We start from the raw sequence: 126,666 nt of genomic DNA on the forward strand, positions 1-126,666 counted from the left end.
GTTTGGGCTTGGTGAGACCCGGGATGACAGATGCAGAGGCTGGTAGACAGGGGAGCTGCGAGGATACACCCTAACGTGTTTTATAATAATGTCTTCCTCAGGGGGCGTGGCTATGCAGCACAGATCGTCCCTTAAATACGTCCGGCAAGCTTCAGATTAACTCATACTCCGCTGGAGCGTCAAACAGTCAGTGTGGATACCTTCGCGCCAAGCTGAAATGAGCATCAGTCTGTAGAGTTACTGAACACACAGGCTGAATATGCCAAAAGTGCCTGCCATCGCATAGAACACTCGCGCAAACACCATTTAGCACTGAATCCCACAGATAGAAGCCAAGTGCATACCGCGGTGCCAGCCCGAGCGCATACACTCCCCAGGCCTTTCAAAAACATTGTCTGACGGCCAGAATGACATGCACTCCCATACCATCTGGATCAATATGCATTCCCAGGCATATCCCAAAAACATCAGGATAACATAAGATATCGAGGCACTGGAGAAAGTGCAAAGAAGGGCAACCAAACTCATAAGAGGCATGGAGGAGCTCAGCTAGGAGGAAAAATTAGAGGAACTGAATTTATTCACTCTTGAGAAGAGGAGAATAAGGGGGATATGATCAACATGTTCAAATATATAAGGGGTCCAAATAGTGAACTTGGTGTTGAGTTATTCACTTAAGGGCCGGTTCACACAGCGAGGCGCGGCGAGGCGTCTCCGACTTACCTCGCCGCGACCTGCGGGGAGCTCAGCGGCGACTTGCAGAGGACTTCTGTATAGAAGTCAATGCAAGTCGCCCCCGAAGTCGCCCCGAAGTAGTACAGGAACCTTTTTTCTGAGTCGGAGCGACTCGAGTCGCTCCTCTCAGAACGGTTCCATAGTACTGAATGGGGGCGACTTGCGGGAGCGAGGCGAGGCGAGCCGTGTCGCCTCGCCTCGCCTCGCTGTGTGAACCGGCCCTTACGGTCAACACAGAGGACACGGGGGCACTCTTTAGGTATAGAGGAAAAGAGATTTAATCTCCAAATATGGAAACGTTTCACAGTAAGAGCTGAAAATGTGGAATAGACTCCCTCCAGAGGTGGTTCTGGTAAGCTCATTAGATTGCTTTAAGAAAGGCCTGGATTCTTTCCTAAATGTACATAATATAACTGGGTACTAACATTTATAGGTAATGTTGAGCCAGGGAAAATCCAATTGCCTCTTGGGGGATCAGGAAGGAATTTTTTCCCCTGCTGTAGCAAATTGGAGCATGCTCTGCTGAGGTTTTTTGCCTTCCTCTGGATCAACTGTGGGTATAGATTTGGGTATATTGGATTGTACAATATTTATTTATTTTTTTATGGTTGAAATGGACGGGCTTTTTCAACCTAACTATGTAACTATGTAACATCAGCAACCCTAACAGTTGAAGATAGTAGGGACATGCATATGCAAATATATGTGTAATAAAAACATACATCACTAAGCATTCTATTATAAAATCACATTTAATCCAAAATGTACATATAAAAACATTAATAATAAAATGTCACAAGAACTCCATTAAGCACTTTATCCATCTTCAGAATATCCCAATGTTTTCTGAAAATTGACTCCATATCTTTATATTGTTCATGGAAAGTGCTAATAAAATCCCATTCATGTTTCGTGTCCTGAGCTTTTATCCTTGTTTCAAGACAAGAGTACAGAGTGACATCACCAACCTCACTAATCACCTGATCGAACCGTTCTGAGTTGTATCCTTTCTCCACAAATCTGCTCTTAATCTGATGAGATTCTGCAGCGTAATCAGAATCCCAAGAGAAATTCCAGCGGATATGCATGAATTGGCCCTTAGGGATGTTACGCAACCAAAGGGGATGATGCCCACTATTAATTGGGATATAACTATTCCGATCTGTCAGTTTGAAGTATGCTTTAGTCAGAAGTGAACCATGATTTCTCATGACTGTCACATCTAAGTAATGAATAGATTCCTCACTCTAACTGAACTTCAATTTAATATTATTAGTATTAGTGTTCAGCCACTCTGAAAACTCTATCAAAGAGTCCTCAGGCCCCTGCCAAATAAAAAACAGATCATCAATATAACGTTGGTAAAAAATACCTCAGAAGGAAACGAATATAGGTCTTAAACGCACTTCCCAGAAGCCGATAAACAAATTTAATGTATATATTGACATTCATAAATATGTTAGGAAAATAAACATGAAAAAATATTTTTTAACTAGCAACTATAATGTAAGGAATAGGAAAGGAGCAGATACGGTGGGGATTGATAGTGGTCCAAAGAATAGATCCCTCTTCAGTCCTCCACAACCAGCAAATCATCAGGTAGAGGTGTTCAAGCAATTGGTCCTGAATGATTTGGGGTGTTTATCTTTGAGGAAGAGCATTTACCCTAAATACATCCAGGAAGGTATCAAATCGCTAGGATAGAAAAAATGTCATCATCCACCCCGCAGATAAGGGAGGAGGGGTGGTGATTATGGGTAAAAGCTTTTACCATTCCCAGTTAACCACTTTGCTCTCAGATGAGCATACATATCCGCAGTTAGATAAGGATCTATATAGAGTGGACCTTTTCAACCTGGTGGACTATGGATTTTATATGAGGGTTTTTACTAAAAAGGAAAAGTTATTCTTGCCCCTGAGCTTCAATCAGATTCCCACCATATACACCTTGCCAAAAATCCACAAAAATCCAGTGGACCCCCCAGCTAAGCCGATTGTAAATGGGATCGACTCTGTTACATCGAGAGTCGGACAATATCTCAATCACTTTTTGCAAATCAGTGTAACTCGTACAAAGGTCTACCTGAGTGACACTACCAATTTCTTGCAGTTATTAAAAGGTGTAGTTTTTTCTGATGATTCAGAGGTCTTTCTGGTAACAGCTGATGTATCGTCGCTGTATAAAATTATTCAACACGATGATGCATTACTAGCCCTTAATTGAGCTTTTTGCCAAAGGGAAAATATCCCTTATATCCAGAAAAAGTTTCTCAGGATGGTTTTAGAATTCGCACAATTATTTTTGGTAGAATGGCAAATTCTATACCCAAAGGCGTGGCGTAGCAATGGGTGCAAAATTTGCTCCCAGCCTCGCCAATTTATTCATGAGCGAGTGGGAGGATAAATGGATTTTTGGTAATAAAAAGGAAGAACTTATTTTTTACCAACGTTATATTGATGATCTGTTTTTTATTTGGCAGGGGCCTGAGGACTCGTTTATAGAGTGGCTGAACACTACTAATAATATTAAATTGGAGTTCAGTTGGAGTCAGGAATCTATTCATTACTTAGATGTGACAGTCATGAGAAATCATGGCTCATTTCTGACTAAAGCATACTTCAAATCAACAGATCAGAATAGTTATATCCCAATTAATAGTGGGCATCATTCCCTGTGGTTGCGTAACGGTCATAAACTAGCAGTGACCAGAACTGTGTGACTGCGACAGAGTGAACCAGACATAAATAGGTGAAAGTAAGTTTATTAAAGTAAATGCATATAAATTTGAACACACCACCAATATAAACTGAGTGAACAAACCAAACAACCAGTGATAATAAACTAACCAGCATATGTAGAAAAGGGGAGTTCAAATACAGAAATCCAAATGTGAGAGAACCATCGCTCAAGGTAAGTCCCCAAATCCAAGAAAACAGCCCCTCCAGGAATGGAGAAACCCAGGTGCAGGCACGGCATATACTTGTTGCAATTAATTGAAGAACTCTGGATGGCCGCACTCCAAGATAAATTCAAATGCCTTTTATTCGTGAAGCAGAATCACACAAAAGTGGGTCACAGCAAAGCACAATAGTTAACGCGTTTCACACTACCAAGATTGCGTATTCATAGCTATGAGTAAGCACTCTTGGTAGTGTGAAACTCGTTAGCTTCACAAATAAAAGGCATTTGAATTTATCCTGGAGTGTGGCCGTCCAGAGTTCTTCAATTATTTGCAACTAGAAAAGGGGAGTACCAGAATCATAGTCAAGCTAGGCCAGGGTCATAAACAGGAGATCAGTAGATGGGGGCCAGGAGTAAACAGACAGGGAACAAGATGGAGGGAACAGGCTGCAGGGCCAGGATCCAGGGATCCAGGAACAGAAACAAACATGTCCAGGATACAGGAATCACGGTTCGAGTTCAGGTTCAGGATCAGGATCAAGATCAGGCTAATAGATAAACAGGCTGCGGGTCAGGGCACAAGGAAAAACCAGGGCAAGGTGTGTGTGCACTTGCCGGTATTTATACTATAGCTGCTATCAAAGTCTGGTGATGCCTAATTGCAGAAGGTAATACCTGCTCCACACTGCCAGGATCCCTCTGCTGTTGGACACCAGTACTGCAACCCAAAGATGACATAATACCAGCAGGGAAAAGCTCTTCTGACAGCTCCAAACTGCCAGGAGACACCTGCTGGTGGACCTCAGTACTGCACACCAAATGATCGATATTGCCAGTGGAGAGAACCTTTCCTGACAGTACCCCCCCTTGCAGGAGCGACCTCCGGATGCTCCAAATAGCCTATGCTGGGGAAAGTCCATGGCGTCAAGCTAAACAGAGGGCAAAGTCACATCAGGTTGGGCAATAAGTACATCAAGCTGGATAGCAGGCACAGGAACCTCAAGCTGAGTAGCAGGCACATCGAGCTGGGCGGCAGGCACATCGAACTGGGCAACAGGCACATCGAGCTGGGCAGCTGGCCATGGGCACATCAAGCGGGGCAACAGGCACAGGCACATCATGCGGGGCAGCAGGCACAGGCACATCAAGCGGGGCAGCAGGCACAGGCACTTCAAGCTGGGCAGCAGGCACGGGCAATTCAAGCTGGGCAGCAGGCACGGGCACATCAGGATGGGCAGCAGACAGGGGCTCATTAGCCTAGGCAGCAGACAGGAACACATCAGCCTGGACAGCGGACAGGAACACATCAGGCTGGACAGCGAAAAGGAACACATCAGGCTGGACAGTGAACAGAGGCTCATCAGACTGGGCAGCAGAGGCTCGTCAGACTGGGCAGCAAACAGAGGCTCGTCAGACTGGGCAGCAGACAGAGGCTCATCAGACTGGGAAGCAAACAGAGGCTCGTCAGGCTGGGCAGTAGACAGAGGCTCATCAGGCTGGGCAGCAGACAGAGGCTCGTCTGGCTGGGCAGCAGACAGAGACTCGTCGGGCTAGGCAGCAGACAGGAACACATCAGGCTGGGCAGCAGACAGGAACACATCAGGCTTAGCAGCAGGCTCCACAGGCTGTGAAATGGCCAAAGCACCCTCAGACTGGGAAACAGACACCAGGATTTCAGGCTGGAATGCTGGCTCTGCTTCTTCAGGCTGGAATGCTGGCCCTGGCTCTGGCTTTTTAAACTGGAATGCTAGCTCTGGCTCTTCAGGCTTGAACTCTGGCTCTTCAAGCTGGAACTCTGGCTCTTCGGGCTGGAATGCTGGCTCTGGCTCTTCGGGCTGGAACGATGGCCCCTCCAGCTGGAACACTGGCACCTCAGGCTGGAACACTGGCACCTTGGGCTGGAACACTGGCACCTCGGGCTGGAACACTGGCACCTCGGGCTGGAACACTGGCACCTCGGGCTGGAATACTGGCACCAGAACTTCAAATTGGTACAGATTGGTGGGTGTGGAGGCAGGTTGGGTTAATGGCAGGATAGTTTTGGCTGGGAAAAAACTTTTGTTTTTTCTTTGGCTTAGCCACTGAAGCTCTGTAGGTGACTGCAGGACTGTAGGTAAGGGGTGCAGCAGACTGGAAAGGAGGATTGGAATATGTCAGAGAAGAGGTAACAGTAGCTGGGAGAAGATCTTGTGGGTTTGTAGGCAGCGGAGAAGAGGCAGGTGGGTTGAATGCAGGATAGGTACAGGGAGCACAGACTGGATATGAGTATTTGGTTGGGAGCAGCGTATACTGGGCTGCAACTGAGGTTGACATGGCTGATGTCATGGCTGATACATTTGGGTAGGCTGGTGTCTGATGGCAGAGATGGGTTGTTTGACTGGGGCTGATTGGACCATGTCAGACCATACTGAAAGTATAGGCTGTACAAACTGTCGTTTTAAATCTCGCTGTCTAACAAAAGACTGAGAAGACATAATGCACTCAGCAATCACCTGTGGGGAACAGGCTGAGTAGTGCTCACAAAAATCAGTGGGATCATCTTCAAAAAGGCACACTAGGGATACAACCTGATTCACATTAAAAGGAGGAGAGAAATCATCATGGCCCTCTGGAATACAGGGTAGGGTCAGCTCAGTACAGATCTTGATCAAAGGCTGCACCACCCCAAACAATATATAACCCTGATCGACCAGGGAGTAAGCCGAACGGATAGTTGCAAACAACTGGTCACTAGACCATTCTTTCAAAGCCTGGCGGCAATAATCACCACTTTCAGATGCCAGCAGAGAAAAATAAATAACCTCATCAGCATTCATGTTTGCAACCAAACTAAATAAAAAATAGTTCCCCTGTGCATCCACTTCTGGTCAGGGATGGCCCTGGTATTCTGTTATCAACTAGATGTGACCAGAACTGTGTGACTGCGACAGAGTGAACCAGACATAAATAGGGGAAAGTAAGTTTATTAAAGTAAATGCATAAAAAATGTGAACACACCAACAATACAAACTGAGTGAACAAACCTAACAACCAAACAGTGATAATAAAACAACCAGCATATGTAGCAAAAGGGAGTACCAGAATCATAGTCAAGCCAGGCCATGGTCATAAACAGGAGATCAATAGATGGGGGCCAGGAGTAAACAGACAGGGAACAAGATGGAGGGAAAAGGCTGCAGGGCAAGGATCAAGGCATACAGGAACAGATACAAACGAGTTCAGGATACAGGAATCACAGTTCAGGTTCAGGATCAGGATCACAGATAAACAGGCTTCAGGTCAGGGCACCAGGACAATACCAGGGCAAGGTGTGTGTGCACTTGCTGGGTATCTATACTAGGGATGAGCTTCGTGTTCGAGTCGAACGTACGTTCGACTCGAACATTGGCTGTTCGGGCGTTCGGCGAATTCCGAACGTTTGGGCCGTTCGCGTCAAAATTCGAGTGACGCGCGCGCGGACCACAATGCACTGCGGTGGCGCAGTGCATTGCTGCCCCATGATTGGCCAAGCATGCACTGTGACCCCGCATGCTTGGCCAATCGCAGCGCCGGCAGCGAGGAGAGCCATGATTGGCCACAGGCATCCTGCCTGTGGCCAATCATAGCTCAGGCTGTGTAGTGCACGCCCCACACTATATAAGGCCGCCTTTGAGGCGGCTTCGTGTAGTGTGTTACTTAGCATCTGAAGCAGTGGGTGTTCTGTGTACCTTCAACACAGTACACACCAATCGTTTTTGGCTGATTTCCTATCTTGCTGCTGTGTAGTGGTTGTTGTCTGTGCCCTGACTGCAGTATACACCACTATATTCACCTCACCTATATAGCTAGTGATCTAGCTTTAACCACTTAACAATTGCCCATTGCCGATTAACGGCTTCAGGGGGGTTGTTTAACTCTGAGAGGCCGTTAATTAACGGCCTCCCAGAATTCTGCTCTCGCGTGCCCCGAGGTGTGCGCACTCGAGAGCATCCGTGACCGCCGGGTCGCATCACGGATCACGGTAAACGGCCGCTCATAGCGACCGTTTACCACGTGATTGCTCCGTCAAATGACGGAGTGATCACTTGGAAACAAACCGGCGTCATGTTATGACGCCTGTTCCTCCCTCCCCTCTCTGTACCGATCGGTACAGCGGAGGGGAAAGAGATCGGTGTCAGCAGCGATGTGGGCTGCATCTGCAGTGCCCACATCGCTGCTCACCGAATTTAACCCCTCAATTCCCTGCCAATACTCTGCAATACCAGTGCATACTCTGCAGTACCCTGCCATTACTCTGCAGTACCCCGCCATTACTCTGCAGTGCAGTACCCTGCCATTACTCTGCAGTGCAGTACCCTGCCATTACTCTGCAGTACCCCCCATTACTCTGCAGTAACCCCCATTACTCTGCAGTACCCCCCAATACTCTGCAGTACCCGCCATTACTCTGCAGTACCCCCAATACTCTGCAGTACCCCCCAATACTCTGCAGTACCCGCCATTACTCTGCAGTACCCGCCATTACTCTGCAGTAACCCCCATTAACCTGCAGTACCCCCCAATACTCTGCAGTACCCGCCATTACTCTGCAGTACCCGCCATTACTCTGCAGTACCCCCAATACTCTGCAGTACCCTTCCATTACTCTGCAGTACCCCCCATTACTCTGCAGTAACCCCCATTACTCTGCAGTAACCCCCAATACTCTGCAGTACCCGCCATTACTCTGCAGTACCCGCCATTACTCTGCAGTACCCCCAATACTCTGCAGTACCCTGCCATTACTCTGTAGTACCCCCCAATACTCTGCAGTACCCTGCTATTACTCTGTAGTACCCCGCCAATACCCCGCCAATACTCTGTAATACCCTGCCATAAATTGCCATACCCAGCCATACTCAGAGATACCCAGCCATACTCGGTGATACCCTGAAATACCCAGCCATAGACGCCCCCCACCCCTCACCGCCCTCCGGTGCTTCTACCAACTCGCCAGTACGATCAAAGCCAGAATCTTTTTTTTATTTTTTATTTCAGGCTTCCCAGCCTAGAGGTGAGATGTGGGGTCATATTGACCCCCCAGATTTCACTGTAAAGAGGACCTGTCACCCCATATTCCTATTACAAGGGATGTTTACATTTCTTGTAATAGGAATAAAAGTGATCAAAAATATATTTTTGGGGAAAAAAATGTCAAACTAACATAAATAAAGTAAAATGAACAATAAAAAAATAAAATAAAAATTAAAGCGCCCATGTCCCCATGTGCTCGCATGTGCCACACATGTGAGGTATCGCCGAGAATGTTAGAGCGAGAGCAATAATTCTAGTCCTAGACCTCCTCTGCAACTCAAAACATGTAACCAGTAAAAAAAAAATTAAAGCGTCGCCTATGGGGATTTTTTAAGTAGCGACGTTTGGCGCCATTCCACGGGCATGTGCAATTTTGAAGAGTGACATGTTTGATATCTATTTACTCAGCATAACTTCATCTTTCACTTTATGCAAACATTGGGCTAACAAGTGGTTAATAATAGAGCTTGCAGTCAGTAGTGTCAGGAGATAGTGCGTGCTGTCTGCGTGCTCTGTACCCAGTACATACCACTATAATATAGGGCAGGCCCCTACTTTCAAACATCCAACTTACAAACATCTCCTACTTGCAAACGCAAGGAGACAGCAGCAAGTGAGATGAAAAAAGATGGACGACAAAACAAATTATACAGGGGTGATAACCCTTCCCTATGTTTTCCAAAAAGCTTAAAGATAGTTTTTTTGACTGGAGCTACACTTTAAAAATGTACCGGTTGAAAATGACAAACAGATTCAACTTAACACAACAAACCTACACAGTCCCTGTCTTGTTTGCACCGCCTGTATACTGCTGTTCTGAGTATATAGGGCCTGGGGGCCACACGCATTTCCTTTTTTTAATATGGGTACGGGGTTCCCCTTAATATGCGTACAAGACCCAAATAGGCTGGTAATGGGCAGGGAGGGCTACCCATGCCATGTTTCTCAATGATTTTCAACCATATTGCAGGAACCAGATATAACATTAAAACCGCAAGCAGTTTTAAATGGTGTTATTTCCGTTTAATGTCATTTTGTGCAGGGACTGTTCTAAACACGGGAAACACGTGGCACTTCACAGGCATACTACAGACACCCCCCAGGCACCATATTTAAAGGAATATTTCACTTTTTTTTTTCACTTTAATCATCATTAAAATCAGTGCTCCCGCCAAAACGGCAGTTTTTAAAACTTTTTTTTGCAGTGACCCATGTCCCCTGAGGCAGGAGGCAGGTCCCCAAACCCTTTATAGGACACTATCTTGCATATTAGCCGTTAAAATTAGCACTTTCCAATTCGAACGTTCGAGTCCCATAGACTTCAATGGGGTTCTAACGTTCGTACCGAACGCGGGGGTCGTTCGCAAGTTCTGGTGCGAACCGAACCGGGGGGTGTTCGGCTCATCCCTAATCTATACTATAGCTGCTTTCAAAGTCAGGTGATGCCTAATTGCAGAAGGTAATACCTGCTCCACACTGCCAGGATCGCTCTGCTGGTGGACACCAGTACTGCGGACAAAGATGACATAATACCAGCAGGGAAAAGCTCTTCTGACAGCTCCAAACTACTAGGAGACACCTGCTGGTGGACCTCTGTACTGCACGCCAAATGATCGATATTGCCAGGGGAGGGAACCTTTCCTGACAGTAACATCCCTAAGGGCCAATTCATGCGTATTCGCCTAAATTGCTCTTGGGATTCTGATTACGCTGCACAGACTCAGCAGATTAAGAGCATATTTGTGGAGAAAGGATACAACTTAGAACGGTTGGATCAGGTGATTGGTGAGGTTGGTGATGTCACTCAGAACTCTTGTCTTGAAACAAAGGTAAAAGCTCAGGACACGAAACATGAATGGAGTTTCATTAGCACTTTCCACGAACAATATAAAGATGTGGAGTCAATTTTCAGAAAACATTGAGATATTCTGAAGATGGAAGTGCCTAATGGAGTTCTTCCAGATACCCCTCCATTCATATATAGAAGGACATCCTCGTTTGGTGATAATGTGGTTAAAAAGGCTTTAGACCTCCCCGGCCAGACCCCAAATGTTCTGGGACAGAACCGGTTTTTATGCCTGCAGAAAATGCAAATCTTGCCAACAAGTGAATACTCACCTTAGCCCCTGTACACACGGTCGGAGATTTCCACAACCAAATCCGTCGGATTTTGTCCGTCAGATTTAGTCTGACGGATTGTGTCCGAAACTGTTGCATACACACGGTCGGACTAAGTTGTTGAAAAATCCGATCTTTCAGAACGTGATGACGTAATTTCGTTACGATGGGACTAGATTCAGGCTAGTAGCCAGTAGCTTTGATGTAGGAATTTGATCTGAGCATGCGTGGCACTTGGTCCGATCAAAATTCTCTACACATGATCGTATTACGTCCGACCGGCCCAGTTGGTCGGGAAATATTTCCAACATGTTGGAAAATTGGGTCCGACAGAGATTCGGACGGAATCAGTCCGCTGCATACCACACACAGTCGGATTATCTGACAACACGGTCCGATAAGACGCATTCCGACGGATTCTCCGACCGTGTGTACGCGGCATTAGAGGTTTGACTAGGTTCAGATCCACGGCCAACTCTAGGGAGTTTGAGATTAAGGAATTTATTTCCTGCCTCTCTACCCATGTTGTGCATGCGCTGGAGTGCCCTTGCGGCCTAATGTACATTGAAAGGACCAAGATGACGTTGGCTAAAAGGGTCTCTGAGCAAATCTACAACATTGTGATTGGATATAAAGACCACAGTGTTTCTTTACACTTTAGACAGAAACATGGTAGAGATCCAACTGGTCTGAAGTTGGACAGGGTTTACCCAGCTTGGAGGGGTGGTAACATCGTTCATGAACTGTCTAAACGTGAGACCCAATGGATCTTTATGACTAATACGCTCAGCCCAAATGGAATGAATATTGATTTGAATCTGAATTGTTTCATTAGTGATTACTAGTGCTGCATATGTTCCCTTTCAATATTCATTCCATGTCATCTCATGACATTTTTTTGGTATTTTTTGGTATTTACTATAATTGGCCCAACCTACCTTAGTGCAGATTTGAATAATCCTCATTGGAGGTTTTAATGCTTCTGGTCTATGGCTTTTGTAGTATAATTTAAATGGCTTAGTGCCCCCTAAAGTAAGTTCTTGCGTAGTTTTATATATTATATCTTATTATTGAGAATTGGCTCAAAGGCTATTTTAAAAATCTCCCTGAGTGTAATTATTGCATTAACTCTGCTGGTCTCAACTCACTAGGCAATCACTGCCAAACCAGGCCTCCAGGAAACTATCTTTCCTGGTTAGATATTATTAATAAGTAAACCGCCATTATTTATTGCTATCAAGCTACATCAAAGTTTCCTTCTAGCAGCAAGAAGAAATAGAAATAGTTAACAATTTAATGACGTGCATGGTAAGCAGTTTGTAAGATATTTCACAATCTTTTCCTCATCCTCTTTTGTATCTGAAACAGAACATTAGTATTTGCATACATTCAACGCAATGCAGAATCTTCATTGATATACTTGCTGAGTTTTTTTTTTTTAGTTAAGAGGAACATGATTTATAAACTATTTCTTGACCTTCATGGTTTAGTAACACTATTGCTACGAAGCCTAACACCAGCTCATTTTGTTTCATAGTTTTGGATTGAGAGGGAACCACTCTGTGTAACCCCACTTGTGAGATTTTTTTTCTTACCATATTTACCGCCGTAAATGGCGACCCGGTATATAAGATGACCCCCTACTTTTCTAATTAAAACTTTGGTTTTATGCTGTACTCACTGTATAAGACGATCCCCTTGTGCGGTAATACCGTATGTTCAGAAACAAAGTTGGCGCCGCTGTTTCACAGTATACATACAGTATACCGCCCTGAGCCAATCACTGCGAGCTATGCATTCTATTATTGAATACAATGCCTGCTCAGATTGGCAGAGGCTGTAACATCATCAGCCCGCGCCTCTGACTCTCACAGCCAATCCGAGCTGGCTACTGTATGTAGCCTGCTCGGATTGGCAGAGGTTGTTACTCCAATCCGAGCATGCGCTGTATTCATTAATAGAATACATCACTCGCCGGGATTGGCTTAGCGGTGTATACTGTATGTATACAGTATTATCGCACACTCCGGAGGGCTTAACATCCAGCGGGAGGCTGGCATATGATAACCCCAGATTTATACCTGGCGTATAAGACGACCCCCGCTTTTTGCCCATTTTTTTTTACTGTAAAAGGTCGTCTTATACGCTGGAAAATATGGTACTTCTTGTTGGTGGGGACAAAAAAATTAAAGGTCAGTTGGTGAGCATGACAGGATGGCATGGACAGCAGTAAAAACATTATCAGTAGTTTTAACCCTTTTTTCACTCTACTAAAAACATAAAAATGTATCAAATACTTACATTTTCTTAATTTTTACTTAATTTTACTTAATTTTACTTTCCTGATGCTAATCCATGGCAGCACAGCATACATGTAATATAGCTCCGCCCCATCCCCACCCACAGGACCTGTTTAAATCTATAAAAAGTAAGCTAATGTAACCTCCCCCATTCTCCAAAAAGATAACAAGATTAAAAATGGGAGGGTGTCAGGAAAGGAAAATTACAGTATTTGATACAGTTTTCCGTTTCCTGATGCCAATGCATGTGATAAACATGAACTAAGCAGGGGGGGAGGGGGGGGGGTTAAAACGTATAATCAAACTTTATTACAATAGACATGAAAGCCTGTACAATCATTCCTTCAAAGTCCACTGAGGTACGAGCCCCTTCCCTTCCCTGTAGCACCTGACGCAGATGTCCTGCAGCAACCAACCTGCTGTTTTGCAGATATCTCCAGAGACATTTTGCATGATGCGCTGCTCCACACAAGGTTTGATAATAAAACTGCCAGTGCCTCCACCCAGGACATGGCCTCTGGGAACAGAGGGGATTACCTTCCTAGGAAATTAACCAGTAATCTAATCAAGGTAATTGAGAACAGAAGAACTACTGCAACCAGCATATAACATTAACCACAAGTACATAAGTATATAGTGGCATACCAGCATGTAAATAATACAATCTTCAAATAGGAAAAGATTATTAAGAGTACATGCAATGTACAAACAGGTATTTTCAGCAAAGGGCCCGTTAGGAGTCCTGGAGGAATTGTGGAATTGTGCACCTGTACTTGGGTCTACATACAGTAGTTATTAATGTTTCAGCAAAGTCCAGTTACAGGTGCTCATTTTGCACAATGCAGATTTTGTTTTTGTGTTGGAGACCTCAAGACAAGTTCAGTTGGAGAGCCTCCAACTGTTCTCCAACCAGCCTGGAAAGCAACTTCTCACAGCTTTAGTTTTGAATAGAGTACGGAAAGGTTAAAACCCCTGCTTATATTGTGTTGTCTGTGTCCTATTGGGAAGATTTTCCTTGAATTATTGTCCCAGAGATGCAATAGGAAGGGAAATCTGTGCAAAGTAGGGGAAATGTTCTCTTAGTTGCCACTATAACAGGTGTCCCCATTAGAGGATTTACCCTCAACTCTTGTTCTAATGATAACTCTAACTTTAGGTTTTGTACATTGGTCAGCAGGCCAAAAAGAAAAAAACGGATCTGCCATTGGAGGCATAGACAGGATTCTAAACCTTTTCTACCAAATCCAAAAATCAAATCAAAAGTTTTGGCTATTCATACAATTCTAGGGATGCTGAGAGGGCTGATTTAAGAGTGACATGCCAGAGTATTTAGAGAAAATGCATTTCAGCCTTGGACGATTTATGGCCTTCTTCAGGGGGGATTTCTGCAGGCATATCAAGATGACATTTTTTTAACATTGAGCTATATCACTGTTATATATTCATGTACATTAACCAATAGTATTTACCCTTTACCAGAGGAGTTCTTTCCACATAAACCAGAGTCTTTAAACCAGATTTCTGATTTGAACTGTGGTCTTGTAGAGGATCCAAAGTGTCCAGGTTGAGATAAATTGATCGTGAAAACGCACTGTTAGTTCCTCCATGAGCTGAAGATAAATGAGTTCAGTCACCCACGCCTTAATGGGGGGGCAGGGGGGGGGGCAGTATTCCAGTGTTTAGGTATTACAGTTCTGGCCACAGCAAGAAAAAAAACTAAGAAGTCCTTTTTTAGTACTTGAGATTGATACCAGGAGTATGGAGAGACAAGCAAACTTCTGGTGAGCAAGGAGCAGGAGGACCAGTCACTTGTTCGCATATCCTAAATATCTTTGCCCAAAAGCAGGAGACCAAGGAGCAGGACCACCATATGTGTATCATGGTTCCTCTATCTGTTAGCCCCTGTGCACACGGGCGGAGATTCTGCCAACCAAATCCGTCTGATTTTGTCCGTCGGATTTAGTCCGATGGATTGTGTCCGAAACTGTTGCATACACACGGACTAAGTTGACGAAAAATCCGATCTTTCAGAACGTGATGACGTAATTTCATTATGAAGGGACTACATTCAGGCTAGTAGCCAATAGCTTTGATGTAGGAATTTGATCTGAGCATGCGTGGCACTTGGTCCGATCAAAATTCGCTACACATGATCGGAGTATGTCCGATCAAACCAGTTGGTCGGGAAATATTTCCAACATGTTGGAAAATTGGGTCCGACGGATATTCAGACGGAATCAGTCCGATGCATACCACACACAGTCGGATTATCCGACGACACGGTCTGATAGGACACATTCCGACGGATTCTCCGACCGTGTGTACAAGGGCTTAGGCAGAGCAAGCAGAGTTCTGATACTGATGGAAACATTTTGTATAAAAGAACTGGGCGATACAAGCGAGCTAAGACTTTATAATTCTTTCATTAGATTCTGGGTGCTAGTGTTATTGATTTTATTCATTAATATTCTATCTACAGCAACACTTTAAACAATAACAGCATTTTTTTGTTATTTTAAAACAAAAGTACAAACCCTATGAAATAAAATGAAGCGTTGTAAGTAGGGATGCACCGATATTTAAAAAAATTTTTTTTATTGACAAGTACGAGTATCGATACTTTCGGTCAAGCTCTCACCCATACCGAGTATACGGTGCTATTTGCGTCCATACAGAACAGCAGTACACGGAAATTTCCAGTGAATGGCTGAGCAGCAGGGGGGCTTGTCAGGACAAGTCTGATCATTGGCGGAGAGCAGGCTGAGTTCTCAGCACATCTGGAAAACTGACCACACTGATTTGATGTGATTTAAAGATTTCAGCCCCGGGAGGAATCTGCCCCCTTCGTGATCAAGCTCTTTTTTGCAATACAGCACTGCATTGCTTTAACTGACAATTGCACGGTTGTGCGATGTTGTACCCTAACAAAATCGATGTGCTTTTTCCCCACAAATAGAGCTTTCTTTTGGTGGTATTTGATCACCTCTGCATTTTTTATTTTTTGCGCTATAAAAAAAAGAGCGAACATTTTGAAAAAAAGCAATATTTTTTACTTTTCGCTATAATAAATATCCCCAAAAAATATATAAAAACAAATTTCTTCCTCAATTTAGGCCGATATGTATTCTTATACATATTTTTGGTAAAAAAAATAAAATAATATCGCATCTACAAATAGGGGATAGATTTATGGCATTTTTATAATTCTTTTTTTTTATTAGTAATGACTTTTATTGGGACTGCGACATTGCGGCGGACAGATCTGAAACTTTTGACACTATTTTGGGACCATTGGCATTCATATAGCGATCAGTGCTAGAAAAATGCATTGATTAATGTGTAAATGTCACTGGCAGGGGAGGGGTTAAACACTAGCGAGCGATCAAGGGGTTAAATGTTCTCCCTGGGCGTTTTCTAACTGTAGAGGGGATGGGCTCACTAGAACATGACAGATCACTGCTCCCGATCACTGGGAGCAGTAGATCTCTGTCATGTTGCTAGGCAGAACAGGGAAATGCCTTGTTTACACAGATGACTCCCTAAAAACGTTATTAACACCCCTTGGTCAACCCAGCCATACACCTTGATCCCATAATGCAGGTTTGATATGCCAAGGTCTGCTCGGTCCCCCTCAATCCCTGTCTTTTCTCTCCCTTCCTCTTCCTCCCTCTATTACTATTTTCTCCCCTCTCTCCCCCTATAGGTATTCTCTTTTTATTTTATTTCACAGTCAGATGATGTACTATACAATAAATAGTATTGGTACTCACTGTTCCTTATATAGAACATCATCGTCTGCTATTAGAAGGCAGCGATGTGTTAATGTCTACACTGGTCGCCGATGATGCAGCAACGTACGGGTACGTTGTTTTGCGCACCTGTGCCACTTTGCCGACATGTATCGGCAAGTGGTAAAATTTTTAAAAAATCTGATGTTTTTGATTTTTTTTTTAATTATTGATTTTTATCCACCTTGTAATGCTATAATTAAAGATATTATTTTATACAGTTGCTAAAATACAGTACATTACTTTTTTTGCTGTAGTGGTGCTTTAAAGAGGAAGTAAACCCTGATGGGTTTACTTCCTCTTTGTCTCCCTGTAAAGGTAAAGCATAATGGGCTTCTATGCATCGCATAGTAGCCCGTTATGTGTCACTTACCTCACACAGGAGCCAGCGATGTCACCGCTGTCCCCTGTAGCTCGGAGCGTCCATCTTCTTCCGGGTATCGCTGCTCCGGCCACTCACAGCACTGGAGCAGCGATGATGTCACTCCTGCGCATGTGCACGGGAGCCGCCACTAACGGCATATTGCCGTTAGCAGCGACACACTCAGTGCGCCTGCGCGCCGCTGTCTACGGTGCATGCGCCGTAGACAGCGGTGACTGTATTTTTGTATTTCTTGGACCTTAATCTAAGCTTACCTGTAGGTCAAAGGGGTTTGTAAGGGTTTACAACCACTTTAACAGTAATCCATTTTTTCCTGCATGAACTTGAATCTTGTGTTTTTGCAGACGCGTTATTGCTTATGACTTTGAGGCTTTTATACAGTAAATAGGGGTCCCAACTTATTATCTGTCAAGCCCAGGCATGTACTGGCCATTGGGACTACAGGGAGTTTCCCGGTGGGCCGATGGCTCAGTGGGCCACTCTGATGCAAGGGGGCTGCTAATGAGACACTCTTATGTAAGGGGACTGCTAATGAGACACTCTGATGTAAGGGGGTGCTGATGGGCCACTCTGATGTAAGGGGGCTGCTAATGAGACACTCTGATGTAAGGGGGCTGCTAATGAGACACTCTGATGTAAGGGGGCTGCTAATGAGACACTCTGATGTAAGGGGACTGCTAATGAGACACTCTGATGTAAGGGGGTGCTGATGGGACACTCTGATGTAAGGGGGCGCTGATGGGACACTCTGATGTAAGGGGGCACTGATGGGACACTCTGATGTAAGGGGGCTGGTGATGGGACACTCTGATGTAAGGGAGCTGCTGATGGGACACTCTGCTGTAAGTGGTGCTGATGGGACACTCTGATGTAAGGGGGCTGCTCAGGGGACACTCTGATGTAAGGGGGTGCTGATGGGACACTCTGATGTAAGGGGGTGCTGATGGGACACTCTGATGTAAGGGGGCTGCTCAGGGGACACTCTGATGTAAGGGGGTGCCGATGAGACACTCTGATGTAAGGGGGCGCTGATGAGACACTCTGATGTAAGGGGGCGCTGATGAGACACTCTGATGTAAGGGGGCGCTGATGAGACACTCTGATGTAAGGGGGTGCTGTTGAGACACTCTGATGTAAGGGGGCGCTGATGAGACACTCTGATGTAAGGGGGTGCTGTTGAGACACTCTGATGTAAGGGGCTGCTGATGGGACACTCAAAATGTAAGTGGGCCGGTCTGGATGAAGTCCAGGGCCAAATTTCTTTCCCAGTCCAGCCCTGGTCAAGCCCCAGTATATTCCTAATCCAGCTCTGTTGTTAGGTCATGTATGGCCATGCTTACTTGTTAGTGAAGGTTGGCCTTTAAAATGTTTCAAGATGATTATCATCATACCTTTTTTATTACGTCCATTCATCACACCCACATAACTGAAGAACTGGTGAATCAGCCTTTGGGTGTGTGGATCTGTGTGTAATGTTGATACTGTGCACAGGACACACGTAATGTTTGCTCAAAATAAATGAAGCAGATGAGATTAAACTATAATCACATAAGCTCCACTAAAATTTGATAATTACCTGCTGGCAGAAGAAGGATCAAAAAACATACTATTTAACTGCCATCATAATCAATTAGTTTTGATGACTGGATCAAGTAGGAGGGGAGAGGGAAACTTGGTAATTGCCAAAAGATAATTCTATCTTTAGCTGGAGTGTTCCTTGTGCCGCGTACACACGGGCGGACTGTATGGCGTACTTAGTCCGTCGAAACACATTTCAGCGGACAGTCCGCTCGTGTGTGGGCTTCAGCGGACTTTTTCAGCGTGCAGTCTGGCGTACTAAGTATTTCGGATTTTTCGAAATTCTGTCCGTCATACTTTGGTTTCAGCGGACAATCCGCTCGTCAGTAGGCTAGTTCGACGGACTAAGAATGGCGCATGTTCAGAAAGGATTTACACGGCGGAAGGGTGCTTTGCTGTGTATTGGACTTCCTATTTCTAGTCCCCTCGTACGTGCTGTACACGTCATCGCGCAAGCTTTCGACGGACTGTTTGTGCATCCGTGTGTGGTCAAGTCCGTTCAGTCGAAAGTATGACGGACTGTCCGTCGGATTGTATGACGGACTAAGTACGCCATACAGTCCGCCCGTGTGTACGCGGCATTGGTCTGGCTGTTGCATAGGAAGAAATAGGAATACCCACTGGGGGTTATTTACGAAAGGAAAATCCACTTTGCACTGAAAGGGCACTTGGAAATGCAGTCGCTGTAAATCTAAGGGGTAGATCTGAAATGAGTGGAAGCTCTGCTGATTTTATCATCCAATCATGTGCAAGCTCATGTGCAAGCTTCCTTGAAAAGTCCCCCTCGGATCTACAGCGACTTTACTTCCAAGTGCACTTTCAGTGCAAAGTGGATTTTCCTTTAGTAAATAACCCCCATTGAATGTTAGAGGATTTACCAGTGGAGAAGCGCTCTTTGCAATCAGATGCTATTGCTTTCCAACTATTGATCAGTTTAGTCCAATTTAGCACTTTTGCAGAGATAATAAACCCTGGTGATTGTGTAAAATAAACGCTCGTCCTTCCCATTCCAGTGGTGGGCTCATCCCATTTCTATATACACAGTAATATACTAAGGAAAAAAAGAGTAGCAAGTAGATTAATGACATTTCCACCAATATCTAAGGAAAAAAACTGCAGCTAAAAAAAATTACATTATAATGCCCAGTACACACGGTCGGATTTTCCGACAGAAAATGTTCGATGGGAGCTTTTTGTCAGAAATTCGAACCATGTGTAGGCTCCATCGGACATTTTCCATCGGAATTTCCATCACACAAAATTTGAGATCTGGATCTCAAATCTTCCGACAACAAAATCCGTTGTCGGAAATTTCGATCGTGTGTACACAATTCCATCGCACAAAGTTCCACGCATGCTCGGAATCAAGCACTGGCTATTGAACTTCATTTTTCTCGGCTTGTCATACGTGTTGCACGTCACCGCGTTCTTGACGTTCGCAATTTTCAACCAACTTTGTGTGACCATGTGTATGTAAGACAAGTTTGAGCCAACATCCGTCCAAAAAAATCCATGGATTTTGTTGTCAGAATGTCCGATCAAGGTCTGATCGTGTGTACGGGGCAATAGATGTCCTGCACCATCTCGGTAGCAATGTCACCTTCAAGTGCTGCCCAAAGCACCATTATAAGCATGTCCAGTCCAGAGTGTTCAGAGTGAGGAAAATAGATGTGATCTATCAGCGGGTCAGGGCATTGCCACTTTGTAGAAGTGGGGTCATCCCGTGGTCATGCAAATAGCGACTTTGAGGAGGTTGTACTTTAGGCTAGGTTCACACTAGTTTGAATTGGATTTGGATTTCCCTGCATCCAATTTGCTATACAGGAGACTGTGACCTGCTCTCTATGGAGTCAGTTCACACATCTCCATGACAGCTCTGGAGCAGCTTGCACAGGAGTCCTGTGCGTCTTCTGGTCTGTTTCAGGGCTGAATTCAGTCAAATATTTGGCTCCGATTCGTCCTTGAAATGGATAATAGGGATGCACCGGACACCTGCTATAAGCCAAATCTGGTATCAGTGTGAACCCAGCCTTATGCCTTGTACACACAGCCGGATTTTTTGACTGCAAAGGTCCGACGGAATGAATCCATCTGACAATTTGACAGTTTTTGGGCTACATCAGACCTTTGCTGTCAAAAAATCAGACAGACTTTAGATTTAGAACATGTTTCAAATTTTTCCGATGGACTCGAGTCCGGACAAAAAATCTGTTCATCTGTATACTAGTCTGACGGACAAAAAACGATGCTAGGGCAGTTATTGCCTACTGGTTATGAACTTGCTTATTCTAGTCCAGTTGTACGCCATCATGGTCAAATCTGTCAGACTTTGGTTTGATTGTGTGTGGCCAAGTTTGGAAAGTCCGTCGGAAGTCCGCCGAAAGTCCGTCGGACCTAGTTTGGCGGAAAGTCCAGTCGTGTGTACACGCCATTACACAGCTATTTTAGGAGGCCATAGACAGCGTTGTAAAAAGACTACATGGTAAAAAATGTCTGAGGTTGAAGGAAAGCAAATTGCATAATGTATGTCCTGCCTTAGACAGTACAATCCCTAGGTGAGCACTCCCTGTTTCTCTATGTTTGTAGTTGGTTTCATTTTACCACTGTAGAGACAGGGCTCAGCAAAGTCATCGTTTTCCTACACTTTCAAGCACTGGAATAACATACTATTTAATAAACGGATCCTAAAGGAGTTGTAAAGGCAGAAGGTTTTTTATCTTAATGCATTCTATGCATTAAGATAAAAAAAAACTTCTGTGTATAGCAGCTTCCCCAGCACCCCCCCCCCCTCAATTACTTACCTGAGCCCCATCTCTCTCCAGTGATGTCCACGAGTGTCTTAGCTATCCGGGACTCTCCTCCTGATTGGCTGAGACACAGCAGCGGTGCAATTGGCTCCTGTGGCTGTCAAAGTCAGTTAGCCAGTCAGGAAGAGAGGGGTGGAGCCGGGTCAGGGCTCCATGTCTGAATGGACACACGGAGATGTGACTTGGCTCGGGTGCCCCCATAGCAAGCTACTTGCTTTGGGGGCACTCGACAGGAGGGAGGGGCCAGGAGCAGTGAAGAGGGACCCGAGAAGAGGAGGATCTAGGCTGCTCTGTGCAAAACCACTGTACAGAGGAGATAAGTATAACATGTTTGTTGTTATTTTTTTTTATTAAACGTGACTTTACAATCACTTTAAATAAAACTATATTGGATTGAACTTCTGTGTCTTTTCGAAGAATTAAAGTGGAATAAATCCTCCGCCAACTATTTTTTTAATTGAGTCCCAGGAGCGTTTAACAATACTGTTTGTATATACATCATATTAGTACAATATGTCAGACTTGATCGCTGAGTGAACCTTTCCAGTGCTGGTCATAGATGCTGCCATCTTCACCTGGTCTTCCTTCGAGGTTCTGACTCTTTAGCCGATTGGGTTAGCTGATCAACGATGACATCACTCCCACGCATGCACACAGAAGTCCCATTACCACGGCAAAGAGCAGTGGTGTAAATGTACACTGAGCTACAAATGCATATCAGTGTTTGTTGTTTTTTCTTTTAACATTAACCACTTGCCAACCCACCACAGTATGTATACTGAGATGGGGTGACACGTGCAGGCACAATCACGTGCATGTACGTGATTGTGCCTGCTTGGGCTAAGAGCAGTGTGCTCCCCCCCAGTGGGACCCAGTACTCGGGGCCCAGTGATCATGTGATTCATGTAATTCATTCATAACAGCTGTGTTTTCCTATGGGATTGGCCCACAGCTATCACATGGTACCTGGGCCAATCACAGCACCCTTTACCATGGGATTAGCTATAGCCAATCACAGATCACTAGTGGTCACAGCTTTCATGAATGCTTAACCCATTCATGACATTTGTAAACTTTGCTGTTACAATTATCTTGTTCATTGTAACAGAAAAGTGTAAAAAAGAAAAAAAGAAATGACTCGATCCACCATGTAGTAGAGTTTTACTACGATGACACTGAACTACTCTGATGAAATTATTTTAAAAAAAATGAAAAAATTGAAAAAAAAAGTTAAAATATAATAAAAATGTTTAAAAAATTACATCCCTCTTATGCTTTGGAAGCTGAAGAATAATAAGGGCTCAATAAACGTGTCCACACAAGAAAACGGTTACAAAATTCTCAATCGCTGGTATAGAGTCCCAACCCTCATCAACAAATATGCGCCGGCCACCTCAAACCTATGTTGGTGATGCAAATCCGATCCGGGCTCCCACGTCCACATATGGTGGTCGTGCCCCACACTCCAAAAATTCTGGCAGGAGGTTCACAAATTAACGTCAAAAATAACTTCATACTCTCTGGAATTCTCCCCAGCACAACTATTACTCCATCATACCGCCTTATCTAGACGCACTTATTTTAGGTCTTTAACAATGCACCTGCTAAATGCAGCAACATTGTGCATCCCTGTCCATTGGGGCACATCTAAGATTCCATCACTCAAGGAATGGTTTATGAGGATTAATAGAACTGCTGAAATGGAAGAACTCATAGCCATATCCCAGGAGACCATCACTAAACATAATGCACGTTGGGCCTGCTGGTCCCACTTTAAGACAACCCCAGAATACCAACGCACTATGCAATTACATACCAACTGAACAGGCGCTTCCCTTCTCCCCTCTGGATTTTGCACCTATTTGTAACGTGGGGGGGGGGGGGGGGGTGGGGGAGACTGGTCGAAGTCCGGGGCTAGATTGGCGGCTTGTGCCCCCTCCGGACGGGCCCGGTCTCTTCCTCCCCCTCCCTTCTCCCATTTGCTTCCTCACCCTAATTTTTGGGAAACTCCTTTACAAGTTCAAGTCTTTAATGCGATAGACTCCCCCCATACACCACCTTCCCTTCCCTCCCCCCCCTCCCCAACTCCCACTCCCATTTACTCATCCAGTAGGTACAACTAAAGAAACCAGCTGGTCTGGTTACCCAATAGCCTCGATTAAACATAAGACTCAAGAGACGCACTTGACGCTAGAATGATCCCCGGACAGACGTCTACACACCCTAATTCTCGAAACACACACTGCTGATTTTCGTGATGCACGTTTCTGAATAAGAATCTGTATCGAGATCCTGGTGACATACACTTACGAACCCATGAGTATGGAATACGAAAATCCCTATTGCACTGTTTTTACAACCAATATCTAAGGTCATTTAAGACAAGCCTCTCATGTAAATCTCGCCTTATATCATATGCAGCTTACAGTTGATACTGCTAAGATTTTCTTTTGTTTTTCTTGTAGTGACTTTATTTCTGGAATCTGTATGACATGTTTGTACATCCGACACTGTGCCCTTTTGTTTGTATGGTTGTACCTCAACGATCTGTATTATCACTTATGTTCAATAAAAATATTTAATGGAAAAAAAAAAAAAAAAAATCTAATATTCTGTATCTCAGAGGCGTTTCTGAATCAATAGCATTGATAGTCAAACTGACTTAAAAGAAAGTGTGAGTTTATTTGTCACACAGTTGGCATCATAAATACAATGTAAAAAGTATAATAGTTCAGTTCAGTGTAGGTAAAAATATATAAAATAGAATAGTTATAAAGCTATAATAAGCTTATGAAAGCATGTGTGCTTCAATTGCTGCTGTCTTGCTGCCTTGTGTGTCCTTCAAGAAGCAACAGGAAATGACGTTCTTAGACTTCTGGCAGAATTCAGCTGTCCCAAGTCATCAGTCTCTGTATGAATATGTCAGTATCATGTTTGGGTGTCTGAGTGTGAGTGAGTGCCCGTGTGAGTGTCTGCGAGTCCTCCTTCAATCTGGAAGCATAGGCTTAAATATTACATGTGAACGTCATAACCTCACAAACTTAGTACCTTGTATGGCACACATTCATGTCTGCTAACTTCCGCAATGTGCGATCCAAAAGTAGATACTAACTCACAGAGTCATATGGAGCTTGATTGACAAGCTCACATGTAACACTCCATACTTGACATAATGTGCTTTTCATATAATGTCATAACCTTACATTTACATAATATGAGCACATATTAGCAACTTTACATTAAATAACTATATACTAATATGTATTAACATGACTGAGACTTCTCTAAACCTATTTTAACAAGATATAATCCACAATGTATCATTGCTTTAGCTACGTAGACACATGTCTATTTTTGTCTTCTCATGACATTCTGTACCAAGATACCATATATGTCATACTCAAATTGGCTACATCAGAAACGTATTACTAAGTCTTCCTCCTTTTACATTTGCACTTATGTGAATAGTGTCATTTTATCTATATCTATATTTATATTATTTATTTTGCACTATATTTAGCATATTTATTGTTTGCACTGCTTAGATATATTGCACAGAATACTTTTCTGTGAGGTTATTATATTTTTTGCACTTTTTTCTGCACTTTTTTGCAGTATTTGCACAATTGTATATGTTTTTCCTATTTATTTATTTTGATTGCTTGTATTAGTAGAGCAGGGTTGGTAGCGCCACATATTTTCTTATTTTAATTCATTCAATTGTGCTTCCATGCAAATGTGAACATCATGTTCTGATCTTTATTGGGGAATTTTATTTTGTATATAGAGTGTTTATGTGGTGAGTTTACACTTTTCATTGAACAGAGTTTGGATAACACAGGGTTAAACAGAAAGGTCTTAAATTAACTGCACATTATCTGGACAGAATGCTAAGGGAGATAGTGATGTGTTCCTGCTTAGGAGATATATGTTAGCTTGGGAGGCTGCAAACTCTGCAGGGCTCCAACACACACTCACTGCTATTCCAACCCTTCACATATTTCCACATAAACTTCCCCCCTGGCATTAAACATTGCCAGGTATTGTGCTCAGCTTACCACCCCAAACTGTTGTTCCTCCCTCAGCTCACATCTCTCCCTGCATGTCCTGTGAGCAGAATAGCTGATCTACCCGTCAACTAGCTGTGATTGACAGGAAGATTGAAGCGGAAGCTGTCATGGGGCCCCCTACTGGCAATGCCTGAATGCTCACTTACTATTGCGAGCTGTGTCGGCAGCTGCTGGTGTAGCACCTGCCACACAGCTTGCATACTTCAAAGTCTTGCAGGACATGGCTGCTAATGGGAACTGAGTTCCTGTTGTGGAAAAAGTACAAGGACTCCGTTCCTGTGTGTTCCCGCAGGACTTGAGCCCTGTACTGCGCACCGAAGAGAAGGGGTGGGGAATATTCTAGAAAGAACGTCAAGGGGAGGGCGACGCGGGCGGAGTTTCACACATGCGCAGTGTATATAAAGTTAACACACGTGTGACGTATGTATGTTCTGTATACGGAGGAAGGAGGACGAACGTAACATTTTAACTTAGGACATCAGTGGTCTATACTGATTCAAGATTGATGCTTATATTGGGATACGATTATGAGAGTTTGGGCTGACATTAGTTTTTTGCTCTTGTGTATTGTCTTACAGCAAATATGAATCACTTTAAGGACCCAGAATTTATGACCAGTTTCATTGGCCAAAAATGTTTGGGACAAAAATGAAAAATGCTGGGGTCAGAATGATAGCCTTTTCTATTTATTAACATTCAATTTGCAAGTCATGAGCTGAAAATTGTGTGAGATTGATGAAGCAAAAACTAAAACTATGTCCCTTTTTTACACACAGGATGAGCTCAGCCAGGAGGAGGGTCTGGAAAGTGTCAGCCAGGAGGAGGCCTTGCCCGGTGTCAGCCAGGAGGAGGCCGTGCCCAGTGTCAACCAGGGGGAGGCCGTGCCCAGTGTCAGGCAGGAGGAGAGCGGGCTCAGTGTCAGCCAGGAAGAGGGCGGCCCCAGTTGAAGTCTCATCCAATCCCACTGCTGAAGAGGCCTATGGCTGCTATCTAGCCACAAGATTGCTGAAATTGGAGGATGGCCAACGCCTCCTCTGTGAGGGAATTCTTGGTGAGGCCCTTCAGAAGGGATTGAGGGGCCAGCTGACGGAGAACAGCCACATATATGAACTCGCCCATTCTCCTCCTCCTCCTCCTGCCACAAGTCCACCACCAGAGGCACAGCCTCCAAGGAAGGCTGCAGGGAAGGGTGCAAGGAAGGCTGCAAGGAAATGTGGAGGGAAGTCTGCAGCGAAGAGAAGAAAGTGATGACCTAGGTTCAGTCTGGTCTGACAGAAGACGCAGGCTGGTGTAGTACCACAGCCTGGGAAAATATATGTCATCTGCTGCTGGTCCTAATCTCTGGGATTCCTGGACCAGATTGTGCTCCAAATTATATGGACTCCTCAAGCTACCAATTTTATTTTCCACAGACTTGATGTGTGCCCTGGGGGCCAAAAGGATTCACAAATTCCAAAAGTTTCTCCAGAGTTGCCTTCCTCTTTATTTTGTTATCAGAAAGAATAAATGGAGATTTTATTTTCTGAAAATACTTGCCTATGTGTCCTACAAAAAGGACAGTTTGTTTGTGAGTAGGCAGGTACATTTCTAAAAGACAATGTCGAATTAACAAGGGATACCAACCTCCTTGAGGCTAATAAAACATACAAGATAATAATGTTATTTTGGTAACTTGACACACAAAAAATAAAATTATATATGGAGATCACTAGAAAATAATTTTTCAATAATCCCAAAAAAAGGAGATCTTGATGAAAAAATAAAAAAAAGACTATAAAAATGTAGCGCCCTGCTCCTAATGAGCACACACTATTGTTTTTCAAATTTAAGTTGTCTGAAGCTGTAGTTGGGCTCAGAATAATTATTCCAAAAAGTTCTGGCTTCTGTATCAGTTCACCTGGGTTTCATTAATTTCCACTTGACCGCGAGTGTCGCTGTCACCGCCGGTAGGTGTAGAAATGCAACAAGCTGGATGTATTGAATACCACCCCTTGTCGGAAATGGCTCAGTGGGAGTGGTTTCTCTGCTGTGCATTCTGGGAGAGGGTATTTAAGATACCAACACCATTTTGTGGGGTCTCTTTTCCAGGGTTCACTATCCCGATCTCATGGCCCTCCTGGCCTGGGGTGTGTGTCACATGGTCCTACGCCTCAGGGCCAGCTGGCCCAAGGCTTTGCAACTGAGAGAGTAGGCCCAGGAGTCGTGGGGCCTACTGATCCAGGGGTGGTCCTGTGCTGTCTCACCTGCGGGGAGAGGCCAAGAAAACTGAAGGTCCCAGGGGAGGACTTTTCTAGGAGGAGGAGCCTGGAAACCCAGTTGGAGGACGCAACCCAGATCAACACCCATACAGTATCGCCAGGTCGGCTGAAAGGAAACTGGTACTGTATGGCAGTTCTTTAAATTTGTTCAGAATCTCTCAAGAATATTTTAGTTCAATATAGAAGTCTGTGGCAGAGACTTTGTTTGAGCATCCCACCGGCTGCTAGGTCAAGTGAGAGGGGTCTATCTGGTGGTTGCTGGATCCAGTCTGTGGAGCTGTTTGTCCTCTGGATTTGACCAATACCTCTAACCCGCATTTATCAGGTCCCTGAACTCCCCTTAACCCTTTGACCTTCTATTGAAGGACTTTTTGCTTATCCCAAATAAATCTGTGAAAAAGGACTAAGTGTCAGATTTAACATTCTTTGGGCTATTTTCCAACGGGACCCCTGAGATGGAGAAGCGAGCAAGTGAGGTAACGGTAAGCCCAAATAAAACCAGCAACTCCTTGGGGGGTCAGTGCTACAAAAAAATTCTAAAAATTATTATGGAGATTGACCTTTTAAAACTTAAAAGATTATTCATGAGATCAGGAGAAATAATCAAGAAATACATTTGTGAGCACTCTGTGTGAATATGAGCAGCAAAACAACTTCATTCTTCTAGCATTAAAATAAGAAAAGAATGCGCTGCATTAAAAGATCACAGAATTTTCAACATAATGAGCTCCATTATGAACACTAGTTTTACCACACCGAGTGCTTCCGTCTCGTACTTGCTTCAGAGCATGCGTCGTTTTTTTACCAATAAAAGTTTTTTTATTATTTTTGCATCTATACAGCTTAACAGAGTATATCATCCAAAATAACAATGGAGTCCTACAATGGAACTTATAAAAATTAGAATGAAATGAACACGGCTTACAGCAAGATAGTATTAAATCCAAGAGGCTCCCATATGGTATATTGTAACAAAACACAATCTCATGGAATCAAGAAAATGGTTCTCTATGCTGGGGATCGCCCAGGACCCCGCTCCCCACCAGACACCCCTAAAGGGCACACACTGTGTCCGGCGAGGAGTCTGGACCCAGCCCCCCGCAGCCTAGCCCCTTCCAAGGGGGTCTTCCCTTTACAAGGAAAATAATCCACGGGTCCTGTGGAATCATATCCTATAGATACTTCAGAAAACATGAGCTTATAGCCGGAGTGCCATTAGTTTGGGAAGTACCCCCTGGATTTGTACAGAAAATAACCATTTCAGAGCCCCATTATGTGGACTCATCCATAAAACGATTAAACAAGCTAAAATAAAACAAAAAAAACATAGAATAAAGGGATAGGAAAGAGTAGAAAGGAGAAGAGGAAAAGAGAGAAAAGAATTTAGAGGAGAGTAAGGGTAGGTAGGGTGCCTTTCTGCCCGATGTGAGTCCCCAAGATCGGAGTCACTTCTTGTTGTCAATGCCCGTTACCAGGGAGATTCCGAGATACTGAGCCCAGGGTTCCCATACCGCTGTAAATTGCTCAGTCGTGTCTAATAAGGAACTCACCAGTTTTTCTTGTGTCATTATCCATGAAATCTTCCTTTTCATGGATGATAGCGAGACTGTGGGTAGTTTCCATGCCTTGGCAATGGTTAATTTAGCCCCTGTTAAAATAAACAGTATTAATCTGTGAATGAGTTTAGGGATGCTCAGTGCTAGCCCATTAGGCAATGCTATTGCAGGTGTCTGGACGATAGTGTAGCCAGTAACCTTATGGATAAGGTGAAAGACACTGTTCCAGAATCTCCTGATTTTGGGGCATTCCCGCCATATGTGGAGCATGGTTCCTAATCCCTGCATCCTCTGAAACATAGAGGAGATGAGGAAGGATACATATTGCCAAATCAGGTCGGGACTAGGTACCATCTCGTCAAAAGTTTGATGTTGGCCTCTATCAGAGAAACATTGTAAATGCCTTTGAGAGATCTAGAGTAGGAATTGTGCCAGTCCTCCACTTCCCAGGTGGTCTGGAGTTTCTTTTCCCAGTAAGTCATATATGGTAATTTGTTTGGATTAGTAGCAAGTGACTCGTAGATTACAGAGATCCCTCCCCTCTGCTCCATGGCTTGACCGCACCAGCATTCATATTTCGTGAACCCAGGGGGGATTAGGTTTGTTTGACCATAGGGAGTGAATGAAACGAGAGATTTGGTGAAACCTAAACTTCTCAGTATTGGGGAGTTCAAGCTCCTTCACAAAATGTTTAATAGGTAGGGGGCCTGTACTAGAAAAGAAATGTCTGATGCAGTAGACCCCCTTATCCAGCCACCATTTGAATGCTCTGATGTCGATAAGGGGTTGGAATAAAGGATTATGAAATAAGTGAGCTAGCGTTTGATACCCAGAGACCAGGGAGGGACGCTTCCTCAGCATATCCCACAGAGAGAGTGAGTGTGATAGGGTCGGCGCTAGAATGGGAGGTCTGCTTTTGGGGGGGCACCATAGTAGAAAAGCTAGGGTGAACTTGTTCACAGCCTGTCGTTCAATGGTTATCCAGTCAGGTTTTTCAACCTTAAAGTGGTTTTGTACAGAAAATTGCAAGTTCGTCTTATTCAAATGGCTTTGGAACATAGATGCAGTTATGACCATTGAAATAAAATAATATGCAGTATTTACCTTTTATTTTTAATGTTTATGCCAACTTCTGGGCTCTCCTCCCGTGGGAGTAGGCGTGTTTATCGGCTTCGCAATGGTCCCTGGGAACTTTTTTAGCTATTTCCCAGGAATCCATGGGGGACACAGTCAAGCCGAAATTGCCATTTTGAAAGTGGGCAGGCAGCTCTATCAGCCATTACCACTATAGCACAGGAGACAAAAGGAAGGAAAACAAAGAGGACACTCAATGAGCATGTGCGAGATGGAGCAGTGGATGCTGGGAGCTCAGTGTCATCGCATCCAGGAAGTAAATGCCTGTGGGCTTCAAACGCCCACAGTGAAAATGGAAACCGCCGGACTGCTTTTTTAAAAGTTTTCCTTAGCAATGAAATCGTCACGCCGGGGGTTAAAAAGACACCGATCGTGGCTGCAAAGACCCGGTAGGAATCGCCCAACAGTGACACAGGTAAAAAAAAAAAAACGGCAGTGGAATCCCGCTTTAAGGTAAATGGTAGACAATTGTGCTAATCGTGCAGCTTGGTAGTTCCATAGAAAATTTGGGAGCCCCAACCCTCCTTGAGAGGAAAGATTAAAGAGAATGTGGTGGGAAAGACGAGGTCCTTTCTTGTTCCAGATACATTTCGTGACTTTGCCCTGAAACACCCCTTCAGATGGTCCCTCCTAATCCCTCCTAATCTGGATAGAGAGGGAGCGAAAAATCTATAACAACCTGGGTAAAAGAGTCATCTTTACTGAATTAATTCTACCTGTCCAAGATATGTCATGAGATTCCCAGCTCTTGAGATCTGCTTCCAGTTTCTGATAATTGGGTAATTTGCTTGAGAAAGACTTTATATTTTTCATGTGATATTAATCCCCAAGTATTTAATAGAGGAGTCACTCCATTCGAATTGGTATGTGTTCTTAAGGAGGGAAACCAGCAAGCTAGGAAGAGATACATTCAGAGTTTGAGACTTAGACTTATTGATTAGACATGTGCACACTGAAATATTTTGTTTTGGAATTTCATTTTCGTCCGAAAAATACTTTTATTTAGTTACTCCCGAAATCCGTTTTTATTTATTTAGTTTTTCGTTAACAATTGTATTCGTCCGAAAATCCAAATGAATTAAGATCGAATCTGTCATTGAAGGCTTATAGTGTCTGTCGAATGTTCAAAGAAGATTCGACGGAGGAGCTAAACTGTATGACTCTGTATAGTTTAGCTGCTCTGTCAAATCTTCTTAGAACTTTCGACAGACACCATAAGCCAAATATTCAACGTTTGTATGTTTTTTGCTGTATTGTCGAATCTTTGTCGTTCATGTTGAATGTATATAGTTCAAACAGAAAATGGACTGGTGATAGTGATCACTGATCAGACAGGTAACAAGATAGGGTATATAGAATCTATATAGAATCTCAATCTATAATAATAAATCCCCCGCCCCCACAACACGGGCAGCCTCTGAGGCTATCGCAACACTAGCAACACTAGTACCACTATCAAGTTCACATCACTAAAACAATAGCAGCAGATTATTATGAAAAAGTTAAGTTAAACTGTAGCTTTCTTCACTATTGTTCTGCTGCTGTGCTTATGCTTAATTGCTAAATAATTTAGGTTTTCTGACAAACGGACCAACTAAGATTGACTGTCTTGTGAAATGATTCAGTGTGTGTGTGTGTCTCTCTGCTAGCAATCGTAAGTGAAAGTAAGTTGGCTGTACATGTGTACTTAGTTCTAGCTATTTTACTGCTCCTCCTCTTTAGTTACAATCAGCCAATAACATTCATCATCATCATTATTTTTATTTTACTTCCCCCACCCAGTTCCAGCAGCGATCTAGTCTCTCTATGTCGAATCTTTTCTCCATGTGGATTCTTTTCTCTCTGTGTAGAATAATCCTGGACTAATAGAGTTAAGGTTAGGCACATTCGACCACAGGTTCGATGGACACAGATTGTTATTGTCAGCGCCATGTCAAGTCTCCTATCTATATCGAACTGTTCTCACAACGAAAACGAAAATAAAGCATTTATGCATGTTGGATCTTTCGTTTTTCGGATTCTGCATTTTTATCGTTTGTTAAAACGATAACGAAAATACCTGAAATTCGGACGAAAATGCATTCGGACGAAAACGAATGCACATGTCTAATATTGATGTGTAACCCTGATACAGCTGCAAACTCTTTCAGTAACGTACAGATCACAGAGAGGGATGAGGCTGGGGAGGTGACAAAAAGCAAGAGATCATCTGCAAATAGGGCACATTTATGCATTGCTTGGCCACACTGGACCCCCTTGATATCCGGGTGTCCACAAATTGCTATTGGCAGCGATTCAATCATCATGGCGAAAATCAGGGGGATAACAGACAACCCTGGCGTGTACCCCTGGATATCCCAATCGATTCAGAATAGAGTCCTGGAGTCTAACTTTGGCCTCAGGCTTTGAGTAAAGAGCCTCCAGAGATCCTATAAAGTTTGGGCCAAAGTCCCATTGTCTTAGTACCTCAAAGAGATATGGCCAAGAAACAGAATCTAAGGCCTTCTGAAGGTCCAATGATAGGAGCATGCCCTCTTGTTTGTGTCCACCCTCCCAATTTGATTGTAGAACCGAAATAAGGTCTACCGCCCTTCAAACTTGGTCGGGACCTTGTTTGCCAGGGATAAATCCGACCTGGTCTTTGTGGACATATAGGCCTATAAACTACGCTAGATGATTCGTCATAACTTTAGTAAAACATTTAAGGTCATTGTTAATCAAGGAAATAGGCCTATAGTTCCCTATTTGGCTCGCGTCTTTACCTGGCTTGGGAATTACCAAGATATAAGCCATGTTTAGTTGATTTCTGATGGGGGGACCTTTAATCATTGAGTTAAAGAATCTGGTAAGATATGGGGTCAAGGTGTCGGTGAATTTTTTGTAATTGGGCGCAGAGAACCCATCAGGCCCCGGTGCCGTTCTCCCCTTTAATGTTTTAATTACCTCTGCTACCTCTGTGACTGAGATGGGAGCCTCCATCTCTGCTCTGTGATCTTCAGAACATTTTGGTAGATTCAGATCTTTTAGAAACTAATCTACTCTATCAAAGTTTGTGTGTTTATCTGATTTATAGAGCTCTTTATAAAAGTCCTGAAAGGCCTTCATGATGAGCTGTGGGTTAAGGGTGAGAGTGCCGCCCGTCTGTCTTATTTTGGGAAGTGAAAGAAAAATCTAGGCGATAATTTGGAGGCAAACAAGGATCCTATTTTGTTCCGTCTCTGGTAAAATTTAGCCCCAGTCCATCTGATGGATTTCTCAGCCTTCGCAGTGAGGGCCAGGTTCAGGGCCACTCGGGCTGTGTCTAAAATGTGTCCAGGGACTTTACCAGGATCTTTTTATGCTTGTTCAGGTCACAGAACTCCCTCTCAAGTTTTACAATGTCACCCATCCTGTCTCTTTTCTGTTGTGCCGCAATTTGTATCAGCTTGCCCTTGATCGTTACCTTATGCGCTGCCCAAAGAGTCTCAGCAGAAGCATCCCCAATGTCGTTGAGGCGGAAGTATTCCTGCAGAGCCCCCTGTATCTCAATAACCCTGATGGGATCATTCAGGATGACTGGTTAATGGTCCAATGGGAGGATTGATGTCTAGGAGCATCTCTGCGCACCGTAAGGAGGACCATAGAATGATCCGACCAAGTAACGTCTAAAATTTTGGACATGAGGGCTAAGGGGATATGACGAGTGGATAGTAAGATGTGATCAATGCGCGAGTACGATTGGTGTGGATTTGAGAAGTGTGTGAAGTCCTGGGTAGATGGGTTAATTTCCTAAGATGGGTTCCTAAATGTCAGCTAGATGATCTAGTTATATATTTTCATGGTGGGTATATAATTGGTAGTTATTAAGTAATCTTCCGCAGCAACAAAATTCTTCCAGAGAGATGCACTTTATTGACTTCCAACACAGAACAAAGTCTTGTAGCAGATGACAAAATCCAACAGAGTACTATGACAATGAATACTAGCCTTCAGAGTCCCATGTTTTCTAGACCTTTGCCTCCATCATGACACACCCAGACAAGACTGACCGCAAAGTTATATTCCCAATACACTGAATCCCTGAGCAATTTGATTGGCCCTTTCCATTAAATGCTTTGATCTCCTGGTGTCTTTCAGAGTGATAGAAGATGACTCCTAGCCGTGAACAGCTATAGTCATAAACTGCCCTAATTTGCATTCTTGCATATTAACATCAACAAGTTTCCTTTAATATGCACAATTAGATTAACAGATACCACCTTAACACCCTTTTGAGGTCTAGAAAAGACTTGTATGGAATGCCTATATCCCTAATCTATATTCTTGCATATTAACATCAACAAGTCTCCTTTAATATGTGTAATTGAGTTGGCTTGGACAGGTCACTCATAGTCAACTGAAATCTGGCCTAGTCAATTTTGTACTATATGTGTACATAATATAAAATCCCACATAAATCTACAACATATAAGACTGAAAAATCAGTTGTGCTATTTGTACACTAACCTTACAAGGTCTAATCTATTGAGAGTGGTTAGGTTTGGACTTGTCAATCCCGGAGTCAAAAGCCATATTGGAGTCTCCCCCCCATAATTGTGATACCTTCTAGCATTGGGCCTAGGGTGTGGAACATTTGTTGAAAGAACCTCATCTGACCTCTATTGGAGGCATAATAGGAAATAAATGAATATAGGTGGTCATCAATAGTACCTTTTACTAGGAGGAATCTTCCCTCCGGGTCCCTGTGTTCCAACTGTACAGAGAATTTGCAGTGTTTGGAAAACAAGATTGCTACCCCTCTCATCTTATCTTCAGCATTGGCTAAGAAAAACAATGGGAATTGTGCATGGAGAAAAGAGGGGGTATACCGCACCGGAAACGGAGTCTCCTGCAGTAGGAGCACGTCTATGTGACGAGATTGGTAGACCTGAAAGGCCTTCCGTCTCTTGATTGCAGAATTAAGTCCCTGAGTATTGTGTGAGATTATACGTAAAGGATGCAGAGTAGTATTGTCCTTAGCCATGGAGCTTAAGGGAAAGAATGTCACCTGATCCACTGTCACTTACCATATCTTGTGCGGGGAATAGAGGAAGGAGTGTCATTCATGTAGCTTGTAGTGTCACTGAAGGCACCTTGCAGGGTAAATACATCAGTAGGTAGGCTGAAAAAGATAAGAGATTAGGCAGAGAAAAGAAGAGAAAAAAGAAATCTATCATCACATTTTAAAAGTGTAAAGCCTATGACAGGCCCGGATTAAGGGGAAGAGTAGGTCTTCCTCTCCCCAATCAGAACAAACAACTTTTGTGTAGCCCGAATGTAGGGCTAAATTCCCACCACCCAGAGATTGAAAATTCCTGTCTGGGTAGTAGAATGTGGCGCAAGGCATCAGCCCTGGCCCTATACAGCGTATAAACAAAACTGTAAAACATGTTCTAATGCAGAAACAGCTAACAGACCGCCCATGTGATGATGTACACTGGAATGTCAAACTTGCATATCCAGGAGAAAGTGAGAGGTACTAGTTGGAGTTACATTTTCACTGTCAGTGTGGGTGAGGGGCGCCAGGCCCCAAAACTGCATATCAGCAGAGGTAAGAGGGTTAGGGGGCAAGTCCTATCCAGTTCTGGATAAAGTTCTCAGGTGAAACTTCCATCCTAAAAATAAAGGCGGTTAAAGAAAACAAAACCCCAACATGAAGATTGTATGAGACTATATCATGGAGGCAGGTTATCCTTGACTCTCCTGGGTTTGGCCTTACCCCACAATGGTGACGTGGGACTCTGAGGAGTAGGTCGTTTGGCAGATCCCTGGTGAAAATTTGACGTGTCAATCTCCGTGTTCAGTGAAATGAGCTTGAGTTCTAAGAGTAATTGGTTAGAGTGGCGAGAAGGGGTTTCAAGGATCTCTGTTTTTGGATGGTAAATGGGGAGATGTAAGCGAAAATCTGTACTTCCTGATCTTGAAACTGTATGCAGTCCTGTTGGCGGGAAAGTTTCATTACCTCCTCCTTGATGGAGTAATAGTGTGGTTTCACTACAATGTCTCTTGGGGTTCCATCTTTCCTTGGAGGGCCTAGGGATCTGTGGGCCCTATCCAATTCCAGCTTGTGAGCTGGGACAGGGGATCAGGTATTTAATAACTTCCTGCACAGCCGACGGGACATCAGTAACTGTTTCAGGGATCCCTCTAATCCTAAAATTGTCCCTCCTCGAGCGATTCTCAAGATCATCAATCCGTGCCTGGGCTGCTTCAAGCTGCTCCTCTACAAAGTCCAGATGATCTGTGTTTTGGTTTGCTCTGGAGTTTGTAATGTCCAATTTATGCTCAATATGTTCAATTCTGGAGCCTAGATTCGGGAAATCTGCTTTAATTTCTCCTGTGATCCTGTCTGCATTTTGAGACAAGCCTCTGTCAAGCATCTCTGAGATTTTAGTTAAAAGTTCTGATACATTGAAAGCTACATCAAGAGCCTGCACAGGCTGAGTTGTAGTGGAGTCAGACTGAATAGGAAAGGCTGCAAGTGAGGACATCCCATAGGACCCTATGGAGCACTCACAACGGACACTGTGGAAGCTGGGGAGGGGGTTTCCCCTGCTGGAGCTGGGCCTGACATCAGTGGGGTGTATGGGAGGGTGGCTGGTTTCAGCACTTGCCTGGCTGTAGTGGAGGAGTCCTATGCAGCCTGGTTGCGTGGCTGTGCTGCGGCCGCCATTTTGGAAATGTCCCGGCCGTCCGCAGACTCAACCTGGGGTACCAACGCTCATCTGGCCTGTCCACCCGGCATATACAGGGCCGCTGGTGCCTCCCCTGTCATCTCTCGTTGTCTGTGGGGAGCCTGGAAGCTGAGATCCACGGCAATCGGTGCTGTGTGGCCGGCGCTGTGCTTACGCTACCATCTTAGGCGACTCCGCGCATATGAATTGGTTTCATCGGAAATATTTAGAACATGTTCTATTTCTAGGTCTGTCAAAATTTTCGACATAAATAGTCCAATGGGGCATACACACGATCGGGATATACAATGAAAAGCTCCCGTCTGACTTTTTCTGTCGGACATTCGGCTCGTGTGTACACGGCATAAGTGTCTTTCACAAGGTTGTAGTGTTTTGCTTAAACAGGAAAGCTACTATGTTAGGTGCAATTGTTACATACCCAGTGTTATAAGTGGTGTTTGAAATGAGTGCAGGGTGATGAAAGATGACCACTGTCAGAGGCGGCTCTCTATTAGGCAAATTAGGCAGTAGCCTAAGGCCCTGCAATCACAGGGGCCTCACGACCGCCTATTTTTCCTAAGAGTTACCTCTGCTGACAAGGCTGCTGCGGTGGCACTGCGCTTCGGCCACTCGGCCAGCAGAGCTGCCTATGAGCTCCGTGGAGAGAGGAGACAGATCCGTGGCTGTGTCTTGGGGAAAAGGCGGGGCCAGCACTGTGTTCTCTGGGGGAAAAGAGAAGGGGAGGCGACTCATTACAGCAGCCGGAGAAAAATTACAATACAAATATTCCCACTGCTCCGGAGCTGAAGATTGACCCCCCCCCCCCTCAGGCCCCACTGAAGTGCCCCACTGAGTGATCCTGGTGTTTCTCAGCCTCACCAGGGCTGTATTGGAGCTGATGGAAGGGGGGAGGAGAGTAGAGCTTAAGAGGTGTCCTGGCCGCCCCTCTCTGGGGCTGTCAATCAGTGTGGGGGGGCTGTGGGATTTGGGGCTCCAGCTGCAGGGAGAGGCACATCTACCATGCCACAACCCCTTCTGTAACCAGCCACCACTATCACCAGAGAGAGCCAACCCCTCATCCCTGCTCCTCCAGCATCCCTCAGCCACAGCCACCTGCCTTTATTTTCACCTCCTGTCCCATCCCCTCCACTCCCTTCCTCCTGATAATCAGTGCCCCAGTCAAAGGCAGCTCAGTCCTTTGCTAGTGTGCCAACCTATGATTAACAGCCCCTGACCCCTCTCTCCACCCTGCCCTTACCCCCACCTATGCAGGGCTCCACTGCAGGGTCAGGAGGTCCCAGTCCAGTCCAGTGCCATTCCTCAGCCATGTTGGGCCGGGTGCTCTGCATGCTGCACTAGCACTGCCTGCTGATTGGCTTCTCTGCTGCTACCTCCCTCACTGACACCAGCACTGAGATAGAGAACACTGACACCATCACTGACACCAGCACTGACATCAGCACCGAAATAGAGAACACTGACACTAGCACTGAGATAGAGAACACTGACACCAGCACCAAGAGAGAACACTGACACCAGCCCCGAGATAGAGAGCACTGACACCAGAACCCCGAGATAGAGAACACTAACACCAGCACCGAGATAGAGAGCACTGACAGCAGCAGCGAGATAGAGCACTAATACCAGCACCGAGAGAGAACATTGACACAAGCACCGAGAGAGAACATTGACACAAGCACCGAGAGAGAACACTGACACCAGCCCCGAGATAGAGAGCACTGACACCAACACCCTGAGATAGAGAACACTGACACCAGCACAGAAATAGAGAACACTGACACCAGCACCGCTAGAGAAAACTGACATCAGCACCGAGATAGAGAGCACTGACACTAGTACAGAGGTAGAGAGCACTGACACCAGTACCGAGATAGAGAGCACTGACACCAGCACTGAGATAGAGAGAACTGACACCAGCACAGAGATAGAGAACACTGACACCAGCACCAAGCTAGAGAGCACTGACAACAGCACAGAGATAGAGAGCACTGACACCAGCACAGAGATAGAGAGCACTGACACCAGCACAGAGAAAGAGAGCACTGACACCAGCACTGAGATGGAGAGCACTGACACCAGCACCGAGATAGAGAGCACTGACACCAGCACCGAGATAGAGAGCACTGACACCAGCACAGAGATAGAGAGCACTGACACCAGCACCAAGATAGAGAACACTGACACCAGCACCGAGATAGAGAACACTGACACCAGCACCGAGATAGAGAACACTGACACCAGCACCGAGATAGAGAGCACTGACACCAGCACCGAGATAGAGAGCACTGACACCAGCACCAAGATAGAGAACACTGACACCAGCACCGAGATAGAGCACTGACACCAGCGCCGAGATAGAGCACTGACACCAGCACCGAGATAGAGAGCACTGATGCCAGCACTGAGATAGAGAGCACTGACGCCAGCACCAAGATAGAGAACACTGACACTAGCACCGAGATAGAGCACTGACACCAGCACCGAGATAGAGAGCACTGACGCCAGCACCGAGATAGAGAGCACTGATGCCAGCACTGAGATAGAGAGCACTGATGCCAGCACCAAGATAGAGAACACTGACACTAGCACCGAGATAGAGCACTGACACCAGCACCGAGATAGAGAGCACTGACGCCAGCACCGAGATAGAGAGCACTGACGCCAGCACCGAGATAGAGAGCACTGACACCAGCCCCGAGATAGAGCACTGACACCAGCACCGAGATAGAGCACTGACACCAGCACTGAGATAGAGCACTGACACCAGCACAGAAACAGAGAGAACTGACACCAGCACCAGGATACAGAGCACTGACACCAGCACTTTAAAGCTCTTAATATATGCAATTTATACCGTTAATTTTTTTTTTTGCTTGAATTATTTTTCCCATTATGGGTGTGTTTTGGTCTCATGTCTAGGCTTTGCCTAAAGCCTCACAAAGCCTAGAGCTGCCCCTGACAACTGTACATTGGTGCTTTCTATACTATGTTATGAATATAGTCAAATTGCCCTTTTAAACTAGCTGGAATTTCATTTTCGATTTCAAATGCCTGTGTCAAGATCTTTCAGTATTTTCAGACAGGAAGCAAAGTTATCACGTTTCTTTTTTTTCTGCTTCCTGTGCATAGTATGTTACTCCCTGAAGATTCCATTCTCCAGGAATTAAAAGGAGAAAAGAGATTGTACTATTTCCCTCAAGGTCAGTATAGATTTCTGGTCTTTATCATAGCTTTTATAATACTGCTTGTTATTGCATTTGTAGTTAACGTCATGGCTGTTCAGTCGTATTTCCCTTTTTGTTTGTCGATGCAAGTTTTGTTTTGCACACTTGAAATGCATATATCAGACCTTTTTATCTGCAAAAAGATTTATTTTTCTCTACATCCTGATATCTACACAGTCCAGTCACATTGCACAGGTGGACTGCTGCCCTTATTTTCCCGAAACAAGTTTTCCCACACGACCGAACTTTCAGTCAGAAAAGGTCAGACGGAATAATTCAGTCGGCTAGTATGATCATGTGTGGTCTTCATCTGACTTTTTTCTTCAAAAATGCAGACGGACCTAGGAATAGAACATGTTTCAAATCTGGCCAACGGAATCAATTTCGGGAAAACCATTCGTCTGTATGCTGATCTGACGGACCAAATACGACGCAAGAGCAGCTATTGGCTACTGGCTATTGAACTTCCTTTTCTAGTCCCGTCGTACGTCATCACGTTCAAAATTAACAGATTTTGGTCCATTCGTGTGGGGGCAAGTCAGTTCGTTCAGAAGTCCGTCGTAACTCCGTCAAAAGTCCGATGGAACACCATCGGGAAGACCGTTGGACCTTTTCTGCCGGAAAGTACGGTCGTATGTACGCGGCATCAGTCCAATTTAGGCACTGACAATAATTACATTTAAAAACGTATTTCTTTATTTTTAACCGGTACCTAAACGTTTAATTGTCTTTTGTTTTTTTTGTTTTTTTATTTACATGAAGTTCAGCTTTAAAATGGTTCTAAAGCCAGGACATTTTTGCCTTAATGCATTCCCTGCATTAAGATAAAAAATGGCTCAGTAGTTGTATCATCTCTGAACCAGCAGGCAGCGGCGGGAGCCATTGCCTCCTGATGCTTTTAATCAAATCCCATGAGGAGGGAGCTGGTAGCAGGGCCAAGCTGCACTGTGTATGTCTATAGATGCACACAGCCCAGTTTGGAGTGCGCATGCAGATGTGCTCCCATATCAAGCAGCTTGCTATGGATGCAGACACAAAAGAAGAGGAACCAACAGCACCAGTGAAGAAACCCTCAGAAGTGGAGGTCTGGGGCCCCAGCCCATAAAACCTAATTTCAGGGAGGTTTCAAACTCATTTCAGGCAGGTGACGTTTTGCACCCCCCCCCCCCCCCCCAATAAAATGCAGCTTTACCAGTGGCAATTAAATTCAGCCTTACCAGTGCCCAAGGCAACACAGTGGTGTAGTGGTTAGCACTTTCACCTAGCAGCAATAGGGTCGCTGGTTCAAATCCCGACCATGACACTATCTGCCTGGAGTTTGCATGTTCTCCCTGTGCCTGCGTGGGTTTCCTCCAGGTACTCCGGCTTCCTCCCACACTCCAAAGACATGCTGGTAGGTCAATTAGACCTTGTCTAAAAATTGGCCTTAATATGTGTATGTCAATGTTGTATGTGTTTGTAAGCATGTCAGGACCTTACGGGGTAAAGGACCACACAAAGCCACAGATTGACTCTGGTGGCAAGAAAGCACCCTGAGGCGATTCAGTTCACATAGGTAGCACTATACAAGTCACTCACTCATGAAATGTAGCCTGATCACACAGCTGCTGGTCTTGGGATCCAGCTGCTGGTGCAGGGGTCCAGCTGCTGGGGTCTGTCTGCTGGTCTTGGTGTCTGGCTGCTGGTGCTATGAAGCCATCCCAGGCAGAGATGGGCAGAGAGAAGACTGGGCATTGTGATCTGTAGGTTGTAGCAATTAAAAGAAAAAAAAAACCTTTGCCCTGTCAAGCAGACTCTTTCTCCACTTTCAGGTGCTGCTGTGCAGTGATCTCCTGTGCGACAAGTACATGACAGTCCCGGTCTGTCCGGCAGATTGATAAAGAAGAGGCTGGGACTGTCATGTACTTGTGCTAGTTTACTATGGATGAAGTACATCTAATGGACATATCTCGTTAATTTACGGTTTACATTTTTACTGAGCACCACAAGCGTAGCTATCACTATATTTTTGGCTCTTCGACACTGGCCCTGCTGGTCTCAGCTCCAGCAGCTGCAGAGTCACATGCTACTGCTGTTTCCATGCCTCCCCTCCTCCTACCCAATTACAGGGTGCTTTGTATTATGTGAACCTATTCAAAAAAATACAAAGCCTTCTGTGAATGGACAGTGGATGGAAGGGGCGGGCAGAGCTGATGTGTGTGAGAAGTGTATCTCCTGTCAGAGTGCTGGGAATATAGTGATAGCTGTACTCCTGGTGCTCAGTAAAATTGTAAGTTGTAAATAACAGAGAAAATCCATAAGTTGGCATGCACTTCATAGAACTTAAACCATAGTCAGCCAGTACATTTTAGAAAGTGGCTAAAATTGTTGGAGTTCAGCTTTAAAGTGATATTACATGCAATTTTTTTGGGGCTTTAAAATAAAAAACAATATGATACATACCTGCTCTATGCAAGTCATCCCTTTCCTCCTCTTCTGGAGGCCCCACTGGCCCTCTCTGCTCCTCCTTCTGGGTGCCCCCTCAGCAACCTGTGTGGGTGCCCGTGCAGGCATGCTCCCAAGTTGAGCTGTGTGCATGCAAAGAAACACACAGCATGGTTAAGCCATGCCCCCAGCTCTCTCATAGGAATTTGACTTACAGCAACAGGAACCTTTGGCTCCCGCTGCTGCCTGTGTCCCCTGTGAGACCAGGAAGTGGAGGAGTAGCGCTGCAGATGGGGCAGAGGGACTAGGACAGGTAGTAGAACAGTTTATCTTAATGCATAGAATGACATGAACATATAGAAAAGGAATGCCCTGAAAAACACAATATAAATATGAACAAAAACTAGATGTTTAGATGCAAGTTATGCTTGTTATTAAAATCACAAGTAGCACTGCCCTCTTGAGGGTCACAAGATAAATCGGTACCCCCCTGGTGAATCTGAGCCTGTAAGTCCTCTGCCACCTCTGACACCCGGGGTTCATACATTTTTCTTTCCTCTAAATGATAGCAAGGAAGAAGTAAATACACCATAAATGATGAAACCAACAAAGTTTACTTAATGAGATGGATGAAAAAGAAATTAGAGAGTCAACTCAAATTTACACTTTAAAATTGTATTTACTAAATAGCACTTACCTATCAGATTCAAACATTGAACAGTAAACACTATAATCTCTGTACTCAACCAAGCACATCCAATTCCTATGTGAACAGGCTACAGGAGAGCAGAGGAATGACCCCGCTCCTTCACACATAAATACAGAACAGTAAATAACAAGTACAAATTTTAGCAAATGGAAGCTGTATTGCAATTTATACAAATTAATCCAGAGTCAGAGGGTGAACGAAGAGGTTACTTTGGTAACAAAGGGCAATATTAGAGGCGTATATGTTTAAAAATGTATTTTATTGATATCAAGCAATAAAATCAATTGAGTGCAATACTCCTACTCAAATGTACAGTTTTGCATTGTCGGAAATTACACCAACATAAACACCTTTGTGCAGTGCATATCTTGTAAACATCAGACAAGGACATACATGTAACATAACAACACACAATCTAAAAAAACTGGACGGACAATCGGACGACTGGCCGTGATGCACAGAGAGGATGTCATGATTCTACAAAGTGGGTATGCATAAGTAAATGTCATCCATGCTGAGCATCGCCCCGGGGTGGAAGGCGGCTGGTGAAGTATACGGATTCAATTCAGAGTTAATGTGGGGTGATGATGGTAATCCCCCTGAGGATCCTGAAAGTGTGGACACACTGTTTGGGGGTGGGGAAATGATCAACGGTCTTTATCAGTCCACCGGTGGCGGCTTGTATATTTTCTCATTGATGTCAAGCACAGAGATGGTACGATGTTAGGCAATGACGCTAGGAGCAGTGTGACATCTTAAAGTGGTTGTAAACCCTTACAAACCACTTTGACCTACAGGTAAGCCTAGATTAAGGCTTACCTGTAGGTCCAAGAAATATCTCCTAAACCTATACGGTTTAGGAGATATTTGCCTGAAGACAGGCACCGCTGTCTACGGCGCATGCTCCATAGACAGCGACGCGCAGGCGCACTGAGCGCAGCATTTCCAACAATGGATCTGCCGCGCGTGTCGGCTCCCGTGCGCATGCGCGGGAGTGACGTCATCGCGGCTCCGCCGAATGACAGCAGCGGAGCTGCGAGACGCCACCAGCAAGATGGATGCGGTGGACTACAGGGGACAGCGGCGACTTCGCTGGCTCCTGTGTCAGGTAAGTGACACATAATGGGCTACTATGCGATGCATAGTAGTCCATTATGCTTTGCCTTTGCAGGGAATGAAAGAGGAAGTAAACTCATCAGGGTTTAATTCCTCTTTAATTCACTTAAAGAGTATCATAAGATGACAATGTTATTGGAAGAGTCCTTGGCATTGAACATTGAACTTTAGTAAAACATTGCCATTGAACTTTAGTAAAACAAATCCCTGAAGAGGGGAGGGAGGTGACTGTAGTCCTGTATTGCTGTGCGGCAGTCCGGTTGATTTTCAGCTAGCCCTTGATGTTTAATTGCATGCAGGGAAATTTTGGATGGTAAATTAAAGCATCTGATGCAATAAATTGTGAATAAACAGTAAACAGTCTTCTTGTGTAGATTAAACTGTAACTGGATTCAAAGTGATCACTGACTTAAAGATGCTACTTTCTGTGGAACTACAAGCAACAGCAGAGCAATGGAAAGCAAAGGTGTCTGTATATAGTGTCTATGATGTTTGGTCTAGATCCTTGGAACTAAAGATAAGAGATGCAGGAGACAATGTTATCTATATACAGTGTCTATGAGTTTGGGCTGTTTCCCACTCACCACGCTGGAACAAGAGATGGTGATGATGATGGTGATAAACATGATGGTCTCTCAGGAACATGGCTCAGGGGATGATATCTGGCCTCTGTTGCCATGGCTCACCCGAACCTGATACCACTGCAGGATGAATGGGATAGGAACAGCCTCTAGGCTGCTGCCAGAAAGCTAAGGGGAGCTGTCTACAGATGTCCCTACAAGATATCCGTTTGATAATTCTGCTAGTGCAGGCCGTGACTCAGCTGCAACTCACACTATCACAGAATCCCTGCATACAGATCCACGTTGGGTCCCAAGGGAGCTTGCTAGGCCTCAATAAATCCCTCTTATAGTCTCTCGCAGCGGTCTGTTCTTCCCCATTAGCCAGATGGTAGTTGTAGTTCCACATGATTCAGCCAGAGGGGGCAAATCTTATCCATACGGGCTACATATCCCAAGATGCTTTGCTTTGCCTTGTCTCTGAATAAGAAGACAACCTACTGTTTTCGAACGGCCGCGGTCACGGTAGGCTAGTGTACATGTAGCCTAAAGCCCCGTACACACGAGAGGACTTATGTCCGACAGACTTCCAAAGGAGTTCCGCCGGAGTTCCGCCGGAGTTCCGCCGGAGTTCTGACAGACTTTTCGGCCGAACGGACTTGGCCACACACGATCACACTAATCTCCGACGGATTCGAACGTGATGACGTACGACCCGACTCGAATAAGGAAGTTCATAGCCAGTAGCCAATAGCTGCCCTAGCGTCGGTTTTAGTCCGTCGGAGTAGCATACACACGAGCGGATTTTTCGAAGGGGACCGGGTCCGGCGGAGTTCCGTCGGGAAAATTTGAAGCATGCTTCATTTCTAAAGTCCGTCAGACTTTTGCGAAGCTAAAGTCCGTTGCAGCCCACACACGATCGGATAGTCTGACGGACTCGGTCTGACGGACTTTGGATGTTGAAAAGTCCGCTCGTGTGTACGGGGCTTAAGTGTCTTTCACAAGGTTGTAGTGTTTTGCTTAAATAAGAAAGTTATTATGTTAGGTGCAAATTTTACATACCCAAGGTTAGTAGTGGTGTTTGTAATGAGTGCAGGATGATGAAAGATGACCACTGTGCATCGGTTCTTTCTATACTATGTTATAAATATAATCAAATTGTCCTTTTAAACTAGCTGGAATTTCATTTTCATTTTCAAATGCCTGTGTCAAGATCTTTCAGTATTTTCTGACAGGAAGCAAAGTCATCAAGTATCTTTTTTTCTGCTTCCTGTGCATAGTATCTTACTTCCTGAAGGCTCCATTCTTCAGGAATTAAAAGGAGAAAAAAAGATTGTACTACTTCCCTCAAGGTCAGTATAGATTTCTGTTCTTTATCATAGCTTTTATACTGCTTGTTATTGCATTTGTAGTACACATCATGGCTGTTCAGTCGTATTTCCTCTTTTTGTTTCTCGGTGCAAGTTTTTACACAAGTTTTGTTTTGCACAGTTGAAATACATATATCAGATCTTTTTATCTGCAAAAAGATATGTTTTTCTCTATATCCTCATATCTACACAGTCCAGTTATATTGCACAGGTGGATTGCTGCCCTTACTTCCCCAAAACAAGGTCTCCTCTCTGCCCCTAGCCTGTAATTGGACAGTAGGCAGAAAGTCACTTCTCTGCTCACACTGCTTTCCACTCCTGGTACACAAGATTGCCCATCTTTCCACCAGCCTGAGTGCCTTTGTAAACAAGATTGAAAGAGGCCGATGCAAAGTAAGTCCAATTTAGGTACTGACAATAATTACATTTAAAAACATATTTCATTTTTTTTGACCGGTACCTATACTTTTGTTTTTTTCTTGGGGGGGGGGGGGGGGGGGGGTTTATTTACATAAAGTTCAGCTTTAAAGTGGTTCTAAAGCCAAGACATTTTTGACTTAAAGCATGACAGCTGAGAAGCATAGGCTCAACTAATAAACAAATACCTTGCCCCCCCCCCCCCCCCCAAAAAAGACACAGAAGCTGATTAGGTTGGAAATAGGGCAAGGCCACAGCTTTATTGAATTTTTCAAAAGTACAACTTTCCAAATGTACCAAACAATGCTAGTCACAGTATACCATGAGCACCCATAAATATAAACTCACATAGTCTAAGAAGGCCGTCCTTACCATCAGTGCCAGACAGGCATTAGGCTGACCCCAGAATTTACCAAACAACATGCCAGTCATAGTATACTGTGTGCACCCATAAACATAAACTCACATAGTCTGAGGCCTGTCCTCACCATTAGTGCCAGACAGGCATTAGATTGACCCCAGAATTTAACTTAAGGACATAGCCCATAAAGCAACATCAATTGCTGGCAAGGTCAAAACTGTGACAAAACATCACAACGGGCGGAAGGGTGGGCAACTCTTGTGACAGCTGAATCTCCTCAAAGCAGTTGGCTGTGCCTCAGCATAGCCTGGAGTTCAGGCTCCACCCAGTCACCTCAGGTCTTGTAGCCAATCCTAAGGGAGCTACTTAACTTCCCTTTTAGGTTGAAACCCACAGTGATGTGGGTGTCAACAGTAGGGATGAGCCGAACACCCCCCGGTTCGGTTTGCACCAGAACCTGCAAACTTTAGAACCCCCTTAAAGTCTATGGGACTTGAATGTTCAAAATCAAAAATGATAATTTTAAAGGCTAATATGCAAGTTATTGTCCTAAAAAGGGTTTGGGGACCCGGGTCCTGCCCCAGGGGACATGTATCAATGCAAAAAAAAAGTTTTAAAAGCAGGTGTTTTTTCGGGAGCAGTGATTTTAATGATGTTTAAAGTGAAAAAAAAGTGAAATATTCCTTTAAATATCATACCTGTGGGTGTCTATAGTATGCCTGTAAAGTGGCGCTTGTTTCCTGTGCTTAGAACAGTCCCTGCACAAAATGAAAATTTTAAAGGAATAAAAGTCATATAAAACTTTGCGGCTTTGCTGTAATGTCTGGTCCCGGCAATATGGATGAAAATCAGTGAGACGAACATCATGGGTACCACCCCCCCCCCCAGTCCATTACCAGGCCCTTTGGGTCTTGTATGGATATTAAGGGGAACCCTGCACTCAAATTTAAAAAAGGAAAGGCATGGGACCCCCGGGCCCTATATACTCTGAACAGCAGTATACAGGTGGTGCAAACAAGTCAGGGACTGTAGGTTTGTTGTTAAGTAGAATCTGTTTGTAATTTTGAACTGGTACATTTTTAAAGTGTAGCTCCAGCCAAAAAATCTATTTTTAAGCTTTTTGGAAAACATAGGGAAGGGTTATCTCCCCTGTAACATTTGTTTTGCTGTCTGTGCACCCCTTCAGAAGATTTCACCTCACTTTCTGTCCTAATAACAAATGTTTTTCGAAAATTTGGGGTTTGTAGTGAAACAAAGATTGGTGATAAAGCATCAGTGGAGATCATACCTGGGGCTGCGGACTAAAAAGGACTAAAAATAATTTGTAACCTCCTAGTCTCTGGGAACGCGTTGCACAGACCTTTCTGCAAGGCCTCCCGAAGATGTTTCATCCTCTGCTCCCTTTGCGATGGCAAGATAAGGTCCGTAACCTTACCCTTGTAACGTGGATCAAGGAGGGTTGCCAGCCAGTAATGATCCCTCTCCTTGATCCGACGAATACGAGGATCCTTCCGCAGGCTTTGCAGAATCAGGGAGGCCATGCAGCGTAGGTTAGCTAAGGCATTTGGTCCGGAGTCCTCTGGGTCACTAAGGATGACATGATCTGCAGCCACCTCCTCCCAGCCACGTTCAAGTCCATGGGTTTCTTGGCACTGTAAATGATCCCTTAAAGACTGCTGCTGATGCTGAGTGCCAGGCTCCACCTCCATTCTGACACAATCCTCCTCCTCCTCCTCCTTATGCTCTTCCTGTGTGATCAGCAGGCCAGCAGGAACACTGTCTGGATAAAGGGGCCTTGAGAGGTAATGAGGTCCTCTTCTTGCCTTTGTTTTGCCTCAAGTGCACTGTCCATTATTCCACGCAGCGTGTGCTCCAACAGGTGGACAAGAGGGACAGTGTCACTGCTCACTATCCTCGTGGCCTCCTCAAACAGTGACAGGACAGTGCATGCATCCCTGATCATAGCCCACTGGCATGGGGGAAAAAAAACATTGGCCAACATTGAGTTCCACCTGGTGGGCATGTCACAGATTAGGCGGTTCTTGGGCAGGTTAAATTCATTTTGGAGGTCAGCCAGCCGAGCACTGGCATTATATGATTGGCGGAAATGCACACAGACTTTCTTGGCCTGCCTCAGGACATCCTGTAAGCCCGGGTACCTGCCCAAGAACCGTTGCACTGCCAAGTTAAGGACGTGAGCCAAACAGGGCACATGGGTCAGTTGTTCCTGTCAGAGGGCAGAGAGGAGGTTGGTGCCATTGTCGCAAACCACCATTCCTGCTTTAAGCTGGCTTGGCATCAACCACCTCTCAGCCTGCCCCTGCAGAGCTGACAGAATCTCTGCCCCAGTGTGGCTCCTGTCCCCCAATCAACGCATGGCATCTTTTTGCCTGCGTACTTGCGTAGCCCCTCAAATGCCTACGGAGCACCGCTGGTTCTGAGGACAAAGCACAGGGAGAGGCCATGGAGGAAGAAGAAGAGGAGGGGGTGGAGGGGGGAGAGGTGTGCCAGAATCACCAGTAGTAGCATTTTTGAGGCGTGGTGGCGGAACGACCTCCAACACTACTGCACGTTGTCCTGGATCCTTCCCAGCTGCCAGAAGAGTCACCCAATGAGCTGTGAAAGATAGATCATTTCCATGTCCATGCCTGCTGGACCATGAGTCAGCAGTAATATACACCTTACCGCTGACCGCCCTGTCCTTCCATGAGAAAAAGTGGCGTTTGGGAACCTGTCATTGAGGAACCGCACATTCCACAAACTCACGGAAGGGGGCAGAGTCTACCAACTGAAAAGGCAGCAGTTGAAATGCTAGCAATTTATCCAAGCTAGCATTCAACCGCTGGGCATGTGGATGGCTGAGAGTGCACTTCTGTCGGGGTACAGATTACCCACAAGTATTTGGCTGTGACACACCTAACTCTACACCTTCATTCCTCTCAGTGCAGGTTTCAGATAGAACTGAAGGTATAGTGGGGTTGGAGATGCCAGCTGATGAGGAGCAAGGAGAGGTCCGCTTTTTTCTTTGGTGTGGGTCTTTTAGGTACGCTTGCTAACTAACTGCATGGCAGGTCGACATATGTCTGGTCATGCATGTGGTGCCCAAGCAGCTGATGTTTTGGCCACGCGAGATACGCTTGAGAAATATGTTGCAAATAGCAGCAGTGTGATCTGATGCACTCATCTCAAAAAAGGCCCACACCAAAGAACTTTTGGAATAATGTGCAGAGACAGCATCGCCCTGCACATGCAGAGCTCTGCGGTGTGATGCAGTCGGTGTGCTGCCCTTAAGCTGGCCCCTGGAGGGCATCCTGCCTCATTGGCCTCCTCCTCCCCTCTCCTATAGGGCACCCACGTTGAGTCAGTGACCTCATCATCCCCTCCCTCCTCAACACTGGAGCAAACCTGGCAGTATGCCAGATTTCTGTCCTTCTTGAGCACCCCCTCTCTCTGGGCTCATGTTACTGCCTTCCTCTAGCTGGGTACCATCATCAGAACGCTGGGCATCCTCCTGGAGCATGTACCCAACACTGTGGTCAAACAGTTTGGCGACTCCTCAGGAGGACATGGTGGGGCTAGGGAAGGAGTGACTGATGCCATTGAGCCGAGGGAAGAGGCTGCAATGGCAGCTGCTTTGCCAAACAAAGTACCCTGAGCCTGGGTAAGACAGGATGAGGAGGATGAGGATGGCTTGGTCATCCACTCTACAAAGTCTTCTGCATGTTGCGGCTCAACACGGTCAGCTGCCTGACCGCAAAAAAAGGACAAGCGTGTCCTATGGCCACGTGCTGATGAGGATGCACCGTGTCCACGACCAACACTGTTGCCTCTAGACACAGAGCCTGCTTGCCCTCTTTTATTGGCTCCTGACTGTCTGCCTCTCCTTGTTGGCCTTCCAGACATACTAATGGCCTGCAGGGAGATGTAGCTGCACAAAGCTGGCACGTGTATATATATATATATATATATATATATATATATATATACTGATTATACTTCATCTAGCAGAATCAACTGCCTGCCTGTAGCATTATTGGAATGAGAGCACCGGCAATTGTATTCAGGTAAGCTTGAGGTGCACACTGTGCAAAGGACACTAAAACAAAATCCTGCAGCTCCCTGCCTGTATTTTTATGAGAACGCCGGCAATTGTATTCAGGTAAAGCTATAGGTGCACACTGTGCAAAGGACACTAATACAAAATACTGCAGCTCCCTGCCTGTATTTTTATGAGAACCCCGGCAATCGTATTCAGGTAAAGCTTTAGGTGCACACTGTGCAAAGGACACTAAAACAAAATACTTCAGCTCCCTGCCTGTAATTGTATGAGAACACCGGCAATTGTATTCAGGTAAAGCTTTAGGTGCACACTGTGCAAAGGACAAAGTACACTAAGTAAAAATAGTGTAGCTCCCTGCCTGTCAGTATATTATGAAGAGAATAACAGGAATGGATCTAGCTAAACTGAATACAGTGTATAAATATATATACAACACACCTGGGATGCATATATATCCTCTACTCACTGTAACTGAAACTAACTGACTCGCCTGCCTAATCTTACTCAAATTAAATGACACTGTCTCTCTCTCTCTCTGTCTGTCTGTTTAACCACTGCCGCAACACACTACACAAGGCCGCCACACAGGCGGCCTTATATAGTGTGTGGCGTGTACTAAACTCCCTGAGACATAATTGGCCAAAGCCACCCTGGCTTTGGCCAATCATGGCTCTTCATTTTTTCTGGGCTGTGATTGGCCAAAGCATGCGGGTCATAGTGCATGCTTAGCCAATCAGCAGCCAGCAATGCACTGCGATGCCACAGTGAATTATGGGCCATGGTGTGCCACTTGAATTTGGCGCCAACGGCCCATAATGTTCAGAATTCGGTGAACAGACGATGTTCGAGTCGCACATGGGTTCGACTTGAACACGAAGCTCATCCCTAGTCAACAGCTGGTCTCAGCTCAAGCGGCTGCAGAGTCACATGCTGCCGTTGTTTCCATGTCTCCCCTCCTCCTACCCAATTACAGAGTGCTTTGTATTATGTGAATCTATTCAAACAAATACAAAGCCTTCTGTAAATGGACAGGGGATGGAAGGGGCAACCAGAGCTGATGTGTGTGAGAAGACATTGTATCTCCTGTGAGAGTGCTGGGAATATAATGATAGCTGTACTCCTGGTGCTCAGTAAAAATGTAGGTTGTAAATAACAGAGAAAATCCAGGAGGTGGCATGCACCTTGCAGAACTTAAACCATAGTCATCCAGCACATTTTAGAAAGTGGCTTAATTGTTGAAGTTCAGCTTTAAAGTCACACTAAATGCTATTTTTTTCGGACTTTAAAATAAAAACAATATGATACATACCTGCTCTATGCAAGTCATCCCTTCCCTCCTCTTCTGGAGGCCCCCGCTGGCGCTTTCTGCTCCTCCTTCCTCTGGGTGCCCCCTCAGCATCCTGGGTGGATGCCCGTGCAAGCGTGCTCCCAAGTTGAGCTGTGTGCATGCAAGGAAACACACAGCGCCGATAAGCCATGCCCTCAGCTTCCTCATAGGAATTTGACTTACAGCAACAGGAACCTTTGGCTCCCGCTGCTGCCTGTGTCTCCTGTGAGACCAGGAAGTGGAGGAGTAGCGCTGCAGATGGGGAAGAGGGACTAGGACAGGTAGTATAGCAGTTTTTACCTTAATGCATAGAATGACATGAACACAGACAGAAAAGGAACGCCCTGACAAACACAATATAAATGTGAACAAAAACTAGATGTTTAGGTGCAAGTTATGTTTGTTATTAAAATCACATGTAGTGCTGCCCACTTGAGGGTTGCAAGATAAATCGGTACCCCCTGGTGACTCTGAGCCTGTAAGTCCTCTGCCACCTCTGACACCCAGGGTTCATATATTTTTCTTTCCTCTAAATGATAGCAAGAAATAAGTAAATACACCAGAATTGATTAAACACCAAAGTTTACTTAATGAGATGGATGAAAAAGAAATTAGAGAGTCAACTCAAATTTACACTTTAAAGTGTTATTTACTATAGGAATGTTATCAACAACTAAATAGCAATTACCTATCAGATTTAAACATTGAACAGTAAACACTATAATCTCTGTACTCAACCAAGCACATCCAATTCCTATGTTAACAGGCTACAGGAGAGCAGAGGAATGATCCCGCTCTTTCACACATAAATGCAGAACAGTAAATAACAAGTACAAATTTTAGCAAACAGAAACTGTATTGCAATTTATACAAATTTGAGTAAGAATATTACACTCCATTGATTTTATTGCTTGATATCAATAAAATACTTTTTTTGAATAGATTGACTCTAATATTGCCCTTTGTTACCAAAGTAACCTCTTGGTTCACCCAGTGACTCTCACTGGGTTAATTTGTATGCTGTTGTTAATAAAGTGGAAGTAAACCCATGGATTTAAACAGTTAAAAAAAAAGGCATGCCGGGAATGCTAACTGCACAGTGGCTGTACTCTCAGCCAAACTATCAAACCATCCAATGGCTGGTGTCATAACGAATCACATGTGCAGCACCATAGCAGTTGAAGATTAAACAGAGGCAAAGATGGCAGCTTCTTTGGTTGAAAACGATAGGGGAGTTTACTTCTTAAGGTTACGGTGACAACACCTCATTGGTGAGTGGCTAAGGAGTACCCTCCAATTTCATAGTGGACTTTTATCGTACCTGTCTTCTTTTTTGTTTGACCTGTACTGCTCTTACAAAGAGTTCTTGGTGAATTATAGCTTTAGGAACTTCAGCATACCTCCCAACTGTCCCTTATTTCAAAGTACTGTGCTTGATTTGAAGCAATGTCCCTCTGTCCCTCATTCCTACTAATTTGTCCATCATTTTGGTCTGATCTATATAGTTGTATATAAAATGCACTTTTTATCTTTCAAAAGGTGTTTCCCAGTGCTAAACCTTTCATCCAATTTCTAAATTTCTGCATTTGTACGTTTTAAAAGCCAGAGCAATGGAAAGCAAAGGTGTCTGTATATAGTGTCTATGATGTTTGGTCTAGCTCCTTGGAACTAAAGATAAGAGGTGCAGGAGACAATGGTGTCTATATACAGTGTCTATAAGATTGAGCTATTTCCCACTCACCATGTTGGAACAAGAGATGGTGATAATGATGATGATGGTGATGATTATGATTGTCTCTCAGGAATGTGGCTCAGGGGATGATATCTGGCCTCCACCGCACTGCGCCACTGCTCACCCGAATCTGATACTACTGCAGGATGAATTGGATAGGAACAGCCTCCGGGCTTCTACCTCACAGCAGCAGGGGAGCTGTCTACAGATGTCCCTAGATGATGTCCGCTTGATAATTCGGCTAGTGCAGACCACAACTCAGCTGCAACTGACACTATCATAGAATCCCTGCATACAGATCCATGCCGGGTCCCAAGAGAGCGCGCCAGACCTCAATCCATCCCTCTTAAAGTGTCTCCCAGTGGTCTGTTCTTCCTCATTAGCCAGCTGGTAGTTGTAGTTCCACATGATTCAGCCAGAGGGCGAAATCTCATCCATACGGACTACATATCCCAAGATGCTTTGCTTTGCCTTGTCTCTGAATAAGAAGGTAACAAATCAGCATCACACTCAACACTAGAGGAAAACAGCTCCCCCTCTAACAATGCCATGCAGTGTTTCCTGATTGCAGGAATATGTATATATCCAGCTCCTGGCTACACACATGGCTGAACATGGTCATCAGATCTGTACTATGAGCCTCCAACTGACCCTGGACACAGACATTGTTTTTATGGAGTTTCTGGATGCACGCATGTTTGTATGCATTTGTATGCAGTCATAGCACAGAGTGATGTTGCTTTTTGCTGTCTCTAAATGCAGCAAAATATCTGTCCCTGGCTGCCTGTTTGAATGTAGCCTAAATGTAATGGGTCTAAACACCTGTACTACTATCTCCTCAGTGCCCAGTGTAGGTAGGATCATGGTGCAGGATGTCAGTATTCCTATGCGGGCAAAGGAAGAGTGATGCCAGAGGTGGAATAGAGCTTGTGGGAGTGTAACTAACGTATTCACCTGACACCTCCCATAGGTCTAAGGAAGCAGCAGTGTTGCAATGGCAGAGGGTGAGCAACTATTGTAATCACTTCCTACATACACAGTGTTATAGAACAACATTAAGAAAATGTAAACACAAAAATAATTAATTTTTTTAGTATATCATGTTTATATTTTTAATTTAATTAAGGTTTGGCTCAATTGATGAGCGCACCAATTTTTCTTTTTTATTACTATTTTTCCATATGAGCCTCAGCCTTGTGTTCGGACAGGTTACAGTCTCTTCTGTGATTTGTAGTCACATATGTTTTGTTGCAGTGTTCAACTGATTAATTAACGTTCAAAGGTGGTGGGATAGGCGCAGGATTTTCTAATCTATAAAAAATATAAATACCTGCAAGAAGTATAGCAAAAAGGAACTAAAAACATAAAAAAATACAGGTGTCAAAGTTGGCAAGTGCTTAGCTTACACTATGAAACACTTGTGAATTGCACAGGCCCCTTACCACATTTCTGTTCAATTTACATGCAAATCAGTGCAGTGCAGTTTGAGCTCATTTTGAATGGGCTTAAATCACACCACATCGCACCAAAGACTTGCATGCAGCAATTTTGGAACCACACTGCAACTAAATTGCATGGTTGTTTTGTACCATGCGATCCAGTGGCAGCAAACGCACTGCATTTACGCCTGTGTTTCAGGTGTTGTTAGGATTGCACTGACACATGCTGTGGACAGCAAGGGCAGTGCGATTTGGAGGCAGTGTGGGAAACATACATGGATAATGGGGTTTCCCACGCAGCATTAGTGTGAACCTAGGCTAATCAATTCAACCCACTGTTTCAGGTTCTGGTCAAAGATTTTCTAACTGTGCATCACATCTTTGTAATATGTTTGTATACTGTATATTGTAATAGGTGCTATACATTGGTTTTGCCAAAGTTAGAAGCAGCACTAGCTAGTGATTATTCAGTATACATAGCTTCATAAACAGAACAGAGTGAAAAAGTGGGAAGGAAAAGGAGTGCTGGTATCCAGAAAGATAAAATAAAGAAAAGAAGACTGTGACAGAACATCCCACACTCTGCTTGAGTGCTTCCCTAAGTATATAGTTTCCTAAGTCCTGGAACATGAGAGCAATGGATCTGGCTATAGTAATCCACAAGAACCAGACAACGCCAGTCTTGGAGTACAGAAATAGCCTGCTTTATTTGAGATCGCACACAAATATATACACCAGGATGACAATACAAACTGTAACCAAAAACATAGTTAACATGAGCTAATTAACTAATCCTTTAACTAGACAGGTGACTCAGAGATATGACCTTTCAAGGCAGCTGTCATGGTTATGCAGTGATCTTCCTGTGTTTGCTTACCTTCCCTCATGTCTTCAGACTAAGAAGCCAGCCAGTTCCACCTGGTGGTTTTTATAACCTCTCCTCTAAGCATGGCTCCACCCCAGGTCCTATATTAACCTGTGCACTGCAGGCCTCAGTGCTGATCAACCATTGTGTATCCATTGTGTATCAGCTTCCTGTTTCCTGCCGTGTGCTCTGCTACTGGTTTCCGTTACCGACTTTGGCGTGTCTTGACTATCCCTGCTTGCCTGTGACCCTGACCTTTTGGCGTGTACCCGACTATCCTTGTCTGCTTGTGGCCCCGACCTTGGCTTTGTCCCTCACCATCCCTATCCTCCTGTTCCCTACTGTGGGTGTGAGCTGGGGGACCCTGGGGGTCGCGACCTGGAGCCAGTTGCAGCCAAGTCCATCCTCACCACTGGAGGCTCTGGTGAACACCTGCTGGCTCTTAGACTCCGCGCCCCAGGGAATCTCACGCTCTATCCCCAGTGGGATCTGTCCCCCGTCTGCAGCAGTCAGCCGTAGGGTCCACAACCTTGCGGTGCACTCCGGATCCCTACGGTGGGCACCTGTCACCTCGCCTGAAGGTGACCTGACAGCAGCCTTGACGTCTCCTAGCTCACAAACTATAAAATACACATTATCATAAATATCAACACAGAACTCCTTCATACAATAGCAGAGTTAATTAGCACAAACAACAATGAGTGAAAGACTCTTAGAAGCCATACTAGACTTATTTACATTATAGCAGACAACAGACAGACAGGTGGCTGGAGATGATGACATCAGCATCTTCTAACAGTATGTGTCCCAACAGTATGTATCAGTCACTATTTCTAATATGGCATATACAGGGTTCCCAGAGTCTGTATGTCTTGGGGGGGACATGGACCTGAATCCAAAGTAACACCACCCCAAGGGTCCCCATGCATACACCTCACAAAGAACACAGTTCCCCCAAAATCCAGGGCCCATAATCAGGCAAGAGGGCAGCATTCAGTCCCCTCCTAAAGCCTCTGTCCATCACAAAGCCAAAGGCAAAATAATACTAAATGTAAAGCTGTAACGGTACGAAAGCAGTAAGAGTTAAGTAAAAGCACTTTTATCCATCAGAATAAATCAGTCTGTGTAGGGAATGTCTAATTACAATAGAATGTGCACAGATCCCAAAAATGAAAACTAATTAGGATTATAGGATGTCTGATAAAGGTGGTAAATAATATATCCAACACAATCTTTTTTTTTTTTTTTTTTATTTAGTCATCATTAGGGTATACTGTATCCAACCTATACATTTAATGACTCTCTTTGCAGTATGGTAAATAATTATATTCCTTGTGTTTAGGACACATTACTTCTACTATCACTAAGAAACTTTGCTGATAACTTTAATAATTAGCTAACTATAAAATGGGAGGTTTAAGGCAAAAGCAGCAAATATCATTGTAATCTTAGTCAAGGCATACCCAAATCTGAGAATTCTGGACAACACAGTTTAGTCAACAAAGATATTTCAACAAACACGATAATATCACATACTGTACTCCAGTATGGATTTCTTCTTGCTAATTCTTCTTGTCACCCCCATCAAATCATTCTCTGCAGCTATTACCTTTTGTACCACCACCCCCTCCCTTTAGAATGTAAGCTCTATGAGCAGGGCCCTCCTGTACCATTTGTTTTGAACTGTACTGTAATTGTGTTGTCCCCCCTATACATTGTAAAGCACTGCGTAAACTGTTGTCGCTATATAAATCGTGTATAATAATAATAATAATTGAGGTATGAGTAAAATCCAGTAAGAATGGAATTTCTCTTAGTTTAAGGCTTTTTCAAATCTATTTGAAATGCCTTTTTAAACGTGGGCCAATGTTTTTTTATTATTATGGCTGTCGAGGTTTAAAAAGAAGATACAGTTGTTCACCCGAAATGTACTTTTCAGACTTGATTATTTTTAAACTGCTTAAGAGATTTTCTATCTAAAGATAGAGCCTTGATATAAGAAGTCAGAAGGTCAGTTCTCATAACCACACACTACTAATGATTCAACAATCAAGTAGACTAGTGTAAAAAACAAGCTGAAGACGTCATCCTTCTCACCACGCACATAGACTATAGCTTAGGCCTTTTATTGGAAAGACTGGAATAAAATTATCAAACCACAAAAATATTTTTTTTGATGGTTGATTTTTTTATATGGAGTTGGGAGCAATTTCAGTTTGAAAATTGTTCTACTGTACTCCTTTGAAAATGTAATGGTAGGACCTATCTATTTTTATATGAATGCCAAATTAAAAATATAATCTGTGTGTCTGAATCACAAAAGTATAAGACTTAGGTTCATGGAATGGCCATACAGCTGATATCAAAGTTTGCAATGTAGAAATAAGCATACAAAGGGGCCACATTGCTCTCCATGGCTGTACTGGAGACTATATCAAAACACCTGCAGCATCCCTAGGACCCACTGATGTCACAGGAATCCTCTCCGCTAAAGCAAAGGCCATGGCCATATTTAGTCAGTCTAGTATGGATGGTTCTAGCAAGCGGCATCCTCCCCCATCTTGGCTGCATGCAGGCTGCATGTTCGGATAAGGATCTAGTATAGATTTCCTGGGGGATCGTGCACATTTTTGTGAGGTACTCCCTTAAAATTGAAAACAATCTTAAAGGGTCTGGTTTGTATTTTGGGTGGGACGCAAAATTACTTTACATTCTTTCTGTATGTTATGCTACAGCAAATACAACATTTACAAAGGAAAAAAAATATACAGTTTATATTACTGGCAAATTAAATTCATTGTTGGCTTCTTGTAAAAAAATAAAAAAAAAGAAGTTGTCAGTGACAGGTCAATTTTCAGGAGTTTTAAAGACTTTCCTTTGCAAATGTTAGTGCTGCTGTAGCACATTTTGCACATCATAGAGATGTCCCCCTTCACAGGCAGGTTTAGGACACCCCCAAGCGTCTCATTTAAAGGAATTGGACATTTTTAATGTCTCACTTTAAGCAATTAAAACAATCACTGCTCCCAGATAAATTGAATGTTTCATTTATTTATTTTTTACATTAGTACATGTGCCCCAGGGCAGTGCCCACCTCCCCATGCTGTTTCTCTGGACACCCCATTGCTTTTCTTTAGTAAAAAAATGGGCATTTGGAATTTGACATATTTGACTAATTTTGATTTCAATGGAGTTTTGGTTCTGCACCTGAACTTCTTTAACCACTTAACCTCAAAAATAATTACCCCCCTCCATGACCAGGCCATTTTTTGTGATACGGCACCATGTTACTTTGACTGTGAATTGCACTGTCATGTGACATTGTATCAAAATATCCAATAAAAAAATTGAAAAATTCTGAAACAAATGTGATTTCTTGAGATATTTAGGCTAATATGTATTCTACTATACTACCATATTTTTATTTATTAATTTTTTTACTAGTAATGCCAGCAATCAGTGACTTATAGTGGGACTGCGATATTGCTGTGGACATTCTGACACTAACTGAAACTTTTTGGGAACCAGTGACACTAATACAGTGATCAGTGCTAAAAATATGGACTATCACTGTATTAATGACACTGGCTGGGAAGAGTTTAACATCAGGTGTTAACTGTGTGCCTAGCCAGTGTTTTTCTATACTGTGTGAGGTGGTGGAAACAAGCCACCAATGGAGTGTATGCATGCCCCCTACCCATCATCCAGCACACTGGTGCCACCCTATAGCATTAAAACAGCTATAGGGCGGAACTTAAATGGTTAAACCTGACACTTGTTGCTTACAAGTTAAAATCTGTATTATTTTCTAGAAAATTACTTAGAACACCCAAAAATTATATATATATTTTTAGCAGAGATCCTAGCAAATACAATTGCGATTGTTGCAATATTTTATGTCACACTGTATTTGCGTAGCGGTCTTCCAAATGCACTTTTTTGGGAAAAAAATACACTTTCATGATTAAAAAGCCATGACAGATACTCTATATGGAGGAATCTGGGGTCTCTAAGACCCCAAATCCCTCCTTTGCACTTAAAAGCATTCAAAACACCAAGTGTGGCTGTTTTGAATACTGTAATTTTTAAAAATTTGGCTCCTTTAAGTCTTCCGTAAAGCGGACGTGATGTCATGACTAGATGTTAGTACTAGATCCGAGACCCGATCAAAGCCAATCCTGGCTTGGTTCAGATCTCCGGCCAGCTGGCTGCCTGGTCCTCCCGGTGGGATGGCAGAGCCCGGACGAGCAGCGGAAGGCAGCGGGGAGGGGGCCGTCCTCTCCCGCTGCTTATGATAATGATTGAGAGGCTTCTTAGCCACACATAAGAAAGCCAACCACCAGCTCTAAAAAAAAGGGTACACGCATCACCCCAGTACAACCTCTTCAAGCCGAAGGCTGCATATTTGCATATTTGCGTTAGAGCTGCACGATTCTGGCTAAAATGAGAATCACAATTTTTTTGCTTAGAAGATAGATCACGATTCTCTCACGATTCTCGCAGCGTAACATCAACTTTCACATTAAAACTAAAAAAATTAGCTAACGTTACTGTTTTTTTTTTTTTTTTTATTATTGAAGTGTATTTTTTCCCAAACAGTTGCATTTGAAAGACTGCTGGGCAAACACAGTGTGACATAAAATATTGCAGCAATTGCCATTTTATTCCCTAGGGTCTCTGCTAAAATTATATTATATAATTTTTATTTATTTATTAATGTTTGGGAGTTCCAAGTAATTTTCTAGCAAAAATATTGATTTTAACTTAAGAAAGAAGTGTCAGAAAAAGATTTAGACTTTAAGTGGTTAAACTTCCTGCATTTACACATGGTTGAAAGCTTGGCAGACTGGCCAGATTATTTGTTTACACAAGAAGTTCTATGCCTTTGATCTAAGAAGTTAGTTACAATGTTTCATGCAAGTTCTAAATTTGGCAGATTGCCCGGGATGCTTTATTTTGACAGATAATCAGTGAGCAGATAATCTCTCCACTTGTTTATATGAAAGAATCGCCTTCTCTCAGTGGGAGAGATCATCAGAGGAGAGAATCGAAATCACGATTTTATAACGATTACCCGCGCAGCTTTAATTTGCGCACAGTCGGTGTGAAGGGGTTTAAAGTGTTACTAAACCGAGGACCCTGCATTCACTATATCTGGTCTCCCACAGTACACAGAACATAGAAATACAAATATTTAGTAAATATAAACTGCTAAATACTTTTTCTCATCAGCAGTATATAGCGGTCTTGTGACTTCTAACAGTGTCCGGCCGAGTACTGGTTAAAGCTTGTAGGAGGAGTTTTCATTCTCCTCTGACCTATGAGGCTACATACATGACCCCTGATTTTCTGTGTTGATTGGCCCTATGCTGATCACATGCACACTCTTAAAGAAAAATAAATTCTTTAGCAATACACACCAAGCTGAAGATGTGCAGAGTGACTCCTAGGGCTCTGTGCTATTAGCAGATGGATTGGGGGACTGTGGAAAAGGGAGGATCTGAGAAGACGAGATCAAAAAGCCTTTTTACAAAATGTGGAGAATTAACCCCTTAGAGTTCACAATGAGTATAGCAAGCATGCTTTATTGCATTTACAGACTGATTTTACTATTGCAGGTTTAGTTAACACTTTCATCCTGCTCCAACTGAACCCAGGGCAGTTTGGCTCATCTCTAATCTGCTCTTAACTGCTGTTTTGATAATCCGCTGATCATTGTTGTATGTAACACCCTCTAGTGTACTAGGAGTAATAGTACAGTTTGTAAGAGTAGGTACATTTCCAGGCTTGACTGATAGCCACACCTGGGTGTGTTTTTGATCTGGGCTGGGAGTATCCCAGGGTAGGGCTGGGTGATTTACAGGTGGCATCACCAGAACCTCCCACTTCTTTCCAGAATGTTCAGATTTTATCTGGAAGGAGAGGTGAAGGGGGAGGTGGAGCTGCCTGGTGTGTTCTGAGGAGCCCTGACCAATCCTCAATGTGGATTAGCAGGGGGCAGGCCTACTTAAATATCCTGGTTCAGCCCAGCTGGGGTTTGATCTGGCGGAAGATGGAGATGGAGTGTTACAGTGTTGGGGGCACTTGAATGAGCTCCTCAGCCGGGGGGTGTGACCTTGGGCCTGGGCTCGGGTGTGGACAGGACCCTCTTACAACCCACAGAGGTGTCCTGACCAGGAGGCATAGGAGAAAGAAGAGAGAACAGCGGGAGAACACTGCCAGGCAAGTCTCCAGGAGTTCCAGAGAGGCAGCCAAGTGGTCTGATGAGTGTTCACACAGTCGGGAGGACTGGGAGGCACGCCTGAGAGGACTGAGATGCAGCAGTCTGGATGGTTACTGAGCCAGTCTGGAGGATTGTGATGGCAAGGGCAGTGGAAAGGGGCAGCTGCAACTAGGAGGGCTGGCAGTGCCTGAAGAGGTGGTAATGGGAGCAGTAGCCACAGAAACATCTAGCACTGGAGTTTTTAATATTTGTTACACCATAGGGGCCCACAGTCCCTGCCTAGAAAAAGCATCTGCTTCAGGTCTGGCTGAGCCCGTGTCAGGCTTACCAAATCAGTGTTAGCTGATCTGGGAAGTGCAAGCAAGTGAGGAGAGTGAGGAGTGATAGTCTGCAAGAAAGTAAGTGCAGGATGAGAAGAGGAGATTGTATATACCATGGTGTATATAGTTGGTCCCAATTTTGATGGTCAATTACCTGGGCATCTCATAAGTTTCCTATCCCCATCCAAGTTAAATTCCCTATTCTCAATAAAATACAGAAAAAAAAGTGCAAGATAATGTAAATTGATACCCAACATGTCACACGTCAAAATTGCACACGCTCGTTGAATGGGACAAACTTTTACCCTTAAAAATCATCATAGGCGACATTTATAAATGTCTACAGGTTCGCGGTTTTGAGTTACAGAGGAGGTCTAGGGCTAGAATTCTTGCTCTTGCTCTAATGACCGTGGTGATATCTCACATGTGTGGTATGAACACCGTTTTCATATGTGGGCACTAATATTAATTTTTTTCCTTATTTATGTTGCTTTTTATTTTTTATTTTGACACTGTCCTTTTAAAAAAAAAAATTGGGGTCACTTTTATTCCTTGTAATAGAAAAAAAAAGTATGACAGTACCTCTTAATTATGAAATCTGGGGTGAAAAAGACCTCAGATCTCATATTTACACTAATATGCAATAAAAAATAAATAAATATCATTTGAAAAAAAAAAAAAAAGCATTGGGCGGAAATGACATTTGACGTTGCTTCTGCGAGTCAATGCTATGGAGCTGAGTGGGGGCCATCTTCCCCTCACTCGGCAGCCAGCCCAGCAGGAGAGAGGACCCGATCGTCTCTGCCACTACCGGCGGCTCCGGTAAGCAGTGGAGACCACTAGAGCATGGCGGCTCTACCGCCCCCGATAAAAGTGATCTTGCGGTCTGAAATAGGACCATTCGCTCTTGAAGCGGATACCGGGTTATGGCAGCAAGCTGATGCCATCACAGCGATATTCCTCTTCAAATTGCCAACGTATATCGTCGTGAGCCAGTCCAGAAGTGGTTAATTTTCACATGCTCGCGAGTAGTTTTTTATCTTTTCTATACAATGAAATTTACTTGGGATAATGCACAATGCTGGTGCGTCATCTTTTCTTTTCTTTCTCTTGAAAAGTGTGTGCCTGGCTAGGCAGGGTGACAGAGGCACTACTACACTCAGAAGCCCTTATGGGGGTCCCGCTACATGTATAAATAGCATCCCATTACTGCTTAATAAACGTCTGCTGACTAATATACAACAGGCCAAATGTGCAAGTGGGACAGTGATTCTTACAATGTTCCGCCCTGGAGCTAGCACGCACTCTAAGGGCCCTTTCACACATGCAGCCCAGTCACGTCAAAACGGATGAAGTATTCATCCATTTTTCATCAGTGCTCATCAGTTTTTCAGCAGTTTTTTTTTTACATCCACTACCAATGTAAAAATGGATGAAAAACTGGCCATTCGTCAATTTTACATCTGTTTTTTGCCTGATCCATTTATTTTACGGATGAAAAATAGGGCTTTCATCCATTCAAAAAAAAACGGATGTTGACGGAAGCAGATGAAAACAGATGCAAATGGATGATCATCTGTTGTTATCCATTTTTCCATTGGAATGCATTGATGTCCGTTTTTCATTCCTCAACCGATAGATGAAAAATGGACGAACGGTCTGTATCTGTGAAAGGGACCTAAGGCCACCATGGGTTTCAGGAAAGAAAATTACCCGATTCCACCATCAATAGAATCAGTGTTGGTGGGGGAATCCCTCTTGCAGATCTATTATGCTCTTTCAGTGCGGGGAAGCAGGAAGCCACCCTGACCAGGAAAACACAATGATTATTGCTAGCTGCTATAGCCTTTGGCAAGAATCGCATGCTAGGAATCTGACATGTTGGTCAGATTGACATTGGAATGACTTGGGTATAATCAGCCTGCCCATAGATGGTTCAAATCTCGGCCGGTTCAGCAGGGACCAGCCGAGATTCGAACCATCTATGCCTTTAACACTATTTCAAATCATTAATAAGCCCTCATCTGGAATATGCAGTTCGGTTTTGGGCACCAGTTCTCAAAAAGGATATCGGGGAACTGGAGAAAGTGCAGAGAAGGGAAACCAAACTGATAAGAGGCACGGAGGAGCTCAGCTATGAGGAAAGATTAGAGAAACAGAACGTATTCTCTCTTGAGAAGAGAAGATTAAGGGTGATATGATCAACATGTACAAATACATAAAAAAAGAAATATCCTCTCCAAATACGGAGAGGTTTCTTCACAGTAAGAGCGGTACAAATGTGGAATAGACTCCCTCTAGAGCTGGTTCTAGCCAGCTCAGTAGATTGCTTTAAAAAAGGCCTGGATATTTCCCCAAATGTACATAATATAACTAGATACTAACATTTATAGGTAAAGTTGATCTGGGGAATATCCGATTGCCTCTCGGGAGATCAGGAAGGAATTTTTCCCTTGCTGTAGCAAATTGGATCATGCTCTGCTGGGGTTTTTTCTCCTGTCTCTGGATCAACTGTGGGTGAAGGATTGTGTATATGGGATTGTATGATTTTTATTTTATTGGTGAAATAGATGGACTTGTGTCTATACAGAATTTCAGGTACAAATCATAAACCTAAACCTGGGGTCAGCTGGTACCCAAAGTCCTAGCATATATGCACTCATATTCAGTTGCTGAGATCTCCTTCACAGTCACTTTCCATTCTTCTGACAACAAGTCTTATGCCCCATACACATGGTTGGATTTTCCGGCGGAAAATGTGCGATCGGATCGTGTTGTCGTAAAATCTGTTCGTGTGTGGGCGCCATCTGACTTTTTACGTTGGATTTTCCGACGCGCAAAGTTTGAGGGCAGGTTCTAAAATTTTACGACAACAAAATCCGATCGCATAAATTCCGATCGTGTGTAGACAATACCGATGGACAAAATGCCACGCATGCTCAGAATAAACTAAGAGATGAAAGCTATTGGCTACTGGCCCGTTTATAGTCCAGACGTACGTGTTTGAGGTCACCTCATTCAGAACGATTGGATTTTCCGACAACTTTGTGCGACCGTGTGTATGCAACACAAGTTTCGGTCAAAATCCGCCGGAAAAAATCTAACGGACTTTGTGGTCGGAATGTTCGACCGTGTGTACAGGGCATAAATGATAATGGACTGTTGCAGGCTATAGGCATACCTCCAACATTTTGAGATGGGAATGAGGGGCACCTACTAACGAACGTATGTAGGCATAGGACATGCCTCCTGCCACACCCCCTTAAAGGAGAATTAACCCCAATAAAGTTAATTAAATCCACAAGTGCTTTTTTTATTCCTTTATTCCTAGAAATTGGGTGAAAGGTTTAGCGCTGAGAAAAACTTTTTGAAAGATACAAAAGAGCATATTTATATACAATTATATAGATCAGACCAAAATGAGGGACAAATAAGGTTGGCAGAGGGACATTGCTCCAAATCAGGGACAGTCTCTTGAAATCAGGGCTAGATGGGAGCTATGTCTATACATAGCACATATTTCTGTTTTGTTACAAACACCTATCATTGAATACATCATACCAGTATTGTCAGTTCTTTGTGATACAAATCAGCTCTTTCTTGTATTGTACAGTAGTTGGGCGAGTCATGTGTAGGAATGTAGGGTGCTGGGCACTAGGGTTGCCACATCATCCCTTTAATCCAGGACACATATGAATTATTCAGGTCCTGAAGCCTATTTAATGCAGATAAGGCACCAAGTAAGTGTAATTACCATCTTAATCAGCCACAGAACCTGTGCAATTAATGTGTGTCCTGGATTAAAGGGAAGATGTTATTTAACCACTTCAATACCTTCCTGCCCAGATCAATTTTGAGCTTTCAGCGCTGTCGCACTTTGAATGACAATTGCGCGGTCATGCTACACTGTATCCAAATGAAATTTTTATCATTTTTTTCCCACAAATAGAGCTTTCTTTTGGTGGTATTTGATCACCTCTGCGGTTTTTATTTTTTGCTAAACAAATAAAAAAATACCGAAAATTTTGAAAAAAAAATGTTTTTTTTTGTTTCAGTTTCAAAACTTTGCAAATAAGTAAGTTTTGTCCTTCACTGATGGGCACTGATGGGGTTACACTGATGGGCAATGATAAGGCGGCACTGATGGGCACCAATGAGGTGGCACCAATGAAGTGGCACTGATGAGGTGGCATTGATGGACACCGATATGTGGCACTGATAGGCGGCACTGATGGGTGGCACTGATGGGCGACACGGATGGGCACTGATAGGTGGCACAAATTGGCACGGATTGGCATGGATGGGCATGGATAGGTGGCACAGGTGGGCATGGGTTAGGCGGCACAGGTGGGCATGGGTAGGCGGCACAGGTGGGCATGGGTAGGCACTGATAGGCAGCACAGATGGGAACTGATAGGCGGCATTGTATTATAATATATTGTACTAATGGATGCCAATCAGTGCCAATCAATAATGCATGCCAATCAGTGATGCCCATTGTGGGCACTGATTGGCATCCATTATGGGCACTGATTGGCATCCATTGTGGCACTGACTGGAATCCCTGGTGGTCTAGGGTGGCATACCTTGTCCTTGTCATCCCTGGTGGTCTGGTGGCATCCCTGGTGGTCCAGTGTGGGCATCCTCGGGGGGGCTGTGCTGATAATCGATCAGCACAGACCCCCCCTGTCAGAGGAGCAGCCGATCGGCTCTCCTCTACTCGCGTCTGACAGATGCGAGTGAGGAAAAGCCGATCACCGGCTTTTCCTATTTACACTGTGATCAGCCGTGATTGGACACGGCTGATCACGTGGTAAAGAGTCTCCGTTGGAAACTCTTTACCGAGATCATAGTTGCAGGGTGTCAGACTGACACCCCGCAACAACGATCGCCACGATGTGCGCCCCCGGGGGCACGCAGCGGCTCATAATCCTGATCACGTCATATGACGTCCGGTCAGGATTATGAAACCACTTTGCCGCCGTCTATTTGCTATAGGGCGGGCGGCAAGTGGTTAATGACTTTCTAGAAAAGCCAAGGATCCCTTAGGAAGCAGATTAACTCCTAAAAATATTCTGAGCTGGGGACACCAGGACAGTGAGTGGTGTGAGAGCATCTTCCTGTGGTAAGGACTAGTTGTAGTGTATTGTGGCCAGAAAGCTATTGGCTAGTGGCCCGTTTAAAGTCCCGATGTACGTGTTTGACATCACCTCGTTCAGAATGAATGGATTTTCCGACAACTTTGTGCAACCGTGTGTATGCAACACAAGTTTCGGTCAAAATCCGTCGGAAAAAAAAAACGGACTTTGTGGTCGGAATGTTCGACCGTGTGTACAGGGTATAAATGATAGTGGACTGTTGCAAGCTATAGGCATACCTCCAACATTTTGAGATGGGAATGAGGGGCACCTACTAACGAACATATGTAGGCATACGACATACCTCCTGCCACACCCCCTTAAAGGAGAATTAACCCCAAAAAAGTTAATTAAATCTACAAGTGCTTTTTTATTCCTTTATATTGGCTTTTAAAATGTACAAATGCAGCAATTTAGAAATTGGGTGAAAGGTTTAGCACTGGGAAACACTTTTTGAAAGATACAAAAGAGCATATTATATACAATTATATAGATCAGACCAAAATGGGGGACAAATAAGGGGGGCAGAGGGACATTGCTCCAAATCAGGGACAGTCTCTTGAAATCAGGGCTAGTTGGGAGCTATGTATAGAGGACATATCACATATTTCTGTTTTGTTACAAATGCCTATCATTGAACACGTCATACCGGTATTGTCAGTTCTTTGTGATACAAATCAGCTCTTTCTTGTAATGTACAGTAGTTGGGCGAGTCATGTGTAGGAATGTAGGGTGCTGGCCACCGATTGGCTTCTTTAATGACTTTGTAGAAAAGCCAAGGATCCCTTAGGATAGCAGATTAACTCCTAAAAATATTCTGAGCTGGCGACACCAGGACAGGACACCAGTGAGCGGTGTGTGAGCATCTTCCTGTGGTAAGGACTAGTTGTAGTGTATTGTGTCCTGTGACGTGTACAGGTTATTATTTCACAAATCTATTTGTACTGAAGTTAATGAGTGTGTGAAACGTGTGCTGTATAGTTCAGCCCCATGCACCTATAAGGCAGAGCGTGTCATAGTTCCTGTGTGACTGTCTCTATCTACAGCTTTTGCAGTCCTGGATTTGTGGTCTGGAACACCGAGACCTTCTCCAGCTATCAAGAGTCACATCCCAGTGCCAGGCTTCAGTCCTTACGGGAAAGATAATTGATCCCAACTACATTGGTTAGAGGCGACACTGCGTGAGTAAGGTACTTACAACCAAGGCACCTCTGGAATATTGTAGATTACAAGCAGATAAATAAGAACTGTACTCGTGACTAATTTCTAGATTCCAGGAGCAGAACTGACTTTGTGGTCTCTACATTCATCAAGCCAAATGTTTACTTAGATAAATCCCCATTGGAAATTTTAGGGTCAGTTCACTAACGTGTATTTGCATTTTATTTCACAATACTTTGTTTTCATGAAAATGGCTGGTATATGTATCTAATGAGTGCAGAAAGGTGAAATGGTTAAACTAGTTATTTGAAGTCTAGGTTTTGTTTGAAGTTTCATTTTTGTAATAAATTCCCTACCTGTGATTTTTTTGCCTCTAGAAACTTTGGGTGTAAAATTGTTATCTAAAATTCTTCTGCTGCTGGGCTATTTTCCACTGCTATATCCTCTGCAGTTTCTTCATGCGAGTGTTTAAACCCTTACCCAGAGATTTTTTTTTTTGAGTGGGAACGCAGTTCTGGCACCTCCAGTACAGAATATATGTAAAGGCAAGGGGTATTAGAGTATGCTGGAGCTTCTATTGATGCTGGCTGCTGGGGGATCTATTGTTGTGAGGGGTATAGTGTTGCTGGGGAGGTTTATTGTTTCTGGCGGAGGATCTACTGTTGCTGGGTGGAGGGGGGGTTAATTGTTGATGGGAGGGATATACTGTTGAGGGAGGGGTCTATTGATGCTGGCTGCTGGGAGATCTATAGTTGCTAGTGGGGAGGTCTATTGTTGCTGGGGTGGGGGGTCGTTGTTCTTGGTGGCTCTTTTGATGCTGGCTGCTGGGGGATCTATTGTTGTAAGGGGTCTAGTGTTACTGGGGAGGTTTCTGGTGGAGGATCTACTGTTGTTGGGAGGGATCTACTGTTGAAAGAGGGGTCTATTGATGCTGGCTGCTGGAAGATATATTGTTGCTAGTGGGGGGGGGGGTCTATTGTGGCTTGGGTGGGGGGTCGTTGTTCTTGGTGGCTCTTTTGATGCTGGCTGCTGGGGGATCTATTGTTGTGAGGGGTCTAGTGTTGGCGGGGAGGTTTATTGTTTCTGGTGGAGGATTTACTGTTGCTGGTGGGGGGGGGGTAATTGTTGCTGGGAGGGATCTACTGTTGATGGAGGGGTCTATTGATGCTGACTGCTGGGAGATCTATAGTTGCTAGTGGGGAGGTCTATTGTTGCTGGGGTGGTGGGCCATTGTTCGTGGTGGCTCTTTTGATGCTGGCTGCTGGGGGATCTATTGTTGTGAGGGGTCTAGTGTTACCGGAGGTTTGTTTCTGGTGGAGGGGGGTAATTGTTGCTGGGAGGGATCTACTGTTGAGGGAGGGGTCTATTGATGCTGGCTGCTGGAAGATCTATTGTTGCTAGTGAAGGGGTATATTGTCGCTGGGGTGGGGGGTTGTTCTTGGTGGCTCTTTTGATGCGGGCTGCTGGGGGATCTATTGTTGTGAGGGGACTAGTGTTGCTGGGGAAGTTTATTGTTTCTGGTGGAAGATCTACTGTTGCTGGGGGGAGGGGGGTAATTGTTGCTGGGAGGGATCTATTGTTGAGGGAGGGGTCTTTTTATGCTGGCTGCTGGGAGATCTATTGTTGTTAGCGGAGGGTCTATTGTTGCTGGGGTGGGGGGGTATTGTTTGTGGCAGCTCTTTTGTTGCTGGGTGCATCTTTTGTTGCTACAGGGTCTATTGTTGTTGGCCGCAGGGGATCTATTTTATTGCTTTTCTTGTTATCAGTGTTCAATTCCATTCAAATTACTTGGTTCTGTATTTCTTTCCCTGCAAAGGCAAAGCATATTGGACTACTATGCATCGCATAGTAGTCCATTATGTGTCACTTACCTGACACAGGAGCCAGCGATGTCACCGCTGTCCCTTGTAGTCCGGCGCATCCATATTTTCGGTGGGGTCTCGCAGCTCCGCCGCTGTCATTCGGCGGAGCCGCGATGACGTCACTCCCGCGCATGCGCACGGGAGCCGACATGCGCGGCAGCTCCATAGTTGGAAATGCCGCGCTCAGTGCGCCTGCGCGCCGCTGTCTATGGCGCATGCGCCGTAGACAGCAGTGCCTGTCTTCGGGCAAATATCTCCTAAACCGTATAGGTTTAGGAGATATTTCTTGGACCTACAGGTAAGCCTTAATCTAGGCTTACCTGTAGGTCAAAGTGGTTTGTAAGGGTTTACAACCACTTTAAAGGGGTGGTACTGGGAGGTGGGTATGGGGTGAAATGAAGGGACTGTGCATGAAGGTGGGTAGGAGAAAGAAACGATGAGTGAGTCAGAAGGGGAGAGTACCTGCACCTATTCTCTGAGAAAAAAACCCTGCCCTTACCTGTCTTTATCTTTAGTAACTTTGGGTCTAAAATTGTTATTTAACCACTTCAGCTCTGGAAGGTTTACTCCCCTTCATGGCCAGGCCATTTTTTGCGCTGTAGCACAAAAAGAGCAACAATTTTGAAAAAAAGAAAAAAAAATTCTTTCTGATATAAAACATTCCTAATAAAAAAATAAAAAATAAAATAAAAAATCACATTTCTTCATCAGTTTAGGCCAATATGTATTCTGCCACCTATTTTTGGTAAAAAATCCCAATACATGTATATTGATTGGTTTGCGCAAAGTTACAGCTTCTATAAACGATGGTATATTTTTATTTATTTATTTTTTATTAGTAATGGTGGAGATCAGCGAACTATGGTATACAGCGATATTGCGACAGACAAATCGGACACCTAACTGACACTTTTTGGGGACCAGTAACACTAATACAGTGATCAGTGCTAAAAATATGCACTGTCACTGTACTAATGACACTGGGAGGGAAGGGAAATCAAAGGGTTATGTGTGTTGCCTAGTAGTGATCACTCAGAGGAACACACTGCCATTTAGCAGATGCGCAGTTTGCTTTTAATTGTTAATGGCACCCTCTCACACCTGCAAAGCGCCACATTTTTGTGTGCCTTAAACCGGCTCAATGTGTTTTTGGATTAGAATCTGGGACTTTGTGTCCGCATTTCTCGCATGTAAGGAGCACATTGAAATGACTAGCCTGTCCTACAAGCCATGTGTGGGAACACGCCCACACTTGGTCGCACGCAACCTTAATGAGAGTTTGATAGAAACTCACAGGACCTCTCTACTATTGTATGTAAGTAAGTAAAGTAGGGCTGCGGAAATTAATGATTAATTCCTAGATGAATTGTTAATTTTTTTGATCACCTCTCCGCCGGCTTCCAGGTCTTCAGGGAGTTCTGTCGGAGATCCGGTGACATCACAGACATCGACGTCACCGGACTCCTCCCCCAAGTGCCTCCGTCTACTAATGAAGGAGAGGGGGGAGGAGTCCGGTGACGTTAAAGTTCTGATTGAACGTAATGCGTACGGGGGAGGAGCTACGCATAACGTCACCCGCTGCTGCCCTACAGAACTAACACGATTGTCGGCTTTACACGCACAAAAATTAAAACCGCAGAGATGATCAAATACCCCCAAAGGAAAGCTCTGTTTGTGGGGGAAAAAAAGTGCTTGGTCTTTGACCAGCCAAATGGTCCGGCGCTTAAGTGGTTAAAAAGTATTTTAAAAGAGTTTACTTTAAGGCTGGGTTCACATTGATATGGTGCAGGACACCGCATGTAATTCACACAGGAATTGCAGCACATTCCTGTGCGAATTACATGCGATTTCTCTGGGGTGCGATTTGAGCCATTGATTTGTATGGCTCAAATCACACCTCATTTGCACCAAACTCGTGAATGACCTGTTTTTTGTCCGCACCAGAATCGGATCACATGGGTGTTCAAACCCATGTCATTCAAATCTGCATAATGCACTGCTTTTTACAAACTGATTGCGGGGTGTCATTAACTTAACATACACTCTGCAATCAGTTTGCTTGAACAGGTTGCGATTTTGATGCAGTTCAGAATCCTCAACGAATTTGCTGTGAATTGACACTGTATGGAGCCTAAATCTACATATTTACGAAAGGCAAATCCACTTTGCACTGCAAGTGCACTTGGAAGTGCAGTCACTCTAAATCTAAGGGGTAGATCTGAAATGAGGGGAAGCTCTGCTGATTTTATCATCCAATCGTGTGCAAGCTAAAATGCTGTTTTTTTTATTTTCCTTGCATGTCCCCCTCGGATATACAGCGACTTTACTTCCAAGTGCACTTTCAGAGCAAAGTGGATTTTCCTTTCGTAAATAACCCCCATGGTATTATAGACCAGTATGATGTAGCACTTAAAAATGTCCTTAAAAAAAAAAAAGAAGGGGGAAAGAACAGTGTGGGGCATCCCTTCATATTCTTACCAGATACCCACCTGCTGACAGGGGAATGAATACATTAGTACCCCTTATTATATACTCCCTCAAAAACGTAAAATGTAAATGTACACACAAAAACAGTATGAAAACAGTATTTTATTAAGGATACAAACACTAAAGGGTATTTTTTTTTCTTAGGTGCATTTCCCCCATACCAGTGCCCACCTCCCAAGGCACTTTAAAAAAAAAAAATAGCTTCCAAGTAAGCTTTGCAAATAGCATAAAAACATATAACAATAAAATAAAACATTGACAAACAGGTGTGGAAATCCTGCCATAAATTGAATCCCCTGTTGGTAGAGAAACTAGAAATCAAGACACTTATGCTATTTAGTCCCATTCTTTAAGCATGTGTGTATAAACGTTGACCTGGCTGTAAAATGCCACGTGAACCATAGAGTTTTATGAGCCGCTGAGGAGGAGGAGGGGTACGACCTATGTCATGGTGTAGTTCAAATCTATCCAGCTATGATATTGTCTGTAATGGCTTCTTACAGGTTCTATTTTTTTGTTTTACATCTTCTGTATCTGTAAATGCTAAGCTCTATGAACTGGCCTTTTTTTTTTTAACAAGAAAAGTAAAGGAATTCTTCCCTAATGGGGATACTGATACCAAAAAAGCGTTTTTTTTTTTTTTTAAAGAAGCTACCACCTTGCCATCCAGAGCAAAGTGAAGGTGTCTTTGTAAAGGTCACCAAAGGCAAGCGTGATGTGAGGTTGGCATGTCTTACCTCCCTCTGCATTCTTCTGCCCAGTCGGACGTTTCGACCACAAAATCCGTTGGGTTTTTTCTGACGGATTTTGGCCAAAATATGTGTTGCATACGGTCGCACAAAGTTGTTGTAAAATCCGATCGTTCAGAACAAGGTGATGTACAAAACGTATGACGGGATTACGTAGAGGCCAGTAGCCAATAGCTTTGGTCTCCAAATTTTTTTATGAGCATGCGTGACACTTTGTGTGTCGGAATTCTCTACACACGATCGGAAAAAAATTGTTAGGATTTTGTTGTCGGAAAACTTTAGATCCAGCTCTCAAACTTTTTCCTTCAGAAATTCCGATGGAAAAGTACGTTAGAGCCCACACACTATTGGATTTTCCGAAAACATAATCCGATCAGACTTTTTCTGTCGGAAATTAGGACCGTGTGTATAGGGCATTCTTCTTGGTGTTGGCCTTGCACAATTGTTGTGGGCTAGAGATAGCCGCTCTCCAGTAAAGCAGCCTTCTACTTGCTAGCTGCGATGTTTGGGGGCCAAGCGACAAGGAGGGGTGCTCAGTCTAATGCTGCGGTTAGCTTTACAGGGCACCTAGGTGCATGGGACAAATGCTACTTGTACTTTCTACCACTGGAAGCTGAATACTGAAAAAAAAAAAGAAGTAATTTTTCCTCTTTTAACACAAACCGGGTGATTTACTAAGGAGAAGGCACTGCACTAGTTCATACATTAATTGATTTGCCAAAAAAGTAATTAATTGAACGTGCAAATCAGTGCACATTGAAGTGCAAATGATGATAATAAATATCTGCATATGTAAACTGCAACTGGTGCTAGGGTAACTGCGGCTTTCTCATTGATAATAGCGCACGTTCAATACAGTTGGTTAATTTCATCTCATTTCATCTAAGAGCCTGTTTGATTTCCTATATTTTGAAATAATTGTTCAAGTGCGGCTTCCTATTACCTATTTTGCCTAAATATTGAGTTGTACAGAGGTTGGCCAATCAGATTGCATAGTGCATATATATATCTATATATATATATATATATATATCTATATATATATATATATATATATATATATATATTTATATATATATATATTTATGGTCAAAGCCCTATGGCCGATACGGATATGAACAAATAGACTTTACCATAAGATTAACAACATGAAATGGACCTGAAGTGTGCCCTGGTCTGATGGTCGGTATACCAAAATAAGGGGGCATACCCTAGATTAGAAATTAATATTTGTGAAGAGAAATGAATTTGAGAAATGCCCTGAAAAGGGGATGGGAGGGTGGGTACCGCGCACCGGAAACCGACAAAGACCACAGGCGAGCGGGCTAGTTAAATACCCTCCGGGCTCCTCCCATAAATTCAGGCCACCACACTGGCCTTCCTACTTATGGTCAAAGCCCTATGGCCGATACGGATATGAACAAATAGACTTTACCATAAGATTAACAACATGAAATGGACCTGAAGTGTGCCCTGGTCTGATGGTCGGTATACCAAAATAAGGGGGCAAAAACATTCAGGTAGGGGTGTAGTTTTATTAGTTTTAGCTTAATTAGTTGAGCAAGTTTGGTGAATGCTTGTGCCATTTCCATCCGAGGATTGGGGATGTACCGGGCGAGGTAGGCAGGGTTCCAACTGCTTAGTCTCTCAATGACGTGACTTGGGACCCATGCCAACATGCTGCCAAGGGTGTTCAAATACTAAAGAGTGACCACGGTATGGACCGGGGTCGAGGTGTAGGCTGCGTAGAAGAACCCCATGTGTTTGGGAAACTGGCAGGTACACAAGTGTTAGCACGAAAAGGCAATAGGGAACTAGAGTTTACGCGTTCCGGTAGGAGTGACAGTAGGTAGTCGAGTATGGTTACTCGACACCAAGCACTGCCTTTTCTATAAAAATGGATGTCTATCCTGGAGCCAGATTGCTGGGTTCTTAGACACTGCAAGGTGGAGGATGAAATGGTGTTGGTAGCGAGCCAAGTGACGACTATGCAGGACTTGGCCTGCGGGGTTGCTGAAGGCCTGGAATGCCCATACTATGGACTTTAACTGGTGCCACCAAGATAACTGCAGCAGTCTGCGCAGGAAGGACACAACCGAGAGCGGCCAGACCTGGCTTCATCAACAAGGTGAGCCTTGGCCCAGTTGTCAGTGGTGAAAGCCACAGGCTGTCCTGTCCTGACATAACCCCAGATTCGAGAGGCTGTCATGACCGGGTATAGCTTGAAGAGGGAGGAAGTCCAGGTAAACCCGGGGTTTAGGAGTATCCCTGATGCCATGGTTCTGTAACCAGTGGTGGCCAAAAATTGCAGCGAAGCCTGTGGAGGCTGTGGCATCTGTCACTACCAGGGGTGACAGGGGCATCGTAGATGGTCTAAACATCGCTACACCAATCCATGCAGTAAGGAACCTTCCGACATTGATGGTCTGCTATTGCCACGGCATCTAAATTAAGGATCTGAGAAGGGTCCTGTGTCCGTGAGAAGAGGACCAGGGGGCGTGACATAAAGACCGACCCTGGGGAATGGCCCGTATTGCCGATTTGAACGTTCGTCAGGTAGTGTGTGTGTAGAACCTGGCTGCCAGTGCTACCAACAATAAATTGGCTAGGCCATGGAAAACCACAAAGGGCCAGGTAGATGGCCGCTTGGATGACAAGACTGGGGAATATGCGAGGATTTTATATGTCCTTAAAGATGGCAGTTGTGATGGGCGAGCGTTTGCCGTTGGCTATGGGCGATGCCTCTGGATGCCTCGTAGTGGGGATCTTGCTGTATGGGCCGTAAAGACAGATGGCTCTCCAGGCCCTGTAAGGATAAGAAATGCTGAACGCTGGCTAGGTATAGCCTGAGCGTGTTACAGGAAGAAGCCAGTTGCGTGTGTCAACATGATCCTGGTGCAGGATGGAAGTTGAACTGTCCTAAGGGAGAGACAGACAGACAGGAAATGGTGAGTGGCTTGTAAGAAAAGCCACAGGAGACAAGTGGTCAATTAAGTGCTGCTGAAACGACGTGTAGCCAGTTTGTGTGCCACTGAGAATGTGCTTGCAAAAGAATGATTGCAAGAAGTTATGCTAAGTCGCAAGCCTTGGCATGATTGCAAAAGTAGTGTTTAAACGTGTACTTGCGACAATTGCGCGGGAGTTTGTCACTGGAGATGTGTTGGTAGTGACTGTGAGAAATTCGTGTTACCGCATGTGCTTTGCGAAGACTGCAGGAGTTGTGCTTGAACATGTGTTTGGATGCGTGCTTGCAACGATTGCAAGATGTTATGCCAAGATGCGTGCTTGCAACGATTGCAAGATGTTATGCTAGGATGCGTGCTTGCAACGATTGCAAGATGTTATGCCAAGATACGTGCTTGCAACGATTGCAAGATGTTATGCTAGGATGCGTGCCTGCAACGATTGCAAGGAGTCACACCAGGATGCGTGCTTGCCATGATTGCAAGATGTTATGCTAGGATGCGTGCCTGCAACGATTGCAAGAAGTTATGCCAGGATGCGTGCCTGCAATGATTGCAAGGAGTTATGCCAGGATGCGTGCCTGCAACGATTGCAAGGAGTTATGGTAAGATACATGGGTAGCCAGGTCGGAAAAGACAGAAGTGCATCCAGTCCTAACCATAAATCAAACAAATAAAATACTGCACAACCCGACACACCCAATTCTACACCCACAGCTGATCCAGAGGAAGGCAAAAAACCCCAACAGAGCATAGCCCAATTTGCTACAACAGGGAAAAAATTCCTTCCTGATCCCTCGAGAGGCAATCAGATTTTCCCTGGATCAACTTTACCTATAAATATAAGTACCCCGTTATAACGTACATTTAGGAAAGTATCCAGGCTTTTCCTAAAGCAATCTATTGAGCCAGCCAGAACTGCCTGCTAGCAATGATTGCAATAAGTTTGTGCCTGGACATCTGCTTGCAATGATTGCAAGAGGTCTTATGCTCAAATGCGTGCTTGCAATGATTGCAAGAGGTCTATGCCCGAATGTGTGCTTGCAACGATTGCAAGAAGTCTATGTTTTGGATGCGTGCCTGCAACGATTGCAAGAAGTCTACGCTTGGATGCGTGCTAGCAATGACTGCAAGAAGTCTACACTTGGATGCGTGTTTGCAATGATTGCAAGAAGTCTATGCTTGTATGCGAACTTGCAACGATTGCAAGAAGTTTATGCTTAATGCGTGCTTGCAACGATTTGCAAGAAGTCTATGCTTGGATTCGTGCTTGCAACGACTGTAAGACGTCCATGCTTGAATGCGTGCTTGCAACGATTGCAAGAAGTCTATGTTTGGATGCGTGCTTGCAATGATTTCAAGAAGTCTACGCTTGGATGCGTGCTTGCAATGACTGCAAGAAGCCTACGCTTGGATGCGTGTTCGCAACAATTGCAAGAAGTGTACGCTTGTATGCGTACTTGTACCAACTGCAAGATGTCCATGCTTGACTGCGTGCTTGCAACGATTGCAAGAAGTCTATGCTTGGAAGCGTACTTGCAACGATTGCAAGAAGTCTACGCTTGGATGCGTGTTTGCAATGATTGCAAGAAGTCTACGCTTGTGTGCGTACTTGTAACGACTGCCGTGACTGTGACTGATGATGAACCGGACTCTGGAGCATGCACTGAAATGAGGCTAAAGCACTGGGGCACACCGTAACGAATCGGTGCATGTATGCAACTGGATTCGAAACGGAGCGCGGTACGTGGCGGTGAAATTATTTTGATTGCCATGACAGAGGCACGAATCGATCATGCCGCTGTTGCGACTATCCGTTAATCGTGCATGCTCTGAAGCATGTACTGAAATGTGGCTGAAATACCTGGGGCGCGCTGAGACGAATTAGTGCACGATGCGACTGGATTTGTATCGGAGCGTGATACGTGACAGTGAAAATGATTTCCCATGAGAGAGTCATGGATCAGAGAACCGAAAACCTGCAACCAATAATGAATCCTGACTCTGGAGCATGTACTGAAATGAGGCCGTAACCAACTGGGGCACATCGAAACGAATCGGTGCATCACGGATGCGACTAGATTCGAATCGTAGCGTGGTAAGTGACAAAAGTTTGCCATGACAGAGGCCCGAACCGGTCGTGCCGCGATTGCGACTGACAACGAACGGGACTCTGGAGCATGTACTGAAATGAGGCCGAAGAATACCTGGGGCACGCCGAGACGAATTGGTGCATGGTAGATGCGACTGGATTCGTATCGGAACGTGATACGTGACAGTGAAATGATTTCCCATGACAGAGGCACGAATCGGTGCGCCGCAACCTGCGACTGACAACGAACGGGACTCTGGAGCATGTACCGAAATGAGGCCGAAAAATACCTGGGGCACGCCGAGACGAATTGGTGCATCGTAGATGCGACTGGATTCGTATCGGAACGTGATACGTGACAGTGAAATGATTTCCCATGACAGAGGCACGAATCGATGCGCCGCAACCTGCGACTGACAACGAACGGGACTCTGGAGCATGTACTGAAATGAGGCCGAAAAATACCTGGGGCACGCCGGGACGAATTGGTGCACGGGGATGCGACTGGATTCGAACTGAACGTACTACGTGACAATGAAATGCTTCCCATGATAGAGCTACGAATCGGAGAGGACGCAACCTGCGACCGTCAACAAACGGGCTCTAGAGCATGTACCGAAATGAGGCCAACGCAACTGGGACACGTCGATCGAACCTGTGCGTTTTGAGAAAAGCGACTGGTTTCGAATTCGAACGTAATAGGTGAGGTGAAATGACTCCCATGACAGAGACCCGGGTCGATTTAGCAACGAGCGGGCTCTGGAGCATGTACCGAAATGAGGCCGAGCAACTAGGGGCACACCGGAAACGAATCGGCGCATTTAGCGGATGCGACTGGATTCGAATCGGAGCGCAGTGCGTGACAGAAATGAGTGAAATGATGAAATGACCTACGTGAGCCAGCTATGGCAGAGGTACGAGTCGTTGTGCCGTGAGACACGACTGGCAACGATTTTGACTGTGGAACACGGTAACGAGACTACATAACAAGTTACTAAAACAGTGCAGTTTTTCCTACAAGCAATATCTACCGAAATGACGCCCGTGAAATGAAGGGCGCTGCGAAAATATTGCGTTTTGAGTGATAACAACCCGGTATCATAACGAACGATTCGATATTTCAGGTTTTAACGACACTCAAAAATAGTACAGGAGGGTCAATCGAGACCCTTACCTGCGGCAGTCGAGCCGGTGACGTTGTACAAAACGAACGGGAAACGAAAACCACGAGATTTCTAGTAGAGAGACGTTTATCCGAATGGCAACGAAACACGAGCAGTCGGCCTAGTGACGTAGTGCCGCGCACCGGAAACCGACAAAGACCACAGGCGAGCGGGCTGGTTAAATACCCTCCGGGCTCCTCCCATAAATTCAGGCCACCACACTGGCCTTCCTACATATATATATATATATATATATATATATATATATATATATATATAGAGATATATAGATATATAGAGAGATAGAGAGATATAGATATAGATATAGATATATCTATATATATAGATATATCTATACACACACACACACACACTGAAGCAAAAAGCAATATACATTGGCCGGAAGTGAATCTGTACACAGGAAGGTGTGTGTTTTGAGGCCAAATCATTTAGACATACACACATGACCCAAACAAACACCACCCCATGTAAAAATAAATCAAAAATTATCTTAATTTGCAAATTAGGATCATCTCTTCCTCAGAGAACAGTGAGCGGGGCATGGCGGTGGGAAGAAATTAGCAGCAGTACAAGCAACTTCTTGGAGGGGCGTGATGTCATTCCTGTGTGTTGTCCGCCGCTTTCGGGAACTAGCTATGTGCCACGGATACATACCTCCGCACACAGCAGCTGTGCATCTCACATACACAGCGGTAGCACATCTAGCTGTAGGAACACAATTTTTATTGAAATTAATAGTAAAGCAGATGCAGATTTCCAGGACTGAACTAAGAAATGTTTATAGTGAAAGGCAACTGGCGTTTTCTATTAAACAAGGTCTAAATGGGCCATTGACATGCATCACAGTTGAACTTATGAATGTGTCTTTGCAAAGTTAAACTCAATGAAATCCTTTCTTATTTTTACTTGGGGACAGAGTGCAGAGGGATTAGAATAGAAGTCTTGTCATTTTTTGGAGATGTCTGAACCCCTGATAGGGTGAAGACACCTCCCAAATTTTGCCATATGCTCCTTCACATTTATTCACTTCCTGTCACATAGCCAAACAGGAAGTGAGGGTAAAACCCTACCAATGTCTTTTCTTGGGGAGAACACAGGTCAATCTAAATAGTTTCCCCATTAGGTAAATTGCACTCTAGCATTTTACTGTGTCCACCCCAAATTATTAGGTATCTGGGATTTTGGGGTTTATTTACTAAAGGCAAATCCGCTTTGCATTACAAGTGCACTTGGAAGTGCATTCGCTGGAGATCCGAGGGGGACATGCAAACAAAATAAAAACACAGCATCTTTGCTTCTACATGATTGGATGATAAAATCACCAGTGCTTTTATTTACAGCGAGTACACCTGTATTGCAGAGTGGATTTGACACACACACTCCATGAAACACACAAAATGTTATTTGGCTTTGAAATGGGTAGGAGGGCCCAGGTCCCATCCTGAGGGACATATATCAATGTCACCAATTTGCACAACACCAAAAATAAAAGGAGGAGAAGTGCTTACAAATCTACATTGCAGCTGCAAGATTTTAACCCAAAACAAAAATAGCCCCCCCCCCAATACTTACAAGGCCATTTGGGTCTGTTAAGGCTGAAATGAGAACCCCCGCATGAAAGATACCACCCCAAACTTTAAAAATATTGTGCCCCACCCATACACTAACAAACCCCTAGCCAAACACATAGCACACCAGCCCATGAAATGGGGGTGGATACTTGGGGGCAGAAGGGGCTTGGGCATCCCAAAAGTCAACCACCTTGTTCCCATATTCAGGTGGACAAGGGCCTCTTCCACACAACCCTAGGCTGGGGTTGTGGGGGCTGCAGACAGGGGGCTTTACGGAATGTGGAAAACCCCTTTAAACTAGTGGGTACAGGGTGCTTTGTAATTGGTATTGGGCTGAGCCCAACATGCCCCAAAGGCAGCCAGCTATGTTGCGTGCATGTGACCTTGTATGGTTCAGGAGGGGGTTGGGTGATCACTCTTCTCACCCCTTTTCCTAGCTGGCCCTGTTGTATGCTCTGAAAAAAGATGTGGTTTGGATTGGAGAATAGAATAGAGTGTGGTATTCCCCTTTAAAAGAAAAAGTTAGACCATGGAAATCCAAACGGGTTAGAGGGGGAGACAAGAGAATGGAGTGTGGAGTTCCCCTTTAAAAGCAAAAGCTAGCCCAAGAAAATCATATGCATTAGAGGGGGAAGGTTAAATGCCCCTTTTGGAGGAGCTAGAGGAGTGAGAGTCTTTTTACATTATTTTAACACGGTGCATGTCATGTTGGCAACGTAACATGCTAACATTGCCTGTGTGCAAATCTCCTTAAAAAAATACATAAAGGTGAACCAGTGTAAAAATGTTTTTGTCAAGTTTAGAGGTGTGCCTGTTCAACCAGTGCAATTGCATGTACATTACTTAACATTTACTAAGATTTTGGGCGCGCAGTGAACAAACCGATGTGAATGAGCACAACAGACGCTTGCGCATGCACACTGCTTGCATTGATCTCACGCAGTTCTAAACATACTTGTGGGCAGAGCGGGCTTTCTCTGAGAAAGTTACTTTCTCATTCTATTGTGGGCATATTTGTTACTTATACATGTTGTTACTAACCTTCCTCACATCACCCCATAATATTGGCACCTCCATCTTCTGTCAATATTGATTTGAAGATGCCATGTGATATCTCCATAGTGGTGCACAGATTGCATTCTCCCGCACGCTGAGATTGCTATAGTAAATGGGGGATTCACACTCTTTTACCGGAGCACCATTTCATAAATATGGAAAAACTGCATTGCGCCTCACCGTGCGCCTCTACTGATGACGCACGTCTTTCGTAAATCACACCCAGAGTGTCAGAATGACAGCAGTGCAAATAGCACTTCCAGAAGCTAAGCTCTGGCAGCCTCATATTTCTCTTATTGTGCTGAGGTTTGCTAATCTGTTTTAGAAATGTGATAGAGTTGTCCTGATGTTGCATGTCATGTAAAATGTTGTTGTTGCGTTGCCTGTTGTTTTTGCAGATTATCTGAAAATGTATCAGGTTTGCTGAATTGTTGCAAATTGCCTTACAAAAAAGGATCAGATGATTATTTAAAAAGAGATTTTCAGTTTATTGTGCCTATTTAAAAAGTGGTCCACATTACTTCTTAATTGTGCAATAGATCATTGTGTTAAAGTGTTTCTTACCCCAACAATTCATATTCCCAGGGCCGTCTTTACTGTCAATAGTTTTTATTGAATTTTGTGAAGAAAAGGTTACAAACATAAAATAACATAGTTATGGGGAAATACATTAAAAAGATGAGACAAGCATTGTAAAAGTAAAGGTGCTCATTCAATACAGCACTCATTAAATCGGTTCAGAGAATGACTCAAAAGAAAAACCTTGTCGTCTTTTATCGTTTTGGGAGGGGTGGGGAATTTCCCCCTTGACACCCCTTTTGGTTACACGTTGTGTCTTGGCACAGTGGTTAGCACTTTCACCTAGCAGCAATAGGGTCGCTAGTTCAAATCCTGACCACGACACTATCTGCCTGGAGTTTGCATGTTCTCCCTGTGCCTGCATGGGTTTCCTCTGGGAACTGCAGTTTCCTCCCACACTCCAAAGACATGCTGGTAGGTTAATTAGACCTTGTCTAAAAATTGGCCTTAACCCCCTAGCGGTAATCCTGAGTCTGGCTCGGGTTGGGATTTTACTAACAGGGGCGGTAACCCCGAGCCAGACTCGGGATCGCATCGCTGGATGCAGGGGAGGACACAGGGAGAGTTACTTACCTTGTCCCCTGGATCCAGCGATGTCCTCCGTGCTGTGTGATCGAGCTGTCCTCCGCTCGATTCACAGTGCCGAATGCCGCCGAGTTCCGTTCCCTGCGACATTACGGCGCACAGGAGCGGAGAACGGCGGCAAATTCAAAAAAGTAAAAAGACACAAAACACACACAGTACTGTAATCTTACAGATTACAGTACTGTATTAAAAAATACACAACCCCTTTGTCCCTAGTGGTCTGTGCAATGCCCTGCATGCACTTTTATATTATAAATACTGTTTTTTCTGCCTGAAATTTGGAGATTGTCCATAGCAACCAGAAAGTGTCCCTTTTTCAGTGTTTTAGGATTTGATTACATTATTGAATAATTTTTATTATTATTTATTATATTATAAACTTTATCATACCTGGGATGTCTGCTAGACTCTGGTTTGAACCGATTTAAAGTGGGGTACCCCCTAAAAAAAAAAAATTAAAAGTCAGCAGCTACAAATACTGCAGCTGCTGGCTTTTAATACACTTACCTGCCCCAGGGTCCAGCGATGCAGGGGAACGAAGCCCCCCCCTCGCTCCCCGCTCAGCTCGCGGCGCCGTCATGCATACTGTGGGCACCCGGCTGTGGCTTCACAGCCGGGCACCCACTGCGCATGCGCGAGCGGTGCAGGGCGCCGTGATACGCCGTACAGTCACCTGGGACACATGACAGGTCCCAGGTGAATGTGCGGCGCGAGGGGAAGTGATTTCACCAGCCCGGGCAATGAAGAAGGCAGATTACGAGGGACCCCCTAGCAACCGGTATTTAGAGGTGAGTAAAAAATTTTTTTTTTGCCAATTATTTTTTTTAATTTTTTTTACGAATTTTAAGCAGCTTTTAATTTTTTGGTGGCAAGACCACTTTAAGAGAGTTATTCCTAAGAATTACAGGACTACAATATAAAACGCCAAATTTCCATGCAAAATAATTGTACCGCTTTCAGCACCTAAAACCAGACTGAATCATACCGCCAGGGAGGTTAATATGTGTATGTCAATGTTGTATGTGTTTGTAAGCGTGTCAGGACCTTACAGGGTAAAAGGACCACGCAAAAAAAAAAAAAAAAGCCGCAGATGGACTCTGGTGGCAAGAAAGTTCCCTGAGGCGATTCAGTTCGCATAGGTAGCGCTATACAAGTCACTTACTCACTCTTAGAACGGGAGACCCAGTATCCCTTCAATGTACTAGTATTGGTTCATGCTTGATACTGTTCAGTGGGGACCTATCTGTTGTATTGGTTAGAAGAACGCAACTGTTTAAAACATATTGCAATGTAAGCTCAACAATAATGAATGAAAAATAGAAATAAAATAAATAAATAATAATTAGAGTTATACAGAACATATATGTACACAGTTTTCAAGTTTGATATTTTGTAGATCAGAAATACTCAGACCTTTTTGCTTTATACCAGTCAATCCACGGTTTCGATTGTATCTGTGATGTGTGAAACTTGCCTTGGGTTGAAGCGAACATAGTTTCATAAGTGGCATGTGTATTAGTTGTCATTATTTCTTTCATTGTAGGGGGTTGCTGGTCCTTCCAATGTCTTGTGATTACTAGCCTGGTGCTTAACAGGATGTGGGACACAATTACACTAGCGGCATTGGGGACAGAATCTATACCCAGAGAAAGAAAAGCTAATCCTGGAGTTTTAGGGAGGTGTTGTATCACTATTTGTGTAATTATATGAAATACTTTGTCCCAAATTTTGCGTATAATCGGGCAATACCAAAGTATATGGTACAAGGTACCTATGTTGTTGTGGTTCCAACATAATGGGGAAGCATTAGCATCAAACCTGGAGATCCTATGTGGGGTCAGATACCAATGCAATAAGATTTTTTGTGTTAACTACCATAGGTTAATACATTTGGTAGAAGCGTATGTTGTTTGAATCGCTCTTCGCCATTGATCTGAGGTGTGGATTTCTCCCAATTCCTGTTCACAAGCTCCAATATTAGGGGATTTAGTGAATGTAAGTTTGTCACCTAGGGCATTGCAAAAAAGAGAGATTCCTTTGATGTTAGTGGAAGGTTTGGAAGGTTTGGTGAAGTATAGTATTATTCTCCAAGGAAGTGGAATGGAAGCGTGTAATGATGCTTTTATTGATGGGGCCAGAGATGTGGTGCGGGTAGGATTGGATGTACTGACTAATAAATAGTCGTAGAGATTGTTGTTGGGAACTTGGCTTTCCTCTAATTCCTGCCATCTTGTGTTGGGTGAGTTGGGGAACCATGTTCGTAATTGTGCTAAAATGGAGGCAATGTAGTAGTCTCTAATCAGGATGTTCCCCACCCCTCCCGCCTTTCCTTGAGGCCAACGAGTTTTTAAAAGCCCATCTTGCTTTTTTCCCTTTCCAAAAAAACTTGTTTAGTATGGATTGAACTTTGGAGAAATAGTTGTTGGGAACTGGAATGGGAAGTGATCTGAATAGATAAATTAACTGCAGCAGTATTATCATCTTAAAGGCTGCCAATCGCCCTGACCATAATAACTCTGTTTTGGTTATCTCTTGAAGTTTCGATGGCAGGGAACTTAAGAAAGGAACATAATTGCTTGTAAACAGGTCTTTAGTAGATGCAGTCAGGATAATTCCCTGTGTAGCGTTGATGTGAAAGCATATAATTATATATGTGAAAATGTGACTCGATATATAAAATACCAATCAAGACTGGTCATATAAAGAGTCCATAGCAATATGACACAGATAAGTGAGAAAAAATGTAATTATATAAACAGTGCAGGTATATAAAGTCCACAATTCACTCGGTATATGAATTCCGTGCTAAAAGAACAGAGCATTTATCCCAGTAAGCAGTCCGCATATAATACGCAATGAAAATGTATCAGTGGAGGTCTTCCTACAAACGAGATGGAGACCTTATAGCCGCCAGGATTGCTCCAGAGAACCCAAATTTACTTAGTACCATACTCAAGTATCCCCAGTGAGCTCTATCAAAGGCCTTCTCTGCGTCCTAGTAGCATCAGAGGCCTGGCGCCCCTTTCGAGAACCCAGTCTGATCGGGGTGTATTAGATGAGGTAGAACTTCTATCATTCGATTAGCTATAATTTTAGCGTATAATTTCACGTCAGTATTTAATAGTGATATGGGCCGGAAATTAGCTGGGGTGTTCGGGTCTTTCCTTGGCTTCGGTAAAGTCACTATTAGCGCATTTAGCATTTCTGGTGCGAAGGAGGAGGAGGCTGTGGCAGCATTGAATAGTTTGTTCAAATGAGGCAATAAAAGGAGTTTGTATGTTTGATAGTATTCCCCTGTAAAGCCATCTGGGCCCGGAGATTTAGTAGTGGGTAATGAGTCTATGGTTTTGTGTATTTCTTCTGTGGTAAATGGTAAACAGAGATTTTCTATTTGTTGTGGGGATAGTGTGGGTAATGATACTTGCTTTAAGAAATCGTTGATCAATGCAGTAGTGGGGCATCGTCTTTTAGGTTATGGAGGGTGCCATAATAGTTGCTAAATGCATTCGCAATATCCTGTGGGTGGTGCAGTTTTGTTTTGTTTGTGGGATGCAGAATATAGGGGATTTTGATTTTACTCCTATGGCCCTTGAGTTGATGTGCCAATAGCTTTCCGGCCCTGTTGCCATGTGCATAATGCGTCATTTTAAGTCTTTTGGCATTTTTTTTCAAATTCCTCTAGTAAGAGGAGTCTAAGATCATATCTCAGTTGGGTTATTCTATTTGATAATGAAAGGGATGCTTGTTGTTTATTTTTGGATTCCAAATTGAAAATTTAGTCTGTAATTTCTTGTAATTTCTTTTGCCGCTGCCACCTCGCCCCCAGTTTTATGAAAATTCCTCTAATATATGCCTTATGGGCATTCCATAATGTGAATTGGTTTTGTACAGAGGTTTCATTTATGGAGAAAAATTCTTGCAAGTGGTCCTCAATAACCTGTTTGAAGTCTGGTTGCTGCATGAGAAAGGAGTTAGCTCCTCACAGAGGGGCTGAATTGACTGTAGAGCCGCCTGTTATAGAAAGCGTTAAAGATGCGTGGTCTGACCACGTTATATTGTTAATAGTTGAGGAAACAGTTTTGGTTAAAGTCTGTTGATCCACCAGAAACATGTCAATTCTTTTGTATATGTTATATGGAGCGGAGAAAAGTGTAAAATCTTTCTTTCCGGCGTGCAAACACTGCCACACATCATACACATCTTCTCTATGCAGGGTGCTTTGGAGGGAAATGGTTGGGCATTTCGCTTTTGTGGTTGTGTCTATAGATGGGTCAGGTACTATATTGAAGTCACCACAAATCATCCTTTCCTGTACGCTTTTATTTTTCTCAGGAGTTTATGAAGAAAATGGATCTGATGTTTATTTGGTGCATACATGTTAACAATAGTGTAGGTTACCTGGTTAATGTTGCACACCAAAATCAGCGTCCTTGAGGATTTATAATTTCCGTATGGGAGATAAACGCTGCAGTGTCTTTTATAGCAAGCATTACTCCTCTGGTTTTTGAATTTGCATTGGCAAAAAAAATGTGTGGAAAGTTTTTATGTTTGCACACCTGAGCAGATGTGTTACAAAAGTGCGTTTCCTGAGCACAGAGGATGTCAGACCTGTTCTTCAGTGCTTCCTTCCATAGGGATTTCCTTTTTACAGAATGGTTAAGCCCTTTAGGATTGATAGATAAAAAGTGGATGGCCATGGAGAAGTTTTGTAGACACGTTGGGTTTGAGATCAGTGTAAACATAAATGGAACATGTGGGCGTTGTGGGTAATGAGGTGTCTGTTTTATGGTATGAGTACTCACTGATACTGTAGAATTGATATTTATTGAACTTGTTGTCCATTTTTTACTTTCGGTCCTGGCGTAGACTAATTTCCTGGTTTTGAGAAAGCTTGGTTGTAATGTGTTTCAGACTTGGTAGGCAGCTGTGTAACTCCAAAAACAAAGAAAAAAATTGAAAATAGCCAAAGAAAAAAGACCAAACGTCAAAAACAAACATATGAAATAACATTTCAATTTTGCATAAACTTTAACATAAGCCATAGGGATATTTCTCCCCTATGGTTGTATTGGGTTTCACCCGTGTGCAGCTATATGCTGCTCAAGCGATTTGGGGGATAAGTTCAAGCCTAAAGGCTATTCCGGTTCCCCTCTAGGCATACATATTAAAGTTAATTATGTGACTTGGCGTTCCTTTGTGTTACTTTTTTCCAGTTTGGGCTAGACGGTCGTCGATTAGTGGTATCAGTGTTGTCATCATTGGGGTCTGGGAGAATTTTCCACTCTCTCAACAAGGAGATACCTTTTTCCAGGGAGTCCACAACATATATTTGATCCTGCTTGGTGATCGTAATTTTCGTGGGGTAACCTCATCTCTAGGATATGTTGTGGTTTCTGAGCACTTTTGTGATAGTGTTCAGTTTCTTCTTTTTTGCAGGGTGTGCTGAGATAAATCAGCGTAGAACTGCAGGCGCTTATATTGGGGTGGAATTTGTTTCTGCTTGCGCATCTTTTGCATTAGTTGCTCTTTTGCATGAAAAAAAATCAGGCGGAGAAACACATCTCTGGGGACTTTGACAGGAAGATATGTTGGCTTAGGTAATCAATGTATTTTATTGATGGAGACTTCCATGGCAGAGAGGTCAGGCAGAAGAGAGGCTTGTTCGCGTATGAACGCAGGTCTGATGGTTGGACTGATTCAGGGATCCCCCTTATTTTAAGGTTATTCCTTCTGGACCTGTCCTCAATGTCTGCTATTTTGTGCCTAAGCCATGCTGACTCCTCTTCTTGTTCCTCATTTGCATCCACCAGGTCATTTATGGTGGATGCATACTCCCACATCTTGCCTTCTATATGTTCCACCCTGGTCTCCACTGCGCTTAGCTCCCCACTGAACCTATGCATACAGCTCATCATATCTGCCTGCAGCATGCTTCGCAAAGATACTAGCATGTCTTTAAGTACAGTGTCGATCACAGGCTGGTTCATGGTGGGGAAATCGTTTTTTTTTTTTTAACAGAAAGTTTTTATTTAACGCTTCAGAATAACAGTACAGTCAAAGTTTGGCATTTGATAATGTTTGTTACAGTGTCAATTTAAGAGTTCCATAGCAGAATTTAACATCCTACAAATCCTTGCTGATCACCTTGCTAACATTCCTCTACCAGTGAAGAATCCCAACCATGTTCCCTTCTATGTAAAACAAGGACACACTTACTCTTTCCCTCCATCTATTGTGTATCACCACTGCGCTAAACAAAACCCTATACACTAAGCCGCCACTTTAAAAAAACAAAATGTGTACAGTATTCCTTATCTAGGATTTTTGGCTACTAGGCGAATGAGAGAGATACATATAGGATGCTGAACATCTTACATTGATCCCTGTAAAGCGGCGGTACAGTTAAGGAGCGGTGAGAGACTATCCACTATTCCCGCATACCCTGGGTCCGCCGTGACCACCTATGCTTCAGTATGGGTTACTCAAGAGTGCTGTGAATTTTTACATTTGGCGTGTTTATTCATCCTTTGATGTGAGTGCAATGTGAGAGATTTTTATGTGTGATTAAAAAGTTTTATACTGTATCACGCTATGGAAGCAAATCTTTTCTTTGTTGCATGAGAGTATATCTATGGGAACAGCCGTGACACCTATGGAAACATCCGTGGCGTCTATGAGAACAGCCATGGTACTAGCCCTGCATTCTGGAGTGGAAACCTGGATACCCCATTTAAACCCTGTAAAGGGAAAAAGCACATCCAGCCAAACACGAAAGTGTGAGGCATATACAGCGGGTGAGTGTAATCACATAAGGGGAGAGGAGTCACATCTAGAGCGGTGTGGTGGAGGAGTGTAGATGTAATCTGCTGTTTATTCAAGAGACACTGGTTATACGTTTTTTTCACTATTCCATTATTTGGATTATGATCTGAAGATTCAACGTATGGACTATGATTTTACTGGGATACATTATATTCTCAGGAGCTTTTCACAGTGGTGTTGGTAACAATGTTCTTGGGAAGTGGACATTGTTTGATAGAACTTGAAACAATTCATTTGATTCTCGTTACTTGTTTATTTATTTTTAGTGTTGAATAATATTTAGTCACAGGATATTTTTTTCAACAGATCGTATATATTTGTTATCACTATTCTTCTGGTGATATGTACTATATAATAATTTGTGTTAATTAATTTCGATACAAACTATTAATTAATTTTTTCTATTTTCTGTATGCTCGGGGCAGGGCTTGCACAGTGTAGTAACATTTAGTAATTCATGTTCACTGGATTGGGTCTATTATCTTTAATATTTTTGAATTCACTGGTGTGGATTTATATTCAGCGCCACTTTTTTTATTGTTTAGATAAGGAATACTGTACACATTTTCCCTTCTAGGTCCCGTCCTCCATTTCGTAGGGTAATCAATCTCTTCCCCCATAGGGGTATGTATCCCCTGCCCATCAGCTGTTTGTATTCTATTCCTTACCCGGTGTCGTCGGGTGACACTCGGAGCGAGGTGTGGGCAATCAGCCCCTGACCGAGACAGGGCGGGAATCCTTCAGTTGGTCCCCCGCCTCTCCGGCCCCTCACGCGCTCGCATCCACTCAGGCCGACCACACCTTGTCAAATTTAGCCGGGCATTGTCTACTCTCATAGGTAAGTTTGTAAAGGGGTAATACTGAATTAACAGCCTTTTGCCAGGAGTTCAACGTAGGGGGTTCAGTTGACTTACAGTGTATCATTATGTGGGGAAATTGTTAATTGAATCGTGAAGCTCTCTGGTGTCATCCTCTGAGTCCATTACAGGGCTCATTGTGGGGCTACATCCAGTGCCATCCAGCTTCAATTTGGCTTTAGCTGGGCTCCCCGATGGTGAGGAAGAGGGGGGGCGGGAGTGCTAGCTGCCATACGATTCATTAGTTTTAGGGGATGTAGTTGTGAGCTGCTTTGGCTTATTTTTAAGAGGTATGGTGAGCAAGGGGCCGGTGCCATTTTTCCTACCTCCATGCTGCGGCTGGGTGAAGTAATCCATCAGTCGTTGTTGCTTGGATGCTCCCTTTCGCTTGTCCATCATGCGAAAGTCCTATGAGCCGCTGTGTGCCGATGTATTCATGGGGATGCAGGAGCTCCGAAATTATGCCTCCATTCGGCTCCGCTGCAGGCCACACCCCAGCCCCAGGGCCATCTTTAATATTGATTGGACCCATGGTCTGGGGAGGTGAGGGGGCCCATTAATAGACAGAAAACTCCAAGGGATCCTTGGACTCCTAGGCTCAGTGGCAGTGCTGGGGGGAGCGGAGGGTGTGATCAATGGCAATGCTGATTTTATTTTTTTATACTGACTACCAATATAAAGAGGAGTTTCAACATTGGCCACCAATGTAATAGGGGTTTACACTGAACACTGATGTAATACTGTAGAATCATTCACATTACCCACCAATGTAAGGAGGGATTTACACTGACCACCAATGTAAGGGGGACATTCACACTGGCCACTGGCCACTAGTGTGAATGAAAGGATTCTACACAAGCACCAATGTAATGAGAAGATTTACACTGACCACCAATGTAACTGAGACATTTAGCCTGCGTTCACATTTGTGTGCATTGGAAAAGCATGCAAAATCGCTTTCCTGACACCACAGAAATGTGCTGCCCTTTAGCAGATACACAGCAGCACCATTAATTGTTAATGACACCCTCACACATCTGCTGACATGTGCCTTGGCACTGTGTGATTTTGCAAAAGGGTTTGGGAGTTTCTTCCGTATTTGTAGTGCATAGAACAGCCCATTGAAATGAATGGGCTGCCTTACATGTGACCTACATCTTTATCCACCCTGTCAGTACACCTTTGCATCCTTAAACCCAAGCTAACCTCTGCACCCCAAACCTCCTCCATCCTCTCCATTACCCCTCCCCTTTAATTCTACCTGCCTCTTCTGTTCATCTCTGCACCCACCTTACTTACCTCCATACATCCCCTCCTTGCTCACTTGTTCACCCCACACTGTAATTCCTTCTCTGCCTACCTCTGCACACCCCACATTACCCCCCCCCCCCCAATTTACTTACGTTTTCAGAACAGGCTGATGATAAGCTTAATGACTACAGTTGCAGGAAGAACTTTCAAGAATGCCCCTTTACCTCCCCAGTGGGCAGCATTCAGTATATGTGATGGTGGATATGACCTCGGGGGTCGGGCATGATATACATATGAATACCGCCTCTATTTCCATATGAATGCTGTCACTATTTACATATCAATGTCTGTATTCACACATAAAAACCGGGTCTGCAGGTGAGTCATGCATAAGCTACAAGAACCTTCGCGACACCCTGTATTACTTGCAAATGCACTTGTAAATTTATTAAGGTCTCCACAGTGGGAGCACATGCATTCTAATGAATAGACAAGGGGCAGGTGGGCCTGGAGGTAGCCCAATCCTCCTTAAAGGCACAGGGGCACACTGGACACCCAGCACATATGGTGTTTCCCTGAAAATAAGACCTAGCGCTATTTTCCAGGAGGGCTGCAATATAAGCCCTATCCCAAAAATAAGCCCTAGTTTGAAGTGCTTGTGCGTTTTTCGGAGAAACATGGTATAATCCTCTGTTACAGCGGTGTGCAGTGTGCTGTGTGTGTGTGTGTCTCTGATATCCTGCCTGTTGGTGGGGGATCTGGGCCCCCCTCCATGCAGTGTTCAGAGCAGAGAAGATGGCTTGGGGCAGGCGACGGAAGTACCGGGTGTCAGCAGGGGATCTCAGCCCTCTCCCTGCAGTGTTCAGAGCAGAGAAGCCAGCTCAGGGCAGGCAATGGAATCAATATAAGGTTAGAGTGTTTGCACAGTTGTATTGCAGCAGCACATTTTGCATTATATGATCCTTTTACTGGTATGTTCATACTGGAGATTCCTGCATGGCAAGCCCTACTCCGAAAATAAGCCCTAGTGTGTTTTTGGTGTCCAAAATGAATATAAGGCTTCGGGAAACATGGTAGCACAAGAGCAGCAACGCATACTGTTGGACAGGTTAATTCAGTTGGTAAGCAGACTGGTTGGTGAGTTGAGCTGAGAATTTTTTCTGGTTTTGTCTTTCATGCGTTTGCCTTGCCATGTGCTCCTTGCTGTGAAGGCCAGTTATAGGTGGGGCAGGGGCCATCTGTTTGTTACTAGTGTAAAGTTGGTGAGGGGACACAGTGGTCACCTTTACTGCCATTGTGCTATATGCTGGGTGTCCAATGTGCCACTGTGCATTTAATGAGGATTGGGCTATCACCAGGCCCACCTGCCTGCCCCTTGTCAATCCATAAGAATGCATGTGCTCCCACTGTGGAGACTCTCATAAATTTATAAGGCTCAGTTAATACCTAAACCGGCTGTGGATCACACAGCAACGCTGTCTGTCCCTATTCTCCATTTTAGGGACAAATCAGGGCAGAATCTTTTCCTGAATTCGGCCTTGAAATGGATGCAAAGACGCACAGCGTTTATGTGCAGTGCATTTTGCAGCCGCCCCAGAGACCGCTCCATAGAGAGCCGGTAATTTTCTCCTGCTATGCGAATTGGATGTGAAGAAAAACTGCATCCAATTCACATAGGTGTGAACCCAGCCTTAGAGTTAGGACTGCTAGTAATACCGTGTGCTGTAAAGGGGCTTTGCAGCTTATACATACGTTTGCAAATGTGTGCTAACTAAACCCCTGTTTTTAATGCATACTGTTGGACAGGTTAATTTGGTTAGTAAGCAGACTGGAAGATCAGTGTGCTGCTGCTTCTCCTCTCCACCTAGCTCTTATGCAACTGAGACCAGAGGGAATAGAGGAGAATGTAATCACATAAAAAAAAAAACTGTATTTATAATGTTTTCTATACACAAACATTTTGCCTTTAATTTCTATTTAATACTGGATGGATTGTTTTACAAAGTGATCATTTACAATCACTTTAATTCTGCTGCAATCGAATCCATACAACTGGCATCAAATTTGCAAAAATGGGCAACCATTTGCAAATTTGTTGCAGACATTTGCAAAACAGGGAGTGGTGCAGGTACTTGGAGATGTGCAGCAACAAAAGCTACTGTAGAATATGAATTGTAAATAATTTGCGCACATTCGCATGTAAAAAAAATATAACAAAACAATATGATCCTAAAAAGGTACCACAAAAGTGGAGAAGTCACCCGTAAATCACTGTTGAAAAGAATAAAACATGAAAACCAGTTTAAGACTCACCCACCGTTATACAATATATATATACAGTGGTGTGAAAAAGTGTTTGCCCCCTTCCTCATTTCCTGTTCCTTTGCATGTTTGTCACACTTAAGTGTTTCGGAACATCAAACCAATTTAAACAATAGTCAAGGACAACACAAGTAAACACAAAATGCAATTTGTAAATGAAGGTGTTCATTATTAAAGGTGAAAAAAAATCCAAACCATCATGGCCCTGTGTGAAAAAGTGATTGCCCCCCTCAGGAAATGAGGAAGGGGGCAAACACTTTTTCACACCACTGTATGGGAAAAAAAAAAAGAAGAGTAACATACAAAAGTGTACAGAGGGTAGACTTTGGCATGCAAATAGATGGATTCCATCTTCCGTCTACCACCTGTATCTGCAATAGGAAATTTTAATATTATGTATGCAAACTTTATGCCATTGGATTGTTGGGAGGTGGTTTTCGTGATCACTGTGTGTACCAATTTTTCATATTTTGATTTTCAGGAAGCAACAATTTGGGATTCTAAGGACACGTTGGTCCTGCCTTTTAGGCTGGATTCACACTATTGCAAATTCGATGTGGATTTTTCCGCATTCCAATTCGCATGACAGAAGACTGTGACCAGCTCTCAATGGAGCCGGTTCTCACAGCTAAGGGGGGTTGCAGATCGCACAGCAGAAGGGTCCTGTGCGTTTTTGGCTCTGTTTCAGGTCCAAATTCAGCCCAAAAAGTCAGACCTAATTTGGACCTGAACAGGGACGCACCGGAACCCCTGATGTGCCCCGTGGCCACACATAGTGTGAACCCAGCCTTAAAAGGGTTGTAAAGGTAAATGTTTTTTCACCTTAAAGCAGGAGTCCACCGGGACTCGCCGTTTTTTTTTTTTTTTAAAAAGCCAGCAGCTACAAATACTGCAGCTGCTGACTTTTAAAATAGTGACACTTACCTGTCCAGCGCGCCCGCGATGTCGGCACCCGAAGCCGATCTCTAGATCGTCACTCGGGTGCTGCGGCCGCCATCTTGGGTATGGGAATCAGGAAATAGAGCCTTTCGGCTTCATTTCCCGGTTCCCTACTGCGCATGCGCGAGTTGCGCTGCGCAATAAGGACGGTCCCCGCTGCCTCTGGGATCTGTGTGTTTCCCAGCAGGCAGCAGGGCACTTGCGGAAGGGGGCGGGCACTTGCGGAAAGGGGCGTAATCTACACCCCTTTCCGCAGAGAGCTATCCCGGAAGTGGGTGCAGTTACCTGGATTATCCAGGTAACTGCACCCCCTCCCCCCTGAAAGGTGCCAATTGTGGCGCCGGAGGGGGGGAGGATTCCGATGAGCGGAAGGTCCATTTTAGGGTGGACCTCCGCTTTAATGCATTCTATGCATTAAGGTGAAAAAACATCTGACACTGCCGGCGCCCCTAGTCCCCCAATTTTACTTACCTGACCGCTCAAAAATCCCGCGCTCGCCCCCGCCGTCCTCTTCGCCGCTCAGCCTGGCCACTGATTGGCTGGAGTGGATGGATTGAAAGCAGCGCAGCCATTGGCTCGCGCTGCTGTCAATCACATCCAATGACGCAGCGCGCCAGGGGGGCGGGGCCTTGTGATACAGCGAGCGGCTATAGCCGCCAGCTGTATCACGGGAGCGCGCCTGCAGGTGCTTCTCACCAATGCGAGGGAGCTCGCATGAACGTGAGAAGCACCTGCGGGAGGAAGCCGAGACAGCCGCCGAGGGACCCCAGAAGAGCAGGTTCGGGGCCACTCTGTGCAAAACGAGCTGCACAGTGGAGGTAAGTATAACATGTTTGTTATTTTAAAAAAATAAAAAAAATTGCTTTACAATCCCTTTAAATTTATCTTGCCCAAATTATTTTAACAGCGTGGCTATAGAGATAAACATTTAATAAATGTATACTTTTGTATTGATACATTAGTGTCTTGAGCGGTTGGTCTAGTATTCCTTTCCTGATTTATGTATAATAGGGGATGTTTGACACATTCTCATGCATCATTTAGAAATAGAATGCTGCTGTATTAATAAATGTCCCCCATCGTGCCTAAGCTACATTCTCAAAGTACATTTGATGACATGTAAAATGCATTTCATAAGTACTTCAAAAAACGTTTGATTTTAATATTCAATTTAATTTGAATTCAATTTGGAGCTTCCTGAGCGAAGACCACGTTCACTATTGGAAAAACTTTTCAGAAATGTATTCCATCATGCTTCTTCAAATTCTCTTGTCACTACCATCAAAAATGAATGTTGATTTGACCTCACTAATGATTAGGAAGTCAAATGAATGTTCTTACAACTAACATTTTTAAACACAATTCTACTAGTATTTAGCCAGAGGAAGTTCTTTAGGTTTGTTGTTTCATGACTGATGAGCGTTGTACTTGTGCACCACCTAGTGGCAACACTAGATATAGACAAATTCTGTAAGCCCTTGTACACGCAGTCGGAACATTCCGACAACAAAATCCGTCCGATTTTTGTTGCATACACACGGTCTAACAAAGTTGTCAGAAAATCTGATCGTTCGAAACGTGATGACGTTCGTTCGTTGCGACGGGACTACATTGCGGCTAGTAGCCAATAGCTTTGGTCTCGTAATTTGATCTGAGCATGCGCGCCACTTTGTCTGATCGGAGTTCTCTACAAACAATCGGACAAAGTCCGATCGGATCATGTTGTCGGAAAATTTTATATCCAGCTCTCAAACTTTGTTGGTCAGACATTCCAACGAAAAAAGTCAGATGGAGCCCACACACGGTCAGATTATCTGACAACGCGGTCCGATCGGACATTTTCCGTCAGAATTTCCGACCGTGTGTACAAGGGCTTAAAGCTTAGGGCGAAAGTGAGAATAAATGGGGAATGTTCAGAGGGGTTCCATTTGGAGAGGGGGACAAGACAGGGGTGCCCTTTGTCGCCCCTGCTTTTCGCCCTCTCGATGGAGCCTCTGGCTATAGCCTTGAGAGAGGCGAAGGATATTCGGGGGTTTAAAAGAGGGAACGAAGAGGAAAAGGTTGCCTTGTATGCAGACGATGTATTGCTGTTATTAGGGGACACGGGGCCCTCATTGGTGGCGGCAATGACCCTGATAAAAGAATTCGGGTATTTCTCTGGACTTGAAATTAACTGGGAAAAATCTGCCCTCCTACCAGTGGATCCCCTCGATACCCCACTGCCAGTACAGGTATCCCAAATAGAAACAGTTAAACAAATGAAGTACTTGGGAGTGAATATGACGGCAGACCCAAGGCAGTATATAGCAGGGAATTTAGTTCCACTTATGTCAAAATTAAAACGTAAAATTAGAGTATGGAAGAACCTCCCCTTGTCAGTAGCCGGTAGGTGCAACTTAATTAAGATGGTGTGGATGCCTCAAATATTATATGTTATACAAAACTCACCGGTTTGGATTCCAAAATATTGGTTTAAAAAAATGGAAAGTTTGTTTAGAGAGGTGATATGGAAGAACAGTGTGGCAAGAATTAGTTTACAAGCACTACAGAGACCAAGGGAAATGGGTGGGATGGCACTACCTAATATGAGATACTACTTTCTGGCTGCCCAATTACAGTATATGAGGGGAGGTAACCCGGTGGCAGTGACAGGAAGGGGGGGTGGACCCCTGGGGAGGGATACTCCACATAATACGGTCGCGGAAGCCGTGGAAGCCGACTCATTTAGGACCAACTGCCCCACAGTCCAACTGATGGTAAAGTGTTGGGAGGAGGTAAAAGTAATATTGGGGTACAGAGGATATACAGAATTCTCACCAATATGGGAAAATAAAAACTTAGAGGAAATTAAGAAAATGGGGAGATTAGTAGAATGGGATCGGAGGGGCATACACTTCTTAGTACAACTATATAAGGATGGGAGACTGAAAACATTTCAGGAATTAAGGGATGAATATGGGTTACCGGCTTATTACCTCCTTAATTATATACAAATTAAACATGCGTTAGAGGCACAATTTAGAAACAGGAAGTTGGAATGGAGTAAGATGCCTGCACTCAGGAGAATCATAAGCTATAATATATCGAAAGGAGGTATTTCTGAGATCTATAGGTATCTAAAGGGAACAGAACAAGAAGGGGTAATAGAGGAGAAAAAAAAGGCAAAATGGGAAAGAGAGGTGGGCCCAATATCGGTAGAACAGTGGGAAAAGGTTCTGGCATTGGGGGCGAAAGTTTCCTTATCTCCATCAAATAGTATATCTCAAATGTATTTAATCCATAGGGTATATTATACTCCTCTTAAATTGTTTAGATTTGGGAGGAGACAGGATGCAGAATGCCAAAGGTGTGGGGACCGAAGAGGAGATTTAATACATATGATTTGGCGATGCCCAAGATTATATAGATATTGGGTAGGAATAATAGGAAAAATTAATAAAGTGTTTGGGTTATCATTGGAAGTAGAAGCCAAAATCTGTATAATGGGATTGATAGAAGAAGAGGAGGTACGAAGGGATATCCACACAGCGGTTATTAGATGCCTTTTTCAGGGGAGGAAACTAATTGCGTTTAAATGGCAGAGGAGGGAAGCGCCTACAGTAAAGGAATGGATGGAAAGGGTGAAAGATAACATAAAAAAGGAGGAATACATATATAGGAAAAGAGGTAATTATGGGAAGTTTGTTAAAATATGGGGAAAGTGGGGTGAGCAATGAGAAAGGGTGAGTAAGTTGCAAGAGTGATGGATGAAGGAGGGAATGAATGAGAGGTGGGGAGGGGGATGGGAGAAGGGAATGAGTAATTTGTTTAAGTTTGATGTTATTTAAAATTTTCTTTTGTATAAATTGTGAATGGAATATTACTGGCGGAGGGAATGGGAGGGGTTTGATAGGGGGAGGGAGGATGGGAGGGGGGGATAAGGGAAATTTGTCTGTAAGGGGAATTATTGTATGTGATTACTTTGTGGTAATATTTGTAAATTTGAATATAAAGCAAATAAAATAAAAAAGTTTAAAGATTAAAAAAATAAAAATAAAAAAAAAAAGCTTATTTCATGGACACCTGTGCCAAAAGAAATATGCTGGCATTTCTGTCTGAAAAGCCTATCATGTTTCCCCCAAAAATAAAAATATAAGCCCTACCCTGCAAAATCTTATAACCCTCTCTATTAGAGGAGTACATAATGTACAATGTGTGGGTTTCTGAAATATAAGTGCAGGGAAGAGAGCTCCGGTGGGTCACAGAAGCACAGAGTTGAGTTATAACGAAAGTATCTAGCACAATTATATTACAGAAACACACACATTGTACATTATATACTACTGTAATAGAGTGGATTATTGGATTTTACAAGCATTTTAACTCCGTTCACACTGGGGATTCCTGTCAGGCAGGGAGAGAGAGGGGGAGAGAAGACAGCACATTACATGGTAAGACCTACCCCGAAAATAAGCCCTACTGTGTTTTTTGTTGCCAAAATTAGTATAAGACCCGGGCTTATTTTGGGGGAAACGCGGTAGTTGTCCCGCTGTCATGTTTTCCAATAGATTCAATGTTTTTTAAACCACTGACCCAAAAAAAGTATTTGCCTTGGTTACCACCTGTTCAGAAGGTTATAGAAAATCCAACATTTTAGAGAGGTAAGTAGGGACTACCTTTAAATTACAATATCTGTTTTGATGACAGCTGTGTAATAAAAAAAATTCCATTCACTCTGTAAAAAATGTGATCTCTCTTCTTGTTGGTATCCAGTACAGTATGTAAAGTAGGTAACAATCTCCCCAATAGGACACAGACAACAGATGAGAGCCCCAAAGACCTTTTATTTATACCTATTAAAGAAAAGAGAAGATTGGGCTTTAGCTACACTTTAAAGTGTTTGTTACCCCAGCATTTCATATTCCTCAAATATGTGTGTTGTACTACTTATTTCTATTAAATAAGTATAGTGTTGTGTAAAATACCTGGTGATCCTACCAGTTTCCCTGCTTGCCTTCTTGTTCAAATATAAGAGATTCCAGTACAAAGGTATTGGTAATAATGCTGTAAATATATGATCACCACAGGTATGAAATAACAAGTTGAAGCATAAACAACTGATAAACAACTGTTGGTGTTTCCTTTTTCAAACTGACCACACTAGGCATGGCAGCACATCATTTCCAGCGTGGTCAGTTTTCTGGTTGTGCTGGGAGAACAGTCTGCCTGTCCTTCCAATGGCCAAGACTTGTGCTGACACGCCCTTTTGCACAGCCATTTAGTGGGAAAATTTGTGTGTTGCTGTTTCTTTGCCTCCTGCTGACACACCCCTTTGCAGTCTCCATCCCCTGCAGCTGACAACAGAGGTTATGTGATCACTTATAAAAAAAGAAAGAAAAAAATCAGAACATTTACACTGTTATACAAGCTGTACACTCACTACATGTAGCAAAGTGTAATTTCTTCAGTGTTGTTACATAAAAAGATATAATAGAATATTTACAAAAATGTGAGGGGTGTACTCATTTTTGTAAGATACTGTATATAACTAAATTAATCCATTTAGGTGAAGGTATGCTTAAAGTGATACTAAGATTTCTTTAAATTGCAACTCCACTTTTGTTGAGTAAAAAACATTCTCCTCTGGGTGATCTATGAAAACTACAAGATTTTTAACAAACTTTGTTGCAGATTCCTAACTTTTGCTATTCTGAAGAAATCCATGTGTGTTTTTCTGTGCCCATGGGCAAAAGTGAGTCTAATGGGAGTGGTTTCATAATTATCAACCAGCTGCTGCACCTGCAATGCTCTAATCAGGATTCTGCATCCCTTTAGATGTGATTTCCTATTAGGGGTATCTTACCAAAAATAACATTTTTGTTGCAGGGGATGCCTCAAATCTGACTTGTATCTTAGTGCAGACTTCTGGGAAAATCAGTGAGCCAATCACACAAGCAGGAAATTACATAACTGGGGAAGGGGCATTCTGTGTACAGATCACCTCCAGGTAGCCATATTGCATTTCACAGAAAATGACAGAGCTGCAGATTAAAAAAGAAAGGTAATTTTTAATAGCATTCAATTACAATAGGACTTGTGTCACAATTGTATATGCCAGTGATGGTGAACCTTGGCACCCCAGATGTTTTACTACTACACTGCAGAGTACATGAGCATCATGGGAAATGTAGTTCCAAAACATCTGGGGTGCCAAGGTTCGCCATCAATTGTATATGCTATATTATAATTTTTTTATTTACTTTTTTTCCCCATGAAAGTGGAGTTACCCTTTATATTGAAATAAAAAAGAGATTCATATGTATCTTCTCTGTGCAGCAATATTGCACAGAGTGGTCCCTTACCTCTTCTTTGGCAGTCCCTCGCTGACATTGTCTGCATATTCTTCCTGTGGGTAGCAAGCCATGCACTCTGAGAGCACCCATGCAGAGGCATTCCCGAGCCAGGCTGTGTTCATCCATAGACACAAAGCATGGCTCGGCCATGCCCCTCCCTGCTCACTTGATTTGAATGGCAGCAGCAGGAGCCAATGACTTCCACTGCTGCCTTTGTCTCCTGTGAGTAGAATAAGTGAAGAGAGGAGCTGAAGTGTTTAGGGTGGGGGCTAGACGTTTTTATACCCTTATACAGGGAATGCATTAAGGTAAAAGACTTTTAGACTTTGAAACCCCTTTTAAAGTGGATGTAAACCCACTCTCATCCTTTCTAAGCTACTGCCATAGTGGTTATCTATAAGGATATAAATACCTCCTGCATGTATCCTTACCTGTCAAATGTCTCCCCTTTGTCTGTTATGAGACCCGAAAAACTGCAGATTCTGTGGGTGAGTCTGTTGTCTGGAGCTCGGTGGGTGGAGTCATGATGTTAGTAGACTCCCCGCCCACCTCTACACTCCCCTTGTCAACATGCATTTTCTCCTGTGTATTTCTTACACTGAACTTCTGCTATGATCACTAACATCCAGTCAAAACCCAGAAAGGTCACCACATGACTTCAGCATGTCCAATCATGCTGAGGTGTGGAGCAGCCAATCTTGGGAGAGCTGGCGAAAGGAGGAGGGGATCTGAAGTACACAGAATGCCTCTCTAAGGCTTGTGCATGATATATGTAAATCACCTGTCACTCACAGCAAGGGGGGAGAACTGACTACTATTACTCTGTGTGTCAGTTTTTATCTTACTGAAAGAAAAATAAGAGGACTGCTCAGAGCTGGATTAACTCTTCATGGCAAGACTGGGCACAGATGACATGAAATCCTATACTATACAAGGTGCAAGCCTTAATTAAAAAATATATTGTTTTGGTTTACATCCACTTTAATTGTGGCAAGATTTGTTAGTTGATGACTTTTAAACCATGTATTACATTTTTACCCATTTCTTTACAGCCATGGCATTCTTTGTGGGCAAGAAATCTGGGATATCATTAATTGTTGGCATCTTGCTGGGCTTCTTCACAACACTCCTCTTTTTTCACGCCGTCTTCCGCATTTCCAGCAACAAGCCACCTCCAGCCATTCAGTATTGGAGAAATAAGGAGATGCTACAGTCACTTGATGAGTTTCCTCATACTCACCTTTTAGGTAAATTGATAATATTAGTAGCTAAATCAATTAAGTTACTCAACTTTTTTTTCCTACTGTTATTATAAATGCCTACCCGATCACCAGTGTCTTTGCACCCGTTTACAAATGGAAGACAAGTAGGAGCTTTATTGGAAGAGATTTGGGGGTTGCAAAGGTAAAAAATTCACCTTAATACATTCTATGCATTAAGGTGAAAAAACATCTGACAATGCCACCCCCCCCCCCCAGCCTGACCCCTTGAAAGTCACGCGCTTGCCTCCAACATCCTCTTCGCCACTCAGCCTTCTGGTTGGTTGGCTAGAGTGTATGTATTGAAAGCAGCACAGCCATTGGCTCGCGCTGCTGTCAATCACATCCAATGATGCAGTGCACCAGGGGGCGGGGCCGAGTGATACAGTGAGATACAGTGAGTGAGATACAGGCTGTATCACGGGGGCGCGCCCGCAAGCACTTCTCACCATGCGAGGGAGCTCGCATGAACGTGAGAAGTACTTGTGGGGGGAAGCCGAAATAGCCGCCGAGGGACCCCAGAAGACCAGGTTCGGGGCCACTCTGTGCAAAACGAGCTGCACAGTGGAGGTAAGTATAACATGTTTGTTATTTAAAAAAAAAAAAAAAATTCCCTTTACAATCCCTTTAAATAGGGCTGAAGTTCAGTGACAGGGTGGGGTAATGGGGTTATGGAAATGGAAAACAGTGAAAATTAGAGTCTGATAAAAATGGACAAAGGGGAAACTACTGAACCAGATATACTCTGGGAAAAAAATATTTTTCAACTCCAAATGGGAGAGCAAAACTAGTGTTTTTCCCTAATGCTAGGTACAAGCGAGGAGTTTTTTCGTTCAACTCAGCAGGTTAAGTGATGTTAGTGCAGTGATCTTCCCCGCTGAGCTATTGTGTTCTGACATAGGGGGACTGCCCCCCCCCCCCCACCAGAACACACTGATCAGAGATTGGCTGCAAACTCTAATCAGATACTGGTTTTCCAGCATGCCCATTTGCCCGGCTTTTATAGGACATGCTGCTTTACACACAGGCTGAATGTTGGCCAGTTTCTGTTAAACCAGCCGACAGACTCGATGTTCGACGGTACCCGCCGATCCTTCAATACAGAGGGAGAATGGTGGTCTCCCTTTGTAAACATGGCAGATGGCTGTTCTGTCAGGAGGGAAGGCATGGACCCTGTGTCTCTGCAAAGCAGGGACATGGGTTCATGCTTTCCCCTAATAAAAGCAACACACAAAGTACACTAAAACACTGGCTAGGAAACACATTTAATCCTTTGATCGCCCCGATGTTAACCTCTTCCCAGCCACTGACAGTGTATATTTTTAGCACTGATCACTGTATTAGTGTTACTGGTCTCCAAAAAGTGTCAAGAGTGTAAGTTAGTGTCCAACTGCCCACCCAATATTGTAGTCCCACTATAAGTCGCTGATCACCGCCATTACTAGTATACAAAATAAATAAAGAAAAATATCCCATAGTTTGTAGACACTATAACTTTTGTGCAAACCAATCTATATACAGTTATTGGGATTTTGTTTTACCAAAAATATGTAGCAGAATACATTTTGGCTTAAATTGACAAAGAAATTCGATTTATTTATTTTTTTCATTTTTTTTATTGCAGATAATATAAAAATAGGAAAGTATTGTTTTTTTTTAATGGTTAGACTTTTTTGTTTATAGCACAAAAAATAAAAAAACGCATAGGTGATCAAATACCACCAAATAAAATGTGTATTTGTGGGAAAAAAAGGACATATATTTTATTTGGGTACAGCATTGCATGACTACGAAAATGGTAGTTAAAGTAACGCAATGGCTTATCACCCAAAAAATGGCCTGGCTGTGAAAGGGGGGTATTCCTTTTACAGTATCCCAGTTCATTTATTTTTTTTTAACTTGATGATTACAGCTGAACTCTATGCAAATGCAAATTTGTAAATACATAGCTAGGATATAAATATGGGAACCATTTAATTTGCAAAAGAGTTTGCAATTTTGTCCAGCCACTTAGACCTTAGATTTACAAAGCTCTGCCTGCAGCACAGCCAGGATAGTAACCTTACTATGTTCAACTAAAGTTAAAAAAAACACATATTGGTCACCTCCCTATAACTAGCATGTGACTGGACAATTAAGAAGCAGCAGTACACTGACAAGCTCTTTGTTCTGCTCACTCCCCTGATGGCATGTTTCATGCAAGCACAAAGCACATAGTACTTATGGTATGTTTTGGACCTTAATTTAACCACTTGAGTCCCAAGCGCCATTTTAAAATGGTGCAAGCCAATGTGTGATACTGTGACGCCATTGGCTTTAGCGCTGAAACTGCAAGCTGTCTCAGGACAGCCAGGAACCAGTGCTAAAATAGGAAGCTAAGCTAAGAATTGAGCCGTGGTAAGGAGCTTCTAATAGTGCAGATATTCTAGTTTATTATACAACTGGCATAAGCTAATAAATCTGTTCCTAACTTAGGATATTAACGATAAAATGCAACAGATTAGCGGTAGTAAAACTCTGTTTTTTTTTCACCTGCAAGGCAATGCTATAATGTGCTAGTATGCATTGCACATTTTCATATTATGTGAAACTTGCCCTAGAACGAAGCCCTCAAATGGCGCACTGTCATCGCTGACTGGGCTTCCATCTTCACCCGGTTATCCTTCCGAGTTTGCAGACTCTGGCTGTGTAAGTAGCCGGAACCGCGATTATGTCACTCCTGCGCATGCATGGGGGAGCCACCATTCATAGCACAGTAATCTGAAGGAACACCACGGTATGCTGTTCCTTTAGAGCCCATGCACCAGTGAAGTCACTGGCTGCATCAAAACTAAATATCTCCCAAATGGTTCATGTTTATTATAGGCTTACCTATGGGTAAACGTCATTTACTCCCATTTTAAGACAGTATTGGCAAACATCCCCTATATCAGTGATAGCGAACCTTGACACCCCAGATGTTTTGAAACTACATTTTCCATGATGCTCATGAAATCTTCAGTGTAGTTGAGCATCATGGCAAATGTAGTTCCAAAATATCTGTGGTGCCAAGGTTTGCCATCACTGTCCTATATGGTTATAGGCAGTCAAGTAAAGTACAATAAAATGCAAGTTGTCACAATGTTGTTATTTCTGCGGTTTGGCTGGCATGGAAATGAACATTGTGAGTCTTAGATATATAAGGCTACAAGCATTATTTTCAATAATGAAAAATCTTATTTTTGTTGGAAAGTAACTAAAAAATGTAGAATGCAACAGAAATAGATTGAAGAGCCACACCACTGCTAAGGTCTAGTTCCAGACACAACTTTTGTTCCAATAAAAGTCAGTGGGACAATACAAAAAGTACATCAATACTTTAGGATAGCAATAAGATAATCCATTTCTATTTTTCCACTTTCCTCAACCGAATGTGTAATGGCAGTTTCCTCAGCTGGTAAGTTACAAATTAACTGGTACTGTGGTGTGGTGGTACTGGTAGTGTGAGAGTTTCATTATTGTTTTCGCCCTCTATGAAAGTAAATGTGAACTACAAAGTAAAGTACAATAAAATAAAATAAAATCAAGAGTTAAATATAAGCCATATAAGGCCAAAGAGTTGCATGTGATGAAAGGCCCACATAGTCCTCCCTTGCAGCACTTGGAGAAACAGAGAGCAGAACTCTTAGGACTTTAAAAAAACAGCAAATAAAAAATAAAAAAAGTAATGCACTCACACATGAAAATTCTGAGAGAAAGACCCAGAAGACTGTGGGAGAGGTTCTTATGCTCTCTTCTGGCATGTGTTCCTCACATCTGACCCTCAGCTCCACTCAAGCCAGAAAGTCCATACTGGTGGCTCTGTGGGGACTCTTGGCTACTGGTTACGTCCTCAGATATGTTTTCTGTGGAAGGATTTTATTGGGGGGGGGTATTTTTATTTTTATATATTAAGGAAGAGTGACAACACGCCAGTGCACATTAGTATATTCAGTAGTCATATGTAATCTTATATCTATGAGTACCAAGAAAATACATTCTTTCAAAACCCCTTTCATTATTTGTCGAGACACCTGTAGCATGTTTAGACTTCACATTATGAGAAATTGAGCTGCACATACAATACGATGACCTGAAACATTTTTGGAAACAGCCTCACATCCAGTGGCAGCTGCTGGAGTATGGAGGAAAATTAAATAAGGTGATACTTCCTTTGCTGCTGTCACCAGAAAAACATGCCAGCAGTCAGACATCATATGTGCATCTCTGTTTCTTTTCAACCCAACTGACAAGCTTTGACTGTTCAATTTGCTTCTACGAAAGTTACTAAGATTAGCGTACATGTGTGATTATTTCTTTTATTTGTTTTTTTAGATAACAGTGAAGTAAGTGATATACTTTCACAAAAAGTCAGAATACTATGCTGGATTATGACTGGACCAAATAATCTGGACACCAAAGCCATACATGTGAAGTACTCTTGGGCACGCCATTGTAATGTTGCCCTATTTATGAGTTCTGTCCACAACAGTAGCTTCCCAACCGTAGGATTGGAAACCAGGGAAGGGAGAGATCAACTGTACTGGAAGACCATCAAAGCGTTCCATTATGTTCACAAGAACTACTTGGAGGAAGCTGACTGGTTCTTCAAAGCAGATGATGATACCTATGTTGTAATGGAGAACTTGCGCTGGATGCTTTCAAATTATACATCTGACCAGCCTGTCTACTTTGGGAAGCGATTTAAACCATTTGCCAAGCAGGGCTACATGAGTGGTGGAGCTGGATATGTACTTAGTAAGGAGGCCCTGAATCGCTTTGTGGAAGGTTTCAAAAATGGAACATGCAAGCACACCACATCTGTGGAGGACTTGGCACTGGGCCAATGTATGGAGAAAATGGGTGTTATAGCTGGAGATTCCAGGGACACTGAAAAAAGAGAAACATTCCACCCATTTACACCTGGATCCCATCTTACAGAACATTACGATAAGAGCTTTTGGTATTGGAGTTACTGCTTATATCCTATTGTGGAGGTAAAATTTACATTGAATTCTGCTGGATCTTGGCTCTAAGAAGAATTTAAATACAGTGCACAATTTTTTTTAAAATAATGTATAATTCTAATTGCTTGGTTGAGCAGTAGGATAGTAACTACTATAGAAGATAAGTGGACATGTGAGAAGCAGGGATGAGATTATAGTTTGGGTTGACAGTTTGCAGACCCAGCAAACGAATGCACATTTTCATCGCAATAGCAACCAGCCACCAAAAATGCACTTCCTGTCCTTTAAACTTTGGTCGTATGGCTTAGAAGGGCCAAAGTGGAGGTGTTTATGTAAGTCAGCCCACCAATTGATTTTTTTTTCACAGCTTGTCCCTGTTCACATGCACTATACATTAGAGGCTGCACATGTATTGTCATGGGGCATATTTCATAAATGTTGCTCTAGAGCTAGACTGTCCCTCCATGTCCTTATGTTTAGTACAGTGCTATGGACACTGTGCTTTATTTTGATGAAGTCAGGACCCTGGACTGGGGGAGAGTAGGAGAGAGAGAGCAGAGGGCACAGCCCCACTGCAAGAGATCATTTTATGGCTTTCCAGAGTTGGGCTTGGGGTATAGTAAAAGTGGTTCTATTGCATTATATGCATTAAGATTCAAAACCTTCTGTGCTGCAAAATCCATCCTCCTGCCTCCCTTATACTTACCTGACCCCGATCTGTCCAGCAATGTGCACTAGAGCAGCCTCTCTTGCTGCTGTTTTCCTCCTCCCTGGGCAGACTGATAGCAGCGAAAGCCATTGACTCCTGTTGCTGTCATTCAATAGTTGTGCCAAGCGAGCAGGAGGCGGGGCCAAGCCACCCGCTCTGTGTCAATAGACGCATGCAGGGCAACTTGGGAACAAGCACATATGAGTGTCCCTATTGAAAGTGGCTTTCCATGGGGGCACTTGCCGAAGAGGAGGAGCCTGGAGTGTCATGACTCATTGGGGCATCAGCGGTGGACCCCAGAAGAAGATGATTGCGGCTGCTCTGTGCAAAAGCAGGTAAGTATGACATGTTTTTTATTTTAATTAATGAAAAATTGGGCCTCTTTGTACCTATAAAATATGCCACAAGCAAGAGTCTCAAAGACACATATAAACCTCAGCACAATTATTTAAAAACATGAAATGCTGTACTGCCATTAAATATGTTTTTGTGCCCACTGAAAATAGAGAGAGAGAGCTTTGAACATTGATGAGAATATAGTACAGCCAATATAGACAATATATAGAATAAACATTGTGGTATATACAATATATCATAGTATACATATTATAGTAGACAGGCAGAGTGCACAGGTCAGGAATACAGTATATGTAATGCACAGAGTGCTGCAGTAAGTGTCAGGTTTAATAATATATAATTCAGAGTAGGGAGTCAGAGGTGTGTAATGCATAGAATGCAGGAGTCCAAGGTGTGTAATTCAAATAGTTAATTGTCAGGTGTATGTAACGCATACATTGCTGCAATCTATTTCAGGGTTAGGAGTTCATAACACACAGAGAGCAGGAGTCAGAAGTACATAATCCCCCTAATACCACCTTCCAGCACAAATCCCCCCCCCCCCCAAATTCCATCAGTCAGAACAAATTCTCTCTCCTCACTTTAGCAAAAATCCTTGCCACCCTTCTAGCACCCCCCCGAATCCCTATTTACAGCATAAATCACCACCCCCTCTCCCAGCATGAATCGTCCTCCAGCCCCTAAATCCCCCTTTCCAGCACAAATCCTCCTTTTAGTACAAAACCTCCTATCATCCAAATTCCCCCAACACAAATCTTCCTTCCCCTCACCCCCCTCCCATAACAAATCTATTCTCCTCACCAAATCCCCCCTCCCTACACAAATCCACCCCCTCAAACGTCCACTCCCCGCTCTATTCCCCCCTTGAATCCCCCTTCTAGGACAAATCCTACCCCCTCTTATCCTTCCCTCTCAAATCACTCCTCCCAGTATAAATCATGTACACCCAGCACAACTCTTTATTGCTTGCCACCACCAGATGATAGCATCCCCTGCAGTCCAATTCTTTCTTCCTTCCTGAAATTTCAGAGCTCAGATACAGCATGACACAAAGCCATTTTTTCTTGCTGTACCACACTGCGTCCTTTGAAACAAAGCAAAAGTAAAAACATGGTGCACACAAAACATCCTCACCCTAATTTATTACTTATTTATTAATTCAGCTTCTCAAACAGATACCCCCCCCCCCCCTTTCGGTTAAGGCCCTTTCTGTAATGACACATATAGGAGGGCAGGCTAGTACCTCATATGTGTATTTGGCAATATCCAGCCAGTGGTACATCCCTGCCTGAATTTAGCAAACACCGAATAACAGCGATTCTCCAGGTAGAGTTTTTTTCCTGTCAAACAGGTATAGTGTTAGATACAAGAAACTAAAAATAAAAAAATAAAAGTGAAATGGAAGACATCTGGTGACTGTTCCATATCAGTATTTTATAATAAAGACTTCTTTATGATAGATGGGTAAAAAGGCAAGAGACTGGGCAGCACTCTTCACTGACTGCACCCCAGTACTCCTCCTCCTAATCACCTCCTCCTTTTCAATGTCCAGGGTATGTCCAGTGTATTCAGCTGTCATGTGGTTCAGGAGTTGCCTACAGCTGGGCTCGGCCACTGGAGTGTAAGAAAACAACTTTTAGGAATCACAGGATTGATTGGAGGCATGCCACCATCAGGAAATGTGGAGAATAGGTTGTTTGCAGCACATCTACAAAATTCCACAATTTGGGCACTCTCTTTAATGGTTACCCACTTCTGGACCGGCTCACACCAATATACATTTTAATTTATTGGCATTTTAAAGAGGAATATTGTTGTTATGGCAGCAGCTAGCTACCATAACTCTGGTATCTTCTTCAGAAGGTGGTCTGGTTTCAAATAAAAGTGGTCTCTATGGCGGATTCACCGCGAGAGGTCCCCTGCCACATACCGGAGCCGTCAGTAGTGGTGGTAGTGATCGTGTCCTCTTCCCTTGCTTGGTATGGAGACGAGTGAGGTGAAGATGGCCCCACCCATCTCCATACCATTGCAGGGCGGAAGTAACATCAAAACATCACTTCCGCCCATAGCTATTAACCCAGTGAGGGTGAACCTTGGCACCCCAGATGTTTTGGAACTACATTTCCCTTGATGCTCATCCACACTGCAGAGTGCATGAGCATCATGGGAAATGTAGTTCCAAAACATCTGGGGTGCCAAGATTCACCATCACTGTCTTAACCGCTTGCCGACCAGCCACCGCAGTTTTACTGTGGCAGAATGGCAAGGCTGGGCGAAATGACATTACCTTACATCGCTTCACCCTCTGGCCACTAGGGTCGCACACTCGTGTGCCCGAAGCTGATGCCAGTGACCGGTGGGCACGATGACTGCCAGGCTCCTGCGATCGCTCATGACATAGGGAGAACCGGGATCTGCGTGTGTAAACACATAGATCCCGATTCTTTCAATAAAATACTATATATGAACAACGATCTCTCTCTCCTCCTAGACAGTCCCATCCCCCCTGCAGTTAGAACACAGTGAGGGAACACAGTTAACCCCTTCATCATCCCATAGTGTTAACCCCTTCCCGGCCAGTGTCATTTATACAGTAATCAGTGCATTTTTATAGCACTGATCTCTGTGTAATTGTCAATGGTACCAAAAATATGTCAAAAGTGTCCAATATGTCCACCGCAATATCGCAGTTCTGATAAAAATCACAGATCGCTGTCATTACTAGTAAAAAAAAAATAATACTAATAAAAATGTCATAAATGTATCCCCTAATTTGTAGGCGCCATAACTTTTGCACAAACCAATCAATATAGACTTATTGTAATTTTTCCCCCAAAAATATGTAGAAGAATACATATCGGCCTAAACTGTGGAACAAATTTGTTTTTTTGATAAAAAATTTGGGATATGTATTATAGCGAAAAGTAAAAGATATTGGGATCTATTTACGAAAAGCAAATCCACTTTGCACTGCAAGTGCACTTGAAAGTGCAATCTCTCTAAATCTAAATGGTAGATCTGAAATCAGTGGAAGCTCTGTTGATTTTTCAATCATGTGTAAGCTAAAATGCTGTGTTTTATTTTCCTTGCATGTCCCCCTCGGATCTACAGTGACTTTACTTCCAAGTGTACTTGCAGTGAAAAGTGGATTTTCCTTTAGTAAATAACCTCTATTGTGTTTTTTTTTCAAAATTGTCGCTCTTCTTTTGTTAATAGCACAAAAAATAAAAACCACAGAGGCAATCAAATACCACCAAAAGAAAGCTCTATTTGGAAAAAAAAGGCGTCAATTTTGTTTGGGTACAGCGTCGCACGACCACGCAGTTGTCAGTTAAAGCGACGAAGTGCTGTATTGCAAAAAATGGCCTGAGCAGCCAAATCTTCTGGGGCTGAAGTGGTTAAAGCAACATTTTTATTATTATTATTTTTTAAATTACACTTTTAATTAGTGTAAATATGAGATCCGGGGTCTTTTTGACCCCAGATCTCATATTTAAGAGGTCCTGTCATGCTTTTTTTCTATTACAAGGGATGCTTACATTCATTGTCATAGGAATAAAAATGACACAATTTTTTTTTTAAAAGAACAGTGTAAAAATAAAAACGATATGAAAACGATGTTCAAACTAGACATGTGAGGTATTTGATTTGATTCAGGGCTATTAGACCCCATTCACACTGGGGCGGTGGGTCCATCAGCGGTGCTTTACCTCTGTTATAGCGGTGCTTTTCAGGTGCTAGTGGGTTAGCGCTAAAACTCCTGAAAAGCACCCCAGTTTGAAAGGGGTCTTGCTGCTGTATATAAAAAAAAAAATAGGTGTCACAGACAAAACAAAAGGTATTTTTTTTTGTCACATTTAAAAGAATCCGATTGGGACGCTGCTGCTGTATTTATGTCAAACTAAGCGTAAAAGTTAAGAAATCAAAATGCAAAGATGTGATGCCCTATTACAATGTCCTTGACACCACATTCAGGTTAAAGTACTAAACAAACAGTGAGAAGGCAAGCATTTATTTAACCTCCCTGGCGGTATGATTATTTCGCTGAAAGCGATACAATTATTTTGCATGAAAATTTGGTGTTTTATATTGTAGTCCTGTTCCTAATTCTTAGGAATAACTCACTTAAATCTGTCCAAACCAGAGTCTAGCAGACATATGATAAAGTTTGAAAAATGAAATCATAAATTATAATATAATAAATAACTATAAATAATTGTACCAAATAATAATAATATAACAATAATAAAAAATATTCAATAATGTAATCAAATCAAAAACACTGAAATTTGCTCAGTTGCAGAATTGTCACTGTCATTACTTTTCAGTATTTGATGACGGATCTCCCCATAAATTGCTATTGCTCAATTCTGTGAGTGATTCTAATTTATTATCGCTGTTTTCTAGATGGTCTAAAACCATATTTGATGTAAAGGCAAAGTTTTGGTTGCTATGGACAATCTCCAGTTTCCAGGCAGAAAGAACCGTTTTTATAAGATAAAACTGCATGCAGGACACTGGGCAGACCACTAGGGACAAAGGGGATGTGAAATTATTACATACAGCAATGTAATCTGTAAGATTACATTATATTGTATGTAATGTATCTGTTTCACTTTTTGAATTTGGCACTGTGCTCCGTCTGCGTGCGTCGCAATTCTTGCAGGGAACGGAGCTCGGCTCCGTGATACATTGAGCGGAGGATGAGCCGCTCGTACAGCAGGGGGACATCGCTGGATCCAGGGGACAAGGTAAGTAAACCTCTCCCTGCATTCAGCGATGCGGTCCCGAGTCTGGCTCGGGGTTACCGCTTTTGGTACAAAATCTCCACCCTGAGCCAGACTCGGGAACACCACCAGGGGGGTTAAAGAAGAGTCACACAATGTCTCTTCTGCAATAAAATACACCTACTTGCCTGTCTATTACCTTTTCTGGGCATGTAAAATTAGCTGGCCATGGTACATGTTCCTCATGGCAGTGCTTAGATCTTCAGACCCTGAATTTTGACAACCCCTTTCCTATTATGCCCTGTACACATGGTCGTAATTTCCAACGGAAAATGTGCGATCAGAATGTGTTGTCAGAAAATCTGATCGTATGTGGGCTCCATCTGACTTTTTCCGTTGGAATTTCCAACACACAAAGTTTGAGAGCAGGATTTAAAATTTTCCGACAACAAAATCCGATCAATTAAATTCTGATCGTGTGTAGACAATTCTGACGGACAAAGTGCCACACATGCTTAGAATAAATTAAGAGACCACAGCTATTGGCTACTGGCCCGTTTATAGTCCCGACGTACGTGTTGTACGTCACCTCGTTAACGATTGGATTTTCCGTTAACTTAGTCCGACCATGTGTATGCAAGACAAGTTTGGCACAAAATCCATCGGAAATCAGATGAATTTTGTTGTGTCGGAATGTCCGACCCTGTGTACAGGGCATTAGTCTTGAAAATAGTCAGAAATGATTATCAAGATCCTTCCTTTCATAGACTTCAGTGGAGTTAGATTTTAAGTTCTGAATTTTGGGGCTATATGGAGGGCTGCAACCCCCGAATTGGGCACATTTGTTGGTCCCCAGTGAGAAAGTAAGCAATGTAAGACCCCAACAAAAGGGTGGTTGAATATGCAGGTGTGATCTAACTGCTCTTAGGAAAGAAGAACTGGGTGCAAGTCAATCTATGGTGAGGAAGGAGAAAAAGAAAAAAGGTAGAGGGTTGCCACCACATGGAAGCAAAGAAGGTAAGTGGGGCATTGTAGCATGCAAAGCAGGTATGGTTGAATCAGCAAGATTAAACCTGCATGGCTTAGTCATTATGAGTAAAACGGGGTCAAGTTTTCATTAATATATGATGCGAAAATGTTTTTGTTTCTGGGAACTGTCATTTATAACTCCATAGTTTCCTCTTGCGAAAGTGTACATTTTATCCTGTGAGGTGTCCCAATTATAACCACTTTAATAGTATGTTTCTGTTAGTAGAAAGAATGGTGGTTATTTAGAAATTAAGGCCATTTTAAAACCTGCATATTTTAATGGAATAAAAAGATGATACATGCAAAAAAAATAAGGCTAGTAGGAGACGCTTGGGTTGTTTTTCTAAAAGCAAACATGAATATATCAGGTGAACCACCAACGAGAAACATAAAGTTCTCAAGAGTTGTTGCCAACATCCCAACATTCATTTTAAGTAAAATCCCTAAATAGAGGGATAACAGTACCCCCCCCCCCCCCCGGTACAGTGGGGTTTAAAAGTCCCACTGTACAGGGGGGTACTGTTATCCCTCTATTTAGGCATTTTACTTAAAATAAAAGGAAACAGATTGTTCACTTTGCAAGGAAAGTTGTATTTTCCAAGGGAATTTTTTCCAGAGTCTAGTGAATGAGGTGAAGCTCTGCTAACTTCCATCATCCAATCATGTGCAAGCATAAATGCTGTTTTATTATATTCCTTGCGCCTGATTGGGTATTCTTTGCAAAGTGATATTTCACCAAATTTACTATGCTCTGGGGAAATTTCCCTTGCAAAATGAACAGCCTATTCGCCTTTCCTTAAGTCAACCCCATTATGTGCATATCAAAGGACAAGTCATTGATCTGCATATTAGAAATGAACGCATTACTTTTGTAAGTGTAACAATATTGTTCTATTGTATTTTTTTAATAAAGCCTACAATTGTTTGCAGGCTTTATTCCCTCCTTTGTTAAAGCAAGCCTAATCTGATCTGAAACATGTTTAAGTGAATGAAGTGAGGGTACTTTGTGGAAATCCAAGTCCTTCTATCTTTGTGGAATCTTGGAAATGTAACTGCTACCCAAATCAAGATACCTTTTCCTGGTGCTAAGCAAGTGCCCTTAGATGGTTCATTAAATTCAAGTTATTTGAAAATAATCCAGGTATAAGTCAGAAAGTCTTCTGCATATAGTAGAATCATCTGTCCTAATATCCATAGCTCTAACATTTGTCATGTACCTATTATGTAATGTACTGTGTTCATTATAGTTTCTATGAATCATATATATTTTTCTCCTCTTTAGGGTCCTCAATGCTGCTCAGATCTGGCTATATCCTTTCACTATGTTAATCCTGAACTCATGCATACTCTTGAGTACTATGTCTACCACCTGAGGGCATATGGATACGAGTATCGCTACCAGCCCAGACTGTCAGAGGTGGCAGACAAGTTGCCAATGCACAAAGAGGTGGCCAATAAAGACACATTTCCCTATAAGAAAATGACTGCAACTAAACAAAATGCTAAACACTCAAATGCCACTTCCTCATAAACTGGGTGTGTTATAACAAGTGGATTATGAAGCACAATTTAAATGAAGAAATATGTAAAATACAATACATTGTATTACCCGGCCTTACATATTATAACCACATGTACATAAATCAGTTATTGAGAATCCGAAAGATAGAACATGCAGAACACTTAAGAAGGCTGTGAATCAAACTAAGAAGATCACAACGATCTGAAAAAACATTAATTTATGTTCTATCTGAACTAAAACCCTGAAATAATGTGATGAAGTCATGTTAACAAGTACTCAACAGTTTTTGCAGAAACACAACTAAAGCAGATCGAGCTCTTGAATTTAGCTCCAACAAGCAGAACTATTGGAAAGTTTGTGAGATCATAATGTAGAACTGTATTTATAGTGATTACTGATAAGGATTCATTTTTATTGAATAGATTGAGACTTAAGTTTATTGGAAATGGGTTGTACTGAAGCTGTCATAAGTTAGAAATGTATTTATCTTGATGATTTACTTTACTTTGTAAAGTGCCTTTTTGTGAATATATTGCAAATTGCAGTTTATTGGAAAGGGGCAGACAATTCCTGTGCTCATAGCTCCCAAATGTCCCTGATTTTGAAGGACGGTCCCTGATTTGCAACAATGTCTCTCTGTCCCTCTTTCCTCCTCATTTGTCCCTCATTTTGGTCTGATTTATATAGTGGTATATAAAATGCACTTTTTATCTATGAAAAAATGTTTTCCAGTGCTAAACCTTTCATCTGATTTCTAAATTGCTGCATTTATAAATTCCAAAAGCCAATATAAAGGAATGAGGATGGTTAAAAAAAAGCACCTGTGGGTTTAACTAATCTTTTTTTTTTTTTTTTTTTTATTGAATTCTCCTTTATGAGGGCATGACAGGGGGCGTGTCCTATGCCTTCATACTTTTGCTAATAGACATCCCTTGTTCCTATCGCAAAAAGTTGGGCGGTATGCCTGTGCCCCATAACAGCCGCATAAGTGAAAGTTTAGTTAAATCGGCTAAATTGGAACTATTGGAATGTTTGTGAGTTTGTAATGTATAACTATATTTATAGTGATAAGTGATTAAGATTAGTGGGAAAATAGTTTGAGGTTTATTCACTAAAGCTGGAGAGTGCAAAATCAGGCTTACTTCTGCATAGTAGCCAATCAGCTTCTAACTTCAGCTTGTTCAATTAAGCTTTGGCAATAAAACCTGGAAGCTGATTGTTTTTTATGCAGAAGTGAGAATGATTTTGCACCTTCCAGCTTAAGTATATAAACCCCATTGTATAGTGCCTTATTTACTGAATAGATTAAAGGGGTTGGAAACCCTCATGTTTTTTCACCTTAATGCATCCTATGTCAGTGACCACCCCCCCCCCCCCCCCCCATTTTACTTACCTGAGCCCCTTCATTCCCTCGGCGGAGACGCATCATTGGCTTCCGCTGCTGTCAATCAAATCCAATGACGCGGGTGGCAGGGCCAAGTCTGGCATTCGTGTCTATGGACACGAATGGTGGACTTCGGAGCATGCCTGCATAGTAACCCCCTAGGAGAGCGCTTCTCCTAGGGAGTTATCTGATGCGAGGAGGAGCCGCGATAGCCATCGAGGGACACCAGAAGAGGAGGATTGGGGCCACTCTATGCAAAATGAGTTACACAGTGGATGTAAGTGTGACATGTTTGTTATTTTAAAAAAAATGAAAACACAAAGGTTTACAATCACTTCAGTTTATTAAAAAAAGATTGTACATAAGTTAGAAATATATTTATCATGATGATTACTGATTCGGGAGAATACTTTGTAAAGTGCCTTATTTATTGAAAATATTGCAATTGCAGTTGATTGGAAAGGGGCTGCCAGTTCCTTTACCCCATAACAGCCAAACCTCAAAGCATAAGTGAAAGTTTAGTTAAATCGGCTAAATTTATTTCAAGTGCATGAAAACAAAAAAGGTCTACATCTCATAGTTTGCATTCTTTAGAAGAAAACCACAGCCTGAATAGTAAGGCATGTCTCCTGCCAGCATGCTGAGGAACAAGATACCAGCTCCCTGTGTGAAAATAATGAGCTCTCTGAAGATGTCTGGCATGCCCCCTACTGAGTCAGAGCTAGAGCTCTCCTATCTGCATTGAAGAATGAGCTTTGCTATATGAAGAGCTCTAATAGATGTGATGTAAAAAAAACAAGGAAGCACTGGCAAATCAAATACAAAGACTGCTGCTCCTGAGACTCTCTGAACACCGGGAGAAAAAGTTATTAACCACTTCAATACAGGGCACTTATACACCTTCCTGCCCAGCTTTCAGCGCTGTCGCACTTTGAATGACAATTTTCATACAACACTGTACCCAAACTAAATTTTTATAATTTTGTTCCCACAAATAGAGCTTACTTTTGGTGGTATTTGGTCACTTCTGGGATTTTTATTTTCTGCTAAACAAATAAAAAAAAAGACCGAAAATTTTGAAAAAAAATTGTTTTTTCTTGTTTCTGTTACAAAACTTTGTAAATAAGTATGTTTTCTCCTTCACTGGTGGGCACTGATAAAGCTATACTGATGGGCACCGATGAGGGGACACTGATGGGCACTAATATGTAGCACTGATGGGTGCACATAGGTGGCACTGATGGGCACTGAAAGGCGGCACAGATGGGCACTGAAAAGCGGCACAGATGGGCACTGATAGGTGGCACAGATGGGCACTGATAGGTGGCACTGATATACACTAATTGATGGTACGGATAAATGCCAATCAGTGCCAAACAATAATGCCTGCCAATCAGTGATGCCCATTGTGGGCACTGATTGACATCCATTGTGGGCACTGATTGGCATCCCTGGTGTTCTAGGGTGGCATACCTGGTGGTGACACCCCTGGTGGTCCTAGTGGGGTCCCTGGTGGTCCAGTGTGGGCATCCTTAGGGGGCTGCACTGATAATCAGCACATACCCCCCTGTCAGAGAAGCAGCCCATCGGCTCTCCTCTACTCGCATCTGACAGACACGAGTGAGAAAAAGCCAATCAACGGCTCTTCCTGTTTACACTGTGATCAGCCGTGATTGGACATGGCTGATCATGTGGTAAAGAGTCTCCGCCAGAGACTCTTTACCTAGATCAGTGTTGCGGTGTGTCAGACTGACACACCGCAACAACAATCGCTGTGATGCGCACCCCAGGGGCATGCAGTGGCTTGATATCCTAGCGATGTTATATGACGTCTGGTCAGGATATTGAAACCACTTTGCCGCTGTAATTTTGCTATATGGTGGGCGCCAAGTGGTTAAATATGAATAAAATGTGCTGTCTCAGTATATATATCACCATCTAAAAATGATAAGAAAAACAAATGTGAAAAAAATATTTAAAAAATATTCTCTTTAAAAAATATTTAAGAGAATAAAGAACTATATGCACCTAAATAATAGACATACAAACCATTTGGGGTGGAGTCAGCTGTGACGTCGACGCTGACGGCACCAGTGCCACCGCGATATGCTGTGCTACTACCCAAGATAATAGTTTGTAAGTGAAATCTTTTCAAATAAATTTATGGTTTTAAATGATAATGCACTGTCAGTCCTCTTTGTATTTCTTTTCTTTTCTTTTTTACATGACAATTTTTATTAGATTTTTTTCCCAATATACAACCTAAAAAAAAAGTAGAAGAAAAGAGTATATATCACACCCTCCCCCCCCCCTCCCCATAGTCCCGCTGACCTGCAGCATGGAGTTTTCCTGTTCTGAGCCCTGGTAAAGCCGCCTCACTGCTTCAGGGATTTCTAAGCCTAAAGTAAACGTACCCCATCAGGAGGGACGTTTAGGAGCATTCTAATGAGACCTGTGTAGCCCATCCTCTCAGCGGGGAAGAAGAGAGAAAGCTGAATGGATTTCTAAGTGCCAGAGCCGCGAGGCAGCTATACCAAGGCTCAGAATGGGAGATCGCCGCTCTGCAGGTCAGCGGGACAGGGGTGGAGGGCGGGGGGGTGAACTTACACTTTAAGTAGTAATAGTATGTGAATTACTAAAGCGCTGCTATGTGTGGTAAATACAATGTGTTTGATACAAGCTGAACAGCTGCACCATTTAAAAGTGATCTTGTACTACAATGACTATATAATTGAAGAATGCTAGTTTTTTATTCTAAAATAAATCATATAAACAATTCCAATGTACATATACGTGACTTATCAACCGTGATATACATAAATAAATAAAGTGAAGTAAAACAAAAAGTATCAAATCATAGATGTTCCTGACAAGGATGTGCTGCTTGAAATGCATTAAGGTGAAAAACCTTAAGGCTTTACAACCACTTTAGGAAAAACTGTCCCACCCTTTGCAGCTATAACAACTTCAACTCTTCTGGGAGGGCTATCCACAAGGTTTAGGACGTTGTGTCTTTGGAAATGACTAACTATTCTTTCAGAGGCGCATGTGTGAGGTCAGGCACTGATGTGGATGAGAACGCATTGACACCTTTGCAGCCATTGTGCTATATGCTGGGTGTTCAGTGTGCCCCTGTACCTTTAAGAAGGGGTGTCTCCCCTTCAATCCACCTGCTCTCACCTATCCATCAGAATGCATGTGTTGCCACTGTGGTCACACCTAGGCCATTGGGTGGACCAACAACTACAGCCTTTAGTCATGGAGTTGCCTAGTTTCCTTTGTGATATGAAACAGCTCTTGTTGAAATTAAAAGATCTTAAATGGAACAGCAATTATAGCTGGATCTCATGTGATGTGACAAGTCTGTACTCATCTATTCCACGCCCTTTGGGTCTGCAGGGATTTCCTAACAAAATCAGGGAGGTTTTCTTTGATCTTGCAAGAATTTATTTTGATGAGTTTGGAGTATCTACTGACACATCTTTTTTTTTTATGTTCGAGGTGGACTACTACCTCCAGAAATGCGGAGCCTGTATGGGGGCTAAATTCTCACCGTCCCTAGCAAATTTTTATATGGGATGGTGGGGGAAATTCCGCATTTTTGGACCGGGTAGTCCCCGTTGAAAGGATACTGTATTCTACAGTAGATTTATAGATGACCTCCTCTTTGCAGTCTCTGAACCACACATTGACCTTGACTCATGGCTGTCATATATGAATGATAATGAACTCAACTTGAAATTTACTGGATGCCATGATTCAACGTCAATGGAATTTTTGGATGTGCTACTGACTGCTGGTAATGATGCCATTAATTCAAATCTATTCATAAAGCAAACGGCTAGCAAAGCTTTATTGCGAGCCGACTCTAGTCATCTAGGACTAGGGATGAGCCGTACACCCCCCGGTTTGGTTTGCACCAGAACTTGCAAACGGACCGATAGTTCGCGCAAACTTTTGAACCCGGTTAAAGTCTATGGGACTCGAACGTGAGAAATGAAAAGTGAGAATTTGAAAGGCTATTATGGAAGTTATTGTCCTAAAAAGGGTTGGGGAAACCGAGTCCTGCCCCAGGGTATATGTATTAATGCAAAAAAAAGTTAAAAAAATGTCAGTTTTTTCGGAGCAGTGATTTTAATGATGCTTAAAGTGAAAAAGAAAAAAAATGAAATATTCCTTTAAATATCGTGCCTGGGGGTTGTCTATAGTATGCCTGTAAAGTGGCACATTTTTCCCGTGTTTAGAACTGTCCCTGCACAAAAATACATTTCTAAAGGAATAAAAGTCATTTAAAACTGCTTGAGGCTTTAATGTAATGTCTGGTCATGGCAATATGGATTCAAATCATTGAGAAAAAAAGGCATGGCTACCCCCCCCCCCCAGCCCATTACCAGTCCCTTTGGGTCTTGTTTGGATATTAAGGGGAAGCCCGCACCCAAATGAAAAAAAGAAAAGGCGTGGGGCCCCCAGGCTCTATATACTCCGAACAGCAGTATACAGGCGGTCCAAACAAGACAGGGACTGTAGGTTTGTTGTTAAGTAGAATCTGTTTGTAATTTTTAACTGGTACATTTTTAAAGTGTAGCTCCAGCCAAAAAATCTATTTTTAAGCTTTTTGGAAAACATGCGGAAGGGTTACCACCCCTGTAACCTTTGTTTTGCTGTCTGTGCACCCGTTGAGAAGATTTCAGTTCACTTTCTTTCCCAATGACAATTGGATTCTGAATTTTTTTTTTTTTGTGAAACAAGGAACTCTTACAATAGAGAATTTCCCTTCGTAGGGGGGAAATTTCCTCTCACTTCCTGTTGTCTCTCTACTGTAGGAGTGGTATGTAAGTTGGATGTTTGAAAGTAAGGGCCTGTCCTATATACTCTGCAGAAATTTGGGCCTTAGGTGTTGGTGTTGCCAACACTGTAAGCCCTCACAGTTACTCTTGGTGGGAGCAGGAACGGCCCTGGCCCTTCTGTGAAATATTAGATCAAGAATTGTAATTACATGCCTGTTGAACAGGGGCAGAACAATTCAGCCTTAGGCACTGGTGCTGGTGCCACAAGACTGCAACCCCTCACAGACACTCTATTTGGAGTGCAGGAATGAGCCCTGCTGCAAAGTATTGCATCAAAAATTGTAATTACATGCCCCTGTTAAACAGGGGCAGAAAAATTGGGCCTTTGGCACTGGTGCTGGTGTCACAACACTGCAACCCGTCACAGATACTCTAGTTGGAGCGCAGGAATTGTATATATGCCTCTGTTCTGCATGTGCCCTGTCCATTATTCCATGCAGCATGTGCTCCAACAGGCCACTGCTCACCATCCTCGTGGCCTCCTCAAATGGTGACAGGACAGTGCATGCATCCCTGATCATGGCCCAATGGTGTGGGGAAAAAAAAACAAGCTCCCCTGACACTGTCCTGGTCGCCCAGGTACACATTGATGGCCCCCCTGCTGCCTGTGGAGCCACTGCAGCATGGCCAACGTTGAGTTCCACCTGGTGGGCATGTCATAGATTAGGCGGTTCTTGGGCAGCTTAAATTCATTTTGGAGGTCAGCCAGCCGAGCACTGGCATTATATGACAAGTGGAAATGCACACAGACTTTCCTGGCCTGCTTCAGGACATCCTGTAAGCCCGGGTACCTGCCCAAGAACCACTGCACCACCAAGTTAAGGACGTGAGCCAAACAGGGAACAGGGGTGAAGTGTCCTTGTTGGAGGGCGGAGAGGAGGTTGATGCCATTGTCACAAACCACAATTCCTGGCTTAAGCTGGTGTGGCGTTAACCACCTCTGAGCCTGCCCCTGCAAAGCTGACAGAATCTCTGCCCCAGTGTGGCTCCTGTCCCCCAATCACACCAGTGCAAGCACCGCATGGCATCTTTTTGCCTGTGTACTTGCGTAACCCCTTGAATGCCTACGGAGCACCGCTGGTTCAATGGCATCTTTTTGCCTGTGTACTTGCGTAGCCCCTTCAACGCCTACGGAGCACCGCTAGTTCCGAGGACAAATCAGCACAGGAAGAGGCCATGGAGGAAGAAGAAGAGGAGGGGGTGGAGGAGAGAGGTGTGTCAGAATCACCACTAGTAGCATTTTGGAGGCATGGTGGCGGAACAACCTCCAACACTACTGCACCCTGTACTGTATCCTTCCCAGCTGCCAGCGGAGTCACCCAGTGGGCCGTGAAAGATAGGTAACGTCCCTGTCCATGCCTGCTGGACCATGAGTCAGCGGTAATATGCACCTTGCCACTGACCGCCCTGTCCAGCGAGGCCAAGACATTGCCTTCCACATGCCGGTAAAGAGCCGGAATCGCCTTCCGTGAAAAAAAGTGGCATTTGGGAATCTGCCACTGACGAACTGCACATTCCACAAACTCACGGAAGGAGACGGAGTCTACCAACTGAAAATCCAGCAGTTGAAGTGCTAGCAATTTAGCCAAGCTAGCATTCAACTGCTGGGCATGTGGATGGCTGGGAGTGAACTTCTTTTGGCGGTGCAGCAGCTGGGGCAGGCAAATTTGCTGGTACAATCGGACGTTGGTGTACTGATAGCAGATTGTCTGCAAGTACTTGATAGTAACACACCTAATTCTATACCTTCATTTCTCTCAGTGCAGGTTTCTGAGAGGACTGAAGGTATAGTGGGGTTGGAGATCCCAGCTAAAGAGGAGCAAGGAGAGGTCCGCTTTGTTCTTTGGTGTGGATCTTTTATGTATGCTTGCTAACGGACTGCATGGCAGGTCGACATATGTCTGGTCAAGCATATGGTGTCCAAGCTGCTGCTGTTTTGGCCACACGAGATACACTTCAGACATATGTTGCAAATAGCAACGGTGCGATCTGCTGCACGCGTCTCAAAAAAGGCCCACATCAAAGAACTTTTGGAATAATGCACAGAGACAGCAGCGACCTGCACATGCGGAACTCTACGGTGTGATGCAGTCGGTTGGCTGCCCTTAAGCTGGCCCCTGGAGTGCATCTGGCCTCGTTGGAGATGTGCTTCCTCCTCTCTCCTATCAGGCACCCATGTAGAATCAGTGACCTCATCATCCCGTCCATCCTCGTCACTGGAGCAAACCTGGCAGTATGCTGCAGCTGGGGGAACATGACTGCCAGTTTGCTGTTCTTCTTGGGCACCCCCTCTCTCTGGGCTTACATAACTACCTTCCTCAAGCTGGGTACCATCATCGGAGCCCTCAAAATGCTGC

At 43.5% G+C, this 126,666-nt stretch overlaps 1 protein-coding gene across 5 annotated transcripts; it reads left to right on the top strand.

The window, feature by feature from the left end:
- Positions 1-40,454: 40,454 nt before the first annotated feature.
- Positions 40,455-121,642, top strand: LOC143983667 (glycoprotein-N-acetylgalactosamine 3-beta-galactosyltransferase 1-like). Of its 5 annotated transcripts, none has more exons than XM_077483641.1 (5): positions 40,577-40,593; positions 46,707-46,778; positions 104,543-104,737; positions 109,103-109,764; positions 117,839-121,642. In XM_077483641.1, the coding sequence occupies exons 3-5, from the start codon at positions 104,545-104,547 to the stop codon at positions 118,085-118,087; spliced, it is 1,104 nt and encodes a 367-aa protein (XP_077339767.1). In that variant the 5' UTR covers positions 40,577-40,593; positions 46,707-46,778; positions 104,543-104,544; the 3' UTR covers positions 118,088-121,642. The 5 variants fall into 5 exon arrangements, with proteins under 5 accessions (XP_077339763.1, XP_077339767.1, XP_077339768.1 ...); XM_077483639.1 differs by lacking the exons at positions 40,577-40,593; positions 46,707-46,778 and adding exons at positions 69,459-69,553; positions 69,725-69,868; XM_077483637.1 differs by lacking the exon at positions 46,707-46,778 and having other exon boundaries at positions 40,455-40,593.
- Positions 121,643-126,666: the final 5,024 nt, after the last annotated feature.

Source organism: Lithobates pipiens, unplaced genomic scaffold (assembly GCF_037356315.1).
Source record: "Lithobates pipiens isolate NorthernLeopardFrog02 unplaced genomic scaffold, aLitPip1_a1.2 Scaffold_16, whole genome shotgun sequence".
Lineage (NCBI taxonomy): Eukaryota > Metazoa > Chordata > Amphibia > Anura > Ranidae > Lithobates > Lithobates pipiens.

Excerpts from the sequence above, each read along its gene's own strand:
- LOC143983667 (XM_077483637.1), top strand. The coding sequence starts at position 40,524 with ATGTTACTCCCTGAAGATTCCATTCTCCAGGAATTAAAAGGAGAAAAG. Across the intron at positions 40,594-104,542 it reads ATTGTACTATTTCCCTCAAG|CCATGGCATTCTTTGTGGGC; the intron begins GTCAGTATAGAT and ends ATTTCTTTACAG. Across the intron at positions 104,738-109,102 it reads TCCTCATACTCACCTTTTAG|ATAACAGTGAAGTAAGTGAT; the intron begins GTAAATTGATAA and ends TTGTTTTTTTAG.